We start from the raw sequence: 144,179 nt of genomic DNA on the forward strand, positions 1-144,179 counted from the left end.
GCTCTGAAGCAGGACAAGGGAATCAGTTAAACCAGTGGCTCTTAACCTGGGCAATATTGCCCCCAGGGGGTGATTTCATTTTTCAGGGGGGCGATGGAACGAAAAGGGACAACACGGGGGCAAAGGAACAAAAAGGGGGCGATATGGGGGCAATGGAGCGAGAAGTTTTGGGGACACTTTTGAGACTTTTTCATACAGTGAATCGCTGTATATCTGTTGTACAAATCGCTTGCTATTAGTGGATTGAATTGTGTTTTCAAATGTTCCTCCAGCTAGCTTCAGTACAGAATGCCGTACATATGTGAATACACATCGCTTATCTTCATGTGCATTGCGCAGCAGCCTCTACCCATACAGTGGCATGCCATTGGCCAGAATATGGGTGATATGGGAAAAAGACTGGAAATAAATTATTTGCATCGATATATCCTGATGACAATTTTAAAGAAAACCAAAAAAGTGTTTGCATAAATTGAAGAATTATTTCCTATGTTGTGATTGAGAGGTTATGTTGAGGGACGGGGGCAATGACAACTTCCTCAAGGGGGTGATTCGTTCAAAAAGGTTAAGAATCACTGAGTTAAACTAGCATCCAAGGTAGGAGAAGCAAGCAAAAGATCATCTGCATATTGAATAAGGATAGATTCCATAGGGAATACAATATTTGGGGAGAAATAGAGGGTGACTCACAATAGCCTTGAGGAAGGCAACGCCAGATCAGTTGCAAGCCCCATACTGAAAGGCAAACAAAAACTGAAAGTCAGGATGGATAGGAATGGAGAAAACGGCAGAGGGAAGGTCCACTACAGTATAATAGTGGGCAGTACCAGGAATAGAAGACAAAATAGTAACAGAGTTGGGAACGGTGGGATAGGAAGGGATAACTACATGGTTAATTTTTTTTAAACCCTGAACGAATGTCCATGTACCTGAGGACTTCTTTTGAACAGGTAAAATAGGGGTGTTACACGGGCTTCTGGTAGGGACCAGTATACCTTGCTGGAGAAGGGATTCAATAATGGGACAAATACCTTCCTGAGCCAATTTGGACAAAGGAGACTGAGGGACTTGGGGAAGGGGCTTAGTGGGATTGAGGTGTATCTGTGTTGGTTCCGCAGACTGAATACAGCCAACATCATCCAGATGGGCAGACCAGAGGATCTCAGGGACTTTTGAAAGAAGTTCATGTTGAAGGACAGTAAGGAAAGAGTTCAGAGAGGGGTGAAAGGGGACATGAAAAAGTGAAATCAGGAAACAAAAAGAGGCAAGCAAGAACAGAGTGTTTAACAGGAGATAGAACATCAAGATAAAACCATCAGGCTAGCAATAGATAGTACAGCCAAGTTTGCAAAGAAGATCACGGCCCAAAAGGTTAATTGGAGAACAAATGCTAAGTAAAAAGGCATGGTCAGTAGAAATAGGTCCCAAGGAAACAACAATAGGTTTGCTGACAGGGTGAGGGATAGAGATGTTAGTAACTCCAATAGCATTATTAACTTCCTGAGAAGGTTGCACATGAGGAAATTCAATAGCTCATAAGGTAGAACGAGCAGCTCCAGTATCTACAAGCAATTTGGTGGGAAGGCCACCAATAGAAAGAACAAGTTTGAGGTTAGTAAAGTTAAGGGGAATAAGAAGGTAGGTAAGGGAAATAGGGGGTTGGTAGTCATTGTGGGGGGGGGCAAAGGGGGAGAGTGGGAAAGCAAGGATGGGCCCGCCTAGGGCATGGGTGGGCATTCAAGGGCACAGCAGAATGAAAGGGGGGTTAGTCAGAATGGAGGAACTACTTCCAGAGTATTGTGGTGCAGGGGAAAAAAGACATGGGCATGAGGACTTAACATGACCTTCCATCCCACAATGAAAGCAATGATAAGTTTTCTGCTGAGGAGTAAAGGCCAAAGGGAAGTTAGGAGGTATTATTTTGAGTTCAGGGCAAGGGGGCAAAGCAGGTGGTGGATTCTCGAAGGCATGCAATTGCAAAGCCATCAATCTGGTCTCCTTTTCCTCACGTTCTTGCTTGAGGGAGGTGGCATAATGGTCAGCTATAGAAACAATTTCAAACAAAGTTTTTGCTTCACAGCAATAACGTTAGTTCAGATGGCTTCAGAAATTTTAAGATGCAATCCACCCACAAAAAAACGAAACCATACCTTTCTTGCCATTGGTGCGAGGATCCTGTATGCCTAAGTGCTGTTCGAATGCTAATGTCAGGTACTCCATAAATTCAGCTGGGGATTCTTGATACTGCTGTTTGCATGCTTTAATTTTACTCCAATCATTTTTAACCAGGCAGACATCAGTGATGTTGGCAAGCAATTGCAAGCATGCGTTAGGCAATTTGGTTGGTGCAGGAACTCCATCTTTTCTTTAAGCCTTTCCCACACTCCTTTTGGGCAAATAGCTTGCATTAATTGATTAAGATCAGCCCATGTGGGGTTATAAGCTTCTATAATTGTTTCTAGCTCCTCCTTAAATTTAGCAGGCTCATTTCAAATACTAGGAAAGGAGGTAGCCATGTTACATATTTCTGCCTGAGACCAGGGAAAGTGGACTTGAACAAACTTAGGCAAAGGAACCCCATTAACATTTTACAAAGAGCCAGGAAGAGTTCAAAGAGGAAACTGACCCAAGGGTGGGTCAGAGGGGCTAAGGGGGATGGGAGACGTAGGTTAGAGAGGGAAAAGGGAAGTGACACCAAGCGGGATGGAAGAGAGGAGAGCAGCACTCCGAGTATGAGAAGGAATACAATCACAAGCAGTTAGATCAGACAGAATAGGGCTGAGCTATATTCCAATCCAAGAGTCTCATTAAGACACACCAATTTGGTATGGAGAAGAGTAGAAGGGCTAATCAGGTGTTGGTCTGCAGTTGTTAGCGATTGTCTAATATCTTGAATAAGTTCCACTACATCAGAGGGCAAGAGGAATCGGCAGGGGAAGACAGTCGAGGGGGTGAAAGAAGGGAGGTGGGACAAGGAGAGAGAGAGAATGCAGCACTGAAAGAAGGGGAAAGGAGGGAAGAGGATTGAGGAAGTGGCTCATGGGGAGGAGAAAGGGGTGGAGGAGAGGTGAGGGAGGAAGATTGAGGGGGCAGTCCACTGGGAGGAAAAGGAGGTGGAGGAGAGTGGAGGGAAAAAGAAAAAGAAGAAGAAGAAGGGAGTGGAGGAATCATATAGGGAGGAGAGCTAGAGGAGGGGCCTTTTGGATATTCAAGCAACAAATCCAGTTTGTTTCTATTACCATTTGCTTGCTGATCTGAGGGGCAGTTACTTCACATTTAGTTTCCTTCTTAGTTTGTTTCTTTGTTTCCTTTTTTTATCTCTGTTTGTTTTCCTCCATTAAGACAGTCCAGGGAACCAGCTGTCTAGGGGAAGTAGAAGGCAATTGAACCCAGTCAACCCAGGTAGTCCACATTTATGGAAAAGGTCCGTACCTTCTGGGAAAAAAGAGAAGAAAAAAGATGTGCAAGAGAGCTGACCCTTATCTATAGGAAAGGTAGCAGGCAAAATTGTTAAACATAAATGCTCCCCCCCCCGCAAATAAGCTGATCCTTTATCTACGGCAGTGGTTCTCAACCTTTCTAATGCTGTGATCCCATAATACAGTTCCCCGTGTTGTGGTGACCCCCAGGGGTGTGGCCAAGTGGGTGTGGCCACCAATAAGGAGTAGGACAGCTAGGGAAAAGGGAAAAAAATGGCAGACAGCGTGGTTTGGCGACCCCCGTGAAATGGTCGTTCGACCCCAAATGGGGTCCCGACCCACAGGTTGAGAACCACTGATCTACGGGAAAGAGGGTGACATGGCAATAATAGCTTTAATGTCAAAAAATAAACACTATGATAAAGGAGCCAGCTAAAAGGCACAAACAATAATCTGAAGGCAAGCGAAAATAGAAAGAAAAAACAAAGTGGCACAATACAAATAAAGGAAACCCATAGTGACAAAGGAAAAAACATGGACAAAAACAACAAATCAAATAACAGTAGGGAAGGGAAACTCAATCCTAGCAGCAAAACTAAACTCCCCCCAATTATGTCATACTGTATCATAAAGAAACTTTAAATGATAATAAGGAAGGAAAAAATAAACTAATATAAAAGATTGAGCAGAGGATAAAGAAGTAAACAATTTGAAACAAAAGAATCAATAGCTATAGCTCAAGTAACATATAAAAGGTCAAAGGGTACATGTGGAGAATGCAACATCCAGAACAAAAATAACAAAAGTATAAATTCCATAAAAAGGCGACAATTAAATAAGAAAAAATGATTCTGAAAGAGGCATATTCTAGTATAACTGATATCAAAAGTCTGAATTTACAAGAACATAAGCACTTACTAATAGATAATCTGGGTGAACAATTGTCCATTGATCCATAAAGAAAAGCAATTGAGCAATTAGTCAAGAAAAGGAATGACTAAGAGTGTTTCAGAAATCTGTGATAGCTATATTTGTTAAAATCCACAAAATAAAAATACATTTTCAAGCGTACTTTCAAAATTTTGTTATTGTTCAAAAATAGTGCTCATTACTGTATAGATATTCAAAAATACAATATTTTAGAGCCGCCTTGTCCTGTCTTATATTTAATAGAACAATACTTTATGGTTGCCAAAACACAAGAAAGCTACAAAGGGGACTACAGTCATTGATTCTGCACTATTGCCCTTCCCTGTTCTAATTGCATCTTCTATTTGTCTAAATATTGTCCAGGAAAGCCACTTTAATCATTTTGCCATAATTCATATAAAGCAATATATAATAGCACAAAATATTGTGGAAGGAAAATGATACTCACCTGTCAGTTATTATCATCCATACATTTTTCTTCTCAAAAAATTAATTTTCATATGCAGTTAAGAATGTGAAAGTGAGACTTCCGGTTTGGTGACACAGTGTGACGGATGCAGGAAGACAGGTCTCCGTCTTCCGTGTTTGATTTCACTTCGCTGGGGACCCTAAAAAGGTCAAAGTCACCCCAGAGAGGTGACGAAGGAGGAAACCCTTGTTGGCAGCCCTTCCATTTGATCCAAGGAAGACTTCCAAATTGATGGGGGAAAGACTGGCTACATTCATGTGGCCAGTCAGAAGCTGCTGACAACTGAAGAAAATAAGCACTAACAAGCAACTCTCAAGCAACGTGGATGGAACTGGGTAAGACCCTATCCTCTTTTTATGGCTTTAAGACTTTTTCCTGGAAAAAAACGTCCAAAGCAAAGAATCCTCTCTGAAGAGAGAGGGAGGGGGAATTTCCGCCCCATTCCCTCAGGAAAAGAAAAGCGGCGAATTAATTGCTTGGGGGGGGGGACAAAGAAAATTACAAGAATAATTTGGAATCAATACATATATATATATATAGCTTTGAAATTTGGGGACTAAAAGTGCTTTTGAGATTTTTTTTAAAAAAAAGAGACGTGAAAAGCTTGTAATATAAGTTTGGACTTAAAAAGCTAGAAGACAGCATCAACAACATCTAGTGGCAAACCAAAGCACTACAATTTATTATGTTTAAAGGAAACTTGGCTTGAAGCCCAGACTCAGATAAGACTTTTGTTGTCCTTGGAAACTTTCACTTTCCAAGACTGCAGCTGGGAAAAGGGGAAAAAACACTTGGGCTGCTTATCTGTGTGGCAGAGACGATAAACTATTTTGAAACTGACCTGCCTGGACTACGAATATAAATACTAACTGACTTTTAGAGCTGTGTCATGGAGCTATTTATCTGTAGAAGAAACATGCATTATGGATTGAGATGATGGAATACTTTGGATTATAAACCTTTGACTGATTAACAACTTTTAATTGCTTTTTTTGCTCTGGATAGAAATGACATGTTTTTCATTGGACAGAAAAACTTGAATTTTGCTTATATTTCTTTAAGGGAGGCTTAAGGACAGACTGGTAGGCTGGTTGGATAACTTGGAGCTCAAATGACAGTTGACTGAAACTTTTTAAATCCCTAAATAGATTGGACTATAGAGACCATATACAAAAACAAAATGGATGTTTCCATACTAAGTTTTAAATGGTAAAAAACCATCTCTAACACTTATCTCCAAAGTCCTTAGCGTGACATATCAAAAAGAAAATATTGACAAAGCTCAAAAAGAAATTCTTTCTATGTTAAAATCAATACAAGAGACAATTGCCTTAGTTCATGAGACTAAAAATAACCAAAGGAGATAAAAGAACAATTTTCTAATCTAAATCCACAAATTCAAAAAATGACTATAAAGAAGGAACTAGTAACCAAATAGAAGGAAAATTAGAGGAAGTGGATCCAAAGATCGAGAACTTAGAGGAAGGAATTAATAAACAGACAAAGAATTAGAAGTTCATGCAAGATATTGTTTACAAGTGTTAAAGATTTTTCTCATAAGTATCTGAAGCTTAATTGCATAATGTGACGTGCGCTATTAGGGGGAAAGGAGTTTCTATACTTTTAATATGCTGCTTTGGTGAGAATTAGCCAGAGATGGATTTCCTTTCATCTGTGCTGGTAAGATTTGCTCAATAAAATTTTGCATTAGAGATTGGATCATTTCAGATATGCTTACTTCATTAGATTCGTCAGTAGGAACCTTGATACTAAACCAGTTCTCTTTTAAACCTAAAATCAATTGAGGAGTCCTGAGCTCCTGCACCTCACCTGGCTGACTCTAGAGGGGCTGTGAAGACTCAGGGGAAGATACCTCAATGGAACCCTAGTTGGAACTCAAGGTGACTCCAGTGCCCAACCAGTGGCAACTTGCCCAAAAGTGAAAATGGAGAGGTTGGCATCGCTGGCGATGCCAGAGTGGACTGACATGAGAGGAGTGAACTGACGTTAGAGTGAACTGACACGAGACTCCTGCCTGCCAGGAGTGGAGAGATAGTGAGAGATCATGTTGAAGGCGACCAAAGCTGAGTGTCAATGCTGCTAACATCGGATGTACTTGCTTTGACAACAGATGGATATGTAGCCATCTTTTCTCTATTGCTTTTAGAGTTCGTTAATGCTGGGAGGGGGGATGTGGAGGAGAGTCCAATTAGTCATAACTATAATAACTCAGCCGTGGGAATCCAAGGTTATTGCGCCCAGAGTTGATAAAGATTTGGTGGGCTGGAGAGCTGGGGAGAAAGCCCGCGCTTCAATCTAATTAGGGAATGTGATTTATGACTGTTAAATGGAGGAGGGATTTGTGCTTTGCTACTTTGTGCTCAGGGGAGGGGAATTCAGTTTTTGGCTTTAACTATGTAGTGCTGATATTTTGTTTCTCGAATAAAAGATTCTTTAAGATAAACAATGATCGAAGTTCTTTTGAAGAGTTTCATCTGTCGGAACCATGACATTAAGCCAAAACCTACAATTTTTACCTATCTATCTTGGGGTCACTATAGCCCCAGTTGCTATCCTAGAATTGAGGGATAGATTGACAAAGATTCGGGGAAGATTTAAACATGGAGAAAGAAAGAACGCCTGAAACCAGCACCCCGGCAGCGGCTGCTACCCCAGAGGGGGAGGCACAAGCTAGCGTGCCGATGGAGAAGGAACTTTGTCAGGCCTCTAAGTTGGGGGCAAGGCCCAAGCCAGAGGACAGCTGATCTGGTCATCAGAATGGACCTTACCCAGTAGAGACTCCAGACATCTCAAGATGGCCTTGCCACAATCAAGTGCTTTGAAGGCGGACGAGGTTGAGATGCAAAGAGGGGATTCCTGCTCATTGCGTTCCCCAGACCGGTGGAGAACCACAAAATTGACTACCGCTGAAGACTCGGGTGAGTGGAAGTACCTGTCCACAGCCCGTAGTCAATCAGTGGAGAAGTTGGTGGAAAGATTTGAGGAGCTAGAGATGAAAAGTGGAGAACAACCTTCCTGTTCCCCATACGTGAGCGATCATGATGATCAGCGAGGCCACCACCAACTCCTGCCAAGGGAACTCCCAGTCCCAGCTGTGGAGATCATGCAGCCTCCCCATCCTCGAAGCTACCTACCATGCCCTCCAGCCCCACGCGGAGAGACAACTCCAGTCATCACCCCTCCAAAAGCCCAGGTCATCACCAACGAGATAACACCCTGAGCCATTGCCGGGACAGCCAAACTCTCAGAATCCAATTATATTTCATCTCTAGTTATCAATTATAAAAACCCCATTTCCGCCTTCTCTGGATTCTGTCATACAAGGAAGGGAAGGGGGTGAACAAAGGGGCTTTATGGCCCTCACTTCCTTCGGTACAACTTCAAAGGGGTTGAATGTGGATAGCACCAAAAAGGCCTAATCATAACAAAGGGGGCTATTACCTTTCATGTAGTTTTCTCTGAAGTCTCCATCCAGCCAGCAGTAAGGAAAAGGGGTGGGAATGTAATGCCTGAGACTGTTGCTGGAAGTAGGGGGGGATTGGGTGGGGCTACTGGGAAACCCCTTAAAACCTTGAATGGGAGAGCTTGGACTCAAAGTCCTGTCTAGAACGCCTGCAACCATTTTCTCTTAATAAAGGATTCCTGTTGGAAGAATTATTCCAAGAGTTCTGTCTTCTTCTTTTTTTATTATTATTAAAAAAGTTTTTATTTTCCATTTATTCATACAAAATACAATTAACCATTGGTACCGCCTGCCCATTCCCCCCAGGCTGCATCCACCCTCTCTCAACCTTCCCTACTTCCCTCCTCTTTCTCTCCTCCCCTCCTACTCTCTTCCCCTCCCCATCTCCTCTAACCATCCTACTTCCTCCCTACTCCTTCCTCCCCTCTCACCCCTCTCACACACATGAACGCAGCATAGGGGAAATGCCCAAGCATTTGCCATAACTATATTATCATTACCCACCCACTCACCCACCCTCAACCCTCCCCCCTCGCTTCCCAGAGCAGAATACAGGGTTATTAATAAGAAGGTTAACAATAATAAAAAAGGAAAAAAAAGAAAGAAAAAAGAAAAAACCATCATACTTAACCTTTAACTCCCCTTAAATTAAGACATATAAACAAATCTCTACAACAATTACTATAAAATTTACTCATAAAATAAATGAAACTTCATAGTCCCATATTTTTTCTGAATATAATCTATCCATCTTCTCCATACAATAATATATCTTTCTTGTGTATGATCCTTCAAATAAGCAGAAATTTTTGCCATTTCTGCAAAGTTAGAAAATTTAAATATCCATTCTTCTAAAGTAGGCAACGAGTCCTTCTTCCAATACGAGCCTACTAATAACCTTGCTGCAGTTAATAAATTCAACATTAAAGTAGTTTCGTTGTCATTTAAATCCACAAAGATACCCAATAGGAATAATTGAGGGGTGAACTTTATCTTCCTTTTAAAAATCTTTTGAATGTTCCACCAAATCATAATCCAAAAAGCCTTTACTTTTTTACAATTCCACCAAACATGAAAATATGTCGCATCCATATTACCACATCTCCAACATTTGGATTGTAAATTTGGATACATACAAGATAATTTTTTAGGATCTAAATGCTATCTGTAAAACATTTTATAAAAATTTTCCCTCAAATTTTGAGCTTGTGTAAATTTAACATTTCTAATCCAAATTATCTCCCATAAGTCCAATGGGATTGGATCCTGGATATTCTGAGCCCATTTAATCATACAGTCTTTAACCAATTCTGTTTCAGAGTCTAATTCTATTAAAGCATTGTAAACTCTTTTTATATGGGCCTGACTCTGATCTTTAATCTGAATAACCAGATTTCCATCTTCTAGTGTTATTCCTTCTTTCTTATCTACAGTCCACCTGTCTACTATTTGTAAATATTGAAACCAAACTGTAGAATATTTTCTTGCCTTAATACATCTAGAGATTTTAAATGCCAATCCGAACCTGACCAAATTAATAATTCTTTATACGAAATTTTATCAAAGTTCATCCCCTTAGAAATCCCCTCAAATGCATGTCTAGGAATCCCCCAGATAGGTATTTTATAGTTTAACCTATAATAATACTTTTTCCAAACTCGAAGTAAGGCACTCCTCAAAATATGTAATTTGAAAGCCTGGTCCACTTTCTTATTAAAAATTAAATATGCATGCCAACCATACATTAAATCCCACCCTTCAAGAACAAGAATATCCTTATTTGTTAAATTAAGCCAATCACTTATCCAAGTTAAGGCTGCTGCATCATAATATAATTTCAAATTGGGTGCTTTAAGTTCTCCTCTTTCTCGGGCATCTTGCAAAATCTTAAACTTAACCCTTGGTTTTTTCCCAGCCCAAATGAATTTATTGATACCCTTCTGCCATTTCTCCAAATTTACATCTTTTTTTAAAATAGGTATCATCTGAAACAAGAAAAGAAACTTTGGTAGAACATTCATTTTTACAGCTGAAATTCTCCCCAACAGTGACAATTGCAGTTTTTTCAGTCATTTAAATCCTTTTGCACTTTTGCCCATAATAATTCATAATTATTTTTATACAATTTTCCATTTGAGGCAGTTAAATATACTCCCAGATATTTAACCTTTTTCACCATCTGAAAACCTGTGGCTTTAACCAAACTTTCCTTGTCATTGGCTAACATATTCTTAGATAATATCTTAGTCTTATGGTTATTGACTTTAAAACCAGAAACTTTTCCATACTGTGTTATAAGTTCTAATAAACAATCAACTGCTTTAATCGGTTGTTCCAAAATCAAAACCAAATCATCCACAAAAGCCCGTAATTTATACTCATTTTTTCTTAACTTTATGCCCTTGATTACCGTTGATTCTCGAATCTGGATCAACAAAATCTTCAATGTTAAAACAAATAACAATGGAGATAATGGACATCCTTGTCTTGTCCCTTTTTCAATATTAAAAGTCTCAGTCAATCCCCCATTAACAACAATTTGAGCCGATTGTTGCTGATATATAGTTTTAAGTGCATGTAAAAAAATTATCCCCAAAATTCATTTTCTCTACCAATGAGAATAAGAATTGCCAATCTAATTGATCAAAGGCTTTTTCAGCATCCAAAAATATAAAAGCCACAGGAATCTGGTTGTTCTTATCCAAATACTCAATTAAGTTAATAATTTGTCTAACATTATATTTCACGTATCGCCCTGTTATGAATCCTGATTGATCACTGTGAATCAAATCCTTCATAACCTGCATTAGTCTATTTGCCAAAATTTTTGTAAAAATCTTGTAATCTACATTTAATAATGATATCGGCCTATAATTCTTAGGCTCTGTAAGATCTTGATCCTCCTTCGGAATCAATGATATAAATGCTCTTTTTCAAGAGGGAGGAACTTGTGCTCCCAGCAAGATACTATTAAAAAGCTCCTTTAATGGCTCCAACATTTCTTCATATAAATTTTTATAATACGTCGACGTCAATCCATCTGTTCCTGGAGACTTTCCCACCTTTAACTGCTTGATAGCTAAGCCAATTTCATCCACAGTAATTAAACAATTCATCCCATTTTGCTGTTCCTCAGAAAGTTTAGGAAAATGTACTGATTGTAAATATTTATCTATATCCATTCCCTTTATATTATCACTTGAGTATAGTTTTGTGTAAAAATCTAAAAAACTCTTTTTAATCAAATTTTGCTGAAAAACCTCAGTATCTTTATATTTTACTTTCTCTATAATCCTAGCCTTCTGTTTCTTTCGTAACTGATAAGCCAACCACCTCCCAGGCTTATTCGCATTACAAAAAGTATTATGTATCATATAACGCAAATTGGTAGCCACCTGATCTGCCATCAACATATTAAATTGTTCCCTAAGCATCTTTATAGAAACCTTTAAGTTATTATCAGTTGGGTTAAGAGCAAGCGCTTCTTCTTTTATTTTAATCTCATCTTCTATTTCTCTACGTCTTTGTATCCTTTTATCCCTAAAAACTTTATTTAAATCAATTAAAATTCCCCTCATATACGCCTTACTGGCGTCCCAGACCATGGGCATCGATATACCCTTATTCATATTTAAAGCAAAAAACTCCTTTAAATACTCTTTACATTTTTGTACAAACTCTCCCCGGGTAAACAAATTCTCATTCAGTCTCTAAGGCCTTCTGTTCCCATCTTCCAGGTAGCTCCATCCACACAGGACTATGGTCTGAAAGGGTCCTGGGAAAGATTTTTACCTTTCTCACCCTAGAAAGAAAGTCACTAGTAATCAAAAAGAAGTCAATCCTTGAAAATGACTGGTGTCTATCCGAATAGAAGGTAAACTCTCTATCACTTGTGTTCCTTTCTCACCAAATGTCAATAAGTTCCAACTCTTCTTTCAAATCAAAACAAGTTTTGGGTAATTTAGTTTGAATGAAATTTTTGGAAGAGCTCTTTTTATCTATAGTTATATCCAAAACTCCATTCCAGTCACCCATCAAAATTACAGATTTATAATCCAACTGGGATATCTTCCCATGCAAAAGCTTATAAAATTGCTTCTGTTGTTGATTAGGGGCATATAATCCAACAATAAGAGAGAGTTCTGTCTTCTTAAGATGCAAAGTGGGGTGGGTCCTTACATTAGACAGGACTTGCAAATTAATCCACCTGGAAGGGAGACCCTTGCCGGGGGATTTTGCAAAAAATTACCATGTCAGACAATGGAGCAAGAAAGGGGGAAAACTCCCTGGAAAGAGAGCCGCTGACCCAATTGGAACCTTGCCAGATGTTGGGATCCAAGAGGTCAGAGTCCTCAGGAGAAGAAGTGGTGGGACCACAAGCCTCGCTGGTCAATGGGCGTTGGAAAGAAAAGTGAGTGGGGAAAGGAATCAAGAAAGGTGACCCTGAGACGGGGGACCAAGTAACCAGAATGGAAGCAGGAGATGGAGAAATCCCTGCACGCAAGTGAAGAGGGAGAAAGCTGGGCACCGTACTCAGACTGGATCCTAGAGAAAGCTATTGACCTGATGAAGAGAACTCTCAGCTACCTAAGAGAGGAGAACCCTGAGCCCTACGGCCGCCCCAGCTCCTGGAGCCGCAAAGGGAGAGACACCAAGGGGGATGTGGAACCTGCAACCCCGGGGACATCTGCTGATCCAGTAGTCCCCACCCCCTACCGGACCACAGATGGCGATCTGGACGGAAGACACTACCACCAACAATGGAGGCACCGATCCATTCCAAGACGTCCGCCGTTGGAGGTGAAATTCAAAGGGGAGCCAACACGCTTGGGGTTTTTCCTAACCCAAGTCCTCAGCTACATGGAGGAATACGGGCGGGACATCCCCAGCGACAAAGCCTGCATCCGGATCGTGCAATCTGCCCTGGATGGACCGGCTGCAGATTGGGTGGTGAACTTGCATGACTCCAATGCCCCAGAACTCAGCAACTTCAACCGTTTCATGTCCTCTCTGAGAAGATGATTTGAAGACCCCCTGGCTGATCACAAAGCCCGTGAAAGGATAAAAACGATGAGACAAGGCAAACGCCCGGTGGCTGAATATACATAAGAATTCCGCGCCATTGCCAGCAAACTGAACTGGCCAGAAGACATCCTCCTTAGCCATTTCAAAGACGGACTAAATTATGATCTATATGACGCTTGCCTGCCCTAGGGGAACCACACAAACTTGAGGAATGGTACATCTTGGCAGAGGAAGCAGAGATCGACATATTGAAAAGACACCACCAAGGAAAACAATGGAGCCGCTCCCTGCCCGAGTTGACACACGAACCAGTGAAACCATCGGCTACAGCCAAGAAGCAAATGGGGTGTTTCAAGTGCAGAAGAGAAGGGCATCGGGCTGTAGAATGCCGCTCCAAAGCCCCCCAGCACAACCCAGACAGATCCCCAATCAGCAAATCCGGAAAGTCTTCAGCTAAGCCAAAAGAAACTGCCATGAGAATGATGGAAATTGCGGAACCCCCCACTTCTGCTCATCAGGGGGAAAGAACTCCAGCCTACACCACAGGGCCGGTGGACGACTCAGATGACAGCTCGGAGGGCGAACCCCTGGTAAGTGGACACATCGCACCCATCCTCAAGACAGTGACTATATTAATTCCCCCCATGCCCGAAGCAGTGAAGGTGAAAGTCTTAATACACACTGGCTGCACCTGCTTCCTCATTAGCCCGACGCTAGTGGGGAATCTGGGCATTCCATCGAGGAGACTGGAACAACCAATCTCATTTGGCCAGTTAGATGGATCCATAGCGGGGGGGGGGCAGCTATCCTAGCTACTTTATCAATACACCTCTCCCTGGGCAAACATGAGGAGGACATAACGTTTGTGGTGACCCCAGGCATGGAATGCCCAATGATTCTAGGGATGGAATGGTTGAAAAAATGGAACGCCTGGGTAAATTGGAGGATGACAGAAATCAAATTCCCGTAGGGGGACCCTATGGCCTTAAAACCCGAAGGGAGGCTACCAGAATCAAGAATAGAAAAAGCATCCATAGGAGAGGAAAAGGGACTAACAGAAATACCAGAGGAATACAGAGACCTTGCTGAAGTTTTCAGTGAGGAGAGGGCGAATGAGCTCCCCCCCCCACGGATCCACAGACTGTGCCATTGAATTCAAGCCTGGGACAAAACTCCCGAAGCCCAGATTATACTCCATGAGCCCAAAGGAGAAGGAGGAAATGGAAAGATTCATTTTAAAAAACCTAGAAAGGGGGTTCATTGAGCCAGCCAAGCCTAAAGTGATTGCCCGGTCCTTTTTAGAGAGAAGAAGGATGGCTCTTTACGCTTATGTGTGGATTATAGGGCCCTGAATACAATCAGTGAAAGCAACCTATACCCTCTGCCCCTCATGAAAGCCATGCTGTCACACCTCTCGAAAGGGAAAAATTTTTCTAAACTAGACCTAAGGGAAGCTTACTATCGCGTGAGAATTAAGGAAGGGGACGAATGGAAGACCGCATTTAACTGCCCCATGGGTTGCTATCAATTCAAAGTCTTGCCATTTGGATTACAAGGGGGCCCTGCAGTCTTTATGCAATTAATCAATGACGTTCTAAGGGAGCACCTGTTCAAGGGGGTCCTTGTTTACTTGGACGACATTCTTATCTTCACCGAAACAAAAGAGGAACATATCAACCTTGTCAGAGCGGTTTTAAAGAAATTGTGAGCCAAATAGCGGATAGCCAAATATGCCAAACTCTCGAAATGCGAATTCCACCAAGGAAAGTATAGACTACCTAGGTTATTGCATATCCCCCCAGGGCATTTAAATGGATGCAGAGAAAGTCAGAGCAGTATTAGATTGGGCACCACCCCGCACAAGAAAGCAACTATAAAGTTTCCTGGGCTTTGCAAACTTTTACCGCCAATTCATCCCCTCATTTGCCCAGATAGCCTTGCCTCTCACTAACTTACTAAAAACGAAGGGAGCATCCTTAGTAAAACCTAGCCAACCACTAACATGGACAATGGAGTGCCAAGCAGCGTTTGAGAGACTAAAGAGACTTTTTTCTGCCGAACCAGTACTAAGGCACCCAGACATGGACAAGCCCTTCGTAATACAGGCAGATGCAAGTGATGTGGCAGCGGGGGCTGTTCTATTACAAGAAAACGATGATGGAGTATTGCAACCCTGTGCATATACATCCAAGTAACTCACAGAAACAGAACAGCACTGGCCCGTATGGGAGAAGGAGGCATATGGGATACGTTGGGCATTACTCACGTGGCGACAGTTCCTGGAAGGCAACAAAATCCCCTTCTAGGTGTGGACTGATCACAAAAATTTGGATGCCCTGAAAACGCCCAGGAAACTCAATCCCAAACAAGCCCGCTGGTCCCAGCATTTTCACCAGTTCCAAGCTCAAACATTTACCAGGGAGAAAGCACTTCCTGGCAGATGCATTATCTCGCATGCCCCAATATAACAGCACACGAACCACAGACTCTAAACCAATAATGGCAGAGTCACAACTGGCAGCACCAGTAACCACCAGAACCCAAGCTAAATTAAAACCACAACTGGATAGCCAAACTGGAATTGAATTCAGAAAAAGTTTGGAAACAGACGAATGGTTCCAGAAAAACAAAAATGTGTGCACAATGAGAGACGGGTTGCCTTGGGTATGGGAAAAGTTATATATACCAACAACCCAAAGAGTCACTTTCATGCAGCTTTGCCATGACATAAAATCAGCAGGGCATTTTGGATTTGTAAAAACTTTACACTTAATTAAACGGCAATTTTGGTGGCCATCAATAAAAAAGGACATAGAATGTTGCCAGCTGCCCAACATGTCCATCTGCAAAGAGGTTGCAAGGGAAATCGCCAGGACTATTACAACCAGTGGCAAATCCCTAAGCCCCCTGGAGGGAAATAGCCATGGATTTTATAGTGGAATTGCCAGAAAACAATGGGAATACTGTTATCTGGACAGTCACGGACTTGTTTTCCAAACAGGTGCACTTTATCCCTTGCCAAAAGATTCCCACTGCAAAGGCCTTAGCAAAACTTTTCGTCCAGCACATTTACAGATTGCACGGGGCACCCCAACGCATCATCTCTGATAGGGGAGTGCAATTTACGTCTGCATTTTGGAAGGAATTTTTATCCCTCTTAGGGACCACTCAGGGACTGACATCTAGCCATCACCCTCAGACAGATGGACAAATGGAATGTTGTCATTCAGTACTTGAGCAATATTTGAGATGTTTTTTGAATTTCCAACAAAGTGATTGGATGGACTTACTCCCTTTTGCAGAAGTTGCCTACAATAATGCAGTCCACTCCAGCACAGGCTACACTCCTTTTCAAATAGCCACCGGTCAAAGTTTCAACCCCATGGCAGAATTAACCCAAAACGAACCAACAATCCCATCACTGAAAGAATGGATGGAAAAACTACAAAACACCTGGCCAATAGTTAGAAAAGCACTAGATGAAGCTAGGCAGGCATACAAAGCACAAGCCGATAAAAAAAGGATTGAGCCTACACCATTCATTATAAGTGAAATGGTGTACCTATCTACAAAATACCTAAAGTCCCTACAACCCTGTAAAAAACTTGGACCAAAATATATAGGGCCTTTTCCAATTAAAAGAATCATAAACCCAGTAACAGTAGAATTAGAATTATGAAAAAATAAATAAGTTGTAGTGCCATAATTCTCCACTAGATGTCATCAACGCCACTTTCCAGTTTTTAGATCCAACACTTCTAGTTCTAGATCCAACTTTTCAAGTCTTTTTTTAAAAAAGTCTTAAAAACAATTTTAGTCTCCAACTTTTCAAGCTGTATATATATATATATATATATATATATATATATATATATATATATATATATATATATATATATATATATACATATGTATATTAATTTCAGATAAGTCTTATAGGTTTCGCCAGTATCCCCAAGTAATTAATTTGCCGCTTTTCTTTTCTGAGGGAATGGGGTGGAAATTCCCCCTTTTATCGGGGGGAGTGCTTTCGGCAGATTTTCAGGAAGAGGTCCTAAAATCATAAATAAAGGACCAGGTCTCACCCAGTTTCATCCATGTTGCTGTAAAGTTGCTTGGTAGTGCTTGTTGACTTCCATTGTCAGCAGCTTCGGACTGGCTACATGAATGAATCCAGTCTTTCCCCTGCTGATTTGGAGGGCTTCCTTGGGTCAAACAGGAGGGTTATTCCCCGCCCCCGTGATCAATGAGAGTCTCCTCCTTGCTTGCTGCCTCTATGTGGCGACTTTTGACCCTTTCCAGGGTCACCCAATAGGGCGAAACCAGACGTGAAAGACGGAGCCCCATCTTCCTGCATCTTCATTGCCATGACATCAAAACTGGAAGTCGCTGGTGCAACGTTCTCGCTCAAACCCCAACTTTTGTATGGTCTGCAGAGTAACCAGGCATCTGATGCATCCTGAGTCTATGAGAGCCTCTACTACCCCTTTAACCCCTGAATGGGGCACTACGGTCTGCACTTGGGCCAATAGAGGGCTGATAGTTTTACCATTCGGTCATCCTCCCCCTCACTATCGTTCTGAAAGAGGTTCAGCTGCAAGTCCTCTGTGGCCAGAGATCCCTCCCCTTTGCTGCTCATGGGGAGACCTCAATGACCTGCGGCTGTGACAGTGGTTGACTGGCCACCCCAGGAGGTGGGGCAGCTGTAGGTTAAGGGCACAGCTAGGCTATGAGGGGGTGGTTGGCTGAGGGCTGATTGATCCCCAGGCAGCAGCGGCCGTAGTTCTCAGGCCAGGGAGAAGAGAGGAGGTCAATATGGCTGCTGCCAACTGACTAGACCTCATTTCGGGGGTTAGGTCCAGCCTACAGGTCAGCTTTCCATGCATGTTCAGGCCGCTGAATCCCTCAGCTGCTCAACCGATTGACTGCTGCACGTTGTCAGATGCCTTTGCTCCACCCGTCCTTCCCATTCCAAAGCCCTCCTTTCTATCTGTAGATTTGGGCAAACTCAGGTCCCAAATAGGCCAGCAGGAATTCGGTGTCATAGTTCTGACAGATGAAACTCTTCAAAAGAACTTTGAGGCATTGTTTACCTTAAAAAAATTTTTATTCAAGAAACAAAGTATCGCCACTACATAGTTAAAGCCAAAAACTGAATTCCCCTCCCCTGGGCACAAAGTAGCAAAGCAAAATTCCCTCCTACAATTAGCCATCATAAATCACATTCCCCAATTAACTTGAAGCACGGGCTTTCTCCCCAGCTCTCCAGCCCGCCAAATTTTTATCAACTCTAGGTGCAATAACTTTGGATTCCCACGGCTGAGTTATTATTGTTAGGACTAATTGGATTCTCATCCACATCCCCCTTCCCATCATCAACAAACTCTAAAAGCGATAGAGAAAAGATGGCTACATTTCCATCTGTTGTCAAAGCAAGAACATCTGATGTTAGCAGTGTTGACAATCCTGTAATATGAACAAAAGTACAGGTTAGGGGTTGCCTCTTGGTTTGTTAGGGTGTTTCTTATAGAACCTATTAATGAGTCTGTCAGCTTTTACATCACTAGATTTCACCCAGATGGCCTCAGACAACGGATATCCCTTCCATTGCACTAATTACTGCAATTTCCCCTTAAAAATTCTAGAATCAAGAATACGCTTTATTTCATAGTGAGTCTGTCCTGTCACCACAAGGGGTCTAGGTGCCTTCTTAGTTGGAGGTTTTAAGGTGGAACCCCAAAAATGTTTCAACAGGCTACAATGGAAAACAGGGTGAACTTTTGCTAAGAGCCTAGGAAATTTTAATTCCACCATGATCTTTACAATGGGAAAGGGTCCGAAGTACTTCAGTTCTAACTTCTTACTAGGTAACTTAAGCCATAAATATTTAGTTGACAAATAAACCTTTTCCTCAACTTGGAATGTTCTTTGCAGAGGCCTTTTTTTATCTGCCTGTTTTTTGTATATCTCGGAAGCCTTTTTCAAAGTAGTTTTTGTGGTTTTCCAAACTTCCTTCCATGCCCTCACCCATTGATCAAGAGTCTGGGAAGTGGACGGTGCTTGGGGCAATTTGGGTATTGGGCTGAACTCTTTTCCTGTGACCATTTTAAAAGGCGTGAAGCCAGTGCTGCTGTGAACAGAGTTATTGTAAGCCACCTCTGCGAAAGGGAGGAGGATAGTCCAGTTTGTTTGTTGATAATCCACATAGCATTGGAGATAATGCTCCATCATTGAGTTCGCAGATTCAGCTGCCCCATTGGTAGACGGGTGAAAAGCTAATGATAGTCCTTGAGATGAGCCATATAGTTTAAGAAAACTCCTCTAAAACCTAGCTGTGAACTGCACTCCCTGTCAGAGATTATTTGTTTAGGTGCGTCATGTAGTCTGTAGATATGTTTCAGGAACATTTTAGTTAGTCATTGGGTGGACGGGAGCCTTTTCAGGCAATGAAGTAAGCCTGCTTTGAAAACAGATCTACCACTGTCCAGATGACTGTATTTCCCCTACTTTCAGGTAGATCTACTATAAAATCCATACCAATTTCTTCCCATGGTTGAGAAGGGTTCACCACCAGTTGCAATAACCCAGGGGGTTTCCCCAGAATTCTTTTCATGGTGGCACATACAGAACAACTCCAGACATAGTTTTCCACATTCCATTTCAATCCTGGCCACCAGAATTGATGGCAGATGAGGTGTAGTGTTTTTAAATATCCAAAGTGCCCAGCCTGTTTTACATCATGGCCGTGTCGGAGCGCGTTAAGGCAGAGGGTCTTGGGCAAGTACAGCTTTCCCCCCTTGTAAGCCAAACCATCCCTGCATGTTAGGGAGGTTTGATTGTCCTTGAACCATTGGTCGGTGAGGAGCTCTTGTTTTATTTTCTTTGCCCCAGGGTTATTGGGATTAGGGGCTCTTGAAGGTGGGACTCTGCACGGTGTAAATTGAGAAGCAATTCGTAGATTGGGGATAATTGCCTCATTAACCACTTCACGCTGGCTTTTGTACTGGAGCACTCTGGATAGAGCATCAGCTAAGAAGTTTTTTTCTCCCGATATGTACTTTAGGATGAAGTTAAAATGGTTAAAGTACTGCGCCCATTGTACTTGTTTCAGGGACAATTTGTGGGGAGTTTTCAGTGCTTCTAGGTCATGGGTCGGCAACCTGCAGCTCTGGAGCCACAAGCGGCTCTTTCAGTCTTCTCCTGCGGTTCCCAGCCTCCTCCGCTATTTGCAGAGAGAGAGACAGAGACAGGCACTTGTGCTTCCCCTTTCTCTCTCTCTCTCTCTCTCTCTCTCTCTCTCTCCATGCAGACTTGCCCCCTCACGGGGCTCTTGATTGGCCCTGTGCCCGGGCACCCCACCCCCCTGAGCGAAGCATGGCCAGGAAGTCTGGGCATTCCGTCGAGGAGACTGGAACAACCAATCTCATTTAGCCAGTTAGATGGATCCATAGCAGGGGGGTGCCAGCTACCCTAGCCACTCTACCAATACACCTCTCCCTGGGAAAACATGAGGAGGACATAACGTTTGGAATGCCCAATGATCCTAGGGATGGAATGGTTAAAAAAATGGAACCCCTGGGTAAATTGGAGGACGACAGGAATCAAATTCCTGAAGGGGGGACCCGATGGAATTAAAATCCCAAGGGGGGCTACCAGAATCAAGGATAAAAAAAGCATCCATGGGAGAGGAAAAGGGACTAACAGAAATACCAGAGGAATACAGAGACCTTGCTGAAGTTTTCAGTGAGGAGAGGGCGAATGAGCTCCCCCCCCACCGACCCACAGACTGTGCCATTGAATTCAAGCCTGGGGCAAAACCCCCGAAGCCCAGATTATACTCCATGAGCCCAAAGGAGAAGGAGGAAATGGAAAGATTCATAAAAAAAACCTAGAGAGAGGTTTCATTGAGCCAGCCAAGCCTAAAGTGGCTGCCCCGGTCCTCTTTAGAGAGAAGGATGGCTACGCTTATGTGTAGATTATAGGGCCCTGAATACAATCAGTGAAAGCAACCTATGCCCTCTGCCCCTCATGAAAGACATGCTGTCACACCTCTCGAAAGGGTAAGTTTTTTCTAAACTAGACCTAAGGGAAGCTTACTATCGTGTGAGAATTAAGGAAGGGGACGAATGGAAGACCGCATTTAACTGCCCCATGGGGTGCTATCAATTCAAAGTCTTGCCATTTGGATTACAAGGGGGCCCCGCAGTATTTATGCAATTAATCAATGACGTTCTAAGGGAGCACTTGTTTAAGGGGGTTTACTTAGACGACATTCTTATCTTCACCGAAACAAAAGAGGAACATGTCAACCTTGTCAGAGCGGTTTTAAGAAACTGTGAGCAGCCCACTTATATGCCAAACTCTCAAAATGCAAATTCCACCAGGAAAGGATAGACTACCTAGGTTATTGCATATCCCCCCAGGGCATTGAAATGGACCCAGAGAAGGTCAGAGCAGTATTAGATTGGGCACCACCCCGCAGAAGAAAGCAACTACAAAGTTTCCTGGGCTTTGCAAACTTTTACTGCCAATTCATCCCCTCATTTGCCCAGATAGCCATGCCCTTCACTAACTTACTAAAAACACAGGGGGCATCCTCAGTAAAACCTAGCCAGCCACTAACATGGACAATGGAGTGCCAAGCAGCGTTTGAGAGACTAAAGAGACTTTACTCACGTGGCGACAGTTCCTGGAAGGCAACAAAATCCCCTTCCAGGTGTGGACTGATCACAAAAATTTGGAAGCCCTGAAAGCGCCCAGGAAACTCAATCCCAAAGAAGCCCACTGGTCCCCGCATTTTCACCAGTTCCAATTTAGAGTCATAACTGGCAGCACCAGTAACCACCAGAACCCAAGCTAAATTAAAACCACAACTGGACAGCCAAACTGGAATTGAATTCCGAAAAAGTTTGGAAACAAAAATGTGTGCACAATGAGAGATGGGTTGCCTTGGGTAGGGGAAAAGTTATATATACCAACAACCCAAAGAGTCACTTTCATGCAGCTTTGCCATGACACAAAATCAGCAGGGCATTTTGGATTTGTAAAAACTTTACACTAATTAAATGGCAATTTTGGTGGCCATCAATAAAACAGGACATTGAAAGTTATGTAGCTAGCTGCCCAAAATGTGCTGCTGCAAAGAAGCTGCAAGGGAAATCGCCAGGACTATTACAAACAGTGGCAAATCCCTCAGCCCCCTGGAGGGAAATAGCCATGGATTTTATAGTGGAATTGCCAGAAAGCAATGGGAATACTGTTGTCTGGACGGTAACGGACTTGTTTTCCAAACAGGTGCACTTTATCCCTTGCCAAAAGATTCCCACTGCAAAAGCCTTAGCAAAACGTTTTGTCCAACACATTTAGAGATTGCACGGGGCACCCCAACGCATCATCTCTGATAGGGGAATGCAATTTGTGTCTGCATTTTGGAAGGAATTTTTATCCCTCTTAGGTACTACTCAGGGACTGACATCTAGCCATCACCCTCAGTCAGATGGACAAACAGAACGTTGTCATTCAGTACTTGAGCAATATTTGAGATGTTTTTTGAATTTCCAGCAAAATGATTGGACAGACTTACTCCCTTTTGCAGAAGTTGCCTACAATAATGCAGTCCACTCCAGCACAGGCTACACTCCTTTTCAAATAGCCACCGGTCAAAGTTTCAACCCCATGCCAGAATTAACCCCAAACAAACCAACAATCCCATCACTGAAAGAATGGATGAAACAATTACAAGACACCTGGCCAATAGTTAGAAAAGCACTAGATGAAGCTAGGCAGGCATACAAAGCACAAGCCGATAAAAAAAGGGTTGAGCCTACACCATTCGTTATAGGAGAAATGGTGTACTTATCTACAAAATACCTAAAGTCCCTACAGCCCTGTAAAAAACTTGGACCAAAATATATAAGGCCTTTTCCAATTAAAAGAATCATAAACCCAGTAACAGTAGAATTAAAATTACCCAAAAATCTCAGGCAAATACACCCAATTTTTCATTGCAGCTTGCTGAAAAGAGAGCATCAGTCATCTTTATGGCCAAAATTCCCCCCACCACCACCTCCAATCATGGTGGAGGGCGAACAACACTTCGAAATAAAGGAAATCCTTGACTCTAGGAGATATCATGGAGCGACTCAGTACCTAGTTTCCTGGAAACACCTCCCTCCCTCACAAAACGAGTGGGTCCATAAACGTCATATCAGAGCCCCGAAGCTATTAATGACGTTTCACACAGAATATCCTAACAAGCCTGACTAACTTTTATACCTGTTTTGTTTTCTTTCAGGTGGATCTGTCGTATTTTTGAGGGGGCAGGATGTCAGAATCCAATTATATTTCATCTCTAGTTATCAATAAAAAAAAACCCATTTCTGCCTTCTATGGATTCTGTTATACGATGAAGGGAAGGGGGTGAACAAAGGGGCTTTATGGTTCTCACTTCCTTCGGTACACTTCAAAGGAACTGGATGTGTGTATCACCAAAAGGACTAACCATAACAATGGGGCTATTAGCTTTCATGTAGTTTTCTCTGAAGAAAGGAACTGGATGTGTGTATCACCAAAAGGACTAACCATAACAATGGGGCTATTACCTTTCATGTAGTTTTCTCTGAAGTCTCCATCCAGCCAGCAGTAAGGAAAAGGGGGTGGGAGTGTAATGCCTGAGACTGTCACTGGAAGTAGGGCGTGATTGGGTGGGGCTACTGGGGAACCCCTTAAAACCTTGAATGGGAGAGCTTGGACCCCAAGTCCTGTCTAGAATGCCTGCAACCATTTTCTCTTAATAAAGGATGCCTGTTGGAAGAATTATTCCAAGAGTTCTGTCTTCTTAAGATGCAAAGTGGGGTGGATCCTTACATTAGACAGGACTTCTTCACCAAGAAAATACTGATGAAACACAGAAATTCTCTCCATGTTGAAATTAATACAAAAAACAATTACTTTAGTTTGTGAGCAGGTTAATAATAACAAAAAGGAGATAAAAGAACAATTTTCTAATTTAAATTTACAAACTCAGAAGAGAACTACAGAGAAGGAACCAGCAACCCTGAAAATAGAACGAAAACTAGAGAATGCTGACATAAACATTGACAATCTAAAGAAAGAAACTGATGACCAGACTCAGATAAATGACAACTCAGAAGACACAAAGATAATATTGGAAACGGAAAAGACATTTTATAAACTAAGGTTTCAGAACATACTGGATAATAAGGAAGGAGAGCTGATAGAATGGAAAATAAAGTCATTAACAGAACTGTGGGGAACTGGAGAAGGAGGGGGCGGTTTAATAAATATCAGTGGGCTAGCTCTTCCAAAAACACCTTAACAAAATTGTTTCTCTTGTTCCAAACAATATATACAAAAATAGAGGAAGCATCATTTGATGATCCAAATGCACCGACTTGGAAAGTGAGTTGGCAAAGAAAGAAAGCTAGAGTAAGACTGAAGGACATCGAAGCTTTGACCTATTAGAAGGGATGCTATATTATTAATTAGAGGTTTGAATATGATTAAGAATAGATTGTTAGAAATAGAAGTATAATTATAATTAGATAGTTAGGATTTGTAATCAGAATGTTATATCTTGGTATGAAAAGAGAAATAATATCTTAAGAACTTTGAATAAGGGATGCTTTTGGTTGCCCAAATATAACTTGTTTTGAAATTATAAATGATTGGGATACTTTGAACATGGATCTTCTTCTTATTCTGGTGCCATATCCGTTATCAGACGTTGGCGATCATGTTGGCGATCTTGTTTTTATCAGCAGCCATACGAAAAAGTGCTGCTGAGTTTTGTCCAAACCAGTCCCTTAGATTTTGAAGCCACAATGTTTTTCTTCTGCCTGGATCTCGTTTGCCTTTAATCTTTCCCTGGAGGATTAAATGGAGTATGCTGTATTTTTCTGGGTGTCACTTCACATGTCCGAAATATTCTAATTTTCGTTTTTTAATTGTTTTGATGATTTTTCTGGCTTTCCCAGGCGGCTTATCACCTCCTCATTTCTGATCTTATCAACCCAGCTTATACGTAACAGCCGTGTGTAAATCCACATTTCAAATGCTTCTAGTCTCTTCAGGTGGCCTTCTGTCAGAGACCAACTCTCTACTCCATAGAGCAGGATAGAAAAAATATAGCATCTGACAAGCCTGATTTTCAGTCTTAGGCTTATTTTGTGACTGCAGAAGACCTTTTTCATTTTGAAGAATGCTGTTCGAGCTTTTTCTATCCTTGCCTTTACTTCAACGGTCATGTCCCAGCTTTCATGTAAATTGGAATTGAGGTGTGTGATCCTTTCAACTTTTTCTAGTGGTATTCCTTCTGAATTTATTGGTGGTAAATTAATGGGTTGTTTGCTGACAACCATGATCTTGGTTTTTGAGGTATTAAGCTTCAAGCCATAATGTAAGGACCCACCCCACTTTGCATCTTAAGAAGACAGAACTCTTGGAATAATTCTTCCAACAGGAATCCTTTATTAAGAGAAAATGGTTGCAGACATGCTAGACAGGACTTGGGGTTCAAGCTCTTCCATTCAAGGTTTTAAGGGGTTCCCCAGTAGTCCCACCCAATCAACCCCCCTTCCAGTGATAGTTTCAAGTATCACAATTCCGCCCCCTTTCTTCTTTCTTCCGTCTGGATGGGGACTTCAGATAACTACATGAAAGGCAACTACCCTCCTTTGGTATGCTAACGCTTCGAGGTTACAATAAACACACATTCAGCATTCCGCTCTTTGAAGTGTAAAGAAGGAAGTGAGGGCCATAAAGCCCCTTTGTTCTCCCCCTTCTCTCCCTCTTATGGCAGAATCCAGAGAAGGCAGAATTGGGAGTTTCTATATTTGATAATTTAAAGATGAAATATAATTGGATTCTGACACATATTTTCCAGATATTTCTGTGACTCTGTTGATGAGTCCCCAAGCTAAAAATGTATTCCATGACCCAAGGGAGATGAGAGAGCTAAGAGAATACATTAACAGAAATTTGGCTAGGGGCTTCATTCAAGCAACAAAATCCAAAGTGGCAGCCCCGGTATTATTCAAAGAGAAAAAAGATGGGTTGATGAGATTGTGCATGGATTTCCATGGAATAAATGATGTGCATGGAGAACATGTATCCCCTCCCCCTCATGAAAGACATTCTCGGACATTTAGCCAAGGGGAAATGTTCAACAAAGCTAAATCTGAGGAAGGCATACTACTGAGTTAGAGTAAAGGAAGGCGATGAGTGGAAAATTGCTTTCAATTGCCCACTAGGATGTTATCAATTTAAAGTGATTCCTTTTGGACTATGGGGAGCCCCTGAAATGTTCATGCAACTTATTAACAATGTGCTACGTGTATCTATACAAGGAGGTCCTAGTTTATTTGGACAACATCCTTATTTTCTCCAAGATGATGGAGGAACATGTGAAACTTATGTGGCAAGTGTTGGAAATTTTTTTGGATGCTAAGCTGTATGCCAAGTTATCCAACTGTGAGTTTCACAAAACCAGTCTAGATTATCTCAGCTATAGGGTGTCATGCGAAGGAGTGGAAATGGACCCAGGAAAAGTGAAATCCATTTTAGAATGCAAGCCCCACAGACTCATAAACAGCTGCAAAGCTTCTTGGGTTTGCACATTTTTACTGGCAATTCATCCCATCATTCACAAAAATTGCTTTGCCCATCCCAGAACTATTGAAAATAGAAGGGGGAGAGAAGCCCCACCCAAGCCAGCCACTGAACTGGACTATGGAATGTCAACTGGCATTTGAAAAGCTCAAGTGATTGTTCACAGCTGAGCCTGTCTTAAGGTACCCTAACCCTGAAAAGCCATTTGTGATCCAGGCCAGTAATGCCAGTAATGTGGCAGTAGGGGCAGTCCTCCTTCAAAATAAGAGGGGAAGCTGCAGCCGTGCGCCTATACATCCCAAAAGCTAAATAAGACTGAAGGGCAATAGGCAGTGTGGGAGAAGGAAGCCTTCACACTGCGATGGGAACTGCTTTCTTGGAGGCAGTTCCTGGAAGGAAGTAAAGTCCTGTTTGAAGTGTGGATTAATCATAAGAACCTAGAAGCATTGAGGACCCCCCGCAAACTTTTCCCTAAGCAAGTTCGGTGGATCCAATACTTTAACCCAGACATGTCAAACTCGCGACGTCATGTGACATCGCACAACATATCGGGACAGTTTTGCCATTGCCGGCAATGGAGTGGGCACGGCTTCCGCGTGACGCATCCAGCCCGTTGGCCAGCAGTTTGACACCCCTGCTTTAACTGGTTCGACTTTGAGTTAAAGTACATCCTGGGAGGGTAAAACTTCCTGGCTGACACCCTGTCGCGCATGCCTCAATACGATAGCAACTGAGAGGAAGTGGTGAACTCCATCATCCTCACAAAACAGCAAGCAGCGCAAGCCACCACGAGGCAACAAGCCAAAAGGAAAAGTGCATCCCCTAGCAACACTATTACACAGCAACTGAACTAGGAGCTACAATCTGATGCATGGTTTGGGGCCCATCAATGGAAGTTAACCATGAGAGACGGAGTAGCATGGAAGGGGGGTAAACTGTATGTCCCTAATTGCGAGTACAGATCGTATAGTGGAGCCATGACACCAAGCAAGCTGGCCATTTTGGGTTCCTAAAAACCTTGCATATAATCAACCATCAATTCTGGTAGCCAAAGATGAAAAAGGACTTTGAGAGCTATGTAAAAAGTTGTGTCATGTGTGTGGCCAATAAAAGAATCCCAAGGAAGAGTCCAGGGCTGCTGCGGAAGTTACTGACCCACCCAGTCCTGGGAAGAGATAGCTATGGACTTTATAGTTGAATTGCCTGAGAGTGGGGGAAACACAGTAATATGGATTGTCATGGATCTGTTTTCCAAGCAAGCCCAATTTGTCATGTGTCCTGGCCTCCCATGAGTCCAGAGACTGCCAAGATGTTCCTGCAACACATCTACAGGCTGCATGGAGTGCCCAAGTGCATCATTTCAGATTAGGAGGTCCAGTTCACGGCAAAATTTTGGCATAACTTCATCAAAATGATGGGAACCAACTTCGTGCAAGATATTATTTACGAGTGTTGAAGATATTTTTCTCATAATTATCTGAAGCTTAATTAGATAATGTGACCTGCACTATCGGGGGAAGGGAGTTTCTATACTTTTAATATGCTGCTCTGGCGAGAATTAGCTAGAACTGGTTTTTCTTTCACCTGTGCTGATATGATTTGCTCAATAAACTTTTGCATTAGAGATTGGATCGTCTCAGCTATGCTTACTTCATTGGGTTCGTCAGTCGGAACCTTGATAGATTGTTTTCTGCTGAGCGAGTGCTGACGAAAACCTTTTGTCATCCAAGCGGATACCAGCAATGTAGCAGTGGGGACAGGGCATTGAAATGGACCCAGAGAAGGTCAGAGCAGTATTAGATTGGGCACCACGCCATACAAGAAAGCAACTACAAATTTTCCTGGGCTTTGCAAACTTTTACCGCCAATTCATCCCCTCATTTGCCCAGATAGCCTTGCCCCTCACTAACTTACTAAAAATGAAGGAAGCATCCTCAGTAAAACCTAGCCAGCCACTAACATGGACAATGGAGTGCCAAGCAGCGTTTGAGAGAGTAAAGAGACTTTTTTCTGCCGAACCAGTACTAAGGCACCCAGACATGGATAAACCTTTCGTAATACAGCAGATGCAAGTGATGTGGCAGTGGGGGCTGTTCTATTACAAGAAAACGATGATGGAGTATTGCAACCCTGTGCATATACATTCAAGAAACTCACAGAAACAGAACAGCGCTGGCCCGTATGGGAGAAGGAGGCATATGGGATACGTTGGGCATTACTCACGTGGCAACAGTTCCTAGAAGGCAACAAGATTCCCTTCCAGGTGTGGACTGATCACAAAAATTTGGAAGCCCTGAAAATGCCCAGGAAACTCAATCCCAAACAAGCCCGCTGGTCCCAACATTTTCACCAGTTCCAATTTAAGCTCAAACATTTACCAGGGAGAAAGAACTTCCTGGCAGATGCATGGATCTCGCATGCCCCAATATAACAGCGCACGAGCCACAGACGCTACACCAATGATGGCAGAGTCACAACTGGCAGCATCAGTAACCACCAGAACCCAAGCTAAATTAAAACCACAACTGGACAGCCAAACTGGAATTGAATTCCGAAAAAGTTTGGAAACAGATGAATGGTTCCAGAAAAACAAAAATGTGTGCACAATGAGAGATGGGTTGCCTTGGGTAGGGGAAAAGTTATATATACCAACAACCCAAAGAGTCACTTTCATGCAGCTTTGCCATGACACAAAATCAGCAGGGCATTTTGGATTTGTAAAAACTCTGCACTTAATTAAACGGCAATTTTGGTGGCCATCAATAAAAAAGGACAAAGAAAGTTATGTAGCCAGTTGCCCAAAATGTGCAACTGCAAAGAGGTTGCAAGGGAAATGGCCAGGACTATTACAAACAGTGGCAAATCCCTCAGCCCCCTGGAGAGAAATAGCCATGGATTTTATAGTGAAATTGCCAGAAAGCAATGGGAATACTGTTATCTGGACGGTCACGGACTTGTTTTCCAAACAGGTGCACTTTATCCCTTGCCAAAAGATTCCCACCGCAAAAGCCTTAGCAAAACTTTTCATCTAGCACATTTACAGATTGCACGGGGCACTCCAACACATCATCTCTGACAGGGGGGTGCAATTTATGTCTGCATTTTGGAAGGAATTTTTATCCCTCTTAGGAACCACTCAGGGACTGACATCTACCCATCATCCACAATCGAATGGGGGGGCTGAAAAAATGAACTCCGTACTTAAGCAATATTTAAGATGTTTTCTTAGTCTCCCGCAGACCGAGAGGGCGGACCTACTCCCTTTTGCAGAAGTTGCCTACAATAATGCAGTCCACTCCAGCACAGGTTACACTCCTTTTCAAATAGCCACCAGTCAAAGTTTCAACCCCATGCCAGAATTAACCCCAAACGAACCAACGATCCCATCACTGAAAGAATGGATGGGAAAACTACAAAACACCTGGCCAATAGTTAGAAAAGCACTAGATGAAGCTAGGCAGGCATACAAAGCACAAGCCAATAAAAAAAGGGTTGAGCCTACAGCATTCATTATAGGAGAAATGGTGTACCTATCTACAAAATAGCTAAAGTCCCTACAACCCTGTAAAAAACTTGGACCAAAATATATAGGGCCTTTTCCAATTAAAAGAATCATAAACCCAGTAACAGTAGAATTAGAATTACCCAAAAATCTCAGGCAAATACACCCAATTTTTCATTGCAGCTTGCTGAAAAGAGAGCATCAGTCAGCTTTACGGCCAAAATTCCCCCCCCCACCACTTCCAATCATGGTGGAGGGCGAACAACACTTTGAAATAAAGGAAATCCTAGATTCTAGGAGATATCATGGAGCCACTCAGTACCTAGTTGCCTGGAAACACCTCCCTGCCTCACAAAACGAGTGGGTCCATAAACGTCATGTCAGAGCGCCAAAGCTTTTAAAGAAGTTTCGCATAGAATATACAATTTTTTGTGATCAGTCCACACCTGGAAGGGGATTTTGTTGCCTTCCAGGAACTGTCGCCATGTGAGTAATGCCCAACCTATCCCATAAGCCTCCTTCTCCCATATGGGCCAGCGCTGGTCTGTTTCCGTGAGTTTCTTGGATGTATATGCACAGGGTTGCAATACTCCATCATCGTTTTCTTGTAATAGAACAGCCCCCACTGCCACATCACTTGCATCTGCCTGTATTACGAAGGGCTTATCCATGTCTGGGTACCTTAGTACTGGTTCGGCAGAAAAAAGTCTCTTTAATCTCTCAAATGCTGCTTGGAACTCCATTGTCCATGTTAGTGGTTGGCTAGATTTTACTGAGGATGCCCCCTTTGTTTTTAGTAAGTTAGTGAGGGGCAAGGCTATCTGGGCAAATGAGGAGATGAATTGGTGGTAAAAGTTTGCAAAGCCCAGGAAACTTTGTAGTTGTTTTCTTGTACAGGGTGGTGCCCAATCTAATACTGCTCTGACATTCTCTGGGTCCATTTCAATGCCCTGGGGGGATATGCAATAACCTAGGTAGTCTATCCTTTCTTGGTGGAATTCGCATTTTGAGAGTTTGGCATATAAGTGGGCGGCTCGCACTTTCTTTAAAACCGCTCTGACAAGGTTGACATGTTCCTCTTTTGTTTCGGTGAAGATAAGAATGTCGTCCAAGTAAACAAGGACCCCTTAATTAGGTGCTCCCTTAGAACGTCATTGATTAATTGCATAAAGACTGCAGGGCCCCCTTGTAATCCAAATGGCAAGACTTTGAATTGATAACACCCCATGGGACAGTTAAATGCGGTCTTCCATTCGTTCCCTTCCTTAATTCTCACGCGATAGTAAGCTTCCCTTAGGTCTAGTTTAGAAAAAAATTTCCCTTTCGAGAGGTGTGACAGCATGTCTTTCACGAGGGGCAGAGGGTGTAGGTTGCTTTCACTGATTGTATTCAGGGCCCTATAATCCACGCATAAGCGTAAGGAGCCATCCTTCTTCTCTCTAAAGAGGACCGGGGCAGCCACTTTAGGCTTGGCTGACTCAATGAAACCTCTCTCTAGGTGTTTTTTTATGAATCTTTCCATTTCCTCCTTCTCCTTTGGGCTCATGGAGTATAATCTGGGCTTCGGTAGTTTTTCCCCAGGCTTGAATTCAATGGCACAGTCTGTGGGTTGGTGGGGGGCGGGAGCTCATCCGCCCTCTCCTCACTGAAAACTTCAGCAAGGTCTCTGTATTACTCTGGTATTTCTGGTGGTCCCTTTTCCTCTGCCTTGGATGCTTTTTCTATTCTTGATTCTGGTAGCCCCCCTTGGGATTTTAAGTCCATAGGGTCCCCCCTTCAGGAATTTGATTTCTGTCATCCTCCAATTCACCCAGGGGTTCCATTTTTTAAACCATTCCATCCCTAGGATCATTGGGCATTCCATGCCTGGGGTCACCACAAACATTATGTCCTCCTCATGTTTGCCCAGGGAGAGGTGTATTGATAAAGTGGCTAGGGTAGCTGGCACCCCTCCTGCTATGGATCCATCTAACTGGCCAAATGAAATTGGTTGTTCCAGTCTCCTCGATGGGATGCCCAGATTCCCCACTAGCGTCGAGCTAATGAGGCAGCGGGTGCAGCCAGAGTGTATTAAGACTTTCACCTTCACGGCTTCAGGCATGGGGGGAATTAATATAGTCACTGTCTTGAGGATGGGTGCGATGCATCCACTTACCAGGGGTTCGCCTTCCGAGCTGTCATCTGAGGCGTCCACCGCCCTGCGGTGTAGGCTGGAGTTCTTTCCCCCTGATAAGCAGAGGTGGGGGGGTTCCGCAATTTCCATCATTCTCATGGCAGTTTCTTTTGGCTTAGCTGAAGACTTTCCAGATTTGCTGATCGGGGATCTGTCTGGGTTGTGCTGGGGGGCTTTGGAGCGGCATTCTACAGCTCGATGCCCTTCTCTTCCGCACTTGAAACACCCCATTTGCTTCTTGGCTGTAGCCAATGGTTTCACTGGTTCGTGTGTCAACTCAGGCAGGGGGCAGCTCCATTGTTTTCCTCAGCAGTGTCTCTTCAATATGTCGATCTCTGCTTCCTCTGCCAAGACGTACCATTCCTCAGGTTGGTGTGGGTCCCCTTCGGGCAGGCAAGCGTCATATAAGTCATAATTTAGTCCGTCTTTGAAATGGCTAAGGAGGATGTCCTCTGGCCAGTTCAGTTTGCTGGCAATGGCCCGGAGTTCTTGTATATATTCATCCACCGGGTGTTTGCCTTGCCTCATGGTTTTTATCCTTTCATGGGCTTTGCGATCAGCCAGGGGGTCTTCAAATTGCCTTCTCAGAGAGGACATGAAACGGTTGAAGTCGTTGAGCTCTGGGGCATTGGAGTCGTGCAAGTTCACCACCCAATCTGCAGCAGGTCCGTCCAGGGCAGATTGCACGATCCGGATGCGGGCTTTGTCGCTGGGGATGTTCCGCCTGTATTCCTCCATGTAGCTGAGGACTTGGGTTAGGAAAAACCCCAAGCGTGTTGGCTCCCCTTTGAATTTCACCTCCAATGGCGGACATCTTGGAATGGATCGGTGCCTCCGTTGTTGGTGATAGTGTCTTCCGTCCAGATTGCCATCTGTGGTTCGGCAGGGGGTGGGGACTATTGGATCAGCAGATGTCCCCTGGGCTGCAGGTTCCACTTCCCCCTCGGTGTCTCTCCCTTTGTGGCTCCAGAAACTGGGGCGGCCATAGGGCTCAGGATTCTCCTCTCCTAGGGAGCTGAGAGTTCTCTTCATCAGGTCAATAGCTTTCTCTAGGATGCAGTCCAAGTACGGTGCCCAGCTTTCTCCCTCTTCACTTGCGTGCAGGGATTTCTCCATCTCCTGCTTCCATTCTGGTTGCTTGGCCCCCCCGTCTCAGGGTCGCCTTTCTTGATTTCTTTTCCCACTCCCCTTTCTTTCCAACGTCCATTGACCAGCGAGGCTTTTGGTCCCGTGTCTCCACCACTTCTTCTCCTGAGGAATCTGACCTCTCGGATCCCGACATCCGGCAGGGTTCCAGTTGGGGCAGCGGCTCTCTTTCCGGGGAGTTTTCCCCCTTTCTTGCTCCATTGTCTGACATGGTAATTTTTTGCAAAAATCCCCCGGCAAGGGTCTCCCTTCCAGGTGGATTAATTTTGCAAGTCCTGTCTAATGTAAGGATCCACCCCACTTTGCATCTTAAGAAGACAGAACTCTTGGAATAATTCTTCCAACAGGCATCCTTTATTAAGAGAAAATGGTTGCAGGCATTCTAGACAGGACTTGGGGTCCAAGCTCTCCCATTCAAGGTTTTAAGGGGTTCCCCAGTAGCCCCACCCAATCACCCCCTTCTTCCAGCGACAGTCTCAGGCATTACACTCCCACCCCCTTTTCCTTACTGCCGGCTGGAAGGAGACTTCAGAGAGGAGTACATGAAAGGTAATAGCCCCATTGGTATGGTTAGTCCTTTTGGTGATATCCACATCCAGTCCCTTTGAAGTGTACTGAAGGAAGTGAGGGCCATAAAGCCCCCTTGTTCACCCCCTTCCCTTCATCATATGACAGAATCCAGAGAAGGCAGAAATGGGGTTTTCTATAGTTGATAACTAGAGATGAAATATAATTGGATTCTGACAGCACAGCTGCATATCTTAAATGCAAAATCAGCAAACAGGAAAAAAGTAATAGTGCATCACCAAAACTGAACAAAAGAATACAGCTTGCATAAAGGAGGCAGAGTGGGTTAAAAGAAGCTAAAAGAACTTGCAATAACAGCAGAAATGGTGAGGGCGAGGAAAATCAAGAATTGGTCTTGGTTGGAACATTAAGGTGGTCTGTATCCACTCATTCCAAAGTAGTTTAGCAAGTAGTAGTTGTTTACTGCAAGGAGATAAAATTGAAGGTGGGTTAACATCCGGCCAAAGTTACCTGATAAAGACCAAAGGGGCAGCACCAGGCAACCTCAGGTCAATTAATTGATTATCAACAACTTTCAAATTGCTAGCTGGAGTATAGATGATGAAATCAAACAGCATCTAGTTGAAAACAAGCTCTTTACATCTCAGCGGAAAGGAAACTGCTCGAATAGCAGAAGGACAAAAGATCAACTTCTAATTGACAAGATGATTTTGGAAAACTGCAAGAAAAGGAAGATCAACTTGAATGTAGTTGGATTGATTACAAGAAGGCATTCTGCTCCTTGCTATATGACTGAATAACAAAGTGCCAAAAATGGGAGTCACTAAAACTCAGCTTTCTGCAAAGATCAATGGCACAATAGAAGACACAGCTGCTGATCACTAGTGACAAATGGGAGAGCTTACCAAAGAGAACTCTTTCAAGGAGACATACTATCACTATTGTGGTGTATCTCCTTGAAAGAGTGCTCTTGATAAGCATTTCCATTTGTCACTAGTGACCAGCACTGTGTCTTCTATTGTGCCATTGATCTTTGCACAGCTTCTGAGTTTTAGTGACTCCATCACTACTGTGGTGATAGTGAGTCATTGCATTGATTCTTGTCAACAATACTGAACAAGTTAGTCCATGGCTATCAAACATCAAAATTATAAGCCAGACTATCTGACCTCCTTTACATGGACAATCTTCTGAAGCTATATGGAAAAAACACTATTTGAAATGGAATCCAGCTCAACATTACAGCAAAGATATTGCAGTGGAGTTTGGACTGGACAAATGAACCACCCAATCAATAAGGGAAAATAGTGAAAACTGAAGGAATCAAGATGCTCTATGGAAATGTCTAGAGGATGGCTGAGACAATAATTACAAATATCTGAGCATTCTTTTGGATGATGGTATTAAGTACACTAAAGTCAAGAAAAAGGTTAGAAATGAATACATCAGAAGAGTGAAAAAGATCTTAAAAGTCCAAACTCAGAGATGGAAATACCATTAAGGCAATTAACACTTGGGCAATTTCAGTCATACATATGCAGCTGGAATATTGGACTGGACTCAAGCTGAAGTAGCTTTGGGTGGGAAGACAAGAAAAATAATGGCAATGAATCATGTCCCTCTTCCACACAATGTTGACAGACTGTTTGCCAAGGAGCATAGGTACACCAGACAGTTGAAGGTCATTGGAAGAATATCTGAAGGATAGTGAAGAACTTGTACTGAAGCAAGTTGGTCCCCAATGTACGATTCTAATTGAGTTAGAAATTATGGTTGTAAGTTGTGGTGATTATTAAGTGGGTCACAACATAATTGCAGGAGATTCTATAACTTTTATTGCAGTCAATTGAATAATGCAATCATTAAGCAAACTTTAATTTTTGCCCAGTGGATATTTTTGCCAGAAACCAGAAGTAAATACTGAAGACCAGGAAAAAAAATGCTGAAAATTGTAGTCCTTAGGAAGGACTTGATAGATGAACAAAAATCCCCAACCCAATCTAAACATCTGGCTGACTGTAAGCCTGACTAAAACAGACCTTAATGACCTCATTCTTTATTCCACTTTCAAGAAATTTTCAGACCATTTAAAACAATTTGTATCTAAATTCTTATCTAGATAGTTCATTTAAATACCATTTAAATGAATCTAAAAATGTTGGGTATTGTTATAGTTTAAATGTTTCTTTGGGAAATGAGTCGTGATTATGCAGATACCTTTAAAACTTACCATATGTGAAGAGAGAAAAATATGTTAATATATAAAAAACAATGTTTACAACACTCCCAGTTACTTTTATGGTATTTAGATTATTTGAAGGTCATGGAACAATCACTTTCTCTTAGATAAAATGAAAGAAAAGCTGAATACAAATGTAATCAGATTTAAATAATGAGGCAATTATTAGGTCCTGATTTGGAGTCAACGGGTACCCACGTTAGAGATGTAATATAGCCTCTAATACAATATGTGGAACTTTTCCAACAAAAATGTTTCCTCTGCTTCTTCTGTTGGCATACAACAGTGTATTTTAAATTCATAAATGAAATTATTTATGAAAAAATTCTCAAAAATTTGGTGAGTTCTCTTATGAAAGAATATTGCTCATCTTTTTTGCCTGATTCCTGTATGAATTAGGTCTCATGAAATAGGGAAAACTTCCTCTGCAGTATAAATGAAGCATTATATACTATAGCTTGCAAAATTAATTTTATTATAAGTCTACAATTTTATTATAGTTCTACCTCTGCTAGAAGAGCTTTGCCATTCTTTTCACCAACTAGAGCAGTGATGGTGAACCTTTTAGAGACCGAGTGCCCAAAAACTGGCCCCACCCCGCTCTACCCATCCCCCACCCCACCGGCCCGCAGGGCTACTCACTGCCTCCAGGGCCCACCGCAGATCGCCCAGGCAGCTCAGCAGCGCCATGGTGGCCACGCCCTCTGCCCGCACCCCACAGCATCAACTGTGCGGGATGAGGCATGAGGGCAGAGTCTTGTCTACGCTGCCTGGCTGCCATGTCCTTGGCTGCGCTGTTCTGTGTGGGCCATGCTCGGGGAGACTCTCCTCCAGGGGGGCTGCTGAGGGGGTCGCGGGGGGAGGCAAGGCTGGGGCAACGGCACGTATGCCCACAGAGAGGGCTCCAAGTGCCGCCTCTGGCACGCGTACCATAGGTTCACCACCACTGAACTAGAGAATCAACTACATAATACAGACACACAACTTTGTCTCTAAAGAAACATCTAAAATCCTGATCTTGTGGTGAGGTTCAAATAGCGTTAGGTCTGCAAACTAGAGAAAATTTCATACTATTTTCTGTATTTGTCTATTGTTTGCTCATACTTGTTATAGGAGAAAAAATAAACTTTGAAATTTATCAATATTTACTTTAAATATTAAAAAGGAATCCAAACTATTTTCATACAGCAAGATTTTAATGTCAAAATGACTGTATTTAAATAGGGAATTAAACACATGATATGAACATTAAAAACATTACAACATGCAAATAGAACAATATTTTTAACAAATAAAATGTAACAATGTAAACAGTGGATTAATAAAACAAATATCATGCAACTAAAATATACAATGTAATTTTAAAGGACCCCAAATATTTATATGTTTGGAATTAAGGTTTCTGGTTTTTTTTTTTTTTTAAAAATACTGTGCATCATTTCCTTACATAATACTTTGCTTTTCACCAAATACTCCTTTTCATCTCCAAAGAATGGATCCTTGATAACAAGATCACAACCAACAATTGCATGCATTTAAAATATTTTAAAGCTACTATTTAATGAGAAATTATTTTTTTAAAAAACATTTAAATGGGTTTTCTTATCTATAATTTATAAGCAATATGAAATAACTAAGCAAAAGCAATTGTACAAACCAAATTAAAACTAAAACTACATTATAGGTTTTTTTAAAAAAAAGTGTATTTTTTTTTCATCCAGCTTTTTTGTCCTCAAAAGAAAGAGGCCTGACTGGAGATGTACAAACGCTGTCCAATATGGTTGCTATTAGCAAGCGGAATTGTTGATGACAAGGGATAGCTTGGATAAGAATATGGTCTTGATGTATATGGTAAAACACTGGTTGTTCCAGAAGAAAGCGTAGCACTAACAGGAGAAATGTTATTTATTGGATTTCGACAAAAACTGTACTCTGCAAAAGAAATTTATGCAGCATGAATATCAATTTCAAAAGAAAATTGGGGAATCATAATGGTCAACATAATTCCCTCCAAATACTTATTCTAAATCTTATCACTCAAAAACATAGGAATTATACTGCAGGCTACTACTACATAAATGCAATTTTTATCCCAGGCTTTTTAAATCTTCTGTATTAGGGTTATGCCTTGTGGTAGTGCCTTGTTTTGATGAAATTTCACATGAAACACTCTTTGAAAGGTGAAACAATCCTTTCTAAAAGCAAAGCAAGTCACGCTATTTCATGTCAAGATCTATGCAACAATTCCAATAGCTACAAGTGACTTCTGCAAATGCACTATGCATATATGATTGAACTTTTCCATTCAGCAATTGGGAACAAAAACAGCATTTCCTCCTATGCAAAAGTAATTTCCAACTACTGGATTAAATGTAAAATCTCAATGGGTTAATTGCACTGCATCCATTCCTCAACATAAAAAATTACACACTTCTGCAGGTGTACAGGTTTCACTAAGATTAGGTGCATCCATCTTGCATGTGCCTCTCAAAAGAATGAATATAAATATTTTAATATATGTTAATGTAGTGAATTAAATGTAGAACTTTTGTGATTCTTCACATAAGCTACTGGCTAAAATCTAGATAACTCTAAATGTTTCAATGAGAAAAAATGAAGAATTTGTGGCACCATTCTGTAACCTGATTAATTCCTATAATTTTTCTAATACATCCACAGTGTATACTATTCTTACATAATTCAATTAATATTTGACAGCAAGACACTAAGTTACATATTTTAATAGGAAAAAAGCACTGAAAGCCAAGACAAGAAACTGATTGCAAATCTTGTTATAATATACAACAACAAAAAAAATATTCGACTCCAAGTAGCTACAGGTATTTAACAATTATATAAGAATGGATTTATCGTTTAAAACCTTACAATTACATGAAATGAGTAGGATTCAAAACCTTTTCCTTAGGAAAACCCAAGCCACTGATATTGATATAAAGGTAAAGTAAAGGTTTCCTCTGTCCAGTAGTGTCTGACTCTAGGGGGTGGTGCTCATTTCTGTTTCTTAACCGAGGAAGCCAGCACTGTCTGAAGACATTTCCATGGTCATGTGGTCGGCATGACTATATGCCAACGGACACGGAACGCTATTATCTTCCCACTGAAGTGGTACCTATTTATCTATTTGCATTTGCATGTTCTTGAACTGCTAGGTGGGCAGGAGCTGAGGCAAGTAACGGAGGCTCACCCCATCACGCAGTACTCAGGTATCGAACTCAGGTGTCAACTTTCCATCTGATGAGCTCAGAGTCTTTAACCACTGAGCCATTGAGCCCCGTTTTTGGTATATTTATATCTATATATTTAATTAAGTTATATTTAATGTTTGGACTGGAGGCATACATTCATTTCCTGGAAATAAATCTCACTTACACAATTAGGGTTTATTTCTGAGTTGATATAATCAAAACTACATTATTGATCAATTTATGGTATGATAAATTTAAAAATCTTCACTTAAACTTTTAGTTACATCTTATATTTTGCACAAGCAAATGGGAATTATTTTCTTGCCACAATAATAATCTTTTAAAAAATAAGATTGTTTTAATCTTTGTCTTTAAGATTTCATATTTGTTAGCAATGAACTACTCAGAAAAAAGAAAGTGGCAGCATTTTTAGTCGTATTACATAGCCAATATTTAAAGACAGCAGTGAGTTTTTAGATCTAAAGCAGGGCTTTTAAAATTATTAAAATCTTTTCCAATACATGGGCATTGATATGCATAATATGCACTCCTTTACTTACAACCATTTGTCTAATAACTGTTTGAAATCAATTAATTGCCTTGCTTAGCAATGAAAATTTTGTGCCCAATTGTGGTCGTAAGTCAACTGTATTGCTCAATAAAAAGTTTTTTTCCTAACAAATAACTACAGTACATCGTAAGATAACAGTGAGGTTGAAATAATAATTTCAATATAAGCCTAAATAAAATACTCTATTAAAATAATAGAATGAGCCTTTCATTCTATCATCAGACAATACAATACACTTAAACTGATTTGGCAGTTACATTCTAATATAAATAGTACATGGCTTACTGTAAGTGCTACATTGCAATAATTTTGCTGTTACTAAACTGAAAAGACTGTGTAAACATCTAATCAATCAAGAGAAAGTAAATAAACATTAACATAACATCTATTTTATAAAAATGCAATATTAAGAATTCCGCATCTTTGAGATATTCTTTCTGCTTTTTTGCTACTTTTACAGTTGAAGAACTGATTATATATAATTAGGCTAGATTAGTTAGGTTAAATAAGTTATTAAATGTTTTAATTTCTAATTTGATTCTTGAACCTTGTATTTTCCAAAGTTTTTTTCTACTCAAACATAAATTTCATATCTAATAAACCACAGCACAATATTATGTAATGTGTAACATTTATAAAAGCGTTACGTATGAGCATAACTTTAAAAGTAAGATAAAAATATGGACAATGAAGAGTAATCTGAATTTGCTAGGTGAAATTTTAAAAACAAAATATTCAGTAAAAGCTATAGGAATAAAATTATTTCCATCTTTTTCTTATAGGAAATTCTGATCATTTTTAAAGAAAATTCTGACAGTATATTTCTATAAATATAGTCACATTATTTTGTCAACAATTTAGCATACATCCTTATTCTCTTAACTACAGTTGACTTTGAAAATTTGAACATTATAATTTTGAATATGCAATGCTTACAATATAAACTGCATTATTTAACAGTTTATACTATTCTATCAATGTCAAATATAGTATCAAAAAATTGTTGAGTTAAACCAAGCACCAATTTTACTCATGTTTGCTTCACTTAAGTTACTTACCTATTTACTTTGTCCAAATTTTCCTACGCTGGTCCAGACTGGAGAGGTTATGTACCCTTTCTGCAAGTGGTGGAGACAGAATGTAACACTCTTCAAAGATGATGTTAATCCTCATTGAAGTGTTTGGAATTCTGGGACTGACTTAACTCCAGTAATCCATACTACGTATTTGTTCTTTTTATGTATATATAAAATTCTTTAGTTAAAACTGTGTTAAGAAAGCATTAATGTTGCAGACACATTATGTTTTTAATCATCTTGCTATGAAAGAGGTTACAAACCCAATATTCATTATGCTTTTTTGTATTATGCTGGCATTATAAAGTAACATATGTACAGATATACAGGTTTAGAATACAAGATTGGTCAAATGTTGCAGATATATTTTCATTTCGCTTTATACAAAATCATTAAGAGTACATTTTAATATTCTATTCTGATTTCTGAAAAATCAAAATAAGTTGTTTTTAAAATATGACTGAAGATTTTTTCACCTAATACGGATTTCTCATAATGTAAATCACAATATTATTTTGTATGTAAAGTGTAGAGATTATATTAAAAATAATGTAGAATATTTTTTTACAATTAAGCAGTCAACTTTACAAAGTCAACATTTTCACAGCTAATTATTGTACAATCATATTAATAAGCACTATGAGAAGGTTTAATAGTCATTTCCTTTTTAATCATATCCTTTTTTAAAAAAGATAGTTTTGGAATCAGGATACAACTGCCAAATAAAAAGTTACCATAAAAAATCTATGCAATGTCCTGAGAAAAACATTGTTTATTAAAAGTTTATTATATTTCAGTATCTTATATTACTATAATTATATTATTAGTATGTCTGATGTATAATTTTTGTCAGTATAAAAGATCAATGGGAAAATAGCATATTAATATGTGAGACTAGTTTATAATTGTTGGAAATAATAAAGTACTTTTTAAGAGAAGCAAAAAAGCAACAAATGTAACTTGTTTTTCAGAATGGTATGAATAAATATTAAGAGAGTTTAACATCAAATATAGCTTATTCAAAAAGCCACATTTAAATTAACCATAATTTATCAATAATAAGACCAGTCCATGGGCTTTTTCCAATTGCTATAGAAGGGGCATTGTCTTACCTGAACGCCTTTTCTCAGTACGGAGATGGAGAATCCACCAATGGGTTTTCTCTGTCTGCCTGCTCTTGAGACTAAGTAGCCAAATTTGACACCTCCCCTTTTGCTAGGAGATCCAGTCTTAATGAGGGCGAAGTGGCTGAAGGTGGACGAGGGTTGGCTCTCAAACCCTTAAATAAGGCCTAACTGACCTAAAGGGTGGGTGTGGATTCTCCATCTTCATACTGAGAAAAGGCGTTCAGGTAAGAGAACGCCCCTTCTCCAGTATAGGAGATGGAGAATCCTACCAATGGGACATACCAAAGCCTCACTGTCCCGATGGGTGGGAAACAGATAAGGCCGGAATAGAGTCCTCGGAGACCACTTGCTGGAGGACCCTCCGACCAAAGGAGGCATCCACCGAAGCAAAACGGTCAATCCTGTAATGGCATACAAATGGGGAGGGCGAGGACCATGTCGCAGTCTGCAAATCTCCTCAATGGACACCTGAGTGGCCCATGCCGCAGAGGTTGCAGCATTGCGAGTGGAATGGGCAGTAAGATGACTTGGAACCGGTAGTGAAGAGGACTGGTACGCTCCGCGATACAGGCCCTGATCCACCTGCCAATAGTGCCAGTGGAAACTTTCTGTCCCAGAGAAGTCAGACAGAAAGAAACAAATAGGACCTCAGACCTACGAAAAGGCAGTGTACATTTCATATAATGCCGCAGCGCCATGAGGACGTCCAGTGTGTGTCACTGCCGCTCCAAGTCATGGGAAGGATTGGGGCAAAAATTTGATAAGATGACTTCCTGTGCCCTATGGAAGAGCGAATTTAATTTGGGCACAAATGTGGGGTCCAGGTGGAGGACCACCCAGTCGCTGTGAAAGATACAAAGGTCATCCCTGACTGATAGAGCAGCTAGCTCAGAGATACGCCTGGCTGACGTGATGGCTATTAAGAACGCAACCTTAAGAGAAAGATTCCGTAACAGAATAGTCATTATGGGCTCAAAGGGTGATTTTGTTAGAGCGCGAAGGACGTGAGGCAATTCCCAAGAAGGATACCTGTGTACCACAGGAGGCCTGGTGTTGCATGCGCCCTTGTTAAAGGTGCGAATCCTAGGGTGATGAGCCAGGGGACCAGAGTCCACGCAGGTGAGTATCATGAACAAGGCCTCCACCTGTCTGCGAACAGTCGCAGGGGCGAGGTCTCTGTCCAGACCCTCCAAAAGGTACACAGGGATGGTAAATTTGGAAATGTCAAATTGCCGCCTTTGACACCAATGGCAAAAACCTTTCCAGGTGGAATCATAAATGTGATTGGTCGCCGGACGGCGGGAAACCTGAATCATGGTAATGGCGCGATGGGAGAATAGTTCTTGTGCCATTATGCTGCGCTCAAGTGCCAGACAGCTAGCTGCAACCATTGGGGGTCCGGGTGTTGGAGGGACCCCTGGTGCAGGGACACGCGATGAGGGGGAATCTTCCATGGGGGAGATTGGGCAAGAGTCATCAAGTTGGCAAACCACGGCCTCTGCGGCCAGTACGAGGCCACGAAGATAACTTCCGCCTGCTCATGGATTAATTTGCGAATGGTCACCGGTATGAGCGGAAGGGGAGGAAAGACGTAAAGGAGGCCCTGAGGCCACGGAGTCTGCAGGGCGTCCATCCCCTCCGCCTCTGGTAGGAAATAGCGGGAATAGAACCTGGGGAGTTGGACATTGGTCGACAATGCAAACAGGTCGAGGACCGGTAGGCCGAACTTGTGAGAGATCTCGGAGAACAGGTCCAGATGTAACCCCCACTCTGAGGGATCCACGGTGGAGCGACTCAGAAAGTCTGCTTGCTGGTTGTTGACCCCCGAGATGTGTTCTGCCTTGAGGGAAGCCAGGTTGGACTCTGCCCAGGAGACCAGGATCCATGCCTCGTGCATGAGGGACCTGGACCTGGTGCCCCCCCTGACGATTGATGTGTGCCTTGGATGCCATGTTGTCCGTGAGGACCAGGACATGGCGTCCCCTGATTGTGTGTCTGAATTGGCAAAGAGCTAGGTGGATGGCCCTGAGCTCCAGCCAATTGATGTTGTATCTCAAGTCTGCGCGGGACCAATGGCCCTGCACCAACTGAGACTGTAGATGGCCCCCCCCCATCCGAACAGACTGGTGTCTGTCGTGATGGGGTCCAGTTCCTTGAAGGGCGACCCTTTGGTCACTGCCCACAAAAACCACCAGCGAAGCACTCGTCGAATGTGAACCGGAACCCTGACTTGACGGTTGGATGCGCTGGCATTCACCCGTTGGAAGAGTAGCAGAAACCATTGGAGGTCCCGTAATTGGAGCCTGGCCCAGGGAACTATGGCTATGCAGGAGACCATCTTTCCTAATAGTTGGGAGAGTAAGACCAATGGAACTGTATGTTCCCTATGCACCTTGTGAGCAAGCTCCCTGATGCTGACCACTCGCTCCTGGGAGAGATAGACCATGCAGTTGGTGGTGTCTATCACGGCTCCCAGGTGCAAAAGCCTGGATGAGGGAACTGTCTGGCTTTTTCGAAAGTTGACTGAGAAGCCATGTTGTTGAAGGACCTGAACGGTGTGTTTTACCTCTGCCTGAGCTGCCTGGAAGGATGACGCTTGAATCAGAATGTTGTCCAGATAACACTGGACGCGTATTGGTATCCTCAACTGGGCGGCTAAGATGGCCAGGATTTTGGTGAATACCCTGGGTGCTGAAGAGAGGCCGAAGGGAAGGGCTTTGTACTGGAAATGCTTGCCCTTGTAAAAGAACCTTAGGAACCTTCTGTGAGCTTGATGGATGGGAATGCGAAGGTACGCTTCCGTGAGGTCTATGGACGCCAGGAAGTCCCCCTGCCTGATGCCTCCCAGGATGGACTGGAGGGATTGCATCTTGACCTTTTTGTAAGTGATGTAACGATTAAGATGTTTGAGGTCCAGAATTGCTTTCCATCCCCCTGACGCCTTGGGAACCACAAAGAGGATGGAGTAGAACCCCTTTCCCCTGTGTTCTGATGGTACCGGTTTGATGGCCTGAATGTCTAAAAGATGTTGGATGGCCTCCTGCATGAGTCCCTGTTTGAGGGGATCTCTGGAGACTGAGTAGACAACAAGATGATCCAGGGGATGTGCTAGAAACTCTAGGGAGAGACTGAACTGGATGGTTTGCAAGACTCAGGTATCTGTGGAGGCGAGTTCCCACTGATGGAAGAAGTGGGTCAGTCTTCCCTTGATGGGAAGAACAGAGTAGGAGTCACTTGGACTTTCTATAGGAGCGTCCTGCCCCTCGAAATGGCCGCTTGGTCTGGGCCTGTTGTCTGGGCCGAAACGCTAGCCTGTCATATGGGCGATCGTACGGTCTTTCCTGTCTGGGAGTGTATGATCGAGAGGGTTGTACCTGTTGTCTGCCAAAAGGGCTGCCTATGAAAGTAGGGGGCAGGCCGTTTTTCGGACTTCTTGTTTAAGTGAGCCATGACCTTGCACTTGTCCTTGTTCTCCACAAGGTATGGAGCCAAGGCCAAGGCCTCCCCAAATAAATTGTTGCCCAGATATGGGGCAGTTGCTAGACGCCACTTGAGTCTGGCGTCAGCCTTCCAATGTTTAAGTCATAGCATCCACCTAGCAGTGATGTTGGAAGCAATGGACCTAGAGGCAAAAACGGCGGATTGAAGCGTTGCATCAGCCACGTACTCAGTGGCCGCTACCATCTTGCTTAGGTCCTGGTGAGTCCGCAAGTCCTCAGCAGGTACTCTAGCCTGAAGCTGGCGTAGCCATAAAAGGGTAGTCCTGACAAGAAAGGATGCACAGCTAGCAGTTTTGATAGCCCATGCCGCTGACTGATGGGTCTTCTGGAATGTGTGTTCCCATTTCTTGTCGTCCGCTTTAAGCGCCTCCGACGTCCCCCGCGATTGACGTTTGCGACACCAGGGGTGTCCATGCCTCATCTACTTTGGGAACCTCCAGCGCATTGGTGAGATCTGTAGAGTGCTATAGATCTTTTTGTCAGTTTCGGTGATGGTAGGGAATGAAGCAGGGGAAGCCCATGGCTTCTTTATCCCTTTCAGGAAGATAGAGGGACATGGGACATGATGTTCGGTTGCCACTGTCTCAAAAAATATCGGATTGGGACTGGAATCCGATGGGGCCTGTGGTTGGGGGAACTGATCTGAGCCTATATTAGCTTTTGCCATGGACTTGCGCAGGATCAAAAGAAAAAGGGCCGAATTGAAAAGACCTCTCGAAGAGAAGGGCTCAGGGGGAAGTTCCTCATCCTGACAGAATGATATCCGGTAACTCCTCACCTTGTGGAGATGAGTATCCGCTCATGCGCAGGAGAGGTAGGCTCCTGGGGTATGGGAAGGTCCGTAGAGGACCCATAATGTGGCATGGCTGAAGTGGAAGCCCCTTGATCAGGTGTCTGAAGGGAACGCTATGCCAGGGCTCTATCTACAACCTTAGAATGTAAAGCCTCAAGGCGTCCATCGGAGAAAAGATCTCCAAGGTCTGGTCCTCTGAGTCCAGCAGCCGTTGGAGTAAAGGTGGCCTGTGGCACCGTGCCTGGGGATATGGTTGTGTGCTGTGTCACTGAAGGTGGTGAACCTAGGGTGAGCGGCGTTCCTGGGATGGACCACACACCTTGAGTCGAAGTTGAAGGCCCTAGAAGTAGGTCAGCGTCAGGGCCCGCCAACTGCATCGCATCTAGTCCGGCCTGCTTCTGTGCTCTGGAGAACTCCTTCTCCAGAGCCTGGTGCCCATGGCTGGCTTGCTTCTCCGCGAGCTTGGAAGACTTTAGTGTGTGCTTGGTCTTGGATTTGGACTTGCCTGCCGCCCTCTGTTCAGAGGGATTATTGCAGCCGTGACTGGAGGATGGAGAGGCAGTGCTCATAGACTGAGGCAACGTGGAGCCTTCCATCCCAGTGGAGCTGTCCCAGGCAAGTTGAGAGGTACGCTCTGGCAGGCAAGCAACTGGCGGGAGCGAGATTGGAACTAGCAACAAGACTTGTTCCCCTGACCATCTGACCAGAAATAAAAAACTTTTTTTCTCTCTCTGGGCTTTGGTCACAGTTCTTGAGTGAGATACCGAAGGCATGTTTGGAACCACTCTCTGGGCTCCACCCGGAGGCCTTAGGTGGCCAATCAGTGTGCACCAGTAAAAGGAAAGGGCAAAGGACCCACAAGGGGTTGCAGAGGCCTCAGGAAAAAAAGTGAGCTACAGAAAGATGCAAGCACAATTGATGGTTATTACTGTGTTCTGGGCCTGTCTATTCTATATAATCAGGCCACGCTAGGCCTTTGTCACCACGTGGATTTCAAGATGGCTGCTGTTACTGCGAATGGGCCTGTTGGGCCTAGAGAAGCCTTCGTGGATTAGAGGCCTTCAATTCAAAACGCTAATTTTTCCTATAAGGTAGCTTATTATATGGTATAATTCACTAAATGCACAAGGAATCGGGCACCAAAGAGGATGGATGTTACTAAATGAGGCCTTGCTCACCTCCTGTTTAATGATGGGGCTTCAAAATGGCGGCCGTGACTCGTTCTCAGATGACTACAGCCTCCGCGGCCCCAAACAAACACTTCCTATTGCTCTGAATAATCGCGGGTAGTGCTAGCTTCTGCTGCAATCTTCTTCGTGGTCTGCCTCCCAAACGGCAGGCAACCCATGAAGCTTGAATTCGCTTCGTTTGCCTGAAAACGGCAAACAAAATGGCGCCCGCGACTGCCTTTAGCTGCCTCGGAAGCCTCCGAGGGTCTGAATTCAAATGAGCAGATGAGCAGCCAAGCAAAGGTCAAAAAAGGAGCGAAATTGGGGAAATGGGGAGAAATGCGATCCTAGCAGCCACTGTGAAGGTTTTCCCCAGGTCCCTGGGGAATGAGTAGGAAGGCTGCAGGGAATTTTTCTCCCCCACCCCACACACTGCCAATTAATAGGTTAGTACTGAGCCAAGTACTTGTGGGGAATTTGTTTAGGGTAGTTGTAATTTAAAATTGCCAATTAAAATAAGGAGAATTCACCAATGGATTTATCTCTGACCTGCTATCTGCTAAGAGCCAAGATACGTCTTCAAGAGCTGAGACCAAGTTACGACTGGATCTCCTAGCAAGAGGGGGCATGTCAAGTTTGGCTTCTTGGTCTCAAGAGCAGGCAGACAGAGAAAACCCATTGGTGGATTCTCTATCTCCTGTACTGGAGAAGACAGTAGATATCTCCCATCATTCAAGAAAGACTGATGATCAAGATTAAAACAAAATGAAAACTTAAATTTCAGCAACACATTGTTTCAGTATATTTTAGTTCAATATTTTAACATATTACTGTAAGAACTCTACTTGTCAGAAAGAAAGCAGTAAGTTCCAATAAAAAGAAATAAAGCTGTAACCTAATTTTATAAATTTAAGTTGTGATTTTATCAATATACATTCATATTTAATATGTAAGACAAGTTTCACATTTTCATTTTAAAAAAACTCAGCGTCTTTCAATTTTGATATACATTGAAGAACTTCCAGTTCCCCTTTAACTGCACTTTTATCAGGAGTTTCTTAGACAATATACATTTTAATCACATATCCTTCTTGTGCTTTATAGTATCTCCATGAATAAATATATTCTGGCTATAGTTCATTTTCAAACTTCTTCCTCATCATTTTTCCTAAAAAATTGGACCTATTTGAGAATTTTTTTCACATTAATTTTTTCTTCATTAAATTTCATTGATGTATAGTGAGGGAAAAAATTATTTGATCCCCTGCTGATTTTGTACGTTTATCCACTGACAAAGAAATGATCAGTCTATAATTGTAATGGTAGGTTTATTTTAATAGTGACAAACAGAATAACAAAAAATCCAAAAAAGTTATATACTGATTTACATTTTAATGAGTGAAATAAATATTTGATCCCCTATCAATCAGCAAGATTTCTGGCTCCCAGCCAGGTGTCTTTTATACAGCTAACGAGCTGAGATTAGGAGCATTCTCTTAAAGGGATTGCTCCTAATCTCAGTTTATTACCTGTATAAAAGACACTTGTCCACAGAAGCAATCAATCAGATTCCAAATTCACCACCATGGCCAAGACGAAAGGATGTCAGGGACAAGATTGTAGACCTACGCAAGGCTGGAATGGGCTACAAGACTATTGCCAAGCAGTTTGGTGAGAAGGTGACAACAGTTGATGTGATTATTCGCAAATGGAAGAAACACAAAATAACTGTCAATATCCCTTGATCTGGGGCTCCATGCAAGATCTCATCTCGTGGAGTTTCAATGATCATGAGAATGGTGAGGAATCAGCCCAGAACTACACGGAAGGATCTTGTCAATGATCTCAAGGCAGCTGGGACCATAGTCAATAAGAAAACAATTGGCAACACACTACGCTGTGAAGGACTAAAATCCTCCAGTGCCCGCAAGGTCCCTCTGCTTTCCTGAGCACATGTACAGGCCCCGTCTGAAGTTTGCCAATGAACATCTGAATGATTCAGAGGAGAACTGGGTGAAAGTGTTGTAATCAGATGAGACCAAAGTCGAGCTTTTTGGCATAAACTCAACTCGTCGTGTTTGGAGGAGGAATGCTACCTATGACCACCATCAATCATGGAGTTGAAAACATTATGCTTTGGGGTATTTTTCTGCTAAGGAGAAAGGACAACTTCACCACATCAAAGGGACGATGGATGGGGCCATGTACCGTCAAATCTTGGGTGAGAACCTCTTTCCCTCAGCCAGGGCATTGAAAATGGGTTGTGGATGGGTATTCCAGCATGGAAATGACCCAAAACACACAGCCAAGACAACAAAGGAGTGGCTCAAAAAGAAGCACATAAATGTCCTGGAGTGGCCTAGCCACTCTCCAGACTTTAATCCCATAGAAAATCTGTGGAGAGAGCTGAAGGTTCAAGCTGCCAAACATCAGCCTCGAAACCTTAATGATTTGAAGAGGATCTGCAAAGAGTGGGACAAAATCCCTCCTGTGTGCAAACCTGTTGGCCAACTGCAAGAAATGTCTGACCTCTGTGATCGCCAACAAGGGTTTTGCCACCAAGTACTCAGTCATGTTTTGCAAAGGGGTCAAATATTTATTTCACTCATTAAAATGCAAATCAATTTATAACCTTTTTGAAATGTATTTTTCTGGATTTTGTTGTTGTTATTCTGTCACTATTAAAATAAACCTAGCATTACAATTATAGACTGATCATTTCTTTGTCTGCAGGGGTGGGGAGTCTTAAAATTTAAAAATCCACCCTTCTTTGCTACATAAAGGAAATCAATCCATCACTCTTAAATATCAAACACAATCTATTATCACTTATAAATTAAGTAGTATTTACAAAAACAAAACTAATTAAAGATTACCTCCAGTTCTATCCATTTTACTAGGCAGCATAATAAAGGAAACAATGAACTAAAATACACAGCTATAAAGTAGCATAAGCAAATGGTACTGTGTCAGAATCCAATTATATTTCATCTCTAGTTATCAACTATGGAAAACCCCATTTCTGCCTTCTCTGGATTCTGTCATACGATGAAGGGAAGGGGGTGAACAAAGGGGCTTTATGGCCCTCAATTCCTTCAGTACACTTCAAAGAGACTGGATGTGGATACCATCAAAAGGACTAACCATAACAATGGGGCTATTACCTTTCATGTACTCCTCTCTGAAGTCTACCTCCTGTCGGCAGTGAAAGGGGGTGGGAATGTAATGCCTGGGACTGTCACTGGAAGAAGGGAGTGTTTGGGTGGGGCTACTGGGGAACCCCTTAAAACCTTGAATGGGAGAGCTTGGACCCCAAGTCCTGTCTAGAATGCCTGCAACCAGTTTCTCTTAATAAAAATGCCTGGTGGAAGAAAGATTCCAAGAGTTCTGTCTTCTTAAGATGCAAAGTGGGGTGGGTCCTTACATTAGACAGGACTTGCAAAATTAATCCACCTGGAAGGGAGACCCTTGCCGGGGGATTTTGCTAAAATTACCATGTCAGACAATGGAGCAAGGAAGGGAGAAAACTCCCAGGAACGGGAGCCACTGCCCCGACTGAAACCCTGCCAGATGTCAGGATCCGAGAGGTCAGATTCCTCAGGAGATGAGGTGGTGGAGACACGGGACCACAAGCCTCGCTGGTCAATGGACATTGTAAAGAAAGGCAAGTGGGAAAAGAAATCAAGAAAGGTGACCATGAGACGGGGGGCCAAGCAACCAGAATGGAAGCAGAAGATGGAGAAATCCCTGCACGCAAGTGAAGAGGAAGGGAACTGGGCACCGTACTCAGACTGGATCCTAGAGAAAGCTATTGACCTGATGAAGAGAACTCTCAGCTCCCTAGGAGAGGAGAATCCTGAGCCCTACGGCCACCTCAGCTCCTGTAGCCGCAAAGGGAGAGACATCGAGGGGGAAGTGGAACCTGCAGCCCCGGGGACATCTGTTGATCCAATAGTCCCCACCCCCTGCCGAACCACAGATGGCAATATGGACGGAAGACACTACCACCAACAACGGAGGCACCGATCCATTCCAAGACATCCACCGTTGGATACGAAATTCAAAGGGGAGCCAACACGCTTGGGGTTTTTCTTAACCCAAGTCCTCAGCTACATGGAGGAATACGGGCGGGACATCCCCAGCGACAAAGCCCACATCCGGATCGTGCAATCTGCCCTGGACGGACCGACCGCAGATTGGGTGGTGAACTTGCACGACTCCAATGCCCCAGAGTTCAATGACTTCAACCATTTCATGTCCTCTCTGAGAAGGCGATTTGAAGACTCCCTGGCTGATTGCAAAGCCCGCGAAAGGATAAAAACGATGAGGCAAGGCAAACGCCTGGTGGCCGAAAATACGTAAGAATTCCGGGCCATTGCCAGCAAACTGAACTGGCCTGAAGACATCCTCCTTAGCCATTTCAAAGACGGACTAAATTATGACCTATATGACGCTTGCCTGCCCAGAGGGGACCCACACCAACTTGAGGAATAGTATGTCTTGGCAGAGGAAGCAAAAATCGACATATTGAAGAGTCATCGCCAAGGAAAAAAATGGAGCTGCTCCCCGCCTGAGTTGACACACGAACCAGTAAAACCATTGGCTACAGCCAAGAAGCAAATGGGGTGTTTCAAGTGCAGAAGAGAAGGGCATCGAGCTACAGAATGCTGCTCAAAAGCCCCCAGCACAACCCAGACGATTCTCGATCAGCAAATCCGGAAAGTTTCCAGAAACTGCCATGAGAATGATGGAGGTTGTGGAACCCCCCACCTATGCTCATCAGGGGGAAAGAACTGCAGCCTACACCGTAGGGCTGGTGGACACCTCAGATGACAGCTCGCAGGGCGAACCCCTGGTAAGTGCACCCATCCTCAAGACAGTGACTATATTAATTCTCCCCATGCCCGAAGCCGTGAAGGTGAAAGCCTTACTAGACTCTGGCTGCTCCCGCTGCCTCATTAGCCCGACACTAGTGGGGAATCTGGGCATTCCGTCGAGGAGACTGGAACAACCAATCTCATTTGGCCAGTTAGATTGGTCCATAGCAGAGGGGGTGCCAGCTACCCTAGCCACTTTACCAATACACCTCTCCCTGGGCAAACATGAGGAGGACATAACGTTTGTGGTGACTCCAGGCATGGAATGCCCAATGATCCTAGGGATGGAATGGTTAAAAAAATGGAACCCCTGAGTGAATTGGAGGACGGCAGAAATCAAATTCCCGAAGGGGGACCCTAGGGACTTAAAACCCCAAGGGGGACTACCAGAACCAAGAACTGAAAAAGCATTCATGGGGGAGGAAAAGGGATCATCAAAAATACCAGAGGAATACAGAGACCTTGCTGAAGTTTTCAGTGAGGAGAGGGCAGATGAGCTTCCCCCCCACCGACCCACAAACTGTACTATTGAATTCAATTCGGGAAAAACTCCCGAAGCCCAGATTATACTCCATGAGCCCAAAGGAGAAGGAGGAAATGGAAAGATTCATTTTAAAAAACCTAGAAAGGGGGTTCATTGAGCCAGCCAAGCCTAAAGTGGCTGCCCTGGTTCTCTTTAGAGAGAAGAAGGACGACTCTTTACGCTTATGCGTGGACTATAGGGCCCCGAACACAACCAGTGAAAGCAACCTATACCCTTTGCCCCTCATGAAAGACATGCTGTCACACCTCTTGAAAGGAATTTTTTTTTCTAAAGTAGATCTAAGGGAAGCTTACTATCGTGTGAGAATTAAGGAAGGGGATGAATGGAAGACCGCATTTAACTGCCCCATGGGGTGCTATCAATTCAAAGTCTTGCATTTGGATTACAAGGAGGCCCCGCAGTATTTATGCAATTAATCAATGACGTTCTAAGGGAGCACTTGTTTAAGGGGGTTTACTTAGACGACATTCTTATCTTCACCAAAACAAAAGAGGAACATGTTAACCTAGTCAGAGCAGTTTTAAAGAAATTGCGAGCCGCCCACCTATATGCCAAACTCTCGAAATGCGAATTCCACCAGGAAAGGATAGACTACCTAGGTTATTGCATATCCCCACAGGGCATTGAAATGGACCCAGAGAAGGTCAGAGCAGTATTAGATTGGGCACCACCCTGCACAAGAAAGCAACTGCAAAATTTCCTGGGCTTTGCAAACTTTTACCGCCAATTAATCCCCTCATTTGCCCAGGTAGCCCTGCCCCTCACTAATTTACTGAAAACGAAAAGAGCATCCTCAGTAAAACCTAGCCAGCCACTAACATGGACAATGGAGTGCCAAGCAGCGTTTGAGAGATTAAAGAGACTTTTTTTCTGCCAAACCAGTACTGAGGAACCCAGATATGGATAAGCCCTTCGTAATACAGGCGGATGCAAGTGATGTGGCAGTGGGGGCTGTTCTATTACAAGAAAATGATGAAGGGGTATTGCAACCCTGTGCATATACATCCAAGAAACTCACGGAAACAGAACAGCGCTGGCCCGTATGGGAGAAAGAGGCACACGGGATACGTTGGGCATTACTCACGTGGCGACAGTTCCTGGAAGGCAACAAAATCCCCTTCCAGGTGTGGACTGATCACAAAAATTTGGAAGCCCTGAAAGCGCCCAGGAAGCTCAATCCCAAACAAGCAGGCTGGTCCCAGCATTTTCACCAGTTCCAATTTAAGCTCAAACAATAACAGTATAACAGCACGCGAGCTACAGACTCTAAACCAATGATGGCAGAGTCACAACTGGCAGTATCAGTAACCACCACAACCCAAGCTAAATTAAAACAACTGGACAGCCAAACTGGAATTGAATTCCGGAAAAGTTTTGGAAACAGATGAATGGTTCCAGAAAAACAAAAATGTGTGCACAATGAGAGACGGGTTGCCTTGGGTAGGTGAAAAGTTATATATACCAACAATCCAAAGAGTCACATTCATGCAGCTTTGCCATGACACAAAATCAGCAGGGCATTTTGGATTTGTAAAAACTTTACACTTAATTAAACGGCAATTTTGGTGACCATCCATAAAAATGGACATAGAAAGCTACGTGGCCAGCTGCCCAACATGTGCAACTGCAAAGAGGTTACAAGGGAAATCGCCAGGACTATTACAAACAGTGGCAAATCCCTGAACCCCTGGAGGGAAATAGCCATGGATTTTATAGTGGAATTGCCAGAAAGCAATGGGAATACTGTTGTCTGGACTGTCACGGATTTTTTTTCCGAACAGGTGCACTTTATCCCTTGCCAAAAGATTTCCACTGCAAAAGCCTTAGCGAAACTTTTCGTCCAGCACATTTACAGATTGCATGGGGCACCCCAACGCATCATCTCTGATAGGGGAGTGCAATTTACGTCTGCATTTTGGAAGGATTTTTTATCCCTTTTAGGGACCACTCAGGGACTGACATCTAGCCATCATCCACAAGGAAATGGGGGGGGGGCTGAAAAAATGAACTCAGTACTTGAGCAATATTTAAGATGTTTTCTTAATTTCCAACAGACCGATTGGGCGGACTTATTCCCTTTTGCAGAAGTTGCCTACAATAATGCAGTCCACTCCAGCACAGGTTACACTCCTTTTCAAATAGCCAATGGTCAAAGTTTCAACCCCATGCCAGAATTAACCCCAAACGAACCAACGATCACATCACTGAAAGAATGGATGGAAAAACTACAAAACATCTGGCCAATAGTTAGAAAAGCACTAGATGAAGCTAGGCAGGCATACAAAGCACAAGCCGATAAAAAAAGGGTTGAGCCTTCACCATTCATTATAGGAGAAATGGTGTACTTATCTACAAAATACCTAAAGTCCCTACCACCCTGTAAAAAACTTGGACCAAAAGATATAGGGGCTTTTCCAATTAAAAGAATCATAAACCCAGTAACAATAGAATTAGACTTACCAAAAAACCTCAGGCAAATAGACCCAATTTTTCATTGCAGCTTGCTGAAAAGAGAGCATCAGTCATGTTTACGGCCAAAAATCCCCCTCCCACCACCTCCAATCATGGTGGAGGGCGAACGATACTTCGAAATAAAGGAAATCCTTGACTCTAGGAGATATCATAGAGCGACTCAGTATCTAGTTGAACATCTCCCTGCCTCACAAAACGAATGGGTCCATAAACGTCATGTCAGAGCCCTGAAGCTATTAAAGAAGTTTCACACAGAGTATCCTAACAAGCCTGACTAACTTTTATAGCTGTTTTGTTTTCTTTCAGGTGGATCTATCTTATTTTTAAGGGGGCAGGATGTCAGAATCCAATTATATTTCATCTCTAGTTATGAACTATGGAAAACCCCATTCCTGCCTTCTCTAGATTCTATCATATGATGATGGGAAGGGGGTGAACAAAGGGGCTTTATAACCCTCACTTCCTTCAGTACACTTCAAAGAGACTGGATGTGGATACCACCAAAAGGACTAACCATAAGAATGGAGCTATTACCTTTCATGTACTCCTCTCTGAAGTCTACCTCTTGTTGGCAGTGAGACAAAGGGGGTGGGAATGTAATGCCTGGGACTGTTGCTAGAAGAAGGGGGGTTGGGTGGGGCTACTGGGGAACCCCTTAAAACCTTGAATAGGAGAGTTTGGACCCCAAGTCCTGTCTAGAATGCCTGCAACCAGTTTCTCTTAATAAAGATGCCTAGTGGAAGAAAGATTCCAAGAGTTCTGTCTTCTTAAGATGCAAAATGGGGTATTGATTTTTCAGCAAAAACCTTTTCTCATAAATATCTAGGGCAGTGATTCTCAACCTTTCTAATGCCGTGACCCCATAATACAGTTCCCCATGTTGTGGTGACCCCCAAGTGGGTGTGGCCACCAATAAGAGGGAGTAGGACAGCTAGGGAAAAGGGAAAAAAATGGCGGACAGCATGGTTTGGCGACCCCCGTGAAATGGTCATTCGACCCCAAATGGGGTCCCGACCCACAGGTTGAGAACCACTGATCTAGGGTATATGAATATTCATATTTCACATATTTAGTATATGAAATAGAAAGCTTGTTATTTCCCATTTACCAGATGTACTTGATCAGAAAAGTTGAAAATAGCCTGCCTTTGGATGATTTCAAAAGGAAGACATATTTATTTTAGTGTGCTGTGGCCCACAATGTTTCAGAACTCCAGGCATGACTGAAATGGAGAACATGCTATTCCACTTATAGATTTATGGCTCAATGTGATGTAATCTTAACCAAATACATTTATACATTTAAATTTAACACTTGCTTTCAGTTGTTTGACATTTTATGGGTAGAATGAGCAAACTGGAGGATGAAGAGATCACACTTTTTTGTTTTACATAAATTGCATTATCACACTAAACCAGGGGTGTCAAACTGCTGGCCTGTGGGCAGGTTGCATCATGCGGAGGCCGCACCCACTCCAGCTATGCGAAAAAAGTCACGATACATTGCGACATGTCACGTGACACGGCAAGTTTTATACCCATGCATTAAACTATCTGATGATAGTTGAGCACATGAAAAACAAAACCTTCAATTAATAATGAATCACATACTGCAGTATATTCAGATATTTTAGGCTTAGTATGATATGAAAATCCAGCTTGAGAAATCAAGGGAGTTGCCACCAGAAAGTGTCTTTTCAAGTAAAAATATAATTGACTACTACAAAAATTGAGAGGTACAATGGCTCAGTGGTTTAAAAGACACCAGAGGTCTATATTCATACCACTGGGATAGAGTGATAAAGTGAGCTACTATCACTTGCCACAGCTACTGCCAACCTAGCAGTTCGAAAGCATGTAAATGCAAGTAAATAGGTACCACTTCAGTGGGATGATAGCAGCATTCCAAGTTTCGTCATACACTTTGCGCTGCAGCGTGAAGTCATGCTGGCCATATGACTGTGGAAATGTCTTTGAACAGTGCTGAATCAATGCCTTAAAGAAACGGAGATGAGTACCACCCCCTCGTCAGCTACAACTAGCGGAATAAAACCCACAGGGACTCCTTTACTTATCACCACAAAAATTACAATGTTTCCATCCCTTTTCTGTTAAGAAACTAAGAAGATTTTAAAGGTTACTACCTTGTAGACTTATTTCAAAGGTAATTAAATCAGGAGATACAAATTTTATATTGTAATTAACATAAGTGAAATTTAATTTTCTTAAAACCATAAGGAAAAAGAATTTAAATATTTATGTAAATCAATCCCCAAACATTGCTTCCTACTTTTTCTACTGAACCTTTTTAATGATAATATTTTTAAATAGAAAAAGATATTACAGAAATCCAAATTAACTGCCACTGCCTTTTCAAAACCACTAGAAAGAATATCTCCATGTTAAATAACTTAAAGGCAAAGAATCCATGGATTGATAGAAGCAAACTGTATATCTAAAGTAATTTTTAAAATATTAATTCTCTATATTTGTTCTAAAAGATTTTAAAAAAAAATAATTAGCATGATGTGACTTGCTTAATAAGAAAGTTAAAAACACTATCTCTACTGTATATACACACACACATTTGAATGAGAGAAAAACTTGAAATACCGCAAATGTTTCTGAAGAAGCTGCCTACTAAATGAAGTGGGCAGTTTAGATATGTTATGCCTAAATAACAATAATTAAGTACTACGATGATTAAAATTAAAACCAAAGTTTTAAAAACTTACCCAAGTGCATGAGTGCAAAATGTGCTGCTAGCTCTTTTGCATCTTCTACTGTTGTGCAGAGTTTGTCTGGCATAAAATAACTCTGGGATCCATTTGCAACTGCAGGAATAATGATCTTATATACCAGCAAAATTTTTCCATCTTGACTTGTAGTCGAATACAAATAATATTCTGGAGGTGCCCAGTTATTTTTGTTGCAGTAATAATCTAACTGCATCACAGCAGAACTAAAATGACTAGATTTTAAAGAGTACATGCTAATTGGAGTAAGTTTTGTTCCTGGAAAAAATGGGTAAGTACACCTTTCAATTTCAGGAGGACTTGGACTATTATGCCCATTGAGGCGTACTGGAAGATTTGCTGGTTTTGTTAGTGATTTCTGATGACCATCTTCTTTGCTTGTAAAGACTAAAAGATTTTCAGAATTGGGGCTAATTTGGCCATTAAGATGTTGTCTCCAAGTGCTTTCTTTGTTTACTGGCTTGGCTAGTGTTACCTCAATGCTAGCACCATCAATACATTTTCCGTTCATAACTGACATAGAAGCAACTGCATCATCTCGGTTGAAAAAATGAATAAAAGCATAATCTCTAAGTTTCTTTACCCGTTCAATAGCTCCAGGTTTAAATTTGTTAAACTCAGCCTTAATTGTTTCTTCTGTGGTTGACATCATTAAGTTTCTAACATACAGTACTTTTACCCTCTGCATTGTTTCTTCATCTACTTCTTTTTCTGGATCTGCCCAATCTACTTGAATAGTGTGGCCCCATAACTGGAAAGTTCCTACCAAAAAAAAAAAAAAAAAATCTTCATCAGAAGTAGTTTTGCTCCCCTTTCCAAGTTTTAAAGAAAGAAACCCAACAGGACAGATTACAATTACTTAAAAGAATTAAAAAAAAACCCCATATTCTGAACAAAACAGAAGATACAGTAAATTCCAATTAAGTTTAAATGCCAAGAATAAGGGAATACATTTTAAAATAAGTTATCTTAAGAAATTAATGGAAAGAAAGTTTTCTAACAGAAATCTTATGGTAATAAATTTTATGGCATTAACTTAGCAGTACTCAGATTGTGTGGTGCTGTGTCCCATATTAGATTTCCATGAATTATAAAGTATCAATTGCTGGAAAAACAACTTTCTCCAGTTATGTATAGCTTTTTGCAATGCACTCTAGAAACTTAAATTGCTGGCTTTGAAAATTCGTAGTAGCTGACTAGCAGTGTTGCAATCTGAACTCATTAAATGGAAGCAAAAGAAACCGGGAAAAGCATACTGCTGTGTTATTGGTGTTTTCTAAGCTTGTTTGTTTGCTTGCAGACATTTTATTACCCAACATCATCAGTGCTAATAAGTGTATACAGTAATTTGCTTGTGGGGAACAAACCTACACTCTCTAGCATTGATGATGTTACTTACCCAGATAAGAAAAGATCTGCAAGCAAATAACCAGTCTCAGAGATCATAAAGGACTCCACAGTTAAACCCTGAGCTACATATATTTGATTCTATTGAAGATCTGCTGCTGAACCTTCACTCCTAGGAAAACCAACTGGATTTCAAGGGTATGGCAGCTGGCAAAACAGTTCTTGAAAAATGTCGTGATGAAACACCCTAAAACACATTTTGCCCTTTTCGTTTGAGTCTCTCCTGCCAAGTTCTTGCTTGATAACATCTCCTCCTCCTCAAAAGAAACCTTTAAAGCAAAGCAATGGGGAAGTATTTTAAAGAGAAAGAGGTGAAGAAAAAAGTGAGTGAAAATAGGTGGAAAATAAGCTAGAAATAATGTGAGTTGAGGTAAATTTGGAGTTTGGGAATTTGCCACTTGCTCTCCTGACACTTGTATTAATCTGGATTCCTGATCAGTGGTTCTTGTAGACTTAAACCATATTGACACAACTCTAAGACAGAATGCAAATATGGACATTCTAATCCCTGCCCTGCCTGAAGAGCTTTACAACATGCCTAGTTAGTGAAGGAAAAGTGACTGGAATAGGACTACTTAGCATCAGAGGTGACTGAGGTGCTAATACAGCATATGACAAGACAGCTTCTCCTGGCTTGCTGTTATTTAGACTTGGAATAGAGCTGGAAGGGACCTTGGAAGTCTTCTAGTCCAGCCCCCTGTTCAAGCAGGAGAACCTATACCATTTCAGGCAAGTGACTGTCTAGTCTCTTGATAAAAACCTCCAGTGATGGAGTGCCCCTGATTTCTGAAGGCAAGCTGGAAGTTTCACCTTAATTCCAGGTTGTTTCCCTCTTTGATTAGTTTCCAACCATTGTTTCTTGTCCTGCCTTCTGGTGCTTTGGTAAATAACATGACCCCCTCTTCTTTGTGGCAGCCCCTCAAATACTGAAATACTACTATCAGGTCTCCCGTTTCTTTTCTTTAGACTACCCAAACCCAAGTCCTGCAGCCGTTCCTCGTATGTTTTATTTTACAGGCTTTTGAACATCTTAGTTACTCTTCTCTGAATTTTTTCCAAACTCTCAACATCTCTTTTGTGATATGGTGATCAAAATTGGCTTCAGTATTCCAGGTGTGGTCTTACTAAGGTTTTATAAAGCGGAACTAATACTTCACGTGATCTTGACTCTATGGCTCTGTTTATACAATCCAGGATTGTATTAACTTTTTTGGCTGCTGCTGCACACTGCTGGCTCATGGTTAAGTGATCGTCCACTAGGACTTCAAACTCCCTCTCACAGTTACTGTTTTTAAGCCAGATCTTCCAGTAATATAGAGCATTATATTATGTTAAGGCTCTTGAACAAGGTCAGGCTACTACTCCTTTCCTGGCTGTAGCAGTTGTCCAATAATAGTACTACAAGCACTTATATAAGGTATGCTGCTTTTACCAGCAATTACTCAGTTTTGTGTTGCACTCTTCCTTGTCATGAGCAGGTACTCTTCTAATACCCACTGGTCATATGCCATGTGGGTATTTTCTCTCTTACCTTAAGAGCTGGCATTCTAGAGACAGAGTACACCCTGCCTGCCTTTTAGCCCATCAAAAACATATATGAACTGCACCTGCAAAATTGCTTACAAAATATCAACTGATTAGATAAAATATCAAGTCAAATAGAGATTGAAGTAAGTGGTTTATGACATAAGATTGATTTTTGCCATTTTATTTCTAAAACTATTCATTTTCCTATACCATGAGCTCAGAGCACAACTGTTTTAAAAAGTCTATTAAAACATTGAACATTCAGGCTTTTAACAAAAAAATAAGTTGATTGACTCTATTGTAACCCAAATACAGTACAATTAAACCTGAAATTAAGTTTGTACCATGAATAAGGGGCTGAATCCATATAAGCAGCTAAAAAAGGTAATCCAGAAAAGAGAAATGGTCCATGACTGAATTAACAGTAAAAATACCATGCATCATATCATTAACCATCTTGGCTAATTTGCCAAATTCTAAACCATGCTTTCCTATTAACCCTCTAGGTTAACACAAACATAGATCATGATAAATAATCATGCACAGATGTCACCTATAACTTCCACCATCTTTACAAAAAAATACATCTCTGCTGTACAGCAAGTGAAATTTGCCTATTTACCGCCAAATTAAGACTATTCACTTTTAAAACAACAATATACAAATATCTACATTTGGTAGAAAACAGAAGGTACTTCCAATTTTAACAATAAAGGTACTAGGAAAAAAGGACTGCAAAAGAGAAATCTATAACCCGAGGATAGCATAATACACTTCAGCCATGTTTATTTTTCTCAATATTGAATACCGAGTAGCTTTTACCATAACTTAAACATACATGTTCTTAACAAGAATACTATTAAACCTTTTATGTGAAGAATGAACATATTTACCAGGAATTAATTTTCTCCTTGCCATAGCTGCAGCTCTGTGGGATTCATATTCTACAAAGGCAAACCCACGATTTTTTGTCTTGTCCGTTGCACTTGGATATACAAGAACATCTACAACACCTTCAGTGACTTTTTTCATTTCATCCAAGATTTCTTCTTTCTTCTTTTCCTTTGGAATGGCTCCAATGAATAATCTGCAGTTATCCAAGCTTATACAAACACCAATGAATTTTCCAGGACGAATCTCATAATTATTAAGGGTCTTAATGGCAAACTGAGCTTCCTCTTTTGTTGTATACATTACAAAAGCATATCCACGATTCTCACCACTAAATTCCATCATCAATCTAAATTCATAAATCTTTCCAGCTCTTTCAAAAATAGGAACTAATTCATCCTCATATATATCACGAGGAATTTTTCCCACAAAAACTTCACAGCCTCGGGGTGGTGGAGGACCTTCCCAACCTTAAAAAACAAATTCAACACATTTGTATTAATTGATACTAAGAAAAAAATCCTGGCCAATTATTTATCATATTATTTCACTTACCTTAAAACAATTTCAGAGGTTTTCATATAATATCCAACAGATTATACAAACTAAAATGCTAATGCACTCTACAAATACTGATTGTCCATCAGTTCTCCATTAGACATGGCTTGTATTATCTGGTCTAAATTTATTTCTGTGACTTCTATTTAAACAAAGACCCACTGTTTTGATTTAAATTTAGTCCTAAATACGAATAATGAGGAATATAGCTGTATCATACTTGGTTCAACTGGAATACCTAAAATTAAGTAAAATATTTTAACTTAACAGGGAATTGTCATATTGTAAAGAAATGCAATGTATACTCGCATGGTTATTCAGTACAGATATGCAAAACATGAAAAAAAATTCTGTGCAGATAGCTGTTCCTGAATAATCTACTCTGAACATGCCTGGCTGGGGGGGGGGGTGTTCTGCTCTATATGTGAAATGAAACAGGTCTATTTTGTTCTAGACAGAAGTGATGATGGGACAGCAGAGAAAAATACCAAGGATATCAGCAGCTTAGGAAGATAAGGGGACAATGGAAGGGAACGTTTGGGCAAAACACTTAGGAAGCAATGGGAGGAAAGCCAGTGTGACACTACTGGGTTAAGCTGGCAGTTGAGAAGTGGGAAGGAAGAAATAGTGCCAGGAAGATAGGTAATTTGATGGAGTATGCCACACTGGGAATTATGAAGGATATAGAGTACAATGTACATCCATACATGCCCCACCTGGATTTTGGTTCTAGCAACCATAGCTAACCTGAAATGGTTCAGCAGAATATTTGAAATTAAATGATTTGAGTTTGGGGGGGAGGGGAGAATTCTCCATTTCACACATACTTTAATCAAAGCTAGGCTACTACTTAGTCAATAATACGTTTTGTGCATATTAATTATTTTTCTATTATTTTTCCAAAACTAATATTTTGAAACGAAGCAATAATCAAATACCTGGTGGAGGTCCACCAAATTTTCGTTGTCCATTTTCTTGAACCATATTATAACCTGTCTTCTCCATAAGAGCCAATAAGGCAGCTTCATTCTGAGTACGAGATCTAACTTTATTACATCCATTTATTACATCTATGTGTTCTTCATTCATTTCTGTAACATCTTAAAGAGAACCAATAGTAGTTATTATATACATGTAACACATTCCTTAGAAAACAGTTCTTACATGAAAATCAAACATTTACATGTATAAATAATTTGATATTAACTTCAAAGAAAAGTAAAGCTATACCTGTATAGAGTAGCAAGTTTCTGAAGCTGATTTATTAAATATTGATTTTGATTACATAGGCTTTCTGCATGTACAGTATGGTTTATTTCTGATTTTACCACTACATTCCTCAAAGAATCAGAATACTATATATATGAAAATGAATGCAGAATAAAAATGGCAAACTAAATCAAACTATCCAAATAATGCATTCTATACATTAAATTAACATTGAAATCATGTTGTTCATGAGATTACAGAAAGCGCTTTGAGAAATCTAATGTCAAAAACCTTCTTCATCCAAACTCTTTCCTAATGGAATCTTAAGAAGAGATAACATATTATCATGGGAATAGGGAAAATCCAGTTGAAATTTGCTGGATGCACAGACCTCTACCCTATGGATAATTTAAGGTGGGATTATGGGACCAGCTAGTCTAAATTATTTTTTGGACATCTGTTTTACAAATTGTGTTGAAGCCCTCTGAGAAAGAGTTTGGTGAGTTATACTGGGTAAGGGGGTAAACTCAAATAAAAGTCCAATCTTAGCCCCAGAAGTTGACTTGGTAACTTAGCCCAGCCTACTTCAGTGTTGTTCTAATTGGGAAAATTGGAGGAGGAATATGTGAACACTACTTGAGCTGATGGATGAAAGATGGGGATATAAATTTAACATTAAATATGAATAAAATTGTGAATATTCAAATTTTCATATAAAATATACATTTTTATCAATATCAAGAGTATCAAAAAGCTATAATTGTTGATAAATCTCATATATATATATATATATATATATATATATATATATATATATATATATGAATAAAAGAATAAAATACGATCACCGGGAGGGTTAAAATAAGAATACTTTACTAAAAATATACTTATACTAAAAAGTTGCCAAGCTTTCGCTGGGGGAACTCCCCAGCATTGTCAGGGCTAAAAGGCCATTACAAAAAGCTTGGCAACTTTTTAGTATAAGTATATTTTTAATAAAGTATTCTTATTTTAACCCTCCCGGTGATCGTATTTTATTCTTTTATTCATAATTATGCCTGGGAGTCGCATTTTTACCAATATTCTTGAATATATATATAATTTGAATTTCTACCCAGTTACTCCATTGTAGCCATACACACACACACACACACACACACACAGACAAGGATAGATGATAGAGATAGATAGATAGATAGATAGATAGATAGATAGATAGATAGATAGATAGATAGATAGATAGATATAATGGAGTAACTGGGTAGAATACTTGATGCTATTCAAATTCATATTTAACGTGTTTGCTTTAGGTAAAACAAATAAAAAAATATTATAAAAATAGTATTAGAGTGTGTACATTTCAGTATAAGAATGAATCTTTATTGTTGTACAGTAGAACTTGATTTAAATACCTATTAATCAAGTACCAGAATTGAAATGTTTCCTATTGACTTGCTTGCTGAAAGCCAGCTGGGAAGATTGCATCACATGAGCCTCGGATGCTGCAACTATCATAAACACACACCAATTGCCCTTAATTTTGATCACATGAACATAGGGATGCTGGTTGTAAGTGTGAAGATCAGATGTTAAGTCACTTCTGTCAGTACCATTATAACTTTGAAATTTCATTAAATGAATGGTTGTAAGTCAAGGGTTACCTGTGTATACTTGTAAAACATACTTTAAAGAAATAATAACCAAAATGCATTTTTCCAACTTTGAAACAGCTTGCTTTTTCAACTCAGAAACAGCTCAAGCTGCTTGGCAATCTTAATACAATGGATTTTAGAAGCATATTTTTCTACTGAAGAACACTGAAAAATAGCTATCACATATTGCTTTTACATAGGAAGGTATAGTAGAATTTAAAGACAAATCCTAAACTAGTGGTGGTGAATTAAGTAGATGAGTAACAAAAACTGCTGTTCCCAAAGTACTGCCAGCTTCAGTGCTGGCAGTTACCTTTTGCTAATTTGGTTCATTTTAAAATTCTTAGCTTGATAAGCAAGGGTAATTTTTCAATGGACTGCTCAAAAAATAAAACGGGCTCACACATACAATGGTAGACTTATGTCAATAGAGTATGCTAACCATTTCATGCATGAATTAGATTTTTGCCTTTTACCAATGTTTAAATTCTCCCTGGGAAGAATTTAAACATTGGTAAAAGGCCTAGCTTATATCGAAAACCTAGCTTATATCGAAATAGTGTATGCATTGTGGTATCACAGTATAAATTATGCTGCTTGAGCACTTGCATCAGATGCTATGACATAAGTGCAAAAAGGATGAAGTCTGCAAAGTGATAAACAGTATTATATCAGTGCTTGATCAGGGATCCCCAAACTCTTCATCTAATTGATTTTTCATTAAGATTTAGATTTTTCATTGACCCTAAATGTTTATTAAGTGAAAATAATATAATACATCTATTTTAACTTTAACTAATAATGCTGGGTAACAAACTAGCCTGCTAGCCACTTCTCATTCAGGACTAGGGACTCACATGGACCTCTTCAGAAATCCCAAAAGATTAACTGATCCCAATCAACTCCCCATCATTTATCCACTACCTACTGACCTCTAGCCATTTATTGACCTCTTGGGTAATTCTATCAGCCTGGGGGTTAATATTGACCACTTTGAGGAGCCCTGTTCCAAACTGTATTTTAAAACTTGTTCCACTATCTCAGGGGTTGCCACAAAGAGGGAGTCAAGCTAGTCTCCAAAGCACCTGAAGGCAGGACAAGAAGCAATGGATGGAAACGAATCAAGGAGAAACAATCTAGAACTAAAGAGAATTTCCTGACAGTTAGAACAATCAGTGGAACAACTTGCCTCCAGAAGTTGTAAATGCTCCAACAAGAAATTGGACAACCATTTGTCTGAAATGGTATGAGGTTTCCTCTCTGAGCAGGGGGTTGGACTAGAAGACCTCCAAGGTCCCTTCCAACTCTTATTGTTATTATTCTGTTAAAACTTACATACTATGTTTAGAGTACTTGGGAGAAAGAAATAAGTAGTTTATATGCACACATTACAGTTTAGAAAGAATGATTAAAACTTACAAGATTTTTTAGGTTTCTATAATCAGCTCACACTGCTCTGTAGCCCTTTGAAATATCAAACTATTTTCAAATAAATACTTTAATATATGGGTTTCACAAACAAAACTCTGATCAGGTTAATATCTGTGGACAAAAATGAAATTTCAAGTAAACAAGTGGTATTAAGTTTATTATTTATTGAAAGCATATTTAATTTCATTCTGTATAAGAAAGAACAGCAATAAACCTGAAGATTCAATTTATACAGACTTTTCTAAAATCAAGCAAGATATGATGACACTTGTCACTTTTTAATTCCTGATTCATATAAATAGGCCAGATTAAATAAACAGGACAGTTTTTATATTGAAAAAAAGAAATTTCAGATGAGGGAAGGAATAAGTACCATTCATCCCAAGCACTTTTCCTAGATATGGAAAGCTAACTTGCTTGGACAACAGATTTCACAGGTCAGTTCCATCCCCTTGAATGTTAAAATTATATATAGTGTAATGGAGGAAACTTGATAACATACCTTTTACTGTCCTAACATACACCTTGTGTTTTGTGCATTTCTTACAATGTATGGAGATTGTACATCTCTATATAAAAATGTATATTCATATTCAATTTCTGAATCAAAATATAATCTAAAGCATAGCTGAAAGGCTACCATGAAAACACTGTATTAGAGAAGTTCTATAAATGCACTGCATCAGACAGTAGGGAGCTTAGCTGCTAATAGTTATGAATTTTACTAAGAACTAACAATATTCTGCAAAAACAAATAAATCTCTATATAGGTTAACTGCCAAATTGCTTTTCAGATGCCTTAGAATAAGGGTGTCAAACTGCCAGCCCATGGGCCGGTTGCATCATGCAGAGGTCGTGCCCACCCCAGCTCCAGCAATGCAAAAAGTCATGATACATTGCGAGACATCACATAATGAAACGAGTTTGACACCCATTCCTTAGAATGTAAATCAGCTACACTTTAGAACATGGGTGTCCAACTTCCCGCATCATGTGACATGTTGCAATGTATTGTAACCATTTTTGCATTGCGGGAGCTGGGATGGGGGTGGCCTCCAGATGCAACCGGCCCATGGGCTGGCAGTTTGACACACCTGCTTTAGAAGATCACACACTGATCACCTATGACAATATTTTGTAATATAAAAACCCTTTTCATATGTGCTAGATCAGATGTCAAACTCGCAACATCACATGACATATCAGAGCTTTGTCCCCACTGCCGGCAATGGGATGGACGTGATTTCCTTGTGACGCATCAGGTCGGCAGTTTGACCTCTGTGCTAGATGAAAGCTCAGAAGTTGCTTCTTAGTTTGGAAAGCAATCACTATATTTCAACACTTGTCTTTAAAGTCATGAATCTGAAGATTAAAATATATGAAGATATTATGCAAATATTTTAACAAAATATAATTACTAGCCCTGCTTTTAAGGGTTTTATTTGCCATTTATTATTTGATATTCTAAGATAAAATTTGATCATGCACTATCCTGATATCCAAGATTAAAGATATAAAAATTCCAACTGAAAAAAATGCTTGCAAAAATGGAGACAATATAGTATTTTCTTATAGTTATTATTTTAAAAGTTGCCTGTTTCATTCTGAGCCTGATTATAAAAAATCACAGATGTTTTTGAAGGTAGCCTCTACTTGCAGAGGCCGATTTTTAAAGCCTATGTGAAATAACTACGTATGGATCTACATCCAGGTGTGCAATATAATTCTTATCACCTCTTGGTTGGACTAACTAGAAGATAAAAATGAGGATTAAAAAAATACCTGGGAGAGGCAGGATTGGAAAAAATGCTTTAGAACTATGACTGGCTCTAAGAAAAGTGTCAAGCCAATTCTCTTTAAATTGGACTTTAAAATTTGGTATTATAGCTTTAATACTGTGATATAGATAGCTTTATGGGCTTTTGGATTTATCTTGGTTTTAATGATTTTGGTTTTATTTTTTACTTTAAAAAAAAAAGAACAGAACGACATTCTAGTGTCTTCCAGTAGGAAATAATAAAATTGTAATTGGCTATATTCACCGATTAACTTATAGCTATTTTTCAACTGTACTTTCTTCCTCCATAAACATATTACCGCGAATTCTTTACTCCCGCCTGGCCCTCAACCTCCCCATCACAAGAGTTCCTCCCTGCCTCAACGCTAGAGTTGTTCCTTTCCATTTTCTTCTCGACTACTGCTAACACTTCATTTCCAGCTTTTACCAACAAATTACTTAACTAACAATTTATTATTATTGGCTTAACTATGCCGCTTAAATTAGCGCCCACGGCCGAAAAAAGGCACTTTTTAAGCTTTACTTAATATTTCACACGGAGCACTATTTCTACTCTTTCTATAATCACGGTCTTCCTTCCTCAAGCAAATCCTCATTTTTTGAGACTCTGATCCGTTTGTTTATATTGTCCCTTCTAAATGAAGAGATATGCCCTGCACGAGGGACTGGAAATACTGCAACGAAGGTCCCACCCGAAGAGTTGGAAACGTAGCACCCACGACAAGCGACGCCTTGTCGTTCAAGCGTACCGCCCAACACCCTCCGTGCCCTACAAACTAGCCTACCGCTCCTTCCTGTACAGGAAACAGCGGCTAACTTGCAGTTACCGACACGCCGTCTCAGTAACGCAAGGGCCCGCGCAATTTTCAGGCACGGTCTTCCGAACTTGCGCGGGCTTTTTTTTTTAATTGCCTTTTGCTTTATAGGATTGACAGCACCTCTAACCAATTGGGAATGAACTAGCGAGGTGGCACTAAACGAGGTAGGAAGATTCTCTTTCCCGCTTGGGTTTCAAAGGATGGGGCGGAGTTGAAGTTGGAGATTCGTTAGTGAGAAGGGCGGGGGTGAAGAGAGAACGTGGGCGGTGGTAACGTTTATTCCAACGGACAAGAATACTCTCCATCATTAGTGCCAGTGCCTTACTGCGTATAGTCTATAATTGCAAAGTAATTGACAATTTATAACAAATCAGACCCACGACGAGGCAACTTAGAGAAACCAAAACATCACCTTATGAAGATTGGCTACTTTCATCTGCCTTTCAGTAATTGTATTACTAGAAGTAAACACATTTACATTTAAACAACGCGGCTTGCTTTGGCGAACTTTTTTCTGTCATTCATCTATGATGTAGATTTCATTTTGTCCTTGGTCCATGGCAGAGAGCCTTTAGTTCTTAACAGTACTGATATTAATCATTTCCTACAGAATATTTCCCTGTTGTTGTAGACAATTAAACGCTAGGGAAAAGTTCAGTTCAATTGTTTTGATGTCAGCTCTCTGAAATAGACCAGACTAGAAAATCCAAGTTATGAATGCTAATACCAAGTTGTTTGTTGACTCTTTAATGTTATGATGGACCTACACAGAAGCTACTTATAACCTGGATTTGAAGTTCTGATGGTCAGCCCCCCCCCCCAGTCATGTGACTGAACTTCAGGTGCTCAGCAACTGGGCCACATTTACAGCCATTTGCAGTATCCCATGGTCATGTGGCTTTTATAGCATTTACTTCCAATTTTCAGCAAAACCACCCAGAGCAAACGATTGATTCGCTTAATGACTTCAGTGGCTACTTTATGATTGTTGTATTAGCTTAAAAATCACCACAAAAATATTTTTTTTTACAACGGTCACAACTTACAATCATGATGGTCAAGGCTCCATTACAGTTGTAAATCAAGGACTACTTAAGTACTGTGGGAAGAACCCAGAGAAAGAAATATTTTGGGGAATATTAAAAAGGCAGAATTTATTTCCCCAAAGGAATAATGGCGAAGATCTAAAAAAGAGCTGGGATGTAGTTAGATCTGTGCCATGTGTTGTGTCATCTGAGTAAATGCTTAAGTCAGTTGGGTAATTTGGACATCGGTCTGGCTCAGCAAATGAATCAGTTATTGGATCTAAGTATTTGAAGCATGTTTGACTACTTTATACAGGGAACAAGTATTTATTGGAATTAGTTCCAGATATTTCTCATAGCAGCCTTAATTGGAAAGAGTCCAAAGAACAAGGTGCTCAGAGTTCTAACTAGTAATATATATTAGAAAATGAATTAAGAGTGCAACACAAGAATTTTATCAGTCTTCTTTCAGTTGAAAAAATGTTATATAATTTAAGAGTAAGATTTTAATTCAAAATTTTGAATTAGGAAAGTCAGTCAGTATGGACTGATCTATCTTCAAAAGAGGAAAACGCTTGCCTCTTTTGAAGATAGGTCAGTCCATACCTGTTGATAGTGTTAGAAACATTTGTTAAACTTCTTATCAGTATGAACATTAACTCTTGGTATTATGCAAATGTTGCAAATTGATACAAATGACATACTTTGATATTTAATGTAGAGCAGGGGTCCTCAAACTTTTTAAATGGGGCCAATTCATTGTCCCTCAGACTGTTGGAGTGGACTAAGTTTGAAAAAAAATGATTATAGAACAATGTAAAATCAAATATAAAATGAAACAAGAAAAATAAGTTGGTTAATTATTTGAATGAGTTTTTAAGTGAAGAAAATATTCAAAAGGATACTTTTTAAAATTTGTAAGAGGGAAGTGGAATGTGGAATTTTTAAGTTTTTATTAATAAAAAAATCTATTTGAGTTAATTATTTGTCTATATTTGAATATTTTCTTCTGGATCCATTTTTTTTACTTGTACCGAACGAATTCCTATGCACACTGCACATATCTTATTTGTAGTGCAAAAAACCAGGAAAAAACAATACAATATTTAAAATGAAGAATAATTTTAATTAATATAAGCTTATTAGTATTTCAATGGGAAGTATGGGCCTGCTTTTGGCTTATGAGATAATCAATGTCTAGTTCAGGGATAGGCAACCCAAAACACTCAAAGAGCCACTTGGACAGGTTTCCCACCAAAAACAAAACACCGGGAGCCGCAAAACCCTTTTGATATCTAAAATGAAGATAACACTGCATATATGCTTTTTTACCTTTATTATAGGTGTGTGTGTGTGTGTGTGTATGTATATGTATATATACACATTAAAAATAAAAGTAAAAATATGACTCTTGGGAATATCCATATTATTAAAACAATGATCACCAAGAGAATGTTTTAAGGAAATAAAATTACATACACAGGTAAAAAAAGGATATATGCAGTGTTATCTTCATTTTAGATGTCAAAAGGGTCTCTCTCTCTCCCTCCCTCTCTATCTGCCCTTAGTCTGCCACTCCTCTTCCCCCACTCTCTTTCTTTCTCTCTTTCCTCTCCCTCTCTCCCTCCCTCCCCCCCCCCTCTCTCTCTTTCCCCCCCCTCCTATCTGCTGCTCACCTGGCAAGCTTCAAGCTGTTGTCCAACAAGCTCAGAGGTAGGCAACCTCTTCTCTTTTATGACTCATGCACTTCAACTCCCAGAATTCCTGAGTCAGCCTAGCTGGGCTAGCTAGCTCTCTCCTGCCCTTCCTGCTTCCTGCAGAGACGCAGCAAAGGGAGGAGCTCCGCCCAGTAAGCTTTTCAGCTCCTCGGAGAACACTGTGAGTGCACTCTCTTTTACACACACATACACACACAGAGGGAGGGAGGGAGGGAGGGAGGGAGTGAGAGAGAGAGAAGCAGGGAAACGCAATTGCCTCTCTCTGTCTCTGTCTCTCTCTGCAAAGGCAGAGGAGGCTGGGAGCCACAGGGGAAGGCTCAAAGAGCCGCATGCGGCTCCGGAGCCGCAGGTTGCTGACCTGTGGTCTAGTTCCATATTTGTCACTGCTAGTCGTAATAAGTGATGCAAGTGAGCACCAGTTAGTCTGGATCTGGTTGGAGATTTCAGATGTTTCATTCGGGAAAAAGTGTGTTCATAGATATAGGTGCTGCCAAAGACGGTTGCCATTTTAAGTGCATGGTTCCTGAGGTTAAGATATGTCTCAGAGGGGAGAGATGCTATCAGGTCCCCAAACCCTCATTGTTGCTCCTGCATAGTTATTCTATCTTTGGGGCCTGCCATTCTGCTTGGGGGAGGGTGAGCATGCTTTTGCTTGGGATAACTTTTGCTCTCTACTTTCCCTCTCCTGCCTCTATCATCTTGAGAAAGGAATGTGTCTCCCTTATCAGGGAGATGTTTACAGAGAAACGAAAGCTGGAGAAGACCTTGAGATGCCGCCAACTGTACCAGTCAGCTAGGCTTCATGCCACCTGTGGATTGGCTAGATTTCAAATGGACATTATAACTTTGGGAGGAGGAATATTGCTAGCTTAACTATACCGTTTGCACGGGTTTTTCCCTAGATCTTGCCTTGACTTCCCTACTGTCATTGACACCTAATAAAAGTTTCCTGTTTCAAGAATTTCAAGAGTTCTGCTTTCTTGGGTGGTTAGTTGAAGTGGGTCCTGACAGATGCATAGAAATTAGTAAGGCTGCTTGATTTGAATGCGTCTTTCAGAGAGTCACAATTCTGTAGTTCGGCCAGTTTCATTTGGTAAATCAGATCAACAATTTCAATGTCAATAGAAAATGGGTTCCGGAAAAGCTGTATGTCCTATTCATAGAGATGAAGATCTTTAAATCTACTTTTTTGCAATGTTTCCAGTGAATCCACACATGTTTTGTTTGGGAATGCAACTGCTGGTTTTTCCGCAAATAGTTTTTGAGTTGTGGGAAGATGGCAGATGTTTTCCTCTCTCACTTGTTTAATGAATATGTTCAGTTTTACTTCAAATGCTTTCACATGTGAATGCATATCACAGATGAGCTTCCCCTTTCCTTGAAGTTGCATGTTGAAACTGTTGAGTAGCTCTGTTACATCTATCAGAAAGGCAAGGTGCCATTTTCATTCAGCATCTTTGAGCTCTGATACTTCTTGTAAAGTCAAGAATATTAAATACCCCCAGTTAGTCAACTAAATTAAGGCTTTACTGTACTTTACAATGATCTATACAAAGAAGAAAGGAAAGGAATATGTTTTACAGTTTATTTTTTTAAATCCTTTGGAAGCATGGGTCTCTGAAAAGTCTTATATTTCTAAAACAATATTTTTTTAAAAAATCATAAAACTATTGTTGCTATAGGAACAATAATTGTGCCTAGAGAACAGAATCATACATTATTTGTCTTAATAAATAAAATTCGAAGCTGTTGAATATTAAATGTTCAAAATGTAGTATCTGAAATATACAATACTAACCACTAGGTGGCAATATTATATAATGTAAAAGAATAGAGCTGCACAAAATTTGATTTCTCAAGAATCCCTTGGCAAGGTTTGATGGAAGATACAGTAATTTTATGGCTAATGAATGATCCCTTTTAAAAAATACCTACAACCTATCAGCAAACTGTATGAATAGAAATATCAGTAGCAGCTGGTATATCAAATATCAGCTTTGCTTATTGCTGGATGGGGGGAAAAAGGGGGATGAACTTTCTCTTGCAGAGGAACTGTCCATTAGTGTGATGCCTGTATCTTGATGTGAATGTTCTGCCTTGTGCAATATTATTCCTCCCAAAGTGAGACAGGATCCCATACTTGATGTCCTTCTAGAAATCCCTCAAAACATGACTGTATCAAAAGGCTCGGGGATCTCAAGGAACTAGTGAGGTAGCGGCATTGCCTAGAATCCTCTCTCACAAATGAAGGCAAATATATGTGTCCAATCTCAGTCAGTAACCAGGACCAGAGGTTTAGTCTTCTGAGTTTTAGGACTCATGCTGGAGCCCATCCTCAAGGAATCACCAGCTTATCAGGTACTTAGGAGCAGCACAGCCAATAACCAACACTTAATAACTGGCCATCAACACCCAATCAACAGCTAAAAAGCCATACACAACCAGGCACCACATAGTTACTAAGACAGAATAGCACAAAGTACACATTCTGGTAGACAGAGGTTCCCTAACGATGGGCTCCTGGTGACCAACCCAGATTGGATTCTGCAATAATCCTCTCTCGCACTCTTTTAAATAACAACATTGATGTTTTTTTAAAAACTGTGGACTTTTTAAAATGCTGTTTGTTTTATGGTATGAATTGTATGAGTGATATGAGTTATAAAATAAGAAATTTTGTATCTATTTTAGTCATAGATGCAAATATAAAATTTATCATGTCTGGAATTTAATATGTGTTTTCTTTATATGTGGAATCTAGATCAAATACAACTTGATATCACTTATTTCTATTTAATCAAACACTATCTTAAAGTTGTCTTTTCAACTTTTTTTTCAAAGACTCCCCACTGGTCCCTTCCAGTTATGTTAAAATGTAATTATCATTATGCATTACATTATATGACATGATATGATATATAATATGATAGACATCATACCTATGGATAATGTTATCTGGCAATTGTGGGAACTGATATCCAATCTGCACCATTAATATATAAATGGTAAAGTACCTAGTTGCCTTTGCTACCATGGATATTTCTTTTCTTAGAACAGTGATGGTGAAACTTTTAGAGACTGAGTGCCCAGAAATTGGCCCCGCCCCTGCTCTACCTCCCTGCTCCTCTCCCGCTCTGCCCCCCATCCCCCACCCCACCCATCCACAGGACCACTCATTACCTCCAGGACCCACCGCAGATCGCCCAGGCAGCCCAGCAGCGCTATGGCGGTCACACCCTCTGCCCGCATCCTGCAGCATCAGTTGCATGATGGGGTCTGAGGACAGAGTCTTGTCTACATTGCCTGGCTGCCATGTCTTTGGCTGCACTGCTCCATGTGGGCCACGCTCTTTCAGGGGGGCTGCTGGAGAGGAGGGGGTTGCAGGGGAGGCAAGGCTGGGGCAATGGCACGTGTACCCACAGAGAGGGCTCCGAGTGCCGCCTCTGGCACCCGTGCCATAGGTTCGCCACCACTGTCTTAGAACCTCTAAGTGTAGCCCAAAGGAGGAGGTAACCTCTTCTGGCATCCCACTTTCTCTGTATTCTTGTATAGAGAAGCAACAGAAAGCTCTCTTCTGTGTCCATCACTTGCTTAAACAAGAAGTTTATTGGTTAGTTTCATCCTGTAGGGAAGAACTTCCTGTAAGGACTACATTGATTGCCAGATTGGAGGTCTCACATACAGTACTATATCCTGACATGCATGCAAACGCATCTGCATATCACACAAACACATTTGCTATATTGAGTAGGAATGTTAGGAGGGAAAAGAACAAACATCTTATTTCTTCCCTCCAAAGGATTCTATATGCCTAGGACTGGTTCCTGCTATAGACTATATATCTTTCTTGCTAGCAAGCTCATTAACCTAATCAGATAGCTGATGGGAACAGAATAATAGTTTTCTGCTACTGACAGTACTGTTTTAAGATACCAGGGATCATGAGAAAAGTGGAGAAAGAGGATTCTACTTAAATTCTCTGATTTTCTGGATCTAGAAATAGAAATTATCTGTTCCTGATCAATCCACTGATTGAGTGGCTAGAAAGAAGAGTAACTGACTGTCTCTGCAACTTCAATGGTTGCAAATAGTATATCTGAGATTTATAGGTTACTTGTGTCTGCTATACTTCCCACGGCTCTGGGCTAGTAATTAAATACAAGGTCATATTTCTGATTAAACAAAATTGCACAAGAGTAGAGAGCAACCCTCATGCAATTTAATTATACAAGAGGAATCTTAATTGTAAAAATAGTAATTACTTTATATTCAGTATTTTACAGTGTTTAACCCTTTTACTGTCTACACACATACTAAAAGTCATCCACAAGAATCTGGTCATTAGATAAATCCTGGCTTTATAATGTAATGTATTTTGTTTAATATAAGGAAAGAGCAACACTAAGAACTTTTGAAAACTCGGTTACAAAACAACTGCACATAGCAGAGGTTACAACATTATTTTGATCCATACACAATAATTTTAAAAATAAGGACTTTTACAACTTATTATTATTATTAGAGTGTAAAGTACATGAAAGAGGAACACTTTTATTTCACACATTGCATTTATAATAAAAACATGTTTGATTTTTAAAAAATAAAGAAATTGTTACAACTTTTTAAAAGAATAATTGTTAGACTTCAGTAAAGCATTTGATAAAGTAGACCACAACTATACTACATCCACATCATTTCGCTGGTCTATTACTTTAGCCATTTTATCGAAGAATGAAATAAGATTGGTTTGGCATGATCTTTTTTAACAAACCTGTGCTGGCTACTAGTTATAATTTTGTTTGCTTCTAGTTGTTTGCAGATCCATTTTTTGATTATCTTTTCTAGGATAATCTTCTCAAGTATTGATGTTAAACTAATTGGTCTGTAGTTTCCTGGGTCAGTTTTTTTCCTTTCTTGAAGATGGGAACCACATCAGCCTTTTTCTAAACCTCAGGTATTTCCCTGGATTTATGAAAGATATGGTGCAATGGTTCTGAGATAACATCTGCCAGCTCCTTCAGAACTCTGGGATGTAATCTGTCAGGTCCTGGTGATTTATATTCGTCAAGGTCGCATAGGTGTTCTTTTACCATTTTCTTGCTTATTTTAATTTTTGTTTCTAGTTTGTCTTTTGCAGTGTTTTTTGGTATCTTAAGCTATAGTTTCTTTTTGTCTCTATTTGAAATGATTTCTGAGGACCAAGATATTTTGTGAATAAGTCATATAATAATCAGTATTGTACTCTGCAGAGTAGAAGCTTACCATGGGATTTGTTTTGTTTCTCTGCGCCTTGATAGTTAATAGTTAATGCTCATTCAGGGAACATGTTCTGAGCCAACATTCATTAGGGAGGAAAAAGAAATAAACTTCTTTAGTGAAAACAGTAGAAAGACTCATAAATATTTCAAGAAAGTAAAAACAAGGAAATAATGCACAATACAGCAATTGGCAAACTTTGATACCCACATCCTATTTTCTAAATTATGGATTCCACTGCAATGTACAGTAAAATTGGAAAATGAAAGAGAAACTGGAAAAGATATATTCTCCTTTTTCTTATTTGTTGATCCTAAGTTGGATGTGAGTAGCCACTCTCCTGCCCATCTCAGTCAGGTTGGCATGCAAATAACTGTGGAAAAGAATTTCAGGGTGTTATTATAAGGGACCTGCCCAGGAGATATTAGAGGGTTTGGGGGTATTTTTTTGGGAATTCCTGGCATAGCAAGACCAATTTCCCAATTTGCTTCTGCCTGAGCAGTTAATTAATGATTCCCTTCTGTATCTGGGTCTTACCTATTATCAGTTTGTTGTCAAAGAAATACACAGAAGTTGTGAATAAGACACAAAGATAGGTTTGCTTCAGCTTTCCTTTTCCTGGACTGTCTGATGCAATAGCAATAGCATCTTATAGATGATCTTCTGACAAGGCCATGGGAAGAAGAACAAATCCTCAAAAAAATAGAGATATGAAATGGCTGCTAATTATTGCTTGCTGGGCTGCTCAGAACTAATTTTACTACCGATTCAGTTTACTATTCAGTCAACCATCCAGAGAAATTTGTAATGTATTTTGAAGAAAAAAAATGGCTGTCTTCATGTCAAATTAGATGACAAAATTCTTGTACTTCATATTACATTGTATTAAAATTTTAATAGTTCCTACCAGTACATTTTTTTCTAAAAAAAAAAAAAAAAGGTGCCAGAACTCACACACATCATACAACCCGCCTTGTCTACCATATAAGGTTCCATTCAGAAAAGGTGCCAGAACTCTGTTCTGGGCATTCTATGAGAAGAAAAAGCCCTGGTTCCTACTAAATTTTAATCAGTGTGCATGGATTCAGCTTCACTTTTTGCAATCTGAAGAATTAGATGATATATTGGTGAATCTTAGGCTAGTAATCTATGCTCTTGAGCAGTGTGGTTTTCACTATTTATGTGGCAGTACAGGGAATGTTGAAGCAGGGGTCCCCAACCCCTGGACTGCAGCCCACTATCAGATTATGTCCCATTGAGAACCGGGGCACACAAGCAGCGGGCTGGTGCATGTGTACATGTGTGCGCAGCTCAACTTATGCAAGCTGAGCTGCACACACATGTCTGTGTGCCAGCCCACTGCTCATACAATCCAGTTCCCCTCTTCCCCCCTTCCAGCTGGGTTGCCAAGCCACAAAGGTTGGGGACCGCTGTGTTAAAGCCTGTTCATGTAAGGAAGTTATGTCTACCACCTTGAAAGAGGTAGTGGTTCATACTTTCTTGATGGGGTTCTCCTTGGACCATAAAGTTTTGGATAATTGCTATCAAATTGTAAATATTTCTTTCTTGCATGAATGTAATCTTGCTTCTGCTTTCCTAGGCTGAGTTAGGTTGACAAACCAAATGATCACAAGCATAAGGTGACCAACTGTCCTCCTTTAGGGAGGACAGTCCTCCTTTTGTGGTTCTGTCCTCCCTCAAAAAGTGTCCTCCTACATGTCCTCCTTTTTGATATTTGAAGACTAATCCGCAGGGCTTTTTTTTTTCTCATAGAACGCTCAGAACAGCGTTCCGGCACCTTTTTTTGATGGTTTTTTTTTTCAACTTTTGTATGAGCTGTGCTATTCCTATTGGCTTTTGAAAGCCAATAGGAATTGCTGCTGAGTATGCCAAAACACCCGGCCGGCAAACTTTGCACATGTAAGTTGTCTGCAGCGAAGGCGAATTGGCAGGAACTTTGCACCCCTCCCTGCTACCCAACTACACCATCTCCTAGTTAGTTCAGAAGATACCTGGAGGAGACTGGAGCAGCGATGCCATGGTAACTTTCTCTTGATCTTCGGCCCTGCTAGGGCAATAATGGCTGTGGGCATAAGAGGCAGGGGTGGCGGGGCTGCTGCAGGCGGGGGTGTGAGGGGCGGTGGTGGCCGGCTGCCCTCCATGCTGTGGGAGCCATGGGGCCTGCTCTACCCAGGGTTGCGCAGGGTGGGTGGTGGTGCTGGCAGGGCGGCTGCAGGTGGGGTGTGTCGACAGCGGGGTGTCCCCCGGGGCAGGAGCCAGTGCAGCTGGTACTTTGGGAGCCGCGGGGCCCTCTCTAAATAGTGGAGCAGCAGTGCTGGCAGGGTGGCTGCGGGCGGGGACACAGCATGTAAGCATAATTACAATATAAAATGTTATTGCTACAAATGTTTTTTTCTATGCATTTATCATATTATAGTGTATTCTGTATAATTGTTGCAACGAATAAAATGTTTCTTTTATTTACGATATTTTTTTCTTCAATTTATTTGTGTCCTTTTCATTGTAAAAAAGTTGGTCATCTTACACAAGCATCACTCTGACAAAACTCATTCAGTGTAGTTGAGGCTATTTGGGTGCTGTATCCATAGGTCTCCATACAGCACTAAAATGATTGAAATTCTATTTTTGTTGTTTTGTATTTTCACATGCTATATGTTATTTTTCCTGATGTCCATTGACTACTGTCCCCATCCCTCTTCAAAATGCGGTTTTTTTAAATTTGTCTTTCCATGCTTTCTGACTCCTTTTGAAATCCTATAGCTGAAGGGACGTTCCAGTCTTTCAGAGTGTTAGGTCAGCATTCCCAATGCTGTAGCAATGAAGTTGCTACTTTCTGTCATGCCAGATATTGCATCTATGAAAGTGTGACCCCATTGTCCACTGTGCCAGATAGTTGCATTTCTAATTCTTTACCCCCTTGAATACCTTCTAAAATGATCTGGTTTGCTTATGTCAGAGGTCCCCAACCCCCGGTCCATGGACTGGTACCAGGCCGCAGCATGCCAGCAACCAGTCTGCACAGACAAGCAAAGCCCCATCTGTGGGATGCAGGCAGCATACAAAACCACGCACTCTCCAGTCTGCGGAAAAACCTCTCTCCACGGAACTGGTCCCTGGTGCCCAAAAGGTTGGGGACCTCTGGCTTATGACATTTCAGCTCCTACAAATATGGGAAGGCAATTTTTGATTAAATTGTTCATTGTGGTTGGTGGGTTATATGGCTGTTTCACTTCCTTTTTTTTTTTTTTGGCACCACTGATTCCTACATAAAGGATGAGCTATTCGGATGAGTTATGCTCATCTGAATAATTTTTCTTATGTATTTCTCCTATCAATGATTGAGCTTTTGCTTTGATAGCGAAGTATTTGGTTAGTATGAGTTCTGTGGTTATGCAACCCACTACAACATAACCATTGTAACCTGTGAAAAGGTAACACTCCCATATTAGAGAAATGTTTCCCTTTGATTAATAAAAATGATGAAAACACTGGAATAATTTCAGGATTAGAAAAAAAAACCCAAGATAAATGTTTGTCTTAATTTTGCCTTTGGGAAAATAAAGGCTTGGCTTCACCTTTGAAATATTTGCTATCTGGGAAATGAAGTCAAGTTTTGAAGAGCTTTTGGAACTAGCTTTGCCACTAATAGAAACTTACTGATTTCAGTATACATACCTTTTACCTTTTAAAATCACAGGTAGTCTTTGACTTAATCACCATTTGTTTAATGACAATGGCCTCAGAAACATTAATTAAAGATCTGTACTCAGACTTACAACTGTCTTACCAACTTCACGGTTAAGTGATCGCAATTCAGGCACTTGGCAACTTGCTTGTGATTTACAATCTTTTTTGCCCATTTCCAGCAAAAAAATTGAAGAAGCTAAATTCACTTAATGACCAGATGATTCACTTAATAATTATGGTGATTCATTTAATGACCATCATAAAAATTGCCATAAAATTAATAATTTACAATTATGGTCATTAGTTGAGGACTCCCTATATATGTTATGGCTGACTAATTAGTAGCTAATTTAAATTGTTAGCATTAAAATCACAGAATGTATTTTTTTTTATAAATCAAGAACATGAGTGGTAATATTAAGGACTATATCCTGACATTAATGTGTGTTGAAGAAGGAAGAAAAAATATCCCTATAATAAACCCATCTGGGTTTCCTTTATGACTATTTTGATTTTATTTCGGCTTACAAATTGATCCCAAATGATTACTCTTAATTCCATCATCTGGGACAGCATGACTAAAGTTTGCAATTATGCATTACGCAAATAAGCAATTTATTTTACAAAAAAACACCTTTGTCTGATCTACACAAATGTCTCTTCTCTCCCTCCCTTTGCCTTTCCCACAGTTGTAGGATTGTATATTTTGGGACCCAAGCATATCTCCTATTTCACCAAGGGCTGCCAAGATTATTGATGGAGGCCATTTATCTTATTTGGAAGATGACAGGCTTATAGAATCTGGGAAACAAAGGAGCTACTACTTTCCTTTATATTCAAGAATGGCAGCCTTTTTCCTCACCCTTGTTTCTATTGAGTTTGTTATACCCACAATCTTTGCCAACATTTTCTGTTCATTTATAAATTCTTCTAAATTAATTTTTCAACAATTTAACTAGGGAAAGGGAGTCTCTTGTCTATTAGCACAACATGGCCGGGCTGCCCACTGTTACTATTTTCAGCTTGTCCAAACTGCAACTTTTCCCATAGGTCGTTTGCAATTGTAGGGTAAAGAAGGAAAGAGGATAATATGCAAGAGGGCACTAGCATGGTATGTTTCAGATATAATCAATCGATTTAAAACTATATCTGTTGAGTCCGTGGCGGGAAAATAGACACGAGAAGCAGCTGGAGTTCTCAGTTTCTTTTATTCAGCGTTCAGCTTACAGGAAGATGGCTTCAGCCTCGCCCAAACGCCTCGCAGCCTCTTATATAGGCAACTCCCGGGTAAATGGGTTACTTTTCCCGCGCCAGCACCCGCGCATGCGCACGGCGCTGGCGACAGCCTGTCTGGTCCCGGGCAGCTTTGCACCTGCCCGGGACTGCCTGCAAACGCCCGAGCCGTTTGCAAGGCTCGGGACATAACACCCCTTTCCCCCGGGCTAAAACTACTACCAACATACAACATTTATTTTATACGACAATTTGCTCCCCAGTGCTCCCACTGTTTACTGGCTTTTGCCTTGCCAGCAATGTTATGTAATCTTCTAGGTACTTAGGAGATTTCTTTGCTCTCTGTGACCTTCTTAGCTCTGGGTTACTGGCATAAGTTCCCTGACTGGAGGGAGGCGTGAGCCTGTTCTCTCTATTGTGCCCTGGTGTCTTCCAAGGACTGTGCCCCGATGCCTGGCCTGCTTGCTTGCCCACCGGGCTCGTCAGGCCAGGGCTTCTGTTGCTTTGTGACCTGGTTGTCCTACCTAGCTGTAGACCCTCAGGCCCCTTGAAGTGATAGCCACTGCTGGGCGTCTCTGTAGAACCTCCTAGGTCAGTCCAAGACCTGTCAGGAGGCTGTCCATTCCCTGAACCCCATTCTGTGCTCGGGCTCGTGTGGGTTTCTGTACTTTCCCAAAACTCAGGTGTTCCCTGATTTGTGCTAGGGGTGTTGTAGTCGGGACTTGGCTCCTCGACTAGCTCTGTGTATGTTTGACCCCCGGTAGGATTTGGGGTAAGGTCAGGCCAACCTTGGGAATTGTGTGCCAGCTCTCTTGCAGGGAATGATTTATTGGGATGCCCCCGGGTATCCTCCCTGGCTGGAGTAGGCGTGAGTGCCTGTTGTGTGGGTAAGCTCCATGACTTTCTTTTCGGAGCAATTGCGGAACCCTGGGATGGGCCGTTTGTGGCTCCCTCAGTGGAGATGGGCAGTAGCTCTTGCCCTTCCCTTTGCTCCAAAGGGTCCCCCTCCCCCCCTGGAAAAGACCCAGGAGTCTCAGCAGAAAAGTCTCGCCTAGAGCGAAGTTGGTCGATGTGCCGACGCAGGACACGACCGTTGTCCAGGGCAACCTCGTAGGAGAGAGGACCTGTGATCCTGGACACAGAAGCGGGGACCCATGTATGACCAGGCCCGTAATTGCGAGCCCAAACCGGGGCACCCACAAGTAGTTGTCTAGGTGCCCTAGGATGTGAGGTAGATGAAGGCAGTCTGTCCGGATGCAACCGGTCAAGTCTAGTAGTAAGTTGGCGCCCCCAACGAAGTTCAGCTGGACTTCTCCCTGTAGAAGTGGACGGTGTGGTGCGATAAGAAAGGAGAAAGTCAGCCAACCTGTGATGCCAGTCCCCGTAGGTGAGTCTCTTCAAGGCGTCCTTTGCGATGCGCACCATGCGTTCAGCCATACCGTTGGTGGACGGGTGAAAAGGCGCAGACGTGGCATGACGAATCAGGTTTGCCTGTAAGAAAGCTTGGAATTCGGAGGAGGTGAATTGAGGGCCGTTGTCGGACACAATGACATCTGGCAGCCCGTGTGCAGCAAAAATCCCCCTCAGTACCTGAATAGTCTTTGCAGTGGTGGTGGATGAGACAGGCACAACCTCAAGCCATTTTGAATGGCTGTCAACAAGGACCAAGAAGAACTGGCCCTGAAAGGGCCCAGCGTAGTCAATGTGCACCCTAGACCATGGGGACTGTGTTTCCTCCCTTCGCGGGGTGTAGACGGTCGACTTCCTCGTCCGGATCCTCCTCGGAGTTTCGTTGGACGTCTTCCTGGTGCACGGACGCACCCTCTGCACTGCTTCTGATCGGCCGCATGTTCTTGACGGCGCCGCCTGCTGCTTCTTCTGCGGTGACTTCCCTTAAGGCGTCTTGGAAGGATAATTCTTCCTTAGCGAAAAGTCTCTGTTGTAGCTCTCGATGCCTTAACCCGCACACGAATCGGTCCCTCAGTCGTTCCTCGAGGTCCTTGAACTCGCAGGGCTTGGCGGCCTTCCGTAACGCGGCGATGTATTCCTTGGCTGACTCATCGGACCGTTGATCCCTCTGTTCGAAGGTGTGGCGCCATGAGATAACGGACACCTTGGGGTGGAAGTGCTCCTTCAGCAGCTTCTTCAGGTCTGCGTAGCTTACAGACTCTACTGGGACAGGTGCTGCAAGGTTTTCTGCGATTTCGAAGGCGTCTTGGCCGCAAACGCAAAGCAGGGTGGCAGCCTTCAAGCTATCTTCCGTCACTTGGTTTGCCTTGAAGTAGTTCTCCATTCTGGATACGTAGGACTCCCACCGCTCTGGATGTGAGACGTCGAATTCCGAAAGCCTTCCGATTTTTGCCATCTTCGGATCTTCAGGAGACGGGTCTATCAGCCAGCCTACCCCCGAATGCGCACCGGATTGGCGGGCAGCTGCCGAGTCGACGCCGTTCGTCTTCCGCCGCTCAGGACTCCTTGGGTAAGCTTACACTTTTTCCTTTCCAGGTAGTGCAAGGCATCCCACCTCGTCGCCAGTGTTGAGTCCGTGGCGGGAAAATAGACACGAGAAGCAGCTGGAGTTCTCAGTTTCTTTTATTCAGCGTTCAGCTTACAGGAAGATGGCTTCAGCCTCGCCCAAACGCCTCGCAGCCTTTTATATAGGCAACTCCCGGGTAAATGGGTTACTTTTCCCGCACCAGCATCCGCGCATGCGCACGGCGCTGGCGACAGCCTGTCTGGTCCCGGGCAGCTTTGCACCTGCCCGGGACTGCCTGCAAACGCCCGAGCCGTTTGCAAGGCTCGGGACATAACAATATCCATTACACAAACCCTGAAGTTCTGCACTCCTATTTCCTGTGTGGCTTTCCAAGTATTTCATTCCAGACTCTCCCCCCCCCACCCCACTCAATCATGTAAAAAGAGCAACATACAAGTAGAAGTTGTTAGAATTGTATATTTAAAATGTCCTCCAAAACATAGGTTGGGTTTATGTACAGGCAGCAGAGTTGCAAACACACCAACAATTCCTCACTAGATTCTCATGAACCACTTTTTAAAAATATTAACATATTGGTCTCATGTTCAAACAGGTATTTGTGTATGTTTAAAATACAACATGGTTATGATGTAGCTTACACTGTAGGGAAAACATTGCACTGTAAAATTTATAAACATACATACTTTCTGAACTTCTAATGCATACATTTCATGAAGATGGCTAAGCGCTGTATTTGTAAAGTAACTGATCTTTTGGAAATAAACACTCATAAATAGGCTCTCAAATGCATTTTTCATTATACACTGACAGTTATTAGGAATCTGAGGATATCTTTGGACAATTAGCTGTTTGGATGGACATCTCTCTGTGAGGTATGCATTAATTATACAATCAAGAACAATTTCACTTGTGATAGTTCTAAGTAGTTTTACCTATACCAAGCAACTCATACTGCAACCTATGGTGTTATCGTAATTTGTAAGTTGGATCTGAGACCACAGTCACAAAGCAGGAACTTCACTCAGTTTCCACAGGAGCAATGGGTGTAAATGTATGTCACATACTACCTGCCATTTTATTTCTTTGAATATCAGCATAGCAGGTGATTTATTATAATTATTTAGGGAGTTACCAGCACTTTCATAGATGATAGGAATTGTGTAAAAATGCTGCATGTTTGCAGCCCAATGAAGTAAGATTAAGAGAAGGCAAAAAATATACATAATCTTATCGTTATCATGTTAAAATTTAAAAAAATCATATGCTTGTTTGTTTTCCTTTGTCTCTGTACCATAAATACATTTAATAATGGGATGCAGAGAAATTGTACAACATAGCATGGAAATTAACCTATTTTACTGAAATGTAAAATACCTCTATTTTATAGGACATCATTAAATTATTACATTTCTGATGTCTCAATACACTTAAATGTCTAAAGACAGGGAGCAAAAGAAATTGTAAATGTGAAAGAGATAATACATTAGTACATGTACAGTCTAACTATATGAATGTTAATTGGACATAGATTAATGCTTGTTGTTATGATGGCAAACATGCAACTTGCAGATTCAAAGGAAGTGTGCCGTAGTATTCTAAACAGCAAAAAACAGCAATGCTTTCACAATTTTCCACAAGGTATCTGATCTTATCAAGCCAGGTGTTTATTTCAGGAAGTAATTAATAACCTGATGTCTTTTTAACAGAATTCCTCAAACTCAGGTAAGCTTTTTTCCTATATAATGGAAGCTCTAACAAAGGCACAATAATGGTCTGTGAGTCCTTTTCCATGACTGAAAATTATTTGTCTATAGTGTGAAAAGAATTCCAAAAATAGATAGCTGCATATGTCTTTCTCATTAATTTGCTTGTCACTTATCTTGAGATTACAGAAGCCCATTGAACTGATTTATATTGGATTTCATTAATAGGGAATAGCAAAGATAATTCTGGTGCAAATATTTTATTATCTCAAGTCCAAGCAGGATGTTGAAATGCAGTTATGTCATTTAAATAAAAATACAGTTAGTGAATGTAAACGTAGGGAAATTGGAAAAAGATGCAAAGCAGAATAGCAGTTATTAAACAAACTGTACATTGCTTTGTACAATCTGAATACTAAAACATTCCTATATCCAAGAGAATGTCATTGATAATTTTAATTATTCACTTTGAAATTATGCAAATTTACTTGGGAGGTCACCTTCATTAAGTTTGCCAAAATGTACTGCTGAGTGTAAAACTGCAGATTAGACACTTTTGCTTGGGAATAAATCCGATATGGTCATCCCTGAAATTGCTTGGAAAATTTTTCACAAAACCCAGTTGCTTAATTTACAGGTTATTGCTTGTTCACTGTATTCTATATGCTGCATGCTAATCATTCCACATTTTCTTCACTGTGTAATATTATTAGTTTGAGTTTTCATAAATACATGATACATTCTATTTACAATAGAATGCCAATATACTACTAAAACTCTGTCTTGTCTATTTGTAACCTTCAATTGACCAAAATGTTGCATCATAGAGCAACCAGTTTTGAAGCAGCTGTTTTTGAAGCAACGTACTTCAGATTGCTAATTTGAACAAGTTGTAGAAAATCCATTACTCCCATGGAATTGAAATATTAAGGCTCTTCAGTTGTACTCATAAACTTGTGGCTCTTGCAGTGCCTCTGTGGTCATCTGAGGTCATGTGATTGTGGTTTCTGATACTTTCTGCTGGCTTCCCAAAAGCAAAGTCAATCAGGAAGCCAGCAAGAAGCCAGAAGTTGCTTTTGCTCCCACTGCTTTTTTGCCTGTCATTCTGTTTCTTTGTTTAGATAAGGAAATATCTCTGAAAAGAGGACTCAATGGGCCATGGGTCATCTAGTAGCCAATAAATGGTAAAGCAGGTGGATTCATTAACCAGCCATCCACAGCATAAATGGAATGATGATAGTAGGAAGAGTAGTAGAAAGTCCCAGACCCAAATAAAGTATAGAAATCAATCCCAGCAGTGCTGAAACAAGTATGCTTCTCTGGTCTCGAATGATCATCTTCATGGTTTCACAGAACTGTAAAGATAGTAGAAGACTTTAGAATAAAAAATTAAACATGCTCCTTCCCTTGAATGGGAGGAAAATGTTGATATTTGTTTCATGATTTGTTTAGTATGAGTTCCATGCAAGTATTTGAATGTGCATAAACCTGTAGAATTTACACATTGAAATAATGTGTGCACTGTAAGCTTTTCCTATCAGTTCTAGCCAACATAATTAATGATAAGAGATTATGTGAACTGTAGTTTAATTTTTTTTCCCCTTGGAAATGGGATGGTAGAAACCTTGCTTTTAGTTTTCATGTGAGTTTTTGCTCATTTTTGCCAACTCTAATGATGTCTTCACTGGCTACTATCTTCCTTTTCAGCAGCTATATTTTCAGGTGTCTAGAATTCTGATAGTTGCAAATTTACATTGGAGGTCATGGCATCATGTTAGTGTTTAACTTGGGTCTTGCTTCCGCTATTTGAATATTGGAAGGGCATTTTGGCTCTCAAGGCTGAGTGGCAGTTTATGTTTCCTTGTCTGCTTGTTTTCCCAAAACAAGGTATGGATTTAGTTTTTAATATGAAAAGATGAAAGAGAACTTATCTTGTATTCTCTTCCTCCTTAGGGACAATAGATAATAATTTCTTGTTTCCTCACCCAAAGTTTTGGTCTTTTGAATGCAGGGCAGAAGAGATGTTGCTTTCCTAGACCTAGAGGGCTGCCATCTCAACTGTCAATACTTATCTTAGTTCTGGGATTCTGACTTCCCAAATCAGCCTAGCTTTCCAGTCAGTTGGATTATATTCCTGGCATATTCATTTGTATCATCTGTTTACCTATGGGCTTTTGCTAGTTTACCAGTCAGAAAACACTGGGTGGTGCTTTCCCATGCCTCTTTCCTTTTTAATTCCAAAATGTAACCAATGTAAAAGCAACTATTTCTTCTAAAAGTTAGAGCATAAGACTGAACAGTAGGTATTTCCTTGGGACAGGAAAAATCTTAAGTCCTGCCTTTTAGTTATAAAAGTTACTGTTATCCATTTCCAGTCATATCGTCTCTGGTGATTGAGAAACTGAGTTTTCTCCATCTTGAACAATTTATTGTAAACTTCCTGAAACTTGTATTTAGATTTTTTTTTTATATGAAGAGTCTAAGTATTAATTCCCATTAAATTCATAGAAACGTGGCAAATATGTCTTTAATAGCATTTTGCTCAGATTTAATATTTAAGTGATCCCTCACAGATGTGAATATGTGTTCTATTCTAATTACCTTCACCGAAACACTACCTCCATTAAAATAAATTATTTGCTTATGACTTAAATATAGGACTTATTGCCTTTCAAAAATTTCCTGCCACATCCCTGCACAAGCATTCCTTTCCTTCATTTTGGGTTAGTGTGGGGAGAGTTTGGTTTTGCTCTTAATATTTTAATAAAGCATTCTCTTCAACAGAATTTTACTTGCACATTGAGTTTAGAGACATCATATAGGAATAAGTGTGGCAGAGTCAGAAAATAAATGAACAAACCCTTAAATTTATTTTTGTAGAAAAGTTCTGCACAGACGTAAGGAATTAATATTAAGGAAGCTAATTAAAATATGAGTTTTAACAAAGCTAGGTTAGATTCAAATGTAGATTCACAGCTAGAATTTGCTGTTTTAGAAGCACCTTTCCATTTAACAAGGATCAGATCTGTTGCCTTCTAAAACAAAAAATCCTACATACCATTAAGGTTCTGAAACTATCACTTCTGACACGGTTTGCCCCTTGCAATAAATTTTGACACGAGATGGGCAGCAAATAAATTTCTTAATAAACAAACAAATAAATAAATCTTTAATTCTAAGAGAAGGGAGGAGACCAGAATGTTTAAAGCAATAAATTGCCAATATTCAGGAAGAGGTATAATATGTTGCTAAACTATAAATAGAGATAATTATCTCTTATAAAAGTAATAGCAGTTTTGCATTATTGCTCTTCCAGTTGTGAAGTCATAAGCGAATTACACTTCAGCAGATGATACTCCTATTAAGACACTATGAACAGAGTAACTCTTTTCCTGGGTCTGCATTCATATAAGGACATTGAAGGATTAAAGTTGCACCAGTATCACTGTGCTTCCTTGGCAGCATCAACTCAGTTCTGTCCACTTGTTGCTATCCATATATTAGTCTCTTACATAAGCAAAGAAAACTGGGACTTGAATTTAATAGGTAATGTAAAACATGTTATAAACTTTTATGATCTATTTTTAAGCCACTCTAGGTACATATCAGTTACTAAAAGAGAACTTTTTTAAAAAGTTCCTCTTTCCCCCACATCCACCCACTCCAAAATCCTAGAGAAACCTCTATTTTAAACAAAAATATCTAGGAAAAATGCTTTTTAAATATATATTGTAATGTTTATAAACATAAGCTACTTGTTCTTCCCCCTTCTAGCACATCATAACTCAAAACAAAGATATAGCCCCACTTGTCAGAGGATATTTGGACAATGATAGTTTACCTTGGTTGTCTGGAAGCTGACTGGAGAGCCATATCTGCAAAAGGTCACAAAATGTTCACAGTTGTTCCAGAGTAAACTGTATTCCGTTGTGCCCACCAGCCTTTTTGCTCTGTGGACCACTTTATCATTACAAAGGATACAATTTTTGAAAAATGTATCCATACTGTTCACCAGGATGGAGCCTCCATAAGCAAAATCCTCCACTGTGTCCACACGGATCCTTGCCATTTTTGTGATGACCCCCAAGATAAGTCTCTTATTAGTCACTACTTTCTGGATCAACTTCCCATCATTAGTGAAAGCAGGCAGAATGTCTGGCATAAGATGTGCTACTTGGTTATCTCCCAAATAAATGCCAAAATGAATGAAGAGAGTGCGGGGCACTTCTAGCAAATCTCCTGGTCTGAAATAGGAAGAGTCATAACAACATACATGTTTTTTCTTCTTCTCCTCCTCTTCCATGGAACCTGTTTGCAGAATTTTAAAGTTGGAAAGCAGAAGTAACTTTTCCAGTAACAGGGATGCTATTTCATACATTGGGTTTTTCATGTTTTTTTTTTCTTGCTGTATGAGCTGCTCCTGATTTATTCTGCTTTGGTCTCTTTTTAGTATAGCAAGTTGGGCCGTCCCACTCACCGAATCTGTTTTGATTGGTAGACAGGCAAGTGGGCAGTTCCTGTGGAGCAAAATAAAGTGGCTCTTTATTTGAAAAGTTTTAGAATATAGAACATTGAATAATAGAGCTGGAAGGGACTTTGGAGGTGTTGTAGTCCAACCCCCTGCTCAAGCAGGAGACCCTATATCATTTCAGACAAATGGTTGTCCATTTTCTTTTTGAAAGCCTCCAGTTATGGAGCATCCACAACTTCAGAAGGCAAGCTGTTCCATCGGTTGATTGCTGTCATCTGAGTTTTTATAGGATTTTTCATTATTTGTTGGTTATTTAACAACAAAATCACCTACCTAAATCATTTCTTTTTTCCAGTGAAAGTGCTGATTAAATGAATTATTTGATCATTGACAAAAATGTATGTCAGGTATGCCAAAATAATAATAATAAGTGAACTTCTGATACATATCTTGTGTTATGATTTATGAGCTCATCGTTTGAAATCATTGGAGGAAAATATTTATAAACCTTGACAAAAACCCAGTTCATATTTACTGGAGAGTAAGTATTGTTGAACTCATTGGGACTTACTTGCAAATAAATATATTAAAACAGTGATCAAAAATTATGATATAATACATAAAATTAATTTCAGAGGAATTTATTTGAAAATGTATGTGGCTGATATTTATTCTTCACTAAGAAAATTTAGGTCTGCAGTCTTAATTTTGAAGGTATTATTTATTAAGTAAAATCATTATACGTAGGTGACGTGAAAACTAGACATGGATCCCTTTTCATGATATTCAAGACAACCAGTTTTTACTACAAAACCAAAAGCAGACTTGCTAACTTATAAATATATAATTAAAGGTATGGATAACTTCCAATATGTACAATCTTAAAGTAGTCCTTAACAATAAGATACCCATGGATTTGCTAGACTATTTATAGGTATAGGATCTGAATCTTTCTATGCTATTGTGTAACTCCACATTTTTGGCAGTTGCTGATAAAATGTTCAAGGCATATATTAATGCACATGGGTTGAGACTTGTTGCTTAGTCTAAGAAGAAACTTATCCTAAGCTTTCAGAATGATATATAGGAAAATCTGATATTTACCATCATCTATTCATGTGTGCTGAAACTGCTAGCTAGGAAATTCAACGACACATGGTAAATTCTGTGTTTCTAAATGCAATGTTGATCTAGTTATGCAAAAGTCTCAGTCTTGTCAAAAAAGCTGCACGTCAATGAAAGCTTCTGCCCTCCGCCCCCAGCCTGACAAGACGATCTCTTTAGCTGCCCTGGGGGCTGGAAATGCTGATGGATGGGGGCCATTCATCTTACCTGGAAAACATCAAGGATTGAGATTCTGGAAGAGGGGGAGACGCCACAGTGCACAGTCCCCTCATTGTCACAATCAGCCTGTGGCTTTTTTCTTAGACTGCTCCTGGCAGCCAGGCTTGCTTTGTTTAGTTCGCCAAGTCTCCCAATTTAGTATTTTGGGGGTGGGGGTGGGGGTGAGAAGCAGAGAGAGAGAAGGAGAGAGAGAAAGAAAGAGAGAGAAGTATAAAAATCTTTCCCGAGAATCTGAAGGAAGAAGGGGGCAGGACAAAGGAAAGGGGCGGTGTTCTTTTTTTTTTTAAAACATTCAAGTAGTTTAAGAAAGAGAGAGAGAGAGAAAGAGGCAGGCTCTTTTTAAATTGTATGACATTTATTGTATTTACATAATGTAAGACCTCTTTGAAACAATTTAAAGGAAAGCAGAATTAATCTGGCACCACTCTATCTTGTTTACAGATGAGCAAGCAAGATTTGGCTTCTCTGGGAGGAGTTGAACTTATCAAGAATGATCTGTTAAAAGGCTGTATGTTCATTTTTAAGGGTTTCCCCTCACTTTTGGATGGATAGCCAAGCAGCCCAGTAGCATTCTTAATACATGTTTGGCAAGACAAGTCTTGGAATCTCCTAATATGCTGCCCTAGTTATCAGTTCTCAAATTGTGGTTGGAGCTTGTTGGATTCTTGTTATTCACCCTCTTTCCAATATCTTCAGGAACTAAATGAGAGACGCTGGAGGCCATTTTTTGGCTTACATCAAACTGCACTATTGTTAGAACTTGACTGCAGCATGCACACACTGGTTATCTTTCTAGTGATAATTAATATTCAACTCCATCAGTAAAGTAATGCTGCTTCTAACGTTTTGGCTCTCAGAGGGAAATGGTGGGGAAAGATTATTAACACAATACAGCCAAGTAATGCCTGCAAACGATTCATTATCATTATCGAAGTTGTTAAGTCCTTCGATCGTGGGCAAATGATGAAGACTTATTGTGTAGTTAACAGCTCTTTATTCATTTAACAGCAACACCCCAACAACGCAAACAGCACGCAGGCCTCTCTTTATCTGCCCAGAGACCCGGACACAATGGCAACAAGTAGTGGAGTGTTTTTGCGCCCTGTGCATGCGCGCAAGGCTGGCGCCACTCAGTCTGGTCCCGGGCAGCTTTTTGAATGCCCGGGATCAATGCAACGTCCCGAGCCTGCTTTTGCAGGCTCAGGACGCAACACCTCTCCCCCCTAGTGGAACATCTCTGTGCACATACATGTACGACCTACATTGGGGGAGTGATATATAGTTCCATAAATCAAATGCATGGAATGTGGAATATTTGAGGCTACCCTCAGGCAAAACCCCCTCCACTTCGTTTTGGGAATAAATGTATCCAAAATCAGAAAATAATACAAAATAACCATGCCCCTTTATTCAGGGCCCTTTGAACTTGACAGCAACTTCACAAATTCCCTAAGATATTTGGGTGGGCACTTGGCCTGCTGCGACCTCCTTGGACCAGGAGAGATTGCTTGGCCCACTTGCTCGCCTACCAGGCTAGGTGGGCCGAGGCATTGCTGCCCTAAATTCCCAGGTGACCCTGGTGCTGTTGCCTGGCCTACCTGCTTGCCTACCAGGCTCAGCAGGCCAGGACTTTGCTGCCCCGAATACCTGGTTGACCCACCCATCTCCTGGCTGGCTGGACCCTCTAAATCCAGGCCAGCATACTTTGGATGGTTGGTAGTCCCCGGATCCACAATGGACCCTTCTTGGGAACACTGTCCCTCAACCCAAGGCCAGCAGATGGAGAGTGCTGGGTAGTTGAAGTGCCCCAGTACTCTGTGGCCCCCAAGTATGTGCCGGAAGTGCCAGAGTCAGGAGTCGCCTCCCTGGCTACCCCCTTCCCTGTTGACCTCCTTCTGAGAGCAATTGCAGAATTGGGCCAGTGCCTCTGCAGTAATTCTTGTTCTCTTGTTTGTGAATTATGTGGATACCTCCGGTCAGTCTCCCTGTCTGGAGCACTCTGTGATATGTGTGAATAATGTGGATACCCCCGGTGTGACTCCCTGTCTGGAGTACTCATGACTGTGTGGGATGACCCTATCCTGTGACTTCCTGTTGGGAGCACTTGCGGAACCTTGGGATGACTCCCCCATAGCCTCAGCAGCGGCTAATGATGGCCTGTGAAACTGAACCTCAGAATGCATATTATGGTCCTCCTCCCCCCACAGAGCAGAACCAGGAGCGGAAGGGTGAGAGTCCAGTTTCCAATGCAGTTGGTCAATGTGTCTGCGAAGAACGCGTCCGTCTCCCAAGGCTACTTTATATGAAAGCGGTCCAGAGAACTTGCAGACCACAGTTGTGACCCAGAGATGACCAGGCCCATAGTTCCATGCCCAGACCAGATCACCCACTTGGAGTCTCCTAGGTGCCCGCGGTTGTGACACCTGTGAAGCCACCCGGCCGGGGTGCAACCTGTCCAGTTTAGTGATGAGGCAGCGACCCCAGCAGAGGTCAGCAGGGCTCTTCCCTGTGGCAGTGCATGGTATGGTGTGGTGTGCAAGAAGGAAATCTGCTAACCTGTGATGCCAGTTACCATAAGTCAGTTTCTTGAGGGCATCTTTGGTAGTGCGCACCATTCTCTCTGCCAATCCGTTGGAGGATGGATGGAAGGGAGCCGAAGTTGCATGGCGGATCAGGTTGGCCTGAAGAAAAGCCTGGAACTCAGAAGAGGTAAATTGAGGACCATTATCTGAAACTAGAACATCTGGAAGGCCATGTGATGCAAAAATTCCTCGCAACACCTGGATGGTCCTGGCAGTAGTAGTGGAGGACACAGAAACAACCTCTAGCCACTTGGAATGGCTATCAACAACAACCAGGAAGAATTGCCCCTGAAAGGGCCCAGCATAATCTATATGCACCCTAGACCATGGGGTTTGAGTTTCCTCCCACCTATGTAGTGAGGCCTGAGGCATTTCAGGCTGAGACTGTTGGCACACTTGGCACCCGTGCACCTGGACCTCAATGGCTTTATCAAGTCCAGGCCACCAAAGATGGCTGCACACAAGTGCTTTCATCCTGACCATGCCAGGATGTCCCTCATGCAGAGAGACCAAGATTCTAGATCTCAATGAGGCTGGGATCATTGCCCTGCTATCCCATAACAGGCATCCCTTGAAAGTGGAAAACTCATGCTTCTTGTGCCAGAAGCGTTGGAACTCAGTATCTGGGCACTTGTCATGACAACACTCATGTCAGCACGTGTGTAAGCGTGTGATCAGTGGCAGTTTCTGCAGCCACATCCCTAGCATTGAGGGGAGACTCAGGCAATTCCTGAATGGACAGGATATTAACAGCTGGAGCAGGATCAGGCACCAATTGGTTCAAAGGCAATCTGCTAAGGCCATCGGCATGACCCATTTCTTTTCCTGGTTTGTGAACCAATGTATAGTCATATGCTGATAGGAAAATGGACATCTCAGCATACGAGGAGAAATTATATGTGGAGTCTGTTTGTTAGTGGTAAACAACCCCAGCAGAGGATTATGGTCAGTATAGACCATGAAATGGTGGCCGTATAAGAAATCATGAAATTTCTTAATGCCAGCCACTATAGCCAATGCTTCTCTGTCAATTTGAGCGTAATTATGCTCTGCAGAAGACAGAGTCCTTGAATAATAGGCCACAGGGACCTGTGTCCCATCAGCCTTCAGATGGCTAAGTACAGCTCCCACCCCATAAGGAGATGCATCGCAGGCGATAAAAACAGGCAGTTGCTCATTGAAATGTGCTAAAACAGCATTAGATGTGAGCAAGGCCTTAACCTCATTGAAACTCTTGACATGGACTTTAGTCCACTGCCAAGGAGTCTGCTTGTCCAAGAGCCTGTGTAAAGGCTCTGCCACAGCAGCCTTATGTGGGAGAAAGGCATGATAAAAATTTAATAGCCCCCAAAAGGCTTGTAGCTCACTCTTAGATTTAGGGATTGGGGCCTGCTGAATAGCTTGCAATTTAGTTTCAGCAGGGTGAATGCCTTGAGCATCTATCCTGAATCCTAAGAAGTGACTCCTATCTTACATTTATCCTTCTTTAGTTTAAGGCCTGCTTTTCGAAAATGAAGCAAGACAGCCCTTAATCTCTCTGCTAAATTTTGGGATGACTCTCCAGCAATGAGGACATCATCAAAATAGGGACAGACTCCAGGAATACCCCGAAGTGTGCTCTCCATGACACTTTGGAATATGCCAGGTGCTACATTTACCCCAAATTGCAGTCTCTTGACCTTGAAGGCCCCCCTATGAGTTACAATAGTCTGGACCTCTGCAGCTGCCTCATCAACAGGTAACTGTTGATAGGCCTGTGCCAGGTCAAGCTTTGCAAAAATGCGCCCCCCTTTGAGGGAGGCCAGGATGTGACTTACTACAGGTACTGGATAAGCGTGCTACTGCAGCGCCTTGTTCAGTGTACACTTGTAGTCTGCACATATACGTATGTCCCCATTAGCCTTTAGAGACGTTATTATGGGGGTTTCCCATGGACTTGAGTCTACTGGTTCTAAAATGCCCTGCTGGAGCAATTTGTCCAGTTCAGCATCAATCTTGCCTTTGAGGGTGAAAGGTACCCTCCTAGGTTTAACCCTGATGGGCATGATGGTTGGGTCTAACCGTAGCGAAACTGGAGGCCCCTTATAGGATCCAAGCTCTGAACTAAACACATCTGCAAACTCCTTACAGACTTCTGCCAGGCTCAACGTTTGCAAATGGTGCAGCCCAGTTAACTGGATTCCCAGACCTTCGAACCAATCAAGTCCAATAAGACTCATGCATTCACCCTCAACAACCACCACATCTAGGGGAACTTCAAAATCCTTGTGCTGTACCTTAAGGGTGGCCTCCCCCTTAACAAACACCATAGAATTCTGAAAATCTGTGAGTATTATATTGGATGACCTGAGTTTGGCTCGAAGGCCACTGCTATTGCAAATCTTTTTGAATGTGTTAATGGAAATAATGGAGAGAGTAGGACTTCTGGTGTGATCAAGCAGCTACGATGGCTGCTTTTCACAAAGCAGCCCATTCCTGGGTTGTGTAAAGGCCACAGGACGTTTACAATCAGCTGTCCTGCAGCTTGAATCTCTTCCCTGTGAGAAAGGGAAGAGAAGAGCTGCTCAGGTAGAGGTAAGAGCTCCCCTGGATCCCCATAATTTCAGGGATCGGAGGGTAGAGCTCCCTCGGAGCCTGAGCCAACTCCGCACTCCAGGACGTCTTTGTCCCGAAGTTCTGGGATGAAGCAAGGCGCCGCTCCCACATCTGCTTTTTTGGGGGGGAGGCTTGTGAGTATTCAAATGCAGATGGAGCAAACCAGGAGAAAGTGGATTTAAGATTGATTGTGACTTTAACTCCTGCAAGCATCTTCTCCCCCCTTTCTTCTCTTTGTTTACTTTCCCTTTTGAAGAAAGGGAAAGTGAAAGGCAAAATGGCAACTGTCTTTCTTGTTTGACTTTGCAACAAAGTTAAAAGTTTATGTTTTAAATATAGAGGCAAGAATTTTGTTCCTCTTTCTCTTTTTTTCCTTTTTTCTTTCTTTTTATTATTATTTAAAGAACTGTGATATTATAGAGGCAAGAATTTTGCTCCTTTGAATTTAACAGAATGGCTTCAAAACGTTTGGTCTCTGTCCCTAAAGCTTCTATTTCCTCCCCAATGACTCAGCCTCTTTCTTAGTCTAAACCAAAATCACCCCCACCCTCTCCTCCTCCTGCAATCTCTCTCAAAGACTTACAAGAGACTTTAAAAATGACTGCTTTGGATATTAAAGAGGAGGTAAAAGATCTTATAATTGCAGAGAGGGCTATTACAGAAGAATTATTGGAGAAAAAGAACAAGCAGGTCAGAGAAGACATATTATTTGCGTTTTCTGGTCTTGCCCTGCATATTGAAAGGATTGACGATAAAATGGAAGAGATTACTGAAAATGCAGCAAAATTGGAATTTAGAATGGTGGAAGTGGAGAATGAGATAGAAATTACACAGGATGAACAAACTATTTCACAATACAGAGAAATGGAGTTCGCATTGCGTATCCGGGGTTTGAAAGAAAATTCCCAGGAAGATTTGAAGATGCTTATTGTTAAAGATATCGCTTTTAATCTTGGATGGAGACCAGAAGAAGTTGGGAATGAGATAGAAAAAATCTTCAGAGTCAACTCACGGGTGGCCAGACAGAGAAATTTACCAAGAGATGTGGTTATTTACTTTTCCAGAAGATCTATTCGTAATGAAATTATACAGGCTTTTTATAAAAAGAGGTTTCAAATTGCAGCTCAAGATGTGATAATTTTAAAAGAAATACCTCCAAAAATTTTAAGAGGTAGAAAAGATTTTACTTTTTTGTCTGATGAGTTAAAACGTCGTCAAATCCAGTTCAGATGGGAGATTCCAAGAGGAATAGTAGTGAATTATTATGGAATACGTCACAGATTAACTACAGTTTTAAAGGCAAGAGATTTCTATCACTCTATTCTAAAGGCAAGACAGTCTTCACATCCACAATCAAGGATAATTGAAGAGCCCGTTATGGCAAGAGCTTCCTCATTGATGATCATGGAACAAGCGGTGTTGCCTGTACAGAATCTTGAGATAAAAGATCAAAGGTAAAGGCTTTTTGGATTATGATTTGGTGGAACATTCAAAAGATTTTTAAAAGGAAGATAAAGTTCACCCCTCAATTATTTTTATTGGGTATCTTTGTGGATTTAAATGACAAAGAAACTACTTTAATGTTGAATTTATTAACTGCAGCAAGGTTATTAGTAGGCTCGTATTGGAAGAAGGACTCGTTGCCTACTTTAGAAGAATGGATATTTAAAGTTTCTAACTTTGCAGAAATGGCAAAAATTTCTGCTTATTTGAAGGATCATACACAAGAAAGATATATTATTGTATGGAGAAGATGGATAGATTATATTCAGAAAAAATATGGGACTATAAAGTTTCATTTATTTTATGAGTAAATTTTATAGTAACTGTTGTAAAGATTTGTTTATATGACTTAATTTAAGGGGAGTTAAAGGTTAAGTATGATTTTTTTTCTCTTTTATTTTCTTTTTTCTTTTTTATTATTGTTAACTTTCTTAATAATAACCCTGTATTCTGCTCTGGGAAGTGAGGGGGGAAGGGTTGAGGGTGGGTGGGTGGGTGAGTGGGTGGGTAATGATAATATAGACATGGTAGATGCTTGGGCATTTCCCCTATGCTGCGTTCATGTGTGTGAAAGGGATGAGAGGGGAGGAAGGAGTAGGGAGGAAATAGGATGGTTAGAGGAGAAGGGGAGGGGAAGAGAGTAGGAGGGGAGGAGAGAAAGAGAAGTGGGGAAGGATTAGAGAGGGTGGACGCAGCCTGGGGGGAATGGGCAGGCGGTACCAATGGTTAGGAATTTAATTGTATTTTGTATGAATAAATGGAAAATAAAAACTTTTTTAATAAAAAAAGAAATAATGGAGAGCACGGACCCAGTGTCCAACTCCATAGATAAAGGAACCCCTTGCAACCTTACTTTAATGGACAGTTTCTTCTTTAGGGGTTTATGTGTGCCTGTCCTCAAAATACTCCTGCGCGATGCGCAGAAACCCACCCTATGTTAGCTGGGGACCCTGGTACCTTTCAGACGCAATTCTTCACGAGGTTGGACCTTCTGGCGACCCAAACAGATGGATGCAATGTGGCCTTTCCTGCTACACGTTCTGCAAATGGCGGAGCGGAACCTGCAGTCAGCTCGCTTGTGACGTCCTCCACACCCGAAGCATTGAAGAGCTGCTAGGGCCTTGTCTGGATGTTCTTTCTGCCTCCTTTCAGCTGTCTGATAAAGCCTATCCACCTCTTCTTCAGGATCTGCTTCCGAACCTTCTCGAGCGTCCTCTTGATGGACGGTGACTACCTCTGGAGGGCTCCTGGTGGGCCGCAAGTCTTTACTGCTCCGCCTGCTGCTTCCTCAGCTATCACCTCTCGTAGAGCATCTTGGAAAGAGACATCTTCTTTTGCAAAAATCTTCTGCTGTAAGTCTCTGGTCCTTAAACCGCATACAAAGCGATCTCGCAGCCTCTCTTCCAGATCCTTGAACTCACACGGTCTGGCTGCTCGCCTTAAGGCCACAATAAAATCCTTAGCAGATTCACCTGCCCTCTGGTCTCTTTGCTCAAACATGTGCCTCCAAGCAATAACAGACAACTTGGGCTGGAAATGTTCCTTCAGCAGTTTCTTCAAATCAGTATACATTACTGACTCCAGAGGTGCAGGGGCCACCAGGTTCTCTGCAATTTCAAAAGCTTCCTGTCCATAGACACACAACACGGTTGCAGCCTTCAAGCCATATTCTCTAATCTGGTTTACCCTGAAGTAATTCTCCACTCTTGCAATGTAAGATTCCCATCTCTCTGGGTGTGAGACATCAAATTTGGATAAACAACCAATCTTCACCATCTTGTTGTTTACAACCTTCACTACTCACTCCTCTGCAACTTCTATTGGGGAAAGGTTCTTTCAGCCAAGGTCACCCTCCAGCGACGCTATACTGGCAGGCTGGGACGCTGATTCCAATGCCATCTTCCCCTCTTCAGGACTTCTTGGGTAAGTCTTTAAAGCTTTCTTTTCTTCAGCTTGTAAAACATCCCACCTTCATCGCCAGTGTTAAGTTCTTCCATCATGGGCGAATGATGAAGACCCATTGTGTAGTTAACAGCTCTTTATTCATTTAACAGCAACTCTCTAACAACGCAAATGGCATGCAGGCCTCTCTTTATCTACCCAGAGACCTGGACACAATGGCAACAAGTAGCAGAGCATTTTTGCACCCTGCGCATGCACGCAAGGCTAGCGCCACTCAGTCTGGTCCAGGGCAACTTTTGGAATGCCCGGGACCAATGCAACGTCCCAAGCCTGCTTTTGCAGGTTCCGGACACAACAGAAGTCATATACTTTTATCAAGGAGCACTTCTATAGATCCCTTTGCGAGCACAATGACAAGTCCCTGCTTGCTAGCAGTTCCCATGATTCCAAGCCATGGCTGTAGTGGTGCAACCACCCAAACTGCGAGTACTACAAAGCCACAGGTATTCACACCAGTTCCACTAAATATTACTGTTGCACTATGCTACCACATGGCATGCTAAGTCCTTTCTATTCTATGCCACCAGATAATATAGGCATTCTGTTCCCAAAAGTGTCTGCCAAGCCTCCATCAAAGTATTCCCTTTGGACCTATCTAGGCAAAGTAAGAATGCTTGTATCAAATTGTCCTGTACCACCAAGTGGAGGCAGAAAGTAAAGTTGTATCTCAGCCTTTCACAGTGATGGGATTCAAATAATTTAACAACTGGTTTTCTGCCCTAATAACCGTTTTAAGTATAAAAAAGTGATATATAGAAAGATAGTTTATTATTTCATGTATTTAATACTTAAATAAGAACAATAAAAGAGGCACACAAAACTAGGTTATGTTATAAGAAAAAGTTTTAAAATATTAATGAAAAAATATTAAATAATTGTCAGAATCCAATTATATTTCATCTCTAGTTATCAACTATGGAAAACCCCATTCCTGCCTTCTCTGGATTCTGTCATACAATGAAGGGAAGCGGGTGAACAAAGGGGCTTTATGGCCCTCACTTCCTTCAGTACACTTCAAAGAGACTGGATGTGGATACCACCAAAAGGACTAACCATAACAATGGAGTACCTTTCATGTACTCCTCTCTGAAGTCTACCTCCTGTCGGCAGTGAGAGAAAGGGGGTGGGAATGTAATGCCTGGGACTGTCGCTGGAAGAAGGGAGTGTTTGGGTGGGGCTACTGGGGAACCCCTTTGAATGGGAGAGCTTGGACCCCAAGTCCTGTCTAGAATGCCTTCAAACAGTTTCTCTTAATAAAGATGCCTGTTGGAAGAAAGATTCCAAGAGTTCTATCTTCTTAAGATGCAAAGTGGGGTGGGTCCTTACATTAGACAGGACTTGCAAAATTAATCCACCTGGAAGGGAGACCCTTGCCAGGGGATTTTGCAAAAAGTACCATGTCAGACAATGGAGCAAGGAAGGGAGAAAACTCCCCAGAAAGGGAGCCGCTGCCCCGACTGAAACCCTGCCAGATGTCAGGATCCGAGAGGTCAGATTCCTCAGGAGAAGAGGCGGTGGAGAAACAAGACCACAAGCCTCGCTGGTCAATGGATGTTGGAAAGGAAGGCGAGTGGGAAAAGAAATCAAGAAAGGTGACCATGAGACGGAGGGCCAAGCAAACAGAATAGAAGCAGGAGATGGAGAAATTCCTGCACGCCAGCGAAGAAGAAGGGAGCTGGGCACTGTACTCAGACTGGATACTAGAGAAAGCTATCGACCTGATGAAGAGAATTCTCAGCTCCCTAGGAGAGGAGAATCTTGAGCCGTATGGCCACCCCAGCGCCTGGAACCGCAAAGGGAGAGACAATGAGGGGGAAGTGGAACCTGCAGCCCAGGGGACATCTGCTGATCCAGTAGTCCCCACCCCCTGCCGAACCACAGATGGCGATCTGGAGGGAAGACACTACCACCAACAATGAAGGCACCGATCCATTCCAAGATGTCGGCCGCTGGATGTAAAATTTAAAGGGGAGCCAACACGCTTGGGGTTTTTCCAAGTCCTCAGCTACATGGAGGAATACGGGCGGGACATCCCCAGCGACAAAGCCCACATCCGGATCGTGCAATCTGCCCTGGAAGGACCGGCTGCAGATTGGGTGGTGAACTTGCACGACTCCAATACCCCAGAGCTCAACGACTTCAACCACTTCATGTCCTCTCTGAGAAGGCTGATCACAAAGCCCGTGACAGGATAAAAACGATGAGGCAAGGCAAACCCCCGGTGGCTGAATATACGCAAGAATTCCGAGCCATTGCCAGCAAACTGGCCAGAAGACATCCTCCTTAGCCATTTCAAAGACAGACTAAATTATGACCTCTATGACGCTTGCCTGCCCGGAAGGGACCCATACCAACTTCAGGAATGGTACATCTTGGCAGAGGAAGCAGAGATCGACATATTGAAGAGGCACCACCGAGGAAAAGAATGGAGCCGCCCCCGCCTGAGTTGACACACGAACCAGTGAAACCATTGGCTACAGAAGCAAATGGGATGTTTCAAATGTGGAAGAGAAGGCCATCAAGCTGTAGAATGCTGCTCAAAAGCCCCCAGCATAACCCAGACAGATCCCCGATCAGCAAATCCGGAAAGTTTCCAGCTAAGCCAAAAGAAACTGCTATGAGAATGATGGAGGTTGTGGAACCCCCCCACCTCCGCTCATCAGGGGGAAAGAACTCCAGCCTACATCGCAGGGCCGGTAGACGCCTCAGACAACAGCTCGGAGGGCGAACCCCTGGTAAGTGGACGCATCGCACCCATCCTCAAGACAGTAACTATATTAATTCCCCCCATGCCCGAAGCCGTGAAGGTGAAAGCCTTAATAGACTCTGGCTGCACCTGCTGCCTCATTAGCCCAACACTAGTGGGGAATCTGGGCATTCCGTCAAGGAGACTGGAACAACCAATCTCATTTGGCCAGTTAGATGGATCCATAGCGGGGGGGGGGTGTGCCAGCTACCCTAGCCACTTTACCAATACACCTCTCCCTGGGCAAACATGAGGAGGACATAATGTTTGTGGTGACCCCAGGCATGGAATGCCCAATGATCGTAGGGATGGAATGGTTAAAAAAATGGAACCCCTGGGTGAATTGAAGGACAGCAGAAATCAAATTCCCAAAGGGGGACCCTAGGGACTTAAAACCCCAAGGGGGACTACAAGAACCAAGAACAGAAAAAGCATCCAAGGCAGAGGAAAAGGGACCACCAGAAATACCAGAGTAATACAGAGACCTTGCTGAAGTTTTCAGTGAGGAGAGGGCGGATGAGCTTTCCCCCCCCCACCGACCCACAGACTGTACCATTGAATTCAAGCCTGGGGCAAAACTCCCGAAGCCCAGATTATACTCCATGAGCCCAAACGAGAAGGAAGATGCATAAAAAAAAAAACCTAGAAAGGGGTTCATTGAGCCAGCCAAGCCTAAAGTGGCTGCCCCGGTCCTCTTTAGAGAGAAGAAGGATGGCTCTTTACGCTTATGTGTGGACTATAGGGCCCTGAATACAATCAGTGAAAGCAACCTATACCCTCTGCCCCTCATGAAAGACATGCTGTCACACCTCTCGAAAGGGAATTTTTTTTCTAAACTAGACCTAAGGGAAGCGTGCTATCGTGTGAGAATTAAGGGGATGAATGGAAGACCGCATTTAACTGCCCCATGGGGTGCTACCAATTCAAAGTCTTGCCATTTGGATTACAAGGAGGCCCCGCAGTATTTATGCAATTAATCAACGGTGTTCTAAGGGAGCACCTGTTTAAGGGGGTCCTTATTTACTTAGACGACATTATTATCTTCACTGAAACAAAAGAGGAACAAGTCAACCTAGTCAGAGAGGTTTTAAAGAAACTGCGAGCTGCCCACCTATATGCCAAACTCTCGAAATGCAAATTCCACCAGGAAAGTATAGACTACCTAGGTTATCGCATATCCCCAGAAGGCATTGAAATGGACCCTGACAAGGTCAGAGCAATATTAGATTGGGCACCATCCCGCACAAAAAAGCAACTACAAAGTTTCCTGGGCTTTGCAAACTTTTACTGCCAATTCATCCCCTCATTTGCCCAGATAGCCTTGCCCCTCACTAACTTACTAAAAACGAAGGGAGCATCCTCAGTAAAACCTAGCCAGCCACTAACATGGACAATGGAGTGCCAAGCAGCGTTTGAGAGATTAAAGAGACTTTTTTCTGCCGAACCAGTACTGAGGCACCCAGACATGGATAAGCCCTTTGTAATACAGGCGGATGCAAGTGATGTGGCAGTGGGGGCTGTTCTATTACAAGAAAACAGCACCAATAACCACCAGAGCCCATGCTAAATTAAAACCACAACTGGACAGCCAAACTGTAATTGAATTCTGGAAAAGTTTGGAAACAGATGAATGGTTCCAGAAAAACAAAAATGTGTGCACAATGAGAGATGGGTTGCCTTGGGTAGGGGAAAAGTTATATATACCAACAACCCAAAGAGTCACATTCATGCAGCTTTGCCATGACACAAAATCAGCAGGGCATTTTGGATTTGTGAAAACTTTACACTTAATTAAACGGCAATTTTGGTGGCCATCCATAAAAAAGGACATAGAAAGCTACGTGGCCACCTGCCTAAAATATGCAACTGCAAAGAGGTTGCAAGGGAAATCACCAGGACTATTACAAACAGTGGCAAGTCCCTAAGCCCCCTGGAGAGAAATAGCCATGGACTTTATAGTGGAATTGCCAGAAATCAATGGGAATACTGTTGTCTGGATGGTCACGGACTTGTTTTCTAAACAGGTGCACTTTATCCCTTGCCAAAAGATTTCCACCACAAAAGCCTTAGCGAAACTTTTCATCCAGCACATTTACAGATTGCATAGGGCACCCCAACGCATCATATCTGATAGGGGAGTGAAATTTACGTCTGCATTTTGGAAGGAATTTTTATCCCTTTTAGGGACCACTCAGGGACTGACATCTAGCCATCATCCACAAGGAAATGGGGGGGGGGGGTGAAAAAATGAACTCAGCACTTGAGCAATATTTAAGATGTTTTCTTAATTTCCAGCAGTCCGATTGGGTGGACTTACTCCCTTTTGCAGAAGTTGCCTACAATAATGCAGTCCACTCCAGCACAGGTTACACTCCTTTTCAAATAGCCACCGGTCAAAGTTTCAACCCCATGCCAGAATTAACCCCAAACGAACCAACGATCCCATCACTGAAATAATGGATTAAAAAACTACAAAACACCTGGCCAATAGTTAGAAAAGCACTAGATGAAGCTAGGCAGGCATACAAAGCACAAGCCTTTAAAAAAAGGGTTAAGCCTACACCATTCATTATAGGAGAAATGGTGTACTTATCTACAAAATACCTAAAGTCCCTACCACCCTGTAAAAAACATGGACCAAAATATATAGGACCTTTTCCAATTAAAAGAATCATAAACCCAGTAACAGTAGAATTAGAATTACCAAAAAATCTCAGGCAAATACACCCAATTTTTCATTGCAGCTTGCTGAAAAGAGAGCATAAGTCATCTTTACGGCCAAAAATCTCTCCACCACCACCTCCAATCATAGTGGAGGGCGAACAACACTTCGAAATAAAGGAAATCCTTGACTCTAGGACATTGGTTCTCAACCTGTGGGTCGGGACCCCATTTGGGGTCGAACGACCATTTCACAGGGGTTGCTAAACAAGGCTGTCCGCCATTTTTTTCCCCTTTTCTTTGGCCACGCCCCTGGCACCCGGTGATGTATAAGTGGCTGGGGGGTCACCACAACATGGGGAACTGTATTATGGGGTCGCGGCATTAGAAAGGTTGAGAACCACTGCTCTAGGAAATATCATGGAGTGACTCAGTACCTAGTTGCATGGAAACATCTCCCTACCTCCCAAAACGAATGGGTCCATAAATGTCATGTCAGAGCCCCGAAGCTATTAAAGAAGTTTCCCACAGAGTATCCTAACAAGCCTGACTAACTTTTATAGCTGTTTTGTTTTCTTTCAGGTGGATCTATCTTATTTTTAAGGGGGCAGCATGTCAGAATCCAATTATATTTCATCTCTAGTTATCAACTATGGAAAACCCCATTCCTGCCTTCTCTGGATTCTGTCATACGATGAAGGGAAGGGGGTGAACAAAGGGGCTTTATGGCCCTCACTTCCTTCAGTACACTTCAAAGAGACTGGATGTGGATACCACCAAAAGGATTAACCATAACAATGGGGCTATTATCTTTCATATACTCATCTCTGAAGTTTACCTCCTGTCGGCAGTGAGAGAAAGGGGTGGGAATGTAATTCCTGGGACTGTCGCTGGAAGAAGGGGGTGATGGGGTGGGGCTACTGTGGAACCCCTTAAAACCTTGAATGGGAGAACCTGGACCCCAAGTCCTGTCTAGAATGCCTGTAACCAGTTTCTCTTAATAAAGATGCCTGTTGGAAGAAAGATTTCAAGAGTTCTGTCTTCTTAAATGCAAAGTGGGGTGGGTCCTTATAATAATACTTGACGCACATATAAAAATCAAGCGAAGGCAGAGGTGGGGGGGTGGAGCTGCCCCAGGCACCCCGCACCTGCTTACCTAGGACCCCTGCAGCCAGACCTCCCATTGGCCCGATACCTGTCGTGCTGTTGCTTGAGTTCTGCGGCCGCTTGTGGCCGCACACCACATGGAGCATCGGGCCACTGCAGCTGCTGACAGCTGCAGGCCTCAAGGCTTATTGCACTGATTGCACCACTGCCGCCACTCATGGCTGCAGGCCTCAAGGCTTGTCACATTGTTCTAACTGCCAAAGTCCCTCCACCAAGAAGACAGGTGGTACTGAGCTCCTCTGCCCAGAGAGGGGCTTCTGCAGGTTCTGCTTCTCCACAGGGAAATGTTTGCAGCTATGAGTCCCTGGCGGGGGAGCTTTAGAAAACTAACACATGGTCAGCACACCATCACCTTGCCTGCAGTTCATTTGGGGCTCCTCAGTGCCTTTGGCCAGCGGAGGCTGAAGGATCAAGCTAGAGACTGATCCTGCAGAATTTGGGCCAAGCTTGGAAAGGGCCCTTCTTGTCGCTGGGGTTGCCACTTGCCATCCTCCTCCGCTAACTTCACCTTCCTGCTAGGCACCAGGCCAGCTTTGGCAGTGCCAATCTTGCCTAGGCTGTCCTGCTGACTGGCAGAGGCCCCGAGGCACCCAGGCTCCAAGCCGCCTAGGTCAAGGAATGTGCAGGCAAGCTGCTGCAAGGCTCCTCCTGGTTTTCGGCTCATTGCACTGATTGCACCACTGCCACATCTCACAGCTGTAGGCCTCAAGGCTTGTTGCACCGATTGTGCTACTGCTCGTGGCAAGGCACTGTGTGGCTCTTCATGCTTCTCACACTGGTGCCACTGCTTACTGCAGGAGGTTGCGAAGCAGCAGCAGCAGCACAATTGGTATGATGAGCCTCGAGGCCTGCAGCTGGAGGAAGAGGATGAGATGGGCAGAGGAAGTGTGGAAAATTTTCCGGGGCCATAGCCACACTTAGACCTACAAGGAACAGCGCCAAGCCCGAAGCATCTGGAGGGTCCTCTGGCAATCCTCTCCCCCCCAGCTCAACAGGAGGCGCCTCCACCCATGCTATAGCCCTGCAGCAGCCTGGATCCAGAACCTATGGAAACCCTGCAGGACTGGTCTCTAGCTTGATCCTCCAGCCTCCACTGGCCAAAGGCGCTGAGGAGCCCCAAGCAAACTGCAGGCAAGGTGACGGTGTGCTGAGCATAATAGTGAGGGCTGTGATAGCCTTCTAAAGTGCCCCCACCAGGGACTCGTAGCTGCAAAATATTCCCTATGGAGACATGGAGCCTGCAGAAGCCCCTCTCTGGGCAGAGGAGCTCGGTACCACCTGTTTCCTTGGTGGCGGGACTTTGGCAGTTAGGAAGTGGGAGGCTGATAGTGGTGCGGGAAGCCCAAGTGAGGCCTTCCCCCTGTCCTCCCCCTGTGAGTTTAGGCAAGAGATACTCTTGTGACTCAGGAAGAAGGCGAGACAAAGGCCGAGCAATGGCTGGCTGGGGAGGGCACTCCCTGGAACTGGGATGCAATGGCTGCATGCCAAAAGAGGAACTGGTCATACCAGCACGAACATTGCAGTTCCTGAAAGAGAGGCCAAGAACTGGGGGGGGGGGGGAATGAAGTCATTTCCAAAGAAAAGGGGAAAGACTTACAAACCAGTCAGGCCTTTCAAACCAGTTTGCCAAACTCAACAAGAAATTAAGTAACAGTTCTGCCGAACTGGTGTGAACCGGCTGAGTCCCATCACTGGCCTTTCACCTTTTTCTTTGTCTCCTCTACTGAGCCAGGCTGCTGTTTCACATGGAGACAGTGATCTGGTGCTAGGACACTGAACAAGTAGATCAGCATGCATGCACTTCACACCATGTAGAGAGAATGGCACTCTTCATATGCCATAAGCCTGCTCTTTTTTCTTTCCAGCAGACATGAAGGATGATAAAATCCAATTGCCATGGGGGAGATTCAGGCTGCTCAAAAGACAACAAGTTTGTTTCTCAAGTCTCCTTCATTGTTACATAATTTCTTCATTGTGAGGAGCACAGAGAGCCAATTTCAGCACTGAGTTGGGCTAATTCTTCCATTTGTTGCTGAATTTTTTGGTACCACTATGCTTCTAACAGAGATTGATGCTGTACTAAGGGCCATGGAGATCTAGTCAAACCAATACCAAATCCCAAACAGTAGATGACCATTACTCTCACTCATGGAACCAGATATACTATTTGTTCTGATACAACATCAGTTAAAGTGCTGACAAAATATTCATTTGGGCCCCAGCAGCACCTCATGCAAATATGATTCAGGAACTCAAATATTAGGCAGCCCTCTTTTATTTTTCTTAATCACAGTGCTATATATAGATCTTCCATGTCATGTTTGCTCTCTCAGAATTCATGGAATCAGCAGTTATTTGAGCATTGTTTTCTTGCCTGCAATCCCTCCTCTTCCCTGCCCAGGAATATTGCAATAGGGAATGCAATAGGGAAAATAGGAACAGGGAGGGCTTCTACTTGGGAGCAATATCACACCATGCACATTTTATATTGGCATGCTTCTTTGAGTCTATAGTGTTGGGGTTTGGTAGATGGGGTGGGAGAAACCATGCCCTGGTAATCCAAGGCCAGCCCCATGGGTTGCCAGTAGACAGAATGTAGAAACCTAGTCTGTTAAGCGGAGGGCCTGATATTCTTTGTATGGGCAAATAAAGGGAAACAATGGTGATAACTGTAGAAACCCTGAGTAAAGTATTTTATACAGATATTCAGGCAAACTAACTCAAGATAAATCAGAGAATGCCAGGGGAAGCAGGGGGTCCCAATTTGACAGGGCAAGATTTGATCAATGGCCAAAAGTAATGCTGAATATTTTATATGAATATTAATTGCATTTCCATTGATTGATTGTGGCATTGGCCTAGCTTGCGTATTGTTCAAAGTTGCAGCAGATTTCTATCATGTCTGAGTTAAACAAAACCCTGATATTTTGCTCTTTATCTGATATATATAACAACAGTATCAACTGTCCAGTTGGCAAATCCAGAAAAAGAAACTCCTGGGACATTTTTTTACCAAGTGTAAACAACTTTACTGAATAAAGCACATTGGCACAGAAGAACCGAAACCAGCTCTGGATTCCCGTGCAAAAACAAGCATAATTAATTCCCCCTTTCCCTGCAGGCCAATCACTTCTATTCATTTTGTTATGGGAACCAGCCAGCCATGCTGGGACATTTGCTTGGTGTGTCCTTGAGATGGAAGCAATGTCTCATGAGAGCCAATGGATGCTTGGATGCTATTCCCCACACACCTCTCCCTTTTACTGTCAAGCTGTGAGCAAAGCAAAATGTAGGTGAAAGTGTGAGTTGGTCTTGACACGCTGACCCCCCTGGAAGAAGGGTAGACCTGAAACAACAATAAACATACACTGTTTGTAAGGACCCACCCCACTTTGCATCTTAAGAAGACAGAACTCTTGGAATAATTCTTCCAACAGGCATCCTTTATTAAGAGAAAATGGTTGCAGGCATTCTAGACAGGACTTGGGGTCCAAGCTCTCCCATTCAAGGTTTTAAGGGTTCCCCAGTAGCCCCACCCAATCACCCCCTTCTTCCAGCGACAGTCTCAGGCATTACACTCCCACCCCCTTTTCCTTACTGCCGGCTAGAGGGAGATTTCAGAGAGGAGTACATGAAAGGTAATAGCCCCATTGGTATGGTTAGTCCTTTTGGTGATATACACATCCAGTTTCTTTGAAGTGTACCGAAGGAAGTGAGGGCCATAAAGCCCCTTTGTTCACCCCCTTCCCTTCATCGTATGATAGAATCCAGAGAAGGCAGAAATGGTATTTTCTATAGTTGATAACTAGAGATGAAATATAATTGGATTCTGACATCCTGCCCTCTTAAAAAAAGACAGATCCACCAGAAAGAAAACAAAACAGTTATAAAAGTTAGTCAGGCTTGTTAGGATACTCTGTGTGAAACTTCTTTAATAGCTTCGGGGCTCTGACATGATGTTTATGGACCCACTCGTTTTGTGAGGCAGGGAGGTGTTTCCAGGCAACTAGGTACTGAGTCGCTCCATGATATCTCCTAGAGTCAAGGATTTCATTTATTTCGAAATGTTGTTCGCCCTCCACTATGATTGGAGGTGGTAGGGGGGGGGATTTTTGGCCATAAAGGTGACTGATGCTCTCTTTTCAGCTAGCTGCAATGAAAAATTGGATGTATTTTCCTGAGATTTTTTGGTAATCCTAATTCTACTGTTACTGGGTTTATGATTCTTTTAATTGGAAAAGGCCCTATATATCTTGGTCCAAGTTTTTTACAGGGCTGTAGGGACTTTAGGTATTTTGTAGATAAGTACACCATTTCTCCTATAATGAATGCTGTAGGCTCAACCCTTTTTTTATCGGCTTGTGCTTTGTATGCCTGATTAGCTTCATCTAGTGCTTTTCTAACTATTGGTCAGGTGTCTTGTAATTGTTCCATCCATTCTTTCAGTGATGGAGTGTCAGACTGCTTTTGAGAAATTAAAGCAGCTGTTCATGCTCTGAACCAGTGCTGAAGCACCCTGACCCAAATGCCCTTTTCATCATCTAAGCAGATGCCAGTGATGTAGCCATGGGGTTTGTATTACTACAAAAAAAAAAGGATATGGAGCTTTACAACCCTGTGTGTATACTTCAAAGAAACTCACAGAAAAGAACAGAGATGGGCAGTATGGGAAAAGGAAGCTTAAGCTGTGTGATGGGCAATCCTGACTTGGAGACACTTCCTAGAGGGAAACAAAGTCCCTTTTGAGGTCTGGACAGACCATAAAAATTTAGAGGCCCTTAAAAACCCCTAGAAAACTGTCCCCCAAATGGGTCCACTGGGGAAAGTTCTTTAACCGATTCAATTTCACCTTATGCTATATCCTATGGGGCTGTAATTTTTTTGGCAGACACCTTATCTAGAATTCCACAATACAACAGTGCTAAGCTAGAACTTGTCTGGCCAGTTATTCCCTCAGGGCAAATAGAGGCCCCAGCCATTAGAAGAACTCAGCAGCAAAGCAGCCTAATGAAGTAATAAGCAGTGAAAGCAGCTTTAAAAGATGACAACTGGTTTAACAACCATAAGAATACTTCACTTTGCGTGAGGGCCTTGCGTGTGTTAGAGGAAAATTGTATGTCCCAAAAAGCTAATGGACTATGGTCCTGGAAAAAGGTCATGACTCAAAAACAGCAGGACAGTTTAGGTTCATGAAAACCCTGCACCTGATAAAATGCCAGTTCTTGTGGCCATCCCAGAAAAAAAGACATTGATGCATACATGGCTAGTTGCACAATATGCATAGTGGCAAAATGACACCTAGGGAAAGTGCCAGGGCTTCTACAGCCTGTGGAAAGACCCCAGGCTGCTTGGAAGAAAACTCTATGGACTTCATCCTTTAGGTTCCTGAAAGCTCGGGAAAGGTAATTATTTGAATCATGACAGACCTGTTTTCCAAATAGGTGCACTTCATACCCTGCTCAAGGATCCCCTCAGCCCACACTCTAGCTAAGCTCTTCATACAGTATATCTACAGGCTACATGGAATGCCAGAGCACATAATCTCAGACTGGGGAGCTCAATTAACTGTGTCAGAACCTCTATTTTTCCCTTCCTATTCTTCTTTCTCCTCATTTTTGGGTTCTGATATTCTAATAGGGGGAGGGGGACCTTTGGGTATGCTACAATGTACTTCCTTTACTTTGTTCCTCGCCTTTGAGGTATCTTTCTTTGGGTGAGAATGAAATGTGCCTCCAGCCATCTGCCTTATCTCCGGGTGGAGGGATAAAGCCATGGAGAGAACTGACAACCTTGAGAGCGGCGCCTTATTGGCTCTTTCTCACAACAATTTGACACCTATAGATTGGCTCTTTTGAACCGGCTGGATGGACTGTTGGTGTGGGTTTGACTGGACCCTTTTAATCTATCATTTTGCATGGGAAACCCTCAGATAGCAGATTTTCCTGTTGTCAATACCTTCCAATAAAAGTTCCTGTTGAAACCATGCAAGTTTCAAGAGTTCTGCTTTCTTGGGAGGTCTAACTGAGGCAGGTCCTTACATTAGATCAACTCGGAGGGAAGAAAACCTCTACCGTGGGGACCATGCAAACAATGTCAAATCATGGAGGTGAGAAGGAAGAGAGCGAGCATTGGGTGGAGGCCCCCCTGAAGGCTTGTCTGAGCGACAGTGGCTCTGACTCCTCCAGCTCAGTTGATGAAGCAGAGATGGGGAAAGAACCTCACAAAGCCAATGGTTGATTGGCATGGGGAAGAAAGAGGACTGGAAAGGAAGATCCAAGAAAGTAACCCTCCACTGAGGCAGCCACCAGCTGGGATGGAAACAGGAGATGGAACGGTCACTCAACCTCAGTGAGGAAGAAGATGAGAGATGGACCTGGTCTGATTGCTTCCTTAAACAAGCCATAAGCCTGATGGTGACAGCTTTCAAAAACCTCAAAGAGGAAGAAACAGATCCCTGCTGGGGATCAGTCGAGGGAAGGCTGGAGGAGAAGATGGAAAGGGGGGGAGGGTGAACCCACTAACCCTGGAACTTCCAGCACTGCAGAAGTCTCAGGGGAGGCTACTGCAATGGTGACCCCAGCTCAAACCACCCCAGCCAGGGGCAATGGGCACAGGGCCAGAAGTAGGGGGAATTGCCATTCCAACCAGAAATCTCCCTCCCGCCCAGGCATGAAGTTTGATGGAGATCCTCAGCAACTGGGATTCTTTTTGGCTCAAGTCCTGAGCTACATGCATGAATATGGCCGGGAGATCCCCAGTGAGAGCATGTGGGTCAGAATCATAACCATGGTGCAGCAGCCCACTGGATGATGACCTTACACAATGCCGATGCCCCTGGGCTCTTGAACTTTAACCATTTCATGGCTGCTCTTAGATGGAGATTCAAGGACCCCTTAGTCAACCGGAAGGGACCACATCAAAATGGTGAGGCAGGGCCAATGCCCAATGGCTGAATACACTGAAGAATTCCGAGACTTGGTGTGCCGTCTCAACTGGCTGGACGAAATTTTGGTGAGCTGTTTCAAAGATGGGCTGAATGATGACCTCTATCATGCTTCTATTGCCCAAAGAGCCCCTGCCCACCTCCATGACTGGTGTATTCTGGCCAAGGAGGCAGAGATTGACCAAGCCCAAAAATCAGCATTGGTTTGGTTGGGATTGGAAACATTCCCACCAGGGAAGAAAAGAGAGGCAGTGAAAACCCAAGCCACTGTGCCATGCTTTACTGCCTGCTTCAAGTGTAGTAAGGAAGGTCACCAAGCTGCAGAATGTCATTCAAAGACCCCAGTCAGAAAGCCAGATCAGCCTGGGGGCAGGAAACCTGGGAAGACCTCCCAGTGTCCCAGGGAAATTGCAATGAAAAGCACCAAGGTTGTCGAGTTCCAGCCCTCTGAAAAATCGGGAGGGGGAACTCCGACTCCACCAGAAAAGAAACCGGAGATGTCCGACAGCAACTCCGATGATAAGCTCCTGGTAAGTGGACCCATCGCACCCCTCACCAGGCCTATAGAACTGTTAAGCCCAGGGATGGAGGAGAAGGTAGCCCTGGAGGCTCTATTGGACTGCACCAGATGCTTGATAAGCCCAACCCTAGTGGAGAATTTGGGAATACCTGTGAGGAGACTGAAGAATCCTATTTTGTTTGGCCAACTAGATGGCTCCATTTCAGTGGGTGTCCCAGTTACCCTCACCACACAGCCAGTAGAATTCACCATGGGGGACAAAACTGAGACTTTGATTTTTATAGTGGCTCCCAGCATGGAGTGGCCTTTGATCTTAGGAATGGCGTGGTTAAGGAAGTGGAATCCATGGGTGAATTGGATTCCCAAAAGAGAAGCCCCAAGTGCAAGGCTGGCACCATGGTATGAGAGGAAAAAGAAAGTCTGAAGTGGCAGTAGCTGTCAGCGATTAGATATCGGAGGGTGTGCCCACAGAATGCCAGGACCTAGCTGAAGTGTTCAGCAAAGAGCGGTCCGATGAACTACCCCCCATCCCTCAGATTGCACCACTGAGATCGTCCTGGGGGCTAAGCTGCCTAAGCCCAAACTCTACTCAATGACCTACCAAGAGCTAGATGAATTGCGAAAGTTCATAGATAAAAATTTGGCATGAGGTTTTATTCAGCCAGTGACCAAAGATGGCCACCCAGTGCTGTTTCGTGAAAAGAAAGATGGATCTCTTTGCCTTTGCGTGGATTATAGATCTTTGAACACCATGTGTATGAACAATATCTACCCCTTGCCACTCATAAAGGACATGCTAGCCTACCTCTCCAAGGGAAACATTTTCTCTAAGCTGGACTTGTGAGAAGCATACTATTGGGTTACAGTCAACAAGGGGGATGAATGGAAAACTGCATTTAACTGTCCCCGAGGATGTTTCCAATTCAAAGTGCTCCCCTTTGGCTTGCAAGGGATGCCAGCTGTATTTATGCAGCTGATAAACAGGATCCTTCATGAGCACCTATATAAGGGGGTTTTGGTGCATATGGATGACATCCTAATTTATACCAAGACGAAAGAGGAGCATGTCAAATTCCACAAAGAAAAAATGGACTATTTAGGGCACCGTATTTTCCATGAGGGAGTGGAGATGGATCCTGAAAAAAATGTGGGTTGTGTTGGAGTGGGTGCCATCATGCATCAGGAGGCAGCTGCAAAGTTTCCTGGGTTTCACTAACTTCTATCAGCAATCCATCCCCTCTTTCATGCAAATTGCACTCCCCATTACTAATTTGTTAAAAACAAAAGGGGAGAACAAACTGAAACCCAGCCAGCCACTTAAATAGACTATGGAATGCCAGGCAGCATTTGAAAACTTAAAAAGCCTTTTCTCTGCTGAGCTGGTACCAGAGGAGCCATTTGTTATTCAGGCTAATGCCAGCAATGTAGTGGTGGGAGTGCTGTTACTCCAAGAAAACCAGGAGGGCACAAGTTGCCTACACCTCAAGGGCAGTGTGGGAAAAGGGTCCACTTTTCACTTGGAGACACTTCCTGGAAGGGAACAAAATCCCTTTCAAGTGGGGACTGATCACAAAAATCTTGAGGCACTAGGAAGCTGTCCCCCAAGCAAGCTCGATGGTCACAACACTTCCATCAGTTCAACTTTACCATCCGGTATTTACCTGGGGGAAAAAACTTCTTAGCAGATACACTGTCAAGAATGCCGTAATACAATAGTGCAAAAGCCAAACTAGTCAAACAACTATTACCCACGAAGCAACTAGCTGCTCCTGTCACCATGAGAGCACAGGCTAAGAGTCTGCCCCCTCCTCCTGGACAACGCAGCCAGCATGGAGTTCAGACAAGCACTGGAGAAGGACAAGTGGTTCCTTAGCCACAAAAATCTCTGCTCAGTGAATAATGGACTGCCGTGGGTGGGGGAAAAACTATATATACCTGCCACTCAGAGGTTGAAATTCATGCAACTCTGCCATGTTTCAAAGTTAGCTGGACACTCTGGATTCATGAAAACCCTCCACCTGGTAAAGAGACAATTCTGGTGGCCATCCCTAAAAAAAGGACATTGAAAGCTATGTGGCCATCCCTAAAAAAAGGACATTGAAAGCTATGTGGCTAGTTGCCCCATCTGTGCAGCAGATGAAATGTGCTTGTTTGGAAAATAGATCAATTACAGTGCATATTATGGTGTTTCCATTGCTCTCAGGCAACTCCCCTAAAAGTCCATGGCTATTTCCTCCCAAGGTTGAGAAGGGTCAGCCACTTATTGCAGCAATCCTGGGGGCTTCCCAGGATGTCTTTTCATTGCAGCGCAAGTAACACAGCTCCTCACATAACTCTCAATGTCTCTTTTCATCCCTGCCCACCAGAATTGCCTCCGCACTAAATGCAATGTTTTCAGGAACCCAAAATGACCCACCTGCTTTGCATCATGACTCCACTGAAGGGCTTGGAGTCTGAAGCCATCTGGGAGGTATAACTTAGAGCCTTTCCAGGCTAGTCCTGCCCTAAGGGTTAAAATAGATTTGTTGTCTTTGAACAAGGTGTCAATCTCTAATTGCTTCAGTAAGTGATCGCCAGAACTGGCAGGTGGTCCTTGTGTTCATGATCTAGTTATTTGAGAAGCAGATTGCGGCAGGGGAATAATGGAGTTGATTACTTCCTCCTGATGACTTTTGAACTGGGGCATTTTAGATAAGGTGTCAACCAAAAAATTCTTACTCCCTGGGAAATACTTTAAGGTGAAGTTAAAATGATTGAAGTATTGAGCCCACCGGACCTGTTTTGGGGATAATTTGTGGGAGGTTTTCAGAGTTTCCAAATTTTTATGCTCAGTCCATACTTTAAAACAGGGGTGTCAAACTCAATTTCATTGAGGGCCGCATCAGCATTGTGGTTGCCCTCGGTGGGCTGAATGGGTGTGGCCAGAGTGGGTGCAGCCTACTGTGTGGGCATGAATGGAGTGGGTGTGGCCTACTGTGTGGGCATGGCCAGCTCTACATTGTTCGCATCAAGGGGGCCTATGGGGGCCTGGGCAGGAATGGGACAGATCTGAGGGTCTCTGGTAGAAGGGGATGGGACCAGGGCAAGTGCCAAGGCATGGTCCACTGGAAGAGCCTCACTGTTCCTCTCAGGCTATGCAGGGGGGGCTGGATGGTGGTGTGGGCTGCCTGGAGCCCTGAGCAACAGAGGTCAAATGCCCAGCCTAGCCCTCGAGCACCTGCGGTGCCAAGCCCAGCCCCACTTCCCCAAGGGGGCACCCAGCTGCACTTACCTCCTTCTCAAGGCTGTTGCTCTCCTTATCCAGGTTGCTCATGATATGTACGAGGGCAAAGTCAGAGGGAGGCCCTTTCCCTCTCCATGGGAGTAGACCCGGCTTTGTATCCAAAGCTTCCTTAGCAATAGGATGGGAGATCCCCAGGATAGGCCAGGAGGAGGGGCAAGTGGATGGTGAAAGGGCAGCAGGACAGGGCTAAGGCAGGAGTTCCCTCAGACCCACCCTCTCCTTTCTTTCTTTCCTTCCTTCCTTCCTAAGTACAGAGTGGTGGGAAAATATTTGAGATGAGAAAGTGAGAAAAACCGGCAAGAAAATGCAGCTGGGAAGGTGTCAACCTTCGTGAGGAATGAAGAAATGCACCATCACCTGGAAGTAGCCAGCACACGCCCCTCACCTATTTCACATATCTGGCTTGGTGGGCTCTGGGAGAGGGGATGCCATGAACAGTGTGAGAGTCAACATTACCTGCACAATGCCGCCCAGCCCCCAGCGTGCCCAGTTTCGGCAGGCAGCGGGGCGCTCTCTTCACAGCACCGAGAGGTTGAGCCGGGCGGTGCGAAGCTCGTCAGCTTTATACCTTGCTGCCTACTGAAACTGGGCAGACTGGGGGCTAGATAGCATTGCACTTCTCATCAGATTCGCGCCACCTGGCACTGTGAGGAGAGCGCCCCGCTGCCTGCTGAAGCTGGGCAGGCTGGGAGCTGAGTGGCCTTGTGCTTCTTTTTAATTGGCGCCACCCAGCTCAGCCTCTTGGCACTGTGAGGAGAGTGCCCCACTGCCTGCCAAAACCCCTCCCACGGAGACCATCAAGCCAGATAGGTAAAGTAGGCGAGGGCCATTTGCTGGCCACTTCCAGGCGATGGTGCATTTTTTCATTCCTCACAAAGGGTGACACCTCCCTAGCATCCTCGCTGTTTCCAGACAGCCTTGTGGAGCTAAGACTGAATGCATTTCAGCAGAGATGGTCACCACAAAATTGTACATTAGCTCCCGGCCGGCCTGGGCCAGGGCCAAGGCAGAGGGGCCCTTCTCTCACTGTTTCCAGGATGGCTTTGTGGGCCACATGAAACCACTTCGCGGGCCGCATCCAGCCCCCAGGCCTTGTGTTTGACATGTCTGCTTTAAAAGATATCTCTCCCCCTTCCAAAAAATGATGCCAGATTAATAACGCCCATCATACTGCAAAAGCCTCCTTCTCCCAAATGGCCCATCTCCTCTCCATGTCCGTTAGTTTCCAAGAAGTGTGAGCACTGAGTTGTAATTCCCCCTGGTGATTTTTTGTAAGAGAACAGCACGCACAGCCACATCACTCACATCGGCTTGAATGATGAATTGCTTTTCAGGGTCAGGGTGTTTGAGAACAGGTTCGGCTGAAAAGAGTTTGTCGGAATATTCATGAGCAGGAAGAGTCATGTGGTACCTCAGTCAGCCAATGTGAGAAAAGTGCTACTGAGTCTGTGCAAAAGGGTATTGAGTTAGGAGCTGGAATTTTCAGTCTCAGGTTTGTCTCTGTATCTCTCTGTAAGAAGTCTTCATTGAGCTATGCTGCCGTAAAGAGGAATGTATGGTATTGTAAATATTTTGATATGAATATAAAGAAATTTATTTGAATCAGCTAAATGCAGTCAACTGTGAGAGCTTATGATTTATTTTTCACCAACAGAGAAATTAAAATTCTCTAACAGATTATGAGCCCAGAGCTTACTAAGGACTGCATTGTAATTTAAAGCTGGAAGAAATTGTCTGTGTTTAGAAAGTATAAGAATAAGGCAGAATTAGCAGAATGGCTGCAATGGAATTTAAGGAAAGCTCTGTGCCTCGTTTAGGCCAGAAGAATTACATTGTGTGGGCTGCTAAAATGGAATGTTTGCTGAAAGCAAAAGATCTGTGGTACATTGTTGAAAATCCATCACAAGTGTTTGCAGCAGTTGATCAGATAGAGCAATGATAGAGCAATGGCTTATCTCATCTTGAATTTAGGTGATGAACAATTTCTAAATGTTGCAAATTTAAAGACTGCAAAGGAGATTTGGTTGAAGTTGAGAGCTGTGCACGTGAATGTTTCTGCGTGCAATATAGTGCAATTGTCAAGAAAACTTTACAGGGCCTGTTTGCAACCAGGTGAATCTGTGCAACAGCATTTAAATAAAATGCAAAGTTTATTTTTGGACTTAGAACAATGTGGGATTAAATTCCCTGAGTCCCAGAAGGTTTTATTGGTGTTGAACAGTTTAGATAAAACCTGGGACACAGTTTCTGCAATATTTGAGTGTAAAGAACAGCAAGAACTAAATTTCGGGGCTTTAAAGGCATGTTTGCTTAATGAACAAGAAAAGCGCCATTTTAGAAGCAGCCACGAGGAAGAAAAATTACTGAGGAGGGGGTCCAGACTGCAAGTCTCCGGAGAAGAAACAAGCAGATGGGACCAAGTAGCATCAAAAGAGAGATTTTGCAAGCAGAGGGCTCAGCAAGAAAAGAATTGCTATATTTGTGGAGCAAAGACACATCTGAAAAGGAACTGTTTCCAGAGGAACAATTTGCAGTGAAGGACATTTGTGCAAGCAAAGAAGACTGATTTGCAAAAGGAACATTTTCATGTTGCAAAAGTTTGCTATAGCAATAACAAAGACAAGTGGCTAATAGATAGGGCAAGTCAAACAATTGTTAATGACTCTGAATTATTTTGCAGGTTTGTTCCAGTAGCACAAGAAGCTGTGGCTTTGGCAAATGGCCAGAAAGCAAAAGTCATTGGAAGAGGCGATGTAAAAATTCCATATTTGGAATCAAAGTTTACCAATGTGCTTTGTGTACCTGAGATGGAACATAATTTGTTAAGTGTGTCTAATTTAGACAAACAAGGTTTTGAGACCATTTTTGTAAATGGGAAGTGTCTCATCAAAAGGAATGGGAATATTTGTACAGAAGGCATAAAGGAAGATAACCTATATGTATTGCAGGGACAAAAGGTTCAATGTTCCCATATATTTAAGAATGTTGCAGAGCATGATTCATGTGTTTATCTTCTACATAGAAGACTTGGCCATGCAAGCTTTAAAATTTTGCAGCAAATGCAAGAGTTTTCAGAAGGGCTAAATTTGAAGGGATGCAAAATATATTTGGACTGTGCAGTATGCAAAGCATCGAAGTCAAAGGCATTCCCAGTTAATAAATATAGCACAAGACAAACAAAAAGAGCTCTAGAGCTGGTCCATTCAGATCTGGTGGGACCTGTGCAAGCCAGTTTGGGAGGAGCAAAATATGCACTGATAATTGTTGATGATTATAGCAGGTATTCGTTTTGCTACTTGCTTAGAGGAAAGACAGAGGTGCTACAACAATTCAAACAGTGGGTAAGTTTTGTAGAGAGAAGGTACAGACAACAAGTGTGTCAGTTGCAAACTGACAGAGGTACTGAATTTATGTCAACTAAATTCCAACAATGGTTGGGGCAGTTGGGGATTAGACACAGACATACAAATCCTTACACAGCAGCAAAAAATGGTGTAGCTGAAAGAAGGAATGGTGTTTTGCAAACAATGAAAGATTCATTATTAGAGCATTCTGGTATGAGCAGGTCATATTGGGGAGAAGCCATATTGACTGCCAATTATATAGTTAACAGGCTGTGGAGTTCCTCCATTAATAATACTCCATATGTCATTCTATTATGGGAGAAAGCCATCACTGGCACATTTGAGAATTTTTGGAAGTACTGCATGGGTACATATTCCAAAAGCAATCAGAAGAAAGGGACAACAAAAGGCAAGAAAGCTCAGGTTTGTGGGCTATGAGCCAGGGTCAAAAGGATATCGCTTTAGCGATGGAAGTAAAAGAATTGTAATTTCAAGGTCTGCTAATTTTGCAGAACAAAATTGGGACAGAATTAATGCAAATTCTGGGTATGTCTCACTTAATGACGGTGATCTATTTAATGACAATAACTCATCTAATGATGGAAAAATGATTATTGAAGATGTCAATGTTCAGGGAGGAGAGGCTGAACAAGACATGAAACCAGAAAGACTTGAGACACAGGAGCAGTTAATACCACATAGGTCAGAGCGATGTAATAAAGGAATTCCACCTGACAGGTGTTCTGCCAGCAAGGTAAAGGTTTGCAATGTGTGGTATGAGCCAAGAAGTTATAAAGAGGTGTTGGCATTACCAAAAGCTGAACAAGAAAGATGGAAGGAGGCCATGGATAAAGAGATGAAATCCATGAGAAAACATGAAGTATTTAAATCAGTGACTTTGCCACAGGGAACCAAAGCTGTATGTTCTAAGTGGGTATATAAGAAAAAGGTAATGCCAAATAATGATATACAATATAAGGCCAGGTTAGTGGCACAAGGTTTTTCACAATTAAAGAATGTGCACTACAATGAAGTATTTGTGCCAACTGTGAAAAGTGAGAGTATAAGATTAGCACTGAAATTGGCAGTGGCATATAAACATAAAATCTGGCACTTTGATATCACAACTGCATTCCTCAATGCTGAGTTAGAGGAAGAAATTTATATGATCCAAGCACCAGGATATGAAATTGCAAAACCTAACATGGTGTATAAATTAAACAAGGCTATTTATGGGTTGAAGCAGTCAGCCAGAAACTGGAATATCTGTGTAGATACTGCTTTAAATGATCTTGGATTTAAAAGTTGCAAAGCTGATAATTGTATATATACTGGACAGTTACAAGGAGGGAATTGTCTACTGTTATCATTTGTGGAAGATCTTTGCTTCATTACAAAGGATGCATCACAAGTCAAGGAATTTGCTGATAAATTAGGAAAGAAATTTGAATTAAAGAATTTAGGAGAAATAAAATATTATCTCGGTGTAAAGATACAGAAAAATGAAAAAGGTGGTTATATTCTCAATCAAAGAAGAAAAATTGAGCAATTATTGGAAAAATATAATATGAAAGATTGCAATACTGCTCCCACACCCATGAGTATGGACTTTTATAATAGTTTAAGTGCGGGCAAAGGTGAAACCTGTGATCAAGAGATATATTACGCAGCAATAGGGAGTTTGTTATATCTATCACAGTGGTCCAGACCAGACATAGCTTGCACAGTAAGCATTTTGAGTCGTTTTACTGCTGAACCTACAAAGTTACATTGGATGGGTGTAAAAAAGGGTTCCCAGATATTTAAAGGGAACCATAAATTTGGGTCTTCAAATACAGATTACTGAGGAATTGAAATTAAAGTGTTATGTCAATAGTGACTATGCAAATGACATAAACACAAGGAAATCAAATTCTGGGATTATAATATTGTTTGGAGGGACTCTGTTTGGATGGAAGTCCAGAAAACAAACAACTGTTGCTATTTCAACAGCAGAAGCAGAGTTTATTGCTTTATCTGAATTGTGTTCTGAAGTAACATGGTATGTACAGTTGTTGCAAGATTTAAATATTAATGTAAAAGAATCTATAAAGGTATTTGAAGACAATGCTGCCTGTATAAAAATGGCAACTGGTCACAGGGTGAAGAACAGAAGTAAACATGTAGACATTAAGTATTGTAATGTCAGGGAAGCTGTAAAAGGAAAATTGATTAGTTTACATCATTGTTCTTCTGAGGATAATTTGGCAGACATGATGACTAAACCATTGGGTGGTGTTCACTATGGAGAATGTATTAAGTCAATAGGTCTAATGTCTCTTCCTGTCATGAAGGGAGGAGTGTTGGAATATTCATGAGCAGGAAGAGTCATGTCAGTCAGCCAATGTGAAGAAAGTGCTACTGAGTCTGTGCAAAAGGGTATTGAGTTAGGAGCTGGAATTTTCAGTCTCAGTTTTGTCTCTGTATCTCTCTGTAAGAAGTCTTCATTGAGCTATGTTGCTGTAAAGAAGAATGTATGGTATTGTAAATATTTTGATATGAATATAAAGAAATTTATTTGAATCAGCTAAATGCAGTCAACTGTGAGAGCTTATGATTTATTTTTCACCAACAGAGAAATTAAAATTATCTAACAGAGTTGTTTTATGCAGCTTGACATTCTAGGGAGAATGCAGCTTGACATTCTAGGGAGCATGGCAAAGGCTGACGAGGTCAGGGTTTCTCCCCCCCTTCCTGTTTTCAATAAGTTGGTTATTGGCATGGCTATTTTTGTGAAAGAGGGGATAAATTGGCAGTAAAAGTTAGCAAACCCCAGAAAGCTTTACAGTTGTTCACAGGTGTGAGGGGGGTTGCCATTCCAATATGGCTTTCACTTTTGCAGGATCCATTCCTATCCCAGCATTTGAAATTCTGTGACCCTAGATAGTCAAGGCATGTCTGGTGAAACTCACATTGAGAAAGCTTTGCATACAGTTTAGCCTTCAGCAGTTTCCTCAGCACTTCATGGACCAATTTAATGTGCTTTTCAATAGTCTCAGTGTAAATGAGAATGTCATCAAAATAAACCAAAACTCCCTTATACAGATGAGCACCTGATTGATTAACTGTATAAATAGCACAGGAGCTCCTTGTAATCCAAAAGGCATCACTTTAAATTGGAAGCTTCCTAGGGTGCAATTGAAGATGGTTTTCCATTTGTCCCCTTCCTTAATCTGGACTTGGTAATAAGCCTCCCTTAAATCCAACTTTGTAAAAACTTTCTCCTTTCCCAGGTGGGCTAACATGTCCTTCATTAAGGGGAGGGGGTAGATATTCTCTAGGCTGACAGCCTTCAACCTTTTAAAATCTATGCACAATCTCAGCAACCCATCTTTCTTTTCTTACTATACAAGATTTTGCTGGTTGAATGAAACCCCGGCCAGGTTTTTATCAATGTACTCTCTTAACTCCTTCTTCTCTCTGGGCATCATTGAGTACATTTTTGGCTTCAGGAGCTTTGCCCCAGGTAAGATTTTGATGGTACAGTCTGTAGCTGTAGACGTTGCATTCTTTCTCACTAAATGCCTTGGGTAAATCACAGTATTCGGTTGGGACAAATTGAATTCCTGGCAGCTCCTTTATAACAGCCTTTAGTGTTTCAGGGTGTTCTTCCTGAGCCTCATTTATGGTATAGTCCTTTGTATCACTGGTGGTGGCAGGGGGGAAGAGACCTACCCCCAATATTAGTTCCTCACTCCATTCTCCCACCAGATGGTTGGGCGCCACTTGTCGAGCCAGGCCAGCCCCAAAACCACAGCCTCAGTCATTTTTGGGGCCACCACAAAACAAATGATTTTCCAGTGCTGGCCCATTTTCAATCACACTGGTTCTGTCAGGTGCGTGGCAGGTGCACCACCAATAAGGGACCCATCAGCTTGTTCAAATCTCATGGCTAGGGAAACAGCCTTGCTCAAATCCCCAGCTTGGGCACTATGGGTAGATTAATTAGGCACCTGGTGCAATCTGAGTCTATTAACACATTTAAGTCCATTTGGGTACTATTATCTTGGTGGGGATGGCAAAAGGTGGGATGGGTTGACTTACCATTGGATCCTCCTTGCCTTCCTCATCACTGTCATAGGGCCCCGGCACCTGTAATGGCTCTGGCTGGGCTCTTGCCTTGGGCTCATCAGGAGGGGGGGTGTCCAACTGCTGGGTCCTGCCATTGTCAGGTCCCCCAAAAATGTATTTAACCTTATGCCTATTTTCTACTTTTCTGTAGCCATTCTGTTGGGATTGCTTTGCACTGTCTGCAGGATGCCCTTCCCCCAGGGGATGGATGTCTCTCCCTTATCTAAGAGACGGTTTGTGCTTGGAGCCAGGAGAAATTGAAAGTGGGAAAGACCTTCAGGAGCCCGCCAAAAAGACCAGCTACCAAACACCGTGCCCCCTGTGGATTGGCTGGGATTCAGATGAATATTGGTATTCGGGGGGGGGGGGAGTATTGAATGCTGCTTTTAATATATTGCTTCGTGGGTTTTTCTCTCATACCTCACCTTAATTTCCTGCTGTCACTAGCCCCTAATAAAAGTTCCTTTTGAGACAATATGTTTCAACAGTTCTGCTTTCTTGTGTGGCTTAGCTGACGTAGGTCCTTACATAAGGCGAGATCTGTATAGTGCCCAGCCAGGAGAAGTGGCTGCCCTACCGAGGTGGGTTGCAACCGATGTGTCCCTTCCTAACAGCAAAATGGAAGTGGGTGAGATTGAGAGCTGGAGCAGAGATATCCTTCTGGCAGACCCTGGGGAAAGCAGGGACCTGGGAGTGGAGGAACCTCTGGCAGAAGGTGATCGAGCCAGATGGTTGCTCCGAATTGGAAAGAAAGAAGACTGGGAATGAAAGGCTCTGAAAGTAACTCTCATGTGAGACGGGGGAAAAAAGAAAGCAAAGAAGAAAAACCCAGAGCTTACCCCTCCTGAAAAGGAGTTAGTGGATCCGAATTCAAAAATGATGAAAGCCATCTTAAAGCAGATGATGGAATATGTGTGAGAGTTGTTTGAAGAGCTAAAAGCTCAGCTGAAAGAGCAATTGGAATCAGAGGAAGAAGCAGAGGAAGCGGGTGAAGAAGAGCTGGAGGTGCCTGAGGTGGCAGTGGCTGCCTCCCCTGCAGTGGCAGCACAATGGGCACAGCTGTCCCAAAGACCCAGAGGGGCCATACCCCAACCAGCAGAGGTGAAGCCAATTCTGTTAGGGTGAATTTGACAGGAATCCCAAGAAATTGGGGTTCTTCCTAGCCCAGGGATTCACCTACATGCAAATATATGGGAGAACGCTGTCTACAGATGAGAAAGTCAGAGTGGTCATCCTAGCACTAGAAGACACAGTGGCTGACAGGATGGTGACCCTCTACAACCATAAAACACTGGAACTGAGAAATTTTAACTGGTTCATAGCAACCCTCTGGTGTCATTTTGAAGATCACCTTGTTGATAAGAAAGCCTGCAAGTGCATAAAGATGGTGAAGCAAGGGCGATAACCAGTAGCTGAATACACTGAGGAATTCCGGGAGTTGGCCAGCCACTTAAACTGGCCAGAGGACATCCTGATAAGTTGCTTCCAGGATGGCTTGAACGAAAACCTGTACAACACCTGTGTGACTCGTGGAGCACTAGGGTGATTGCATGATTGGTGGCTTTTAGCAGAAGAGGTGGCAATAGACCAACACAAACACCAGCACCGCCTGGTGAAACCCACCTTCAAGCCAACACCTGAGAAGAGAACTTTCCCGAGCCCATGGGGTGGAGGATCAAGCTCTGGCTCCTGCAAATGATGACTCCAAGGCGGCTGAGAGTGACTATGATAACGACCATTTAGTAAGTGGCCCAATTGACCCCATAACCGTGCCCCTAGAACTGTCCATACTGGGGGCTAGGAAGAGAATAAAATTAGCAGTTTTGCTGGGCTCAGGCTGCAACCACTGCTTAATCAGCCCAGAACTAGTGGGGAAGATGGGAATACCCCTCAGGAGACTTAAGAACCAATCACTTTCTGCCAACTTGATGGGTCCGTCATAGGGGAAATCCCTGCCAGTTTTTCCACCAGGCCCCTGCATATTGCCATGGGAGACCACTCAGAGACTTTAGCATTTGTTGTGGCTCCTAGTATGGAATGACTATTAGTACTTGGCTTGGTGTGGAACCCCATAATTGATTGGAGGGAAGGGCACTTGAAATTCCTGAAGAAGAGGGCCCCTCCTCCCTCCAAAGGAAAGATTGGGAGGTATAGACTATATCGTGAATTAGCCTCCACCCTCAATGAACAGGAATTACAGAGACTCCCACCAGAATACTGGGACCTAGCCGAAGTGTTCAGCAAACAGAGTGGATGAGCTTCCACTCCACCAGCCCACAGATTGTGCCATTAAAATTGTCCCAGGGTTAAAGCTTCCAAAACCAAAGATGAAGTGGGAAAGAACTTGAGGAGCCTGCCAAAAAGACCAGCTACCAAAACACCATGCCACCTGTGGATTGGCTGGGATTCAGATGAACACTGGGACTCTGGGGGGAGGAGTATTGAATGTTGCTTTTAATATACTACTTCGTGGGTTTTTCTCTCAGACCTCACCTTAATTTCCTGCTGTCATTAGCCCCTAATAAAAGTTCCTTCTGAGTCAATGACTGTTTCAAGAGTTCTGCTTTCTTGGGTGGCTTAGCTGAGGTAGGTCCTTACAGCCATGCTCAGTTTGTCTTCTCTCTCCCTCCTCTGGGGGCTTTTTTGGCTTAGTGATATCAGCTGGTGTGCTTCTGGCCTGGGGCTGGATGCTGGGCACTCCACAACATGATGACCCATTTGGCCACATTGGTAGCATTTGATTGGAGCTCTGACTGTTGCTTGGGGGACACTATTAGTCATGGTGGCTTGGGAACATTGGCCAAAAGGGCACTTTTCTTGGGTATGCAACAGCTTGGGTTGGGCTGGGCCTGGCTTTCTGGGGTGATCCAATTCAATGTCCAGCATCACCGCCATGCTGCACCACTCATGCAATTGTTTAGGAAAGCCCCAAATGATGCAGGCTTGGAATAGGTTGTGGTCTAGCCCCTGCTTGAAGTAGTTGATCAATGATCATTCTAGCCACTGCCCAAGCTGGCCAGCAGCTTGCCTGAATTCACGAACGTATTCCTTAGCAGGGCGGCCTTTTTGCTTCAGATGATGGATCTCTTTCTCAGCCAACAGGGTGTGGAATTTATCTTCAAAATGACCTCTTAATTGCTCCATGAACAGGTTAGCATTCTGTAGCTCAGGAGCCCCTTCATCATGGAGGTTGGTCACCCAGTTGACTGCTTACCCCTCCAAATTGGCTGCCATGGCATTTACCATCAGAGCATCATCCAGGTAGGCACAAGCATAGCGGTCTAGATGAGCCCACACTTGGTTCAGAAAGAAGGATAGCTTCTTGGGTCCCCATCAAAGATGGGCTTGATGGGAGGCAGCTCAACTCATGACAGGGCCACCTGCACTTGATGCTGAGCTGCTGTGGGTCTTGGGGACATGGCTGAACCACCCTCTGGACTTTCCTTGGCTGCGCTCCTGGATTGGCAGTCCAAGGCCATGGCAGCAGGCTTGGTTGGAATATAGGTGTAAGGACCCACCCCACTTTGCATCTTAAGAAGACAGAACCCTTGGAATAATTCTTCCAACAGGCATCCTTTATTAAGAGAAAATGGTTGCAGGCGTTGTAGACAGGGGTCCAAGCTCTCTCATTCAAGGTTTTAAGGGGTTCCCCAGTAGCCCCACCCAATCACCCCTCTCTTCCAGCGACAGTCTCAGGCATTACACTCCCACCTCCTTTTCCTTACTGCCGGCTGGATGGAGACTTCAAAGAAAACTACATGAAAGGTAATAGCCCCATTCTTATGGTTAGCTCTTTTGGCAATACACACATCCAGTTCCTTTGAAGTGTACCAAAGGAAGTGAAGGCCATAAAGCCCCTTTGTTCACTCCCTTCCCTTCATCGTATGGCAGAATCCATAGAAGGCAGAAATGGGTTTTTTTATAATTGATAACTAGAGATGAAATATAATTGGATTCTGACAATAGGGCTTGACATCACAGCTGGCTGGAGAATAGGTGAGGCAGCATGGGCTCCTGCAGTTGGGTTAGACTCCTGTGAGGTGGGGAAGAGATGGGTAGCCTTTGACATTCCCCCCCCCCATGGTATACACATCTTGGGCAATGGGAACTGTCTCTTTTACCTCCAATCTGCCAAACTTCTCCTTCAGTTGTTTAAGTGAGGGGCTGTGGACTGTGGACTGAAATTTCCATTCTCCAGAGTCATAAACTCCAATCCCTTTCCCTTCTGGCATGCCACAGACAAAAACCCCTGGGACAGCAGGAACAGGAGTTCTTCTTTAGCGGCAACAGGAATGCTCCTGCACTGAGGGGCAGCTTCAGCTTGAGAGAGGTCCACTAGGATCATAGTTCCCCACTGCGGTACCAGCTTCCCAGGTTGGATCAACCAGGACTTTGGCCGAGCCCCTGCCAGTGATGCCTACTCAGTGGCTGGAGCGTCTGCTTGCACTCCGACAGCCGGAGTTCCGTTGTGGCCAATAATGGCTCTCCTCTTCCTCCACCCTCAAATCTTTGCCAAATGTTTATTGCTCTCCAAAAGGATGGGTAGGCGGTTGGGGCCAAGCACCCTGAAAGAAAATTTAAGTTTTAAGAGACTTGGTTTAATGTCATGGTTCTGATAGACAGAGATGAATAAAGCAGAACTCTGAGGTTTGAAAGTTCCTCAAAGAACATGTTTATTAGTTACAAAGTATCAGCATGATCAAAAGTAAAACCAAGTCTGAATACACAAGTAACAATTGCACAATTACAAAGTTAAAATTCCCACTCACAAAACTATGTAAACAACTACGTTCCCCAATATACTTATTTGGCAGGCTTTTTATGCAATGCCCAGTCCCTAGCCTTGGGAGCAGTAGATGACCTTGGTTCCCATGGGACAGAAGATTATTTTGACTAATGAAGCACCTGGGCAACCCCCTCCCTCCATTCTATGTGGCAACCTAGAATGAGAAGAAAAAATGGTTGCACCTATGCTCATTGTAGAGTTGCATGGAGCCCCACAGCACATAATATCAGTTGCATGGAGCCTGACAGCGCATAATATTCAACAGGGGGGTTCAATTCACCTCAGAGTTCTGGAAAGCATTTTTGGGTCTACTGGGCACCGACCAGGGCCTGTCATCTAGTCATAATCCACGAATGGGGAGGGGAGAGAATGATCAAATTCAGTGCTAGAACAATACCTGAGATGCTTTATAAACTACCAACAAGATAACTGAACTGATGTGCTTCCTTTTGCTGAGGTGGCATACAATAATGCAGTGCATTCTAGTACAGGCTATACTCCATTTCACATGACAGAGTTTCAACTCAATTCCTGAATTGTTGGCCAACGAATCCACCATCCCTTCCATGAAGGAGTGGATGACACAATTGCAGAATATGTGGCCAGTGATCAGAAAAGCATTAGATGAGGCTAGAGAAGCTTATAAAATGCAGGCAGACAAGAAATGGGTAGAGCCAAAGCCTTTCGGGATGGGGGATAGGGTGTATCTCTCCACAAGGTTTTTGAAATCTTTACAACCTTCAAAGAAGCTAGGGCCAAAGTTTGTGGGGCCTTTCCCCATCAAATGTATCATTAACCCAATAACAGTTGAGTTGGAACTCCCCAAAACATTAAGACAGGTTCATCCTGATTTGATTTAAAATTTTAGAATTAATCATACCAATCCTTCCAGTGAAATATGCTTTTGTTCTGAATTCTTTTTTTAAAAAACGGCAAGATAAAACTTGTTAAAGCTTTAAAGCATTTTGTGAGAAGGGACCAACAAAAATGGAAAGAAATCAAATTATAGGACAATATTTGAAGGGATTAAAAATCAAGATTGGTAAAAGGAAGGTATGTAAAATTGGTTTATTTGATCAAGATTAAAATAGATGCATTGGTGACAAGTCCTTGGTGCTTCCTGAGCTTGTTGTATTCTTGAAGATGTTTCATACCCAAACCAGGTAACATCATCAGCACTGATAAAATTATCTAGTTTGAATAATGAAACATCTGCAAGAAAACTACCAAGTTCAGGGAGCACCAAGGACCCCTCATTTCAACCTTGAGCTGCAAATAGTCTCCTTTATTGACATCTTGGTGATACTACATGGCAACCTATATGTGAAGATGCTCACCTCCCACTTGGAAGGTTGAGAGTTCAATCCTAGGCAGTGGCAAATGTTTCTATATCAGGGTGCAAAGAGAAAATATCTGTTGCAAACTCTGTGTAGGTGTCAGGAAGGGCATCCAGCCAGTAAATGCTCAGCTCCATTCAGACCCCGACTCCACTCCGAATAAAGGGATTAAAGGGTCATAACAAGAAAAAAAGTGATACGTTGGTGACTTTGGTAATCCTCAATGGTCTTTTATTGATCAGAATTGAATGATGAGGCTTTAAGAATTTGTTCATAGATAAAAGATGAGATACAGGAAGATTATTCATTGTATTTTAAAAGAAGGTGATAAGTTGTTAAAATTATTTATACTTGCAGTGAAAGGAAAAGCCATTTCTTTATATATTTCTTTATATAATTTTTTCTTTTCTATTTTTCTTCTTTTTGGAATTTTTTCTTTTTATTGTTTGTATTACTGATATCTTAGTTTATATTAGTTTTTATCTTTTCAATAGTAATGTTTAATTAATTGACTATTTTTAAAAAAGGAACCTCCAGAATTTATAGGAATATTTGGTGTAAAGTGAGGTTGCAGGTACTATATGTGGTTGATGAGCTGAAGAACATTGTGTGCTCTGGCTTTTGTATCAAGAATTTTGCATGCTTGAAGGATAAAGAGTCTTGGTAAAAACAGGAAAAAAAAACACTCCTCTGACAATATCTGTCAAAGTCCCAGGAACAGGATAATCTGTAAGGGAAAGAGGGCAAATTTCTCTTAAGAAGCCAAAGGCGATTATCCTGTAAAAGCACTTGAGCATGTGTCAGAATAGTTCTGTACAAAAATCCATGGTAACAAGCCAAACATCAATATGAGAACAGGACATCTTGGGGTCAGAGGAAAGCAATAGTAGGCACCATACACTGCATAGATATTCTTGGAACTGTGATAAAACATGAAAAACTCTTAAGATGTTGGCCTTCAATGTGACCCAGACAAGAGGCACAATCAGGAGCATCAGTACTTATCTGACCTTATCAGTGACTGTGTTTTAAATTTATATTATAATGCCTTAGTGTGAGTTCCCAGTTTCAAGTAGGACATATCTATACTAGAATTTCAAAGACTTCAAATAGTGTAATTACCTGCTGTATGTCTGCCTCCTATTAGCTTTGAATCTTCTTCAGTTTTTCCATGTATAGTAAAGGCTAATGGAATATTCCATTTTATACAGGTAGTCCTTGACTTATAACAGTTCATTTAGTGACCATTCAGAGTTGCAATGGCCCTGAAAAAAGAGACTTGTGACAGTTTTTCATACTTACAACCATTGCAGCATCTCCATGGTCATCTCAAAGATGCTTTTTTCTTCAAAAGCAACTGGACTGTTTTTTCTTTGAGGAAGAAAAAAAAACAATCTAGTTGCCTTTTGAAGAAAAGAGCACCTTTAAGATAACTATGACCTGGATGACTGAGAATCTCCGCAAACATCCTCATAATCATGTGATCAAAAGTTGGATGCTTGACAAGTGTTTCATATTTATGTCAGTTGCAGTGTCCTATGGTTATGTGATCACCTTTTGCAACTTTCTTATAAGCAAAGTCAATAAAGAAGCCAGATTCACTTGACAACCTTGTTACTATCTTAACAACTACTGTGGCAAGAAAGGTGGCATAATGGAGCAAAATTCACTTAACAAATGTTTCACTTAGCAACAGAAATTTTGGGCTCTATTGTGATCATAAGTGGAAGACTATCTGTATTGGGAAAGTGACTCAAGAATACAGAATAGCTGAATACAATTTATACAATCTAGAGAATTAAAAGAGATTTTTTTACTGACTATATCCGTCATGTCATCAATCTTGCCAAACATTTACTACAGTATGTATCTCTGTATGTTTAGCTACATCTATTGATTTGATTACTGTATGTGCATCAAGTTGATGTTGACTCTCAGCAATTACATAGGCAGACTTCTCCAACAGCTTGAGCTTTCAGATCTTCTAACAGTACACTCATCACCACTTTAACTAAACTCATTCACCATACTTCTGGTGAATGCTCTTCACTTTCCTTCCACCTTTCTACCAATAGCTAAGCTTTACTTAAATAATTTTTTTTGTTCAATATTTTATGTCTACTTGCAAACAAAGCAAATGCCTTTGCTTATCATAAGGAAGTAGTTATTAGAAAATATGCCAGATAAATACAATAACAGTGTCTAGACCCCATGGTAATAAGATTTAATTTTGGCAAATCCAGTAGTATTCCATTATTATTGTGGATAGCTGTTGCTCATCCTGGGTGGCCATACAATTTGAATAAATAATTCAATAAATAAATAATAAATAAATAAATAAATAAATAAATAAATAAATAATTCATGGTAATAAGATTTAATTTTGGCAAATCCAGTAGTATTCCATTATTATTGTGGATAGCTGTTGCTCATCCTGGGTGGCCATACAATTTGAATAAATAATTATAGTTATAATTATGCACAGCATTCCTAGTTTTATATCTGTAATACCAAACAGCAGAGAAAGAGAGAGACAGTTTTTACTTGAGAGCAGTAGTTATCTCTTGGAAAAAGATTCTATAATTTATTGTTTAATTATATTCACAGGAAATAAATAGGATCATCATCCAGTGCAGCAGACAGGAAATACCAGTGACATACAAAGAAGCAGATCTGGCATTACTCAGAACATTCTCGTATCTGAGTGTTAGGAATCAGTTAAATCCTTAAATGATAAATATCACCAATACTTTTAATTTTTTAAATTTATTTAAAATACTGCAATTTCAAAATGGAATAAAATCAATGATATTATTCTGTCAAAGATTTTAAATCTGGAACATTTTTAATTTTGAAGTCAAGTAGCATTTGTCCAAATGCCTTGCCTGTAAAAGAAATAAATGAAAAAAAAAACTGTAGTTCTAACTCAGCCAGGAGAAAGGCGAAATTTTCTCAAATAGTCACCTCTTTGAACAACAACCTCCTGTAGAATAATCTACTTCTGAAGAGGTTGGCTTTCTTGCTGGTTTTTATTTCTTTTTTAAATACCTGCATTATAAATCTGGGGCTTACTCCTAGTATAAGATGCATGAGTTTATATAATATATACAGGTAATCTTCAAGTAATGACAGTTCACATAGCAACTGTTCAAAGTTACAACATAATTCCTCCCAAGTACTTATGACACAGTCCTGAAGTTATGAATGTTGTAGCACCACGGCAGTCGTTCATCCTTACGAACAACCAAAAAGGCACTGCAACATTCGCCCTGCTTATTCCCCCCCATTTGCCTGGTCTCCACAGGTACTGGGTCTGTGGTTACTCACCTTGTGAAAATCTTGTGGGCCTTCAGTTTCTTGACCTGCTTTGGTGCTTCAGGCCTTTGGTGCATTCACACAGAATGGAGGCTTAAAGTAGCACAAGCTTATGAGAGATTAGTAACATGAGAACTCGTGCTATTGATCTTGTGTGATCTCACGGTACTTTAGGCCTCTGTTCTCTGCAAACAGAGGCCTGGATGAGATCTGGGGCAAAGGTCTTTGCAAATGGAGGGAAGGCCTGAAACACCGAAGCCTTCCCTCCATTTGCAAAGCCTTTTGCTATCTTTGCCAAAAGCCTTTATCGTTGAGAACGGAGGTCAGGAGGGGCTCATGCATGCTGATCTCACATGATCTCATGGTACTTTAGGTCTCTTCTCTGCAAATAGAGGCCTGGACAAGATCTGCGGCAAAAGGCTTTGCAAATGGAGGAAAGGCCTGAAGCACTGAAGCCTTCCCCCCATTTGCAAAGCCTTTTGCTGTCTTTGCAAAAAGCTGTTGCTGTTGGGAACAGAGGCTGGGAAGGGCGTGTGCATCCCTCCAGGCCTCTGTTTATGGTGGCAAAGTCCTTTCCTCAAGGTGTTTGCACTGAGAACGGAGGCCTGGAGGTGTATGTAAGTCCCTCTGGGTCTCCGTTTATGGCAACAAAGGTCTTTCCTCAAGCCAATATGGAAAAAGGAGAAATCTGCAGAAATGGCAGTTTGAAAGTTGGCTATAATAAATTCTGAATTTTAGAGCTAGAATTAATTATATGAGACTGACCTCTCAGCTGGTATTATAATAAAAATGATTGACAAAAGGAACTATGTAACATAAAACTAATAGCTAGATTCCCCTTTTCAAGTACGTTACTAAGAAACAATAAGTTGACCTGTTTCATTTAAAACAGGGGTGTCAAGGTAGCTGCTTTGCCCGGCGGGCTGTGACAGCAGCTTCCCCTCCAGGTTTGTGAGCTTTCTGAGCTGGATATGAGTGGAGGGGCAGAGGGGCTCCTGCTGTACAGGGCTGCTGCTGCTGCTGCTGCTGCCACCACTGCAGGTGTGAGGCAGGTGGGGGGCGGCGGAGGTGGCCTGGCTGCAGAGCCCTGAGGTGCAGGAATGCAGTGCAGGTGAGTGGGGCCAAGTGTAACTTATTGGACGCCTCAGGCTCACATCCGATGAGCGGGCGAGGGGCCAACAAGCTGCAACTGATGTTTGGCACCGCCAGCTCCTGCATGCTTGCTGCCTCTATACACACTCCCAGGGGGAGTGCCCAGCTGGACTAGGATGGGCCGAGATGGTGCCAGCCCCTCATTGTTTCCAGGGTGGCCCTGTGGGGCAGATCTAAATATATCATGGGCTGGATATGGCCCACAGCCCTTGAGTTTGACATGTCTGATCTAAAAGATTAATTAATTTATTTTATGAAATACTATTAACTAGAACCTGTATTCGATAAATACAGAGATTGTGTATTTCTCTATTTCCCTCTGTATATGTAATGTCAGGTATTTGGAACTGATACCAGTTTATGTAATTTTTGCTTTGCTGAACAGACTAGCTGAATTATTCTTTATAAATAGATACCTACTTGTGGGTCACTTCTCAGAGACGCTGTGCCACCACTACCACCAAGAGAGTTTTTAGAACAAAATTTAATCCATATATTCCTGACAAGTCATATCTGTAAAGATAAAACTTGGTAGTTACACAGAAAGCCCAAATCTGTTTTCCAATACACGAGAGTGCAAAATATAGAAAAATGGATTCAGGTTACATGCTGAAACTGATACCCAAATGATCCTGTTCCACATACTTGATTATATGATTCAAAAATAATTTATTATGGTATGACTGGACAGGTTAGAATAAATTGCTACCTTAGAATTATGGAAAAGCATTTTTTCTTAGTTTATCGAAACATTACATGATTATTTTTCTTCAATGTTGCTGCTATTTAGTCTTGTTAATATGAAATCACTAGTAGTTATCCTTTATGCCTGCTTCTAAATAATGGAGAACACTGTTAGAAAAGCCTGTTAGGAATGTCCTGGAATAACCAGGTTAGCAGATTTTTCTAGAACACAAGGTGATATATTGATTCTCATCACTATTTCATGTCTCTCTGAAAATAATTTGCTTTTGAATAGAATCATCGTATCTTTTCCTTGATATGACAACCATAGTTGACAACCATACTTAGGCTTTATTTATTCTTTCATTTATTTCAGCCTAGATCTTTTCAGTTTAATAGTTATTTATATATAACATCGCAGATTCAGTTACTTCCTATGGTATCTTAAGTTCCCATTTTAAAAACAATATTTTTAAATGAATTAAGCCTTTGCTTAAATTTAATTTACCTAGATTTTTTTGATATAGTGACTCACCAAACTTTAAGATCACAATCTTTACATATCATCATAGAAAAAAAATCATGAACTCATTTGGGACTTATTAACTGATGATAGAAAATTGTAGGCTTAATTTATTGGAGCTATTCCTAAAGCAAATTTTTAAGCATTCTGTAAAAGAATATGTGGAAACAAAGATGCTTGTTTCACCCATATTGAAGAGAAAGATTTATATAGAAACCAGTCACATGAAGCATTCCAATGAATTCAGGTAAAATGTGCTATGGCCTTCAATATCTTCTCCATAAATAGCTGACTGAATATGGAACAGATAGCAGAGATAACAGATAACTGTTCACATGTTTTTCAAAATGGTTTTAGACAGTAGGAGTTACATTTTTATATTTAAAAAGTTATCTAATATTGTTTGCAATTTGAAAAACACAAAAATTATGCTGATAGTATACAAGAATGAGATCCATCTTTTCATTTTACAAGTAATGTTTTTATATAACTCTTTGTTCAATAGAACATTTGTTTCCATTTGCTCTTGTTCCTTTAGGAACACAGTGTTCAATAAGAAGCTTCAGGAAGCTTAAAACATGTGAATATAATTCCTTCTAATTCTTAAGGCATACACAAAAGTGTTCTTTCTTTTGCAAATTTATTTTAATTCTATTCACATTACTCTATCAATACATTATTAAAAGAACATAACATCCATGGTTTCATTATTAAAATAAAAGTTTACTGTAATCAAACATTTTAATTTTACTTCAACAGTTTTCATAGCAGCAGTGAAAGATTTTACTTTTTTTATCTCTGAATTGTCTAGTTGAAAAAGAAGCACTGACCATTATTGTTCATGATCCACCAATATGACAAATAACTAGAGAAGTATTGAATCAGTTGTAGAACATTTCACATAAAATGTTAGAATGTTTTCAATTTTAGTAGAACACACTTTAATTTAATAATGGGAAACCTTCATATTTAGACCCAAGGATATACCATACCCATTTCTGATGGAATTTAGGATTATTATAGTAACAGAGAGCCAAGCCCATAAAGTTAAAGAGGTCTCAGCCCTCCAATCTCTCCAGCTCCCACTTCACACACCCTGACCCATTTTCTTGCTATGGAGCAGCTTCTAGTACAGTGATTCTCAACCTTTCTAATGCCATGACCCCATAATACAGTTCCCCATGTTGTGGTGACCCCCAAGTGGGTGTGGCCACCAATAAGAGGGAGTAGGACAGCTAGGGAAAAGGGAAAAAAATGGCGGACAGCATGGTTTGGTGACCACCGTGAAATGGTCATTTGACCCCAAATGGGGTCCCGACCTACAGGTTGAGAACCACTGTTCTAGTATATTACTGCTGCCCTCATCTATCTTAATCTGCCCTAACTGGATTCCTTCCCCTTAAAACTAGCTTGATAGATACCGGGCATCTCATAGTTTGAATATTTATTTGCCAGTAATTAGAATAATACAATGACAAGAGTGATTTTTTTTTATTGAAAATTTTTTAAAAGTTTTACAAATAAACAACCAAAAACAAATCAACCCTCACCCAATCCCTCCCAAACCCACCCCTCCCTCCCCCCTCCCTGAACTTCCCAGAACTGAATATAGGCTTATTTAAAATTTTAAAAAACCTAAACAAATTTTTACAACTTATAAAATAATTAATAATAAGATATATGTGACATAAGCATTAAAAAGAAAAATACTTAAAAAAGAAAGAAAAAAGAGAGGAAAGAGAGAGAGAAAGAAAAAGAAAAAGAAAGATAAAAAAATAAAAGAAAAAAAGAAGGGAGAAAACAAAAGACGGGAAAAGAAAAGAAAAAACAATCTATACAAGTTATGAAAAAGCTAAATGATATTTTTCCATATCCAAATTATATTGTATAAAATTTATCCATTTTTCCCATACAACAAAAAATTTCTCTTGAGATTGCTCCTTTAAGAAAGCCGAAATCTTTGCCATTTCCGCCAAATAAGAAACTTTATAAAACCACTCTTGTAAAGTAGGCAAAGATTCCGTCTTCCAATATTGTCCTTAGCATCACAATCAGTAACAATACCTAATAAAAATAATTGCGGGGTAAATTTTACCCTCCTTCTAAAGATTCTTTGAATATACCACCATATCTTAATCCAAAAAGCTTTTATATTTTTACACGACCACCAAATAGCGTCCAAACAACCACATCTCCAACATTTAGGCTGTAGATCAGGGTACATAATAGACATTTTTTGTGGATCAAGGTGCCATCTATAAAACATTTTATAAAAATTCTCTCTTAAGTTCTGCGCTTGTGTAAATTTAACATTCCTCACCCAGATAAGTTCCCAAGTATCCAATGGGATTGGTTCACCAATATTTTGTGCCCATTTAATCATACAATCTTTGATTAATTCAGATTCTGAATCCATTTCCACTAAAACCCCATAAACCCTCTTAATATGAGTTGGTCTTTGATCCCTTACTTGTTTAAAAAGATTTTCATCTTCTCTAAGCCAACCCATATTACGATCCGTCTTCCATCTATCCACTATTTGTCTATATTGAAACCATGAGTAAGTAATGTTTTCATGTACTAAATCTTCCAAAGATTTTAACTGCCAATTTTGACCATCCCATCTAAGTAGTTGTATATAGGAAACTGTATCCATCTTAACTCCTCTCTTTATCCCCTCTATTGCATGCCAAGGTATAGCCCATAATGGTATTTTAAAATCACTTTTATAATATTTCCTCCACACCCTAAGCAAAGAAATCATTATAATATGAGATTTAAAAACCCAATCCACTTTTTTATTAAAAATTAAATAGGCATGCCATCCAAAAAGTAAATCCCAACCCTCCAAATGGAGTATTTCTACATTTGTTAAATTCATCCAATCACTAATCAATGTTAGGACCACAGCGTCATAATATAGTTTCAAATTTGGTACCTTGAGTCCACCTCTCTCACGAAAATCTTGCATAATTTTAAGTTTTACCCTTGGTTTTTTCCCTGCCCAAATAAATTTGTTAATACCTTTCTGCCATTCATTTAAATTAAGTTCATTCTTTAAGATAGGTAACATTTGAAACAAAAAAAGAAATTTTGGTAGAACATTCATTTTGATAACTGCAATTCTACCCATAAGAGATAACTGTAAGTTATCCCAATTCTTTAAATCCTTCTGTACCCCAATCCACAACTTTTCATAATTGTTTTTATACAATTTTACATTAGAAGCAGATAATATGACCCCCAAATATTTTACCTTATCAACAACTTCAAAGTCTGTTAAGTTAACCAAGGTCTGTTTATCGCAATTAGTCATATTTTTGGGTAATATTTTAGTCTTATTATTATTAATTTTAAAACCCGAAACACAGCCATATTGATGAATCAATTGTAATAATTTTACTACCGAATAAGTAGGTTGAGACAAAGTAACAACCAAGTCATCTGCAAAAGCTCTTAACTTATATTCTTTTTTATTAATCTCTATTCCTTTTATTTCTTGAGACTCCCGAATTTTAATCAACAAAATTTCCAATGTTAAAACAAATAATAACGGAGATAATGGACATCCCTGTCTTGTACCTTTTTCTATTGTGAAAACCTCTGACAAACCCCCATTAACAATAAGTTGAGCAGTCTGTTTTTGATATAACATAAACTGCCAATTCAATTGGTCAAAGGCTTTTTCAGCATCCAAAAATATCAGCCCTGCAGAGACTTGGTTGTTTTTATCTAAATATATAATAAATAGATGTCAAACCATCCGTACCCGGTGCTTTGCCTAATTTTAATTGCTTAATAGCTGTCACAATTTCCTCATTGGTAATTAAACCATTAATCTCTTTTTTCTGATCTTCTGTTAATTTAGGAAGATTAGCTTTACTTAGATAATTATTTATATCTATAGTTTGTACATTGGTACTCTTATATAATTTTTGATAATAATCTAAAAAAGATTTCTTAATCAGTTCTTTCTGATAAACCAATTTACCATTATAATTTATTTTATCTATAATTCTCTGTCTCTGTTTCTTTCTTAACTGATAAGCCAGCCATCTCCCTGGTTTATTAGCATTACAAAATGTATTTTGTTTCATAAACATTAAATTAGTTGCAGCTTGGTCAGCCATCAACATATTAAATTGTGTTTTTAACAATTTTATAACTCCTTTCACCTTTTCATCTAAAGGATTTGAGATTAAAAACTTCTCTTTTAATTTAATCTCATCTTCCAATTCTTTACGTTTCTGAGTCTGCTTTTGTCTATGAAAATAATTCATTTTTATCAAAATCCCACGCATAAAGGCTTTACTTGCATCCCTTATCATTGACATTGATGTTCCCTTATACATATTTAAAACAAAATAATCCTTTAAGCATTCCTTTAATTTTTGAACATTTTTTTCTTGTTTAAATAATTTCTCATTCAACCTCCAGGATCTCCTCTCCTCTTTCTCAGCAACCAGTTCCATCCAAACTGGACTATGATCTGTCAATGACCTAGGAAAAATTTTTACATTCTTCACCCTGTTATATAAATCTGTTGTAATCAGGAAGAAATCAATCCTTGAGAAAGATTGGTGTCTATCTGAGAAGAAGGTAAAATCTCTTTCCTCTTGATTACGTTCACCAATAGTCTCTCAATTCCCAATCTTCTTTCAAATCAAAAAAAGCTTTAGGTAGTTTAGCCTGTTTGAAGAAGGTAGAAAAACCTTTTTTGTCCTTTTGTGTATCTAAAACACCATTCCAGTCTCCCATTAATCCTGTTGCTGGTTTGGTGCGTACAATCCCACTATAAGTATTTTCTTATCATATAAGCCAAGTTCAATCATAACATATCTTCCTTGAGGATCTGATTCTACCAGACAAGCTGGTAGGTTTTGCTTAACATAAATACCGTTAACATTCCAGGTCAGGAACTTTGCCATCTCCCTCAACCAGGAGCCTGGAGAAGATTCCCTCAAGGTCTGCTACTGAAGAATGTGTTGCAAAATCAAGAGTGATTTTGATAGAACTTCCGGTTGATCTGCGCGCGCGATGGCGGCTACTTTGTAGCCGTCCTCCTGGGAAAGTGTTAGAACCGCTATGAACAGCAGACATCAGCTGTTCTGTGGTTCAAAACCTCCTTCCCGGGCAAAGAGAGGGAGGAGAGTATCATCTGAATAGTGGTAGAGCCTCTGATGCACCCCCAAGGTTTTATTTTGGGGGGTGAAAAGAGTGCTCCCATGGAGTTCAGATTGTCTCCGCTTCCCAGCTGTTTTTGTCTCTAGGGACAAAACAAGCCGCTGCAACCACCTCCATGATTAAAGTGATCTGGTGAGTTTTTTAAAAAGCGGACAGAGCTGAATAGAGGATTTTGTTTTTTCCGATCTTATTTGGATTTTAAATTTAAAGATTTACTTTTATTCCCTCTTTTTGTTTTCTTCTTTTGTTGAAAGGGAAAGTAAAATGGCGATCGGTAGATTTTGGTGTTGTTTTTTTTTAATGACTGGAACGGAATGGAACGGATTTGATTATTTATAATGATTTTTTGATGTTGAGTTTGGATTTTAGGAGGTTTATTTTCCCTTTCTGTTTAATTTTTTTTATTTTTTGAAGGATTTTTTTTTGTTTTTTTTGTACTTTTAAAAAATAACGGAACAGATTTTTTCTATTTAATTATTCTTTTTCTCTTTCCTTTTCCCTCTTTTTCTTAACTTTTTTCTTTCTATTATAATGATCTCCTTTTGAAGGAGTTTTTGATTTTTTGGAGTTAATCTCCTTTTTTTTTTTTGCTTAACTCTTTTTTCCCTCCTTTTTTTGGGTATTTTTTAAGAAGGAGTAAAGATTTTCTAAGATGGCTCCAAAGCGTCCAGTAATTCCCACAGCTCCTAAGGTGGTTTCTTCTTCGGTGATATCATCAGTGCAACAATCTAAATCAATAGTTTCACCCTCTCCTTTGGCACAGTTATTAATGGTAAAGGATTTGCAAGACATAATGGGAAATGCTATATCTCAAATCAGGGGAGAAGCGAAAGAGATTTTAGCGGAAAATAATAGGATTCTGAGGCAAGATATAGTTTTGGCTTTAAAAGGATTTGCCTCTG

The 144,179-nt window shown here is 41.7% G+C and overlaps 2 protein-coding genes across 5 annotated transcripts; both read right to left on the reverse strand.

Annotated features, from left to right (window-relative positions):
- Positions 1 to 37,950: 37,950 nt before the first annotated feature.
- RBM46 (RNA binding motif protein 46) lies at positions 37,951 to 77,959 on the reverse strand. Of its 4 annotated transcripts, XM_039361173.1 has the most exons (7): positions 69,893 to 70,723; positions 67,298 to 67,420; positions 63,956 to 64,117; positions 62,462 to 62,929; positions 58,614 to 59,396; positions 41,380 to 41,439; positions 38,339 to 38,476 (listed from the first exon to the last, which is right to left on the reverse strand). In XM_039361173.1, exons 3-6 carry the CDS (start codon positions 64,104 to 64,106, stop codon positions 41,384 to 41,386), a joined length of 1,458 nt encoding a protein of 485 aa, XP_039217107.1. In that variant the 5' UTR covers positions 64,107 to 64,117; positions 67,298 to 67,420; positions 69,893 to 70,723; the 3' UTR covers positions 38,339 to 38,476; positions 41,380 to 41,383. The 4 variants fall into 4 exon arrangements, with proteins under 4 accessions (XP_039217104.1, XP_039217105.1, XP_039217106.1 ...); XM_039361170.1 differs by lacking the exon at positions 41,380 to 41,439 and having other exon boundaries at positions 37,951 to 38,476; XM_039361171.1 differs by lacking the exon at positions 41,380 to 41,439 and having other exon boundaries at positions 37,951 to 38,476; positions 69,800 to 70,723.
- A 7,845-nt stretch (positions 77,960 to 85,804) lies between these two features.
- LRAT (lecithin retinol acyltransferase) lies at positions 85,805 to 95,290 on the reverse strand. The gene is made up of 3 exons (XM_039361174.1): positions 92,869 to 95,290; positions 90,907 to 91,582; positions 85,805 to 88,420 (listed from the first exon to the last, which is right to left on the reverse strand). Exons 1-3 carry the CDS (start codon positions 92,931 to 92,933, stop codon positions 88,268 to 88,270), a joined length of 894 nt encoding a protein of 297 aa, XP_039217108.1. The 5' UTR covers positions 92,934 to 95,290; the 3' UTR covers positions 85,805 to 88,267.
- Positions 95,291 to 144,179: the final 48,889 nt, after the last annotated feature.

This window comes from Crotalus tigris, unplaced genomic scaffold (assembly GCF_016545835.1).
Source record: "Crotalus tigris isolate CLP2741 ecotype Arizona unplaced genomic scaffold, ASM1654583v1 scf7180000019210.225728, whole genome shotgun sequence".
In the NCBI taxonomy this organism is placed as follows: Eukaryota; Metazoa; Chordata; class Lepidosauria; order Squamata; family Viperidae; genus Crotalus; species Crotalus tigris.

Excerpts from the sequence above, each read along its gene's own strand:
- RBM46 (XM_039361172.1), bottom strand. The coding sequence starts at position 64,106 with ATGAATGAAGAACACATAGATGTAATAAATGGATGTAATAAAGTTAGA. Across the intron at positions 62,930-63,955 it reads ATTTGGTGGACCTCCACCAG|GTTGGGAAGGTCCTCCACCA; the intron begins GTATTTGATTAT and ends TTGTTTTTTAAG. Across the intron at positions 38,477-58,613 it reads TTTTGCACTCATGCACTTGG|AGTACAGTTTTTGTCGAAAT; the intron begins GTAAGTTTTTAA and ends TTTCTTTTGCAG.
- LRAT (XM_039361174.1), bottom strand. The coding sequence starts at position 92,933 with ATGAGGGGACTGTGCACTGTGGCGTCTCCCCCTCTTCCAGAATCTCAA. Across the intron at positions 91,583-92,868 it reads CAATCCTTGATGTTTTCCAG|GAACTGCCCACTTGCCTGTC; the intron begins GTAAGATGAATG and ends TTTGCTCCACAG. Across the intron at positions 88,421-90,906 it reads TCAGCTTCCAGACAACCAAG|TTCTGTGAAACCATGAAGAT; the intron begins GTAAACTATCAT and ends CTATCTTTACAG.